Source organism: Phacochoerus africanus, chromosome X (assembly GCF_016906955.1).
Source record: "Phacochoerus africanus isolate WHEZ1 chromosome X, ROS_Pafr_v1, whole genome shotgun sequence".
Classification (NCBI taxonomy): domain Eukaryota; kingdom Metazoa; phylum Chordata; class Mammalia; order Artiodactyla; family Suidae; genus Phacochoerus; species Phacochoerus africanus.
This window is the reverse complement of record NC_062560.1, coordinates 38573327-38717505: the sequence shown is the minus strand read 5'-3', so window position 1 is coordinate 38717505 and position 144179 is coordinate 38573327. Positions and strand designations below refer to the sequence as shown.

At 42.8% G+C, this 144179-nt stretch overlaps 3 protein-coding genes across 4 annotated transcripts; 2 read left to right on the top strand and 1 right to left on the bottom strand.

Moving 5' to 3' along the window:
• Positions 1-42274: 42274 nt before the first annotated feature.
• MED14 (mediator complex subunit 14) lies at positions 42275-113890 on the top strand. The gene is made up of 31 exons (XM_047764363.1): positions 42275-42890; positions 47978-48004; positions 50530-50635; positions 57350-57523; positions 58507-58636; positions 59094-59222; positions 59550-59657; positions 60182-60314; positions 61359-61509; positions 62013-62124; positions 66295-66420; positions 68290-68368; positions 72428-72587; positions 75919-76113; positions 76489-76623; positions 79136-79212; positions 85861-86021; positions 86114-86260; positions 87516-87607; positions 88573-88725; positions 88944-89213; positions 96052-96192; positions 98703-98814; positions 101511-101642; positions 103445-103627; positions 105311-105546; positions 106275-106454; positions 106553-106660; positions 108079-108204; positions 108622-108814; positions 111563-113890. The coding sequence occupies exons 1-31, from the start codon at positions 42676-42678 to the stop codon at positions 111634-111636; spliced, it is 4365 nt and encodes a 1454-aa protein (XP_047620319.1). The 5' UTR covers positions 42275-42675; the 3' UTR covers positions 111637-113890.
• A 2201-nt stretch (positions 113891-116091) lies between these two features.
• Positions 116092-135973, top strand: CXHXorf38 (chromosome X CXorf38 homolog). 2 transcript variants are annotated; one of them, XM_047765035.1, is made up of 7 exons: positions 116092-116385; positions 116550-116684; positions 122803-122922; positions 125250-125399; positions 125982-126161; positions 133522-133684; positions 134381-135973. In XM_047765035.1, the coding sequence occupies exons 1-6, from the start codon at positions 116170-116172 to the stop codon at positions 133681-133683; spliced, it is 963 nt and encodes a 320-aa protein (XP_047620991.1). In that variant the 5' UTR covers positions 116092-116169; the 3' UTR covers position 133684; positions 134381-135973. The 2 variants fall into 2 exon arrangements, with proteins under 2 accessions (XP_047620991.1, XP_047620992.1); XM_047765036.1 differs by lacking the exons at positions 116092-116385; positions 116550-116684 and adding an exon at positions 121583-121729.
• Positions 135974-140442: 4469 nt separating this feature from the next.
• On the bottom strand, positions 140443-140964 carry MPC1L (mitochondrial pyruvate carrier 1 like). The gene has a single exon (XM_047765880.1). The coding sequence runs from the start codon at positions 140947-140949 to the stop codon at positions 140473-140475; it is 477 nt and encodes a 158-aa protein (XP_047621836.1). The 5' UTR covers positions 140950-140964; the 3' UTR covers positions 140443-140472.
• Positions 140965-144179: the final 3215 nt, after the last annotated feature.

The window sequence follows — 144179 nt, the reverse complement described above, 5'->3', positions numbered from 1 at the left end:
ATAAATCAATTTTTAATGCTTCCCTTAAAAAAGTCTTTCAGAAAATAAAAATATTTAATCTTTAGTAGTGATTCTCACAGGAGCCGGTGTATCTACCTCAGAGTTGTGCATGCTTCAGGAAATTATATGGCCCAATACCAGGATCACTGGTCTGATGAGCCCTTTGAAAACAGAACAAAGCGTAGTCCTTCAAACTATATTTATCAAATACGTACTTCTGGCAATCATGTGCCAGAGAATGAAAATCTCTCCCTACATTTCACTCTGGATATAAAAGGATTTTATTTTATTTTGTTTTTTCAAAAGGATGTTAAAACTAAGCATAAAACACAAAGCATAAAAGAACAATGTATTTCTGTGTCCCTACAGGATGGCGTCATACCAATGGCTGGCTTGGCGTCTCTCTGTGTTTCTTCAGGCACCGTTTCTTCCCATCATCCCCAAGGGCTGCCCGCACTCTCCACACCACGTTCTTGTGCTTCTGTGACACAACTTTTTCCTCTTAATGCTGTAAGAATACGTTCATGCAGCAAAGATTTCTTGGGCACCTATTATGTGCTAGGCACACACAAGCAAACAGAAGTCCCTGCCCCGGTATAACTTACATTCTAGTGGGGTGAGATAGACCCCAAGCAATAAGTATAATGCATAAATAAATGATATAGTATGTTAGACACGTTTGGCTTGCTTAAGGTGACGGGTTAGCTATCTTAGCTAAGTTGCTGGTAAGTTATAATTCTCCCCTCTCTTTTTTGCATCATCAATCGCTCCGCCCCGCCCCGCCCCGCCCCGCCCCTCTCCTGGACTGTTCCAACAGCGTGCCTGCAAAGAAGCTATTATTTGTCTCATCTTAAAAGGAAGCCTTCTCTTGATTCATTGTGTTCTCATCGTAGCAGTCAGAGTGGTCCTGGCAAAGCATAAGTCTGCTGATACCCGCCTCTGAAATTTCCAGTACCTTTTCAGCTCACTCAGAGTCACCTTCTAAGACCTCACAATGGGCGGGGCATGCGCTGCCCTCAGTCACCTCTCTGACTGACCTCTCTCTCTCTTTCTCGCAGTGTCTTTCAATAAAGGTTTGTATTTATTGGTTTTGTAATTAGATTTCCAACTTTTTATTTTGAAATAATTGTAGATTCACAGGAAGTTGCAGTGAAGCGATTCCCAGATACTTTTTACTCATTTCCCCCCAATAGTTACATTTTCCCTAACTGTGGAACCATATCCAAACCAGTCAAGTGAGTGAAGTCAGAAAGAGAAAGACAAATAGCATATAGATAGCACTTATATCTAGAATCGAATATACGGCACAAATGAACCTTTCCACAGAAAAGAAACTCATGGACTTGGAGAACACACTTGTGGTTGCCAAGAGGGAGGAGGAGGGAGGGGGTGGAGGGGGAGCTTGGGGTTAATAGATGCAAACTGTTGCCTTTGGAATGGACGAGCACTGCGATCCTGCTGTGTGGCACTGGGAACTACGTCTAGTCACTTATGATGGAGCATGATAATGGGAGAAAAAAGAATATATACATGTATGGTGTAACTGGGCCACCATGCTGTACAGTGGTAAATTGACAGAACATTGTAAACCAGCTATAATGAAAAAAAATAAAAATCATTTTATATATATATATATGTATATATATATAAACAGTGAAGTGGCATTGGTACAATGTGTGTGTGTGTAGTTCTATGTCACTTTCTCACACATGGAGATTTGTATAACCACCATTGCAATCAGGATACAGGGCATTTCCAGAGTTCCGGCTGTGGCGCAGTGGAAACGAATCTGACTAGTATCCATGAGGATGCAGGTTCAATCCCTGGCCTCGCTCAGTGGATTAAGGATCTGGTGTTGCCAAGAGCTGTGGTGTAGGTTGAAAACCCGGCTCAGATCTGGCATCGCTGTGGCTGTGGCGGAGGCCGGCAGCTGCAGCTCTGATTCGACCCCTAGCCTGGGAACCTCCATTTGCCTCAAGTGCGACCCTATTAAAAAAAAAAAAAAGATATAGGACATTTCCATCAGTGGAAAGAACTCCCTTTATAGTCACACCCACCTCCTCCCCTCACCCCCACCAACTCCAACTTTGAAAACCACTAACTTGTTCTCCATCTCTGTAATTTTGTCACAAGAGAATGTTATATGAATAGAGTCATGAAGTGTGTGAGCTTTTGAGAATGGCCTGGGTTTCATCCAAGGCCTTCCATGTATCAACAGTCACTTCTTTTCATTGCTGAGTAGTACTCCACAGCACGGATGTACCAAAGTTGCTTCATTTCACCTGCGAAAGACCTCTGGGCTCTTTGCAATTTTAGGCTAAGACAAGTAAAACTGCTATGAACAATCATGTAGAGGTTTTGGTGTGAACATAAGTTTTTGTTTCTCTGGGATAAATAACTAGAAGCATGTTTGCTGGGCCATACTGGAAGTGTATGTTTAGTCTTTAAAGGAACCGCAAAACTGTTTTCCACGTAGCTGTACCATTTTACACGGCACCAGCAACGTATGAGATCCAGTTTCCCCATATCCTTGCCTACTCGGGGTGTTGCCATTATTTTTTCTAGTTTTATTGAGATATAATTGACCTATAAAACATTGTATACATTTAAGGTGTATACCACAAAGTGATCACCATGATGAATTTAGCTAATATCCATCATGTATTCATTTGTTCAGGCCACAGAAGTCAGTTCTGTATATACTCTATACCATATACTACATGATCTCTCTTTTTGTGGCATCTGAAAAACCAAACTCGGAGTTCCTGTTGTGGCACGGTGGAAGCCAATCCGACTAGGAACCATGAGGTTGTGGGTTTGATCCCTGGCCTCGATCAATGGGATAAGGATCCGACGTTGCTGCGAGCTGTGGTGTAGGTCACAGACATGGCTCAGATCCGGCGTTGCTGTGGCTGTGGTGTAGGCCGGCGGCTACAGCTCCGATTAGAGCCCTAGCCTGGCAACCTCTATATGCCGCAGGTGCGGCCCTAAACAAACAAACAAATAAATAAGTAAATAAATAAATAAATAAAAACCCAAACTCATAAAGAGATCAGATGTGCACATGTTAGAGGCAGGGAGTAGAGGTGGAAGAACTGGGTGAAGATGGTAAAAAGGTACTGACTTCCAGTGATAAGAGAAATAAGCTCTGGGGGTGTAAGGTACAACCTGATGGCCATAGCTCCAGGACTGTGGTGGATATTTGAAAGTTGCCAAGAGAGTTTTTTTTTTTTTTTTTTTGTCTTTGTGCCTTGTCTAGGGCCACACCCGTGGCATATGGAGGTTCCCAGGCTAGGGGTAGAATCGGAGCTACAGCCACAGCCATGTGGGATCCGAGCCGCATCTGCGACCTACACCACAGCTCACGGCAACGCTGGATCCTTAACCCACAGAGCGAGGCCAGGGGTCGAACCCACAACCTCATGGTTTCTAGTTGGATTCGTTAACCACTGAGCCACGACGGGAACTCCCCAAGAGAGTAGATCTTAAAAGTTCTCATCACAAGGGAAAAACTTGTAACTCAAAGAGGTCACCCCATCTCTAATTTCTCTTCCCTTTCTTTACTCCGTTCTAGCCACACTGGCCTTCTTATAACTCATCCAACACATCGGACAAGCTCCTGTCTCAACGTCTTGGCATTTATTCTTCTCTCTGCCTGAAATGATCTTTCCCCAGATACCCTCTATTCCTTCAGAAATTGTTTTTTTTTTTTTTCTTTTTTGGCTGCACCCATGCATGCAGAAGTTCATGGGCCAGGGATCAAACCTACACCACAGCAGCGACCCCAGCCACTGCAGTGACAACACTGGATCCTTAACCTGCTGTAGCACAAGGGAACTCCCAGATATTATTTATTTATTTATTTATTTTGCGCCTTTTGTCTTTTTAGGGCCGCACCCATGGCACATGGAGGTTCCCAGGCTAGGGGTCGAATCGGAGGAGCTGTAGCTGCCGGCCTACGCCAGAGCCACAGCAACGCAGGATCCAAGCCACGTCTGTGACCTACACCACAGCTCACGGCAACACCGGATCCTTAACCCACTGAGCAAGGCCAGGGATTGAACCTGCAACCTCATGGTTCTTAGTCGGATTCGTTTCCACTGCACCAAGATGGGAACTCCCCCAGATATCATTTAATTTCACCTTCTTATTTATCTCCACACCACCACCATCATCTCTGCCCAAGACATCTTCTGCCCCTTCCTGGCTTCATTTTCTTTAACACTTAGCTATTTAACACTTACTTTTTAAAAATCTGTATCTATATCTCTGTTTTATACCTATAACTTTACTTGTTTATCCTGTTTTTATCTGTTTTTTCTCACCAGAATATAATCTTCTGACGGTATGCATTTTTTTTTGTCTTTTTGTCTTTTGTTGTTGTTGTTTTTGTTGCTATTTCTTGGGCCGCTCCCGTGGCATATGGAGGTTCCCAGGCTAGGGGTTGAATCCGAGCTGTAGCCACCGGCCTACGCCAGAGCCACAGCAACGCGGGATCCGAGCTGCGTCTGCGACCTACACCACAGCTCACCGCAACGCCGGATCGTTAATCCACTGAGCAAGGGCAGGGACCAAACCCGCAACCTCATGGTTCCTAGTCGGATTCGTTAACCACTGCGCCACGACGGGAACTCCCAATATGCATTTTTATCTCTTTTGTTCTCTATTTAGTCTCAGTGTTTAGAACCATCCCTGGTATATTCTAGGGGCTCAATACGTTTTATTGTTATTATTATTATTATTATTATTATTTTGCTTTTTCAGGACCCCAGGTACAGCATATGGAAGTTCCCAGGCTAGGGGTCTAATTGGAGCTACAGCTGCCGGCCTACACCACAGCCACAGCAACGCCGGATCCAAGCCACGTCTGCAACCTACACCACAGCTCACGGCATTGCCAGATCCCTAACCCACTGAGCGAGACCAGGGATCAAACCCACATCCTCATGGATCCTAGTCGGGTTCGTTAACTGCTGAGCCACAAAGGGAACCCCCGCTCAATAAGTATTTTAAATGAGTCATGTGGCCTACCCTACTTAAATGTGCTTCAACAGGGAACTATTGGCTGCCTATTAATGTACTCTAATGCTGGTCACAGGACAAATATCTTCTACAAGCTATTCCTTCCACATCCTTCCATCGCAATATTCTGACTCTATCAATAGTAGTAACTCTTGATAATGAAAGATGATGTTGTCCGTATTTATAGGAGTTGTGAACATGGGCTCCTCCTTCTTTTTCAGACTGTAGATCTTAGAGAGCCAGGGTTTTGTTTTCCTCTTGGGTATGTGTTTTTCCTTCTCTCAACCATTCCTTCATGATCTCTTTCCTTTCTTATGTCATTCATCTTCTTCCCTCCCTCATGCCCTGAAAAACCAGGGAGACTGGTTCTTATCCAGGAAAACCTTTCATCTCTTACCCTAATCTCTTCTTCAGTGTTAGCTCAACTTTGAACAGGTTTAAGTGAAATAAATTGTTTCTTAGCTAGAGATGTTATTAGACATACAGTTTTGTTCATCACGCTCTGCTTACTCTCAATCTCTCTCCATTGACAATAACATGTATAAATTGTGTTGGTAGGATGAAGGAGGAAGCGGGGAGGCTTCTAGAACCAGCATCTGTGCTCCTTAAATATCAGAATTGCTTGGTGGTGTTTAATGAGGCACTTGTCCATTCATTGTAAGTTGGATTTTCAAATTATTTCGACATCATCACTCTGCAATGTATTTTTAATTTTCCTGTGTAAAACCTTTAATTATTCTTCCTATAATTTTAAAGCATAACCAGTAATTGTGGCATCTGATTGGAGCACACTAGGCAGTTGGAAAAATATTCGAAATTAGATTGATTTTAAAAGTAATGTTTGCTTTCAAATGTGTGTACCTTAAAATATTTTGCAACTCTGTGTTTCCTTCCATGGCGCCTCAATAAAATATAGTCACTAGAGAAGTTTACCCCCTACTTTTTACTACGTAGTCTCAATATTTAAGATAAATGCTTCTTTTTCATCTTTACTTTTTTGATTTTTTAAAAATTCTTAACAATAGTTTTTAAAAGTTTATTCTTGGCTAGGGAATTGGAGTTACATTTCCAAACTTGGGAATCATAAATTACTAAGTGAACTAGGGGTTTTTTTAAGGTTTAAAATGCATGATTTTAAACATTTGGGGAATTTAAGGCAAAAGTATAAAGTTATTTGTGGAGAAATTCAAAATGTTGCACAATGACTGAAATAAAATTCTTGGGATAAGAATAGTATGTGTGGAGGTGGGTTTGAAATATCCCATTGAAACATTTTCCTTTTTAAAAATGGAAATTCCCTGTTTTAGTCACTGAGAATTCTAATCACACAGCATGCCAGATTTTAAAATATTTATTTTTAAATTTGAATCTGGATATTTATATCTATATGTGCATAAATCATCTTATGAAATAATCAAAGGCGCAGTTATTTTGTTATCTGGTTAAAGGGTATCTACCTAGGGCCTCTAGATTATGTTCACTGGTTTCAAATTTGTTGGACTTTAACTTTATTGAGTAATCACTTGTATGTAGGTCATGAATATTTGCTTATCTTACTGGTCTTCCGACGGCAGTTGGGAGTAAAATTCAACCACAAGATCTCCTGCCACCAACAGAGAATCTACTATAACATGGTGGGTCTCATTATCCCACCATGATAAAAACCTCAAACATCTTTATTTCAAGGATTCCAATTACATCTGTGGCAACACGCGAGCACCCGCTCAATAATTGCCTCCCTTCTCCACTCAGAACTACCAGTGTAAAATATAATTCCAAACCCCCTCATGCCACTTACTTTTCATTAAATTATTTTTAAAAGAAAGTAGCAACTTGAGGTAGTAGAGGGGAAGAGTGTCACTTTTTTGTTTATTCCCTGTCCATTCCCAATTATTTCTGCCATCTGGTGCACAGAAGATGTAGTCCAACAAAAGGGATTATATAACATGCATGCGCGCACGTGTGCACACACACACTCACACACATCTGTCACAGTCCTAGTCCTAGGAGTTAGCTTATTTCGCTTTTATTCTTTGGTTTCCCATTCTTATGTTCGAGTTATATAGCTGTTAGCTTTCTTTTTATATCTATGTATTTATTTCAGCCGCACCTGTGGCATATGAAAGTCCACGGGCTAGAGGTCGAATCGGAGTGGAGCTGAGACCTATGCCATAGCTACAGCAATGCTGGATCTGAGTCGCATCCATGACCAGCTTTCTTTTTACATAGGAGTTATTTGTGCAACAAAATGAGATGCTAAATACCCCCCCTCAAAAAAACCCCAAAATATGAGCAAGTAGGGACACGCTAGTGACATCTACAATACTTGCAGTATCGGCTTATGTGCAGAAGGAAGCAACAGGGCCTCTCACTATCTGAGAACAGCAATACAACCAACAGGTACTCACTGAAAACTCATAGGGCCAACAAAAGGACAGGAGCTAAACCATGTAGGTTATAACATTCCAATGGCAAGTGAGTACCATGGGTCTACAGTGAGGTCTAAGAGGACTGAGATAGCCTGACTGAAACATATGAGCTCTTGCGACTAACCAGCAAAAGCATCCTTTGAGGATAAAGATCCGCACTGAAGAAATCTGCTGCTGAATCTCAATTGAATAGGATCCTGACAAGAGAGACAAAGGAAATAACCAGTCCAGAAAAAGTAGAGGAGGCAATGGAGGCTGGAGGTCTCAGAAATTCAGCCACCATAGTTTTGGACACTTTACAAAAACATCAGGAGAGCGCTCTAGCCATAAAGCTGTAAATCCATATCTCCTTTCTTAAAAGTTCAGGAAAATTAAATTTACTTGAAAATGAACAACATAATGAAATAAAAGACAGAAACCACCCGATCATCTTGATAGATTCAGGAAAACAAACAAACAAAAAAAAAAGCATTTGACATTCAAAATACAAACTCTCAACAAACTTAGAATAGAAAGGAAATTCTCAACCTGATAAAGATATGTATAAAAAACGCTGCAGTTACTATCATATATAATGATAAAAGACTGGATATTTCCTCTTAAGATTTGAAATACAGGAGTTCCTGTTGTGGTGCAGTGGAAATGAATCCGACTAGTAACCATGGGTTGTGGGTTCAATCCCTGGCCTCACTCAGTGGGTTAAGGATCCAGCATTGCCATGAGCTGTGGTGTAGGTCACAGACGGGGCTCAGATCTGGTGTTGCTGTGGTTGTGGTGTAGGCCAGAACCTCCATATGCCACGGGTGCAGCCCTAAAAAAGCAAAAAAAAAAAAAAAAAGATTTGGAATACAGCAAGGAGCAAGGATGCCTACTCTTGCCACTTTACTGTTGCCACCTCAACATTGTCCTGGAGTTTTCTGGCCAGTGCAATCAGGAAAGAAAAATAAAAGGCATCTGGATTGTAAAGAAATAAGTAAAACTGTCTTTATTTGCAGATGACATGATCCTATATGTAGAAAATCCTAAGGAATTCACATTCAAAAAACTACTAGAACTAATAAATAAGTTCAGCAAAAGCACAGCTTACAAAATCAGTATACAGGAGTTCCTGTCGTGGCTCAGTGGTTAACGAATCTGACCAGGAACCATGAGGTTGTGGGTTCAATCCCTGGCCTTGCTCAGTGGGTTAAGGATCTGGCGTTGCTGTGAGCTGTGGTGTGGGTCGCAGACGCGGCTCGGATCCTGTGTTGCTGTGGCTGTGGCATAGGCTGATTCAACCCCTAGCCTGGAAACCTCCATATGCCGTGGGAACGGCCCAAGAAATGGCAAAAAGACCAAAAAAAAAAAAAATCAGTATACAAAAAGCAATTGTACTACTATTTACAAGCAATAAACAATCCAAAGTGAAATTAAGAAAACAGTTCCATTCACTTTAAACTAACACAATACTGCACATCAACTGTATTAAAAAAAAAAAACAGGAAAAAGAAAAAAATTTCATTCACAATAGCATTAAAAGTAAAAATATCTAGGGAGAAATGTAACAAAATAAGTACAAGACAAGTACATTGAAAATTTTACAACACTGATTAGGGAAATTAAAGAATATCTAAATAAATGGAGGGACATCCACTGGATTGGAGGACCCAGTATTGTTAAGATGGAAATTCTCCCCAAACTGATCTATAGATTAACACAATCTTTACCAAAGATCCAGCAGATTTTTTTTTTTTTTTGAAGAAATTGACAAACTGCTTGCTGAGAGACGATTCTCCATGGGACATTTCACAGTTCCGCAGTTAAGCCTTCTGAGCAAAGAACATATTTGAACAGCAAAGGCCTTGGAAGCTAGAGATTTAGAGACAGGTCTCCTTAAGGGACATCTGCTTACATTTCAAGGTGATATATCTAGAGGCCTTTCCACCTCTCCCGTCCCCAAAAAAGATTTGTTTACAATCTTGATTAAAGATGAGTCATTCTCTCTCTCTCCCTCTCCCTCCCTCCCTAAAGAGGAGGATGGGTAGATGTGGCAGCAAATTTTTTCTTTTTTTTTTGTCTTTTTAGGGCCACACCTGCAGCTTATGGAGGTTCCCAGGCTAGGGGTTGAATAATTGGAGCTGTAGCTGCCAGCAACAGCCACAGCCACAGCCACAGCAACGCCAGATCCTTAACCCACTGAGCAAGGCCAGGGATCAAACCCCACATCCTCATGGGTACTAGTTGGGTTTGTTAACTGCTGAGCCACTGTGGGAACTCCAGAGCAAATCTTATGTATAAGTTTAGAGCCTCATAGTTCAGGAGTCCTGCCTGTAGTGAAATCCACTGCATGTGCAGATAAACATCTGACCTTCATTTGTGTTGTCCTCTGGAAAACTGCCACATGGGGAAATAATTTAAGACAATGCTGCTTTGACTATAAGTGATAAACCATCTGTGTCCCTGACACAGGGGTCTGATGTCTCCTGACGGTGTATGTATGTGAAACTGTGACAAACTCACTTTGTTTGCAAGTAGGGTGAAATCTCAGATCCTTCACACTTTATGACTTAATACTGATCCTAAAATTGAATAGAATGGACCTAGAATACCCAAAACAACTTTGTAAATGAAAAACAAAGTTGTAAGACTTTCACTTCCCAATTTCAAAACTTAATTGTAAACTGTAATTATCAATATTGTATAGTGTTGGCATAAAGCCAGACATAGAGATCAGTGGGAAAGAATTGAGGATCTAGAAATAAACTTTTATATCTCTGGGCAGTTGATTTTTGACAAAGGTGCTAGGGGAAAAGGGTAATCATTTCAACAAATGGTGCTGGGAAAATGGGATATCCACATGCACGCCATACTAAAAAAGTAATTCAAAATGCATCAGAGACCTAAATGTAAAAGCTAACACTATAAAACCTGTAATAGAAAACAGGAGAGAGGTTTCCATTGTGGCTTCAGGACACAACATTATCTCTGTGAAGATGCAGGTTCTATCCCTGGCCTGGTTCAGTGGGTTAAGAATCCAGCATTGCCATAAGCCATGGCATAGGTTGCCGCTGCAGCTCCAATTTGACCCCTAGCCTGGGACCTTCCATATGCTGCAGGTGCGGCTGTAAAAAGAAGAAAAAAGAAAACAGGAAAAATCTTAAGGACCTTGGTTAGGAAAAGATTTCTCAGATATGACCCCCAAAGAATATGATTCACACAAGCATGAATTAATAAATGCAACCCCATCAAAGTTCAAAACTTTTGAACTTCTCAGTTCAAAACACCAGTAAACACCACTAAAAAGATGAAAAGCCATAGACTAAGAGATAATATTTGCAAATCACATAAGCAGATAAAGGATTTGTATATCCAGAGTATACAAAGTACTCTTACAACTTATTAATAAGGAAACAAACCAATTTTATAAATGGACAAAAGATGGACTTGTGTCCTACACCTAAATAGGACTGCCCGCTAAGAGTGATTCAGCAGGCTCCACAGTCTCACAACATGATACCCCAAATACCCAGCATACAATCCAAGAGGACTCTTCATACCAAAACCCAGGACAGTTGCAACAGATGTCAACAATGAGACGACTCAGGTGTTGGAATTATCTGACTAGGATTTTAAAGCGTCGATCATAAAAATGCTTCCGTGAACAATTACACACTCTCTCGAATTAAATGGAAAAAAGAAGTCTTCGGCAGAGAAATAGAAGATATTAAAGAAACAAAGAAATTACTGGAAAGTACAATGACTGGAATAACTCCCTGAATATGTTCAATAGAAGATTGGAGAGGAGAGAGGAAAGAAATCAGAGGACTCGATATATCATTGGAAATTACGCAATTTGAACCACATAGAGCTTGTACACTTAGGTCTTTGACAAATTTTGCATTAAGTTTTGTTTAGGGTGTTAACAGTCAGTCCAAATTCATTCTTTTGTATGTGGATATCCAGTTTTCCCCACATTATTTGTTGAAATGGCCATAGATTTTTGACTAATGTGCAAAAGCAGTTCAATGAAGGAAAGATAGTCTTTTTAAAAAATTGTGCTGGAGCAGAGTTCCTGTCGTGGCTCAGTGGAAATGAATCTGACTAGCATCCATGAAGACGCAGATTCAATCCTTGGCCTCACTCAGTGGGTTAAGGATCCAGCGTTGCCATGAGCTGTGGTGTAGGTGGCAGACTCGGCTCAGATCTGGCGTGGCTGTGGCTGGGGCGCAGGCCAGCAGCTGTAGCTCTGATTAGACCCCTAGCCTAGGAACCTCCATATGCTGCAGGTGCGGCCCTTAAAAAAAAGCAAAAAAAAAAAAAAAAAAAAAGAATTCTCCAGATGGAGGAAAAGAAATCCAATTATAAAATGGGCAGAAGACATGAACAGATATTTCGCTAAGGAAGAGATACGGATGGCAAATAAGTACATAGATGTTCCGCATACATTACTCATTAGGGAAATACGAATTTAAACCACAACGAGGAGTTCCCGTCGTGGCGCAGTGGTTAACGAATCCGACTAGGAACCATGAGGTTGCGGGTTCGGTCCCTGCCCTTGCTCAGTGGGTTGACGATCCGGCGTTGCCGTGAGCTGTGGTGTAGGTTGCAGACGCGGCTGGGATCCCGCGTTGCTGTGGCTCTGGCGTAGGCCGGTGGCTACAGCTCCAATTCAACCCCTAGCCTGGGAACCTCCATATGCCGCGGGAGCGGCCCAAGAAATGGCAACAACAACAACAACAACAAAAAAGACAAAAAACAAATAAATAAATAAAATAAACCACAACGAGATATCACTACACAATTATTAAAACAACTAAAATAAAGTGTAACAATGATACCAAGTGCTGGTGAAGATACAGAAAAATTGGATCTCTCTCTCTCTCTCTCTCTTTGGCCACACCTGCAGCATGTTGGAAGTTCCAGCACCAAGGGTCAAACCCCCACCATAGCAGCAACCTAGCCACTGCAGTGACAATGGGGGAATCCTTAACCCCGCTGTACCACAAGGGAACTACAAACTGGATCTCTCATACAGTGGCAGCGGGCATGTAAATTGGTATGGCCACTGTGGAAGAGTTTGGCAGCATATTAGTTTCCTAGTGTGTAATTACCACACACTTGTTAGCTTAAACTGAACCTTATTCTCTCACAGTTTTGAAGGCTAGAACTCCAACATCAAGGTGTCAGTAGGACCAAGCTCTCTCTGAAGATTGTAGTGAAGGGAGTTCCCATCATGGCTCAGTGGTTAACGAATCCGACTAGGAACCATGAGATTGCGGGTTCTATCCCTGGCCTCGCTCAGTGGGTTGAGGATCCGGTGTTGCCGTGAGCTGTGGTGTAGGTGGCAGACTTGGCTCGGATCCCGTGTGGCTGTGGCTGTGGCATAGGCTGGCGGCTGCAGCTCCGATTAGACCCCTAGCCTGGGAACCTCCATATGCCGCACAAGCGGTCCAATAAATGGAAAAAGAAAAAATGTAGTGAAGAATTCTTCCTCTTCCTAGTTTATGGAGTCTCCTGGGCAATTCTTGATGTTCCTTGGCTTATCGCTGCATCACTCTAGTCTCTGCCACCATCATCACATAGCCTCCTTCACCTGTGTGCACCTCTCTATCTAAATCTCCCGATCCTTTCTCCTATTGGTCAAATCCAAGCATTGGATTTAGGACCCAGCTAACCCAATATGACCTCAACTTTTTTTCTTTTTTGGCCGCTCCGCAGCATATGGGGTTCCCGGCCAGGGATCAGATCCAAGCTACAGTTGTGACCTCCACCACAGCTGTGGCAATGCCAGATCCTTTAACCCACTGGGCAGGGCCTTGGACAGAACCTGCGTCCTGGGGCTGCAGAGACACCGGCCGATGCCGTTGTGCTACAGTGGGACTCCCAGTATGACCATCTCTTAACTTGATTACATCCTGACTGATGTGTGGACCTTAAATTACTCTACCTCCAATTTCCCCTTCCATTTTTTCAGGTCACTGCAAATATCTTATCTTCACCTTGTTTTTATTTTATTTATTTGTTTCAATTTTATTTTATTTTTATGAGAGTATAGTTCATTTACAGTGTTGCGTCAATTTCTGCTGTACAGCATAGTGACCCAGTCATACATATATTTATTTTTAGCCATGGTGTGCAGTGGCTTGATGTGGGATCTCAGTTCCTGGACCAGGGATTGAACCCAGGCCACAGCAGTGAAAGTGCCAAATCCTAACCACTAGACCACCAGGGATTCTCCCCCATCTTGTTTTTGATACACCCAACTCTATCATTATTGTCGTCTTTTTAAAATAGTCAATGCCTATTTAGATTTATCTGCATATTTACCCATTGCTTTCCCACATTTTGAACAATTTATTTGTTCCCCATCACTGTCCTTCAGGATTCAAAATATTTCTTTTCAAAGTGAATCCTTCAGAGGTTCTTAGGGTGACAGTCTGTGAGTGATAAGCTCCTTCCGTCTTTGTCTGAAAAATGTCTCTATTTTGTCCTTCTTTGAATACAAAATTTAATCACATGGGGTGGCGGCTTTGAAAATATGCCACTCAGATCTCTTGCGGTGGGAGTGTAATTGACAGATGGCCTTGGCGGCTGCACGCTGAATCCGCCACCGCATCAATACCGAGGCCACTGAGGCTACACTTCACACAGGCTGCTCTCAGTCAGTGACTAAGCGGGGCAGGGATACTAAGGCAGACCCATTCTAGCAGGACTGTCTGATAGGCTACTTTGGCTTGATGACACTTTTATGTATGTATGTATGTATGTATTTGTAGATATCATTTTCTTTTTTTATCATTTATTCAGATTTTTTTTCCCTGCCATTTGCAGCTACATGGATGGAGTTAGGGATTATCATACTAAGTGAAGTAAGTCAGACGAAGACAAATATATGATATCATTTATATGTGGAATTAAAAAAAATGACAGAAATTGATGACTCTGTATCAGCCTGGCTGAACCTTTCTTAGAACTGCACTGCAGTCTCAAAATCTGCCCATGCAACCCTCCCTTTTTGCCAAGGGTCAGACCCACATTGTGGTCTGACGACTCCTCCTACCGTCGGGGGCTCCCTCCGCTTTTACACGCATTTCCCCCCAGTCAGTCGCTTGCATATCCACTTCCATTCTGGCTCCTCCTTCTCAGAGGACCTAGAATAACCCACACGATTTGTACATTAAACCAATACACATTGTATATACACACACACAACCCCCCCCTCCAAAACCAAAACCAAAACCAAACCAAATTGTCTGCACAAGTACTATGGATGTCACGTCAGCACGATGACAGTATTCAGCACTGCCGTGTGGCATGTGTGAAGGCTGTTAAGACAGTAGGTCCTGAGGGTTCTCATCCCAAGGCAAAAAATTATTTTTCGTTTTTTGGTCTCTGTGTGAGATGATGAATGTTCACTAAACTTAGGGTAATCATTTCACAGTAAATGTAAGTCAAACCATCATGCGATGCCCTGTAAAAGCACACAGCGCTGCGCATCGATTATGTCTCAGTAACATTGGAAAGGAGTAAAGCCAGAGGTGAGCTGGAGGATAAACAACAAATAAATACAAAGTATCCTCTGCTGAAATCTCAGTCTCACCCCAACCACATTCGCACAGCACCCTCGCCCATACCGTTTCCCCCACCCCAACCACATTCACACAGATGTATTTTTCTTTATGTACCCTTTGAGCTTTTTATGGGAATAGAATAAAATACAAATACAGAGTCTCATTTTCTTCTCTCTTACTCAAAAGGTAGCATAGCATAAACACTGCTCTGGGTCTTCCACATTTTATTGTCCAGGTTTCTTCAACTTCTTTAAATATTTTCAAACTTTGTATCCCTGTGTCACAAAGTTCTGGAGCATTTCCTTAAATCTGTTACATAGTTCATGTATTCTCTTTTCACCCATGGGTGTAAGATGCTTTGTAATTCATCCATGAAACTGTTTCTCCTTGCCTGCAGCTTTTAAATCTTCATACTTCTCTGGTTATCTTTCATAATCTATCTGTTCTTTTTTCATAGAGTCTTGTTCTTAGTGTTTTGAGCCATCTTTTAGGTTTTTGATTATCCAAAGTGTACCGACTTAATATTCTCTTTCAAATATTAGTCTTTTCTCTCTCCTTTGGTGGAGAGGGGCTCTAATCCTTCCACTTACGTTTACCAATTTCTGCTTGGGGTAGTTGTTTACTTGCGAGGTTTTCTAATTTTTTATTATGGGTTCAACAGCAGTGGGGTGTTTATTTTTCTCTGTGTGTATCCAATGCAGCCCGGGGCTCTTTGCATTTACTTTCACAAGGTGCATCAGTTAGGGTCCAGCGAGGAAAGAGAAACCACACCAGTGGTTTGCACAGAATTAATCCAAAGAATCACGAATGAGTTAAAGGCGATTGCTAAATGAATAAGAGAGAACCCTGAAGAACACAGGAATAGCATTGCAGGGAGCAGCTACTCTTTCTAGGGTTGAAGGGAAGGATACAAGATGGAAAAAACTTTAAAAAGCACTGCCCCTCCCCCCTTCCCTTGGTGGGGACTCAGACCTTGTCAGAGAGGGTGGGTTGCCTCCCACTGGATGGTGGGAAAATCCTCTGAGGTGCAACAGGACAGAGCTGGTCTACAAGGGGTAGGCCGAGGCTGCTCGCCAGGGCGCTGGTGAACTGGGGCTAGTCAGTCAGGGCTAGAGAGCAGGGGGCTGCCTGTTGGGGTGCCAGGGAAACTCCCTAGGGGCGTATGCCCCTAGGTCTCCTGTACACTGTTGGCAAGAATGCCATCTGCTGGAATTCTCATGAAAATTGCTGAATGGTGGGTACCACTTGGGCTCCTGCACACCACTGAGGCTTGCACCGTAGATTCAGGGAAAACACAAGAACAAAAAGAACAAAACACCAGACCAGAAAGAGGAGCTCTTGCCTCTGCTGTGCTTTGCACTGTTCCTCCAGCACCCTCACTTGACCAAGTTTAACATTACACCATCTGGCAAAGGAGAAATGTTTACAAGGTCCGGTATCGGAAAGCAGGGCAAAGAAAGGTAGGGCTTAGAGCTGAGAGACAGGGAACTGATGATTGGCACATCGGGTTCCTGAGGAAGGATTGCTGGACCAGGACCAATTTTTTACATTGATTTTATACTTTGGGATTACCAAACCTTGTAGGTAGTAGACGTTTGAACTTCAAGCCCAGAAGAGGCATATCCCTGGGATTTTGACTTTTCAGGGAGACTCCTCCTTCCCAAAGCATCCCATATAGCATCACCTGCGCCTAAAGGAGGCCCTGCTCCCATGTGGCAGGTAATAGAGCTACAGCATGTCCATGCAAAAATACTTATATGTCTTAGCACTGAAAGAATGATGTTACAGTTTAATACAGATATCGGAGACCTAACTAGAACCCCTCACGGCTAGCAGTGCCAAATTTTTGTTACATGGAACAAAAATCCGTAGACAGAATAATAAAGTACCTCAAAGAAATAAAAGCAAACAAATAAAACCAAGTACAACCATGAAAGAATGGCAGCAAGCTCAAAAGAGTAGATCTTAAATGTTTTCGCCACAAAAAAAAAGTTAACTGTGTGACATGATGGATGTGATAATTAATTTGATTGGGTAATCATTTTACCATGTATACCTATATTAAATCATCATGTTATATACCTTTAAAAAATCATGTTGCAGAACCTCAATGTACATAGTTTTCGTTTGTCAATAATAGTTCAATAAACCTGGAAAAATTCCTAAAAAAAAAAAAAAAAAAAGGAAGAAAGAAAGAAAGCAAACTCCCCAAATGGAAGAAACAGTTAACATGGCAAACCAAAGAAGATTTTAAAATTAAGTATAGGAGTTCCCGCTGTGGCTCAGCAGTTTAAGAAGTTGACATAGTCTTTGTAAGGATGCAGGTTCAGTCCCTGGCCTCGTTCCGTGGGTTAAGGATCCAGCATTGCTGCCAGCTGCTCGGATCCAGCACTGGCTTCGGCTCAGTTCCAGCATTGCTATGGCTGTGGCATAGATTGGCAGCTGCAGCTTCAACTGGACCCCTAGCCCAGGAACTTCCATATGCTGCAGTATGATACCTCCAGAGATATTCTAGAGGACAGTACATGACGGAAAAGATATAACTAGAGCTTTTAGAATTCCTTTACCTAGATATATTAGAATGAAAATTTAGATCTTATAACTTAAAGAAAATCTTGAAAGCAGTCAGAGGAAAAATAAACTGGTTACCCATACAGAAATAAGAATAGAATTGGCAACGATGGATGCTATAAGGCAATATCTTGGAAGTTCTGAGGGACAATTATTTTGATCCTAGAATTTAATTTTTTTACTTTTTTTTTTTTTTTTGGCTGCACTTGAGGCATGCAGAAATTCCCAGTCCAGGGATCCAACCAGCACCACAGCAGTGACCTGAGCTGCTGCAGTGACAGTGCTGGATCCTTAACCTGCTGCACCACAACGGAAATCCTAATACTAGAATTTTTCATACACAGCCTCCCTAGCATTCAATTTTGAAAGCAGAATGAAACATCTTTGTTTAGCACCTCTAAATTGTTTTTCCCAGACACTGCAAGATTTCTCAGTGTCTGGATATGTGAATTATTTTTGAAAGAATCATTTGAATTGGAAAATATGAATTGGCAAATATTTGACTATAGCAAAATAAAAACGAGTCAAGAAGGAAGAAAAAAGAAAGCTAAGTAAATACTGTTGCATACTGCAAAAAAAGGAGTTACTAATCCAGCTCAATCCCAGGTAATGTCAATATGTAAGGATAGAAGTAGAAGGTAGAATAGGAAACTGAATGCATATCAAGGTTCTTGTTTATTGGGGTAGGGTGTGGAGTTAGAGAAAAAGATGTAGATATTATTGATACTACATGTTTACGAAAAATAAATTTAAATAATGTGACAGGGACAACAACAACATGAAGCAAACAGTAAATTATTTGCAGCATGATATTTATGTTACAGCCTGTAAAGTAGGTCCATCTGTAAAATGGTACCCCTATTCTTAGCATCCTTAATCTCAATTTGAAAGAGATATTGATGGAAGTTCCTGTTGTGGCTCAGCAGAAACGAATCCCACTAGGAACCATGAGGTTGCAGGTTCGATCCCTGGCCTCGCTCAGTGGATTATGGATCTGGCGTTGCCGTGAGCTGTGGTGTAGGTAGCAGACACGGCTCGGATCCGGTGTTGCTGTCGCTCTAGGGTAGGCCAGTGGCTACAGCTCCGATTGGACCCCTAGCCTGGGAACCTCCATATGCCCCGGGTGCGGCCCTAAAAAGACAAAAAAAAAAAAAAGAAAGAAAGAGGTAAAACAAAATAAAATATGACAAATGAACTTATCTGTGAAACAGAAACGGACTCATAGACATAGACAACAGACTTGTGGTTGCCAAGGGGATGGGGGAGGAAGTGGGATGGATGGGGAGTTTGGGTTGGTAGATGCAAACTGTTATGTATAGAATGGATAAACAATGAGCTCCTCCTGTAGAGCACAGGGAACTGTATTCAATATCCTGTGATAAACCATAATGGAAAAGACTATGAAAAACAATGTAAATATATGTATATAACTGAATCCCTTTGCCGTACAGCAGAAATTAGCACAACACGGTAAATCAACTATACGTCAATAAATTTTTTAAAAAACATACAAATGAAAAAGGGCTATTGGAAAAATAAATAATAGCTACTACCACTTATTGAGCAGCTATTTTGCGCCAAACACTGTTTTAAGTACTATGTATGTATTATTTCATTTAAACCTAATAAAGACAGAGACAGGAGTTCCCGTCATGGCGCAGTGGTTAACGAATCCGACTAGGAACCATGAGGTTGTGGGTTCGGTCCCTGCCCTTGCTCAGTGGGTTAACGATCCGGCGTTGCCGTGAGCTGTGGTGTAGGTTGCAGACGTGGCTCGGATCCCACGTTGCTGTGGCTCTGGCGTAGGCCGGTGGCTACAGCTCCGATTCGACCCCTAGCCTGGGAACCTCCATATGCCGCAGGAGCGGCCCAAGAAATAGCAACAACAACAACAACAATAACAACAATAACAACAACAACAAAAAGACAAAAAAAAATAAAAAAAAAACAAAGACCGAGACAGGGTCATTATTCTGGTGAGAAAATTGTGGTATAGGGTAGATAAATAACTTGTTCCAAGTAGTCAGGATTTGAACCCAGACAGGCTCATTTCTAATCTTCCTATGGACTGTTCTTCCTATGGCATGTGGAAGTTCCCCGGCCAAGGATCCAGCCTGCATCATAGCCATGACCCAAGCCCCTGCAGTGACAACTGCTGGACCCTTAACCTGCTGCATGTGCCACAAAAGAGCTCCATCTTCTTTTCTTCTTCTTCTTCTTTGTTTGTTTGTTTGTTTGTTTGTTTGTTGTCTTTTTAGGGCCGAACCCACTGCGTATGGAGTTTCCCAGGCGAGGGGTCAAATCGGAGCTGTAGCTGCCGGCCGACACCACAGCCACAGCCACGCCAGATCCGAGAATGTCTGCGACCTACACCACAGCTCACAGCCACGCTGGATCCTTAACCCACTGAGCAAGGCCAGGGATCGAACCTGCGTCCTCATGGATACCAGTCAGATTCGTTTCCGCCGAGCCACTGGGGAACTCTGAGCTTCATGTTCTTGTGTACTGTTTTGCTGCCATATTTGCAGAGGCCTCAGCTTTACTCATTTAATAACTTCTTGAGCACATCTGAATTCCAAGACAGGGGGTGAGTACAGGAGGGAAGGCTAGTTAAGGGCGAAGAAGACATCATCCCTGCCCTAGTTGACCCTCTCGCAGCCAATGCCCATAGAGAGAAAGTGGTATAGCTTAGTGTGAGGAAAATGGATTTGAGCCTCAGGCAGCGCTGGTGCTGAATCTACACTCCAACACTTACAAGCTGTGCTCTCGAGCCAGTTACTTAATCTGAACTTTGGGAGTTCCCGTCGTGGCACAGTGGTTGACGAATCCGACTAGGAACCATGAGGTTGTGAGTTCGATCCCTAGCCTTGCTCTGTGGGTTAAGGATCCGGTGTTGCCGTGAGCTGTGGTGTAGGTTGTAGACACGGCTCGGATCCCGTGTTGCTGTGGCCCTGGCGTAGGCCGGCGGCTACAGCTCCAATTAGACCCCTAGCCTGGGAATCTCCATATGCTGCGGGAGCGGCCCTAGAAAAGGCAAAAAAAAAAAAAAAAAAAAAATCTGAACTTTGGTTTCACAAGCATCAGATGGGAATGACAATAATACCTACTTCATGGGGTGGTTATGAAGGTGCAGATAGCTGATGTGAAGCACTCAAGCTCTTATTTTAGACAATGCTAGTGTATTTTGGGAGCTCACAGAGAATTTCCAGTTGGGGAGATTAGGGAACAATACTGCCTGGGAGAGAAAATATTTGTGCTAGATGGTGAAGAAGAAATGCAATGTTTAATAGGTACAAATGGGAAGAGATCCATTCAGGCAAACAGTGTGAGCAAATGCACGCATGCAGGAAGTTAAATCGGGTCAGATCATACAGTACACTAAAGGAAATATTAGGAAATAAAGCTTGAACAGTGGCTTTGATTGGTATTTTGACAAAATAAATGAAACGCAATTATGAACGCCCGGCAGACAGAACGGCTTTGCTTTCTTCCTTCATCTTGCTACCCTGTGTCCCACTGAGTAGAAGCGACTAGCATAGAAGTTACATGAGTTTCACATGTGGTGCCAGGCTAGTCCAATGTCTGTTGCAATCCATCTGCTCTAGCTCTTGCCTGGTCTCCATTCTGGAGGCTAAAGATGCCTTGGTTTTCCGGGCTCCCTCGTAGCCAGTATTAGCCTTGCTTTATAGTTTCTGATTGAGGTACTATAAGCAGAAATCTGTCAGAGGCCTTTGGGAACAGTTCTGCCTTATATAATGAAAAGGACAAATATCCTGGGAATTCCTGTCGTGGCTCAGTGGTTCACGAACCCGATTGGTATCCATGAGGATGCTGGTTCAACCCCTGTCCTCGCTCAGTAGGTTAAGGATCTGGCATTGCCATGAGCTGTGGTGCAGGTGGCAGGCGTGGCTCAGATCTGGTGTTGCTGTGGCTGTGGCGTAGGCTGGCGGCTACAGCTCTGATTCAACCCCCAGCCTGGGAACCTTCGAGTGTGGCCCTCAAAAGACCAAAAAAAAGGGAGTTCCCGTCGTGGCGCAGTGGTTAACGAATCCAACTAGGAACCATGAGGTTGCGGGTTCGATCCCTGCCCTTGCTCAGTGGGTTAACGATCTGGCATTGCCGTGAGCTGTGGTGTAGGTTGCAGACCCCGCATTGCTGTGGCTCTGGCGTAGGCCGTCAGCTGTAGCTCCAATTAGACCCCTAGCCTGGGAACCTCCATATGCCGAGGGAGCGGCCCAACAAATGGCAAAAGACAAAAAAAAAAAAAAAAAAAGGACAAATATCCTGGAACCATTTCTTTTTCTCTACCTCATGCCCTGTCTGGGGTTGCACCAACCATTTTGGGACCATGAAGTTATAAAGCAGAGGATCGGCTACAGTTGAGACATTGAACCAATTCCTCAGCAACCACAAATCTCCAATCACTTTATTATGTGAGAAAAATGAACTCCTATCCACTGTTAACTGCATCATCTGTTCTTGCCACCAAAATCATCTCTAACTGATTCAGTAGAAGATATTTGGACTTTGAGAATTTTTTTTTTTACGTACAACTAGTTTTTGCTCAGCCTGAGTTTCACTTAGTCTGTTTTTCTCAAACCAGTGCCCACAGTCCTAATGATTTTTGAAACGTAACCTAGTGTTTGGCTGAGGTCAGTCTAGAACTGGGAAAGTCTATAAATGGGCTATGACAACTACATACCAGCAGCAGACAGGCTTAGGGTTCAGTGCCACTATTCATGAATACAGATTTCTGCATGATCTCTTGAATTACTTTTTTTGGTTCTATCTGGGAAAATGTTCTGTTGTCAAAAAGGAATGCTTTGACCTTAAGTAATGACCCACAACATCAGAATCATTGAATGCAATATCCATAAACAGCATGGAAATTCAGCCTGATAGAACAGTTGTTTGCTTCCAAATATAAGGCCGCCTAGTCTTTTTCCTGCAGTGAAAAATTGTTATACAATGATTCCAGGGGATGGTAAATGCTTGCCCTAATATCACATCTCAAGGTATAGATTCAGCCACGTGTATTTTTGCGTCTTGGTGGCTCACAAAGTCAAATCATTTGTATTCATTATGGTTTGGTTTCCAATACAAGAAATATATTTCCAGTTGTTTGGGCTGGAAAAGATGTAAAACTCTGAAAAATTAAGACAACTCATATAAATGAAATTACTGAAAACTGACAACCTCATGATATCTGGGAATCTTATTTTGGACCCTTGGTTTAGTAAATGTGCTGCTTATACTGCTACATATCTCTCGCTAGTACCTAATTCAACCATCTTTTGCTAGCATTCAGAGGCAGTAATTTTGGCAGCCTTCATAAATAGTAAATAAACACCAAAGTTATAATTCACATGTTCTTGAGGGGCATTGTTTTCTGTCTAAATTTTGCTTTTAGCTTAGAAGTGGGAGTTTCCTTCCCTTTCAGCTCATTCTATGTTGTTCAAAAATCCCTAGACATAATGGGCTAAATTTTTTTTTGATGTAAAAATGAATTCTATACAAGTCTTTCCACTGGTTTATGCAAGAGGTTATCTACCATGGGTCTCAAGCATCCTCGCGTGGCCTTGCTAAATGTGCCACACTAAGGTCTAACCATCCCCGGATACTGCAGAGAGTCGTGTTATGCAATTAAGTTGGTCAAGGTGACCGAAAGATGAGTACTCTGGGGAAAGGGGACTGGTTTGTTTGATGCTTGCTACAAAAGGTACTGAGCCCTTGATCCTGGATTGCAGCGCAATCCCCTGTGTGTGTAGCCTAGCTCATTGCCTCATAAGGCTTGAGAGCACAGGAACGGGTACCACCATAGTGATGCTCCTGTTGTTTTCTATGCTGTAATAAAATGCTTTATTCTGATTGATCAACTCTTATTGTCTACGTTTTCAGCATCGGTGGAGGCAGGAGGTTTAATCTGGGCGAGCCCAATCAGCCCACCAAGGACAAATGTATAGTGTAAAAAGATCAGGTTCACTGACCCACTGCAATGAGGGAGAACACCTAGGAATCATGGGGCAGCTCATCAAATGAAGGAAAATCTAGAGACATTGTGGAATTGGGGGGAAGGGTAGAGTTTAGGCAAAGTTTGAATAAAGCAGAGTTTGGGGAGGCTCAAAGCAAGGCTGCGTGTAAAGGGCTCAGCATCAGCTCTGAGCTGCAAAGTGAACCCTTGGATTAGGATATATGTGAAATATTGAATCCAGAGCCCCTATGTGAAGCTCTTCACGTAGGGTGCAAGTTGTGGCTGCTTCTCTAGGTCAAGGTGACTTAGATCCTCCAGGCAAGCGCAGGATGTTTTATTCTCGAAGATATTATTTCAAACAGCAAAGTTTCTGACAGTCTAGGATTTTAGAGAAGAACGTTTCTCAGAGAGTATGGTAGCAGTGGTCACCCAGAGATAGTTATTATGACATTTTGTAGCTGGAGCATGTCCTTGAGAGAAATACTCTTCCTTATTAGCTGTGCAATTGACTTTGTGTATTATTCAAGCCTACTGAACGGCTGGGCAGATTTCTACTTTCTCATTCTGAGTTAAATTTTACTTTTGGGGAGTTCCTGTCGTGGCTCAGCAGTTAACGAACCCGACTAGCATCCAAGAGGATGCGGGTTCGATCCCTGGCCTTGCTCAGTGGGTTAAGGATCCGGCGTGAGCTGTGGTATAGGATGCAGATGCAGCTTGGATCCCAAATTGCTGTGGCTGTGGCGCAGGCCGGTGGCTGCAGCTCTGATTGGACCCCTAGCCTGGGAACCTCCATATGCTTCAGGTGTGACCCTACAAATATAAAAATAAATAAATAAATAAATAAATAAATAAATTTTTACTTTTGCCATCCTTTCTTTTGTCCAAAGGCTATGAAATTCAATCCATAGGACATTATTTTGTGAAGTCCAGATCTGCACCACTGAGTTCCAAAGACTGGAAGGCTGTTTGGACAGTTGGATTACTCAGGCCTTCTCACTTCTTTCAGAGTAAGATGAACTGGCAAGTCAATTTCCATGACAGTAACTGAATACTAACATTCTAGACTCTGAAGATCACCCATTTGAACACTATAACACAGACAAATACTAAGAGAAGGTTTTATCACCAGAGTTGGAAGACTACTTGTAAGTTAGAAGGTGTCCAAATTGAATTAAGACAACAGATCTTATCCTCAGACTGAGGAGTCCACAGAGCCAGATATGAAGGTATTAGCTAAGTTATTTAATTTTTTTTGCTCTTTGTCTTTTTAGGGCCGCTCCCGCAGCATATGGAGTTCCCAGGCTAGGGTTCTAATCGGAGCTGTAGCCACCGGCCTTCGCCAGAGCCACAGCAACGCGGGATCTGAGCCACATCTGCGACCTACACCATAGCTCATGGCAACGCCGGGTCCTTAACCCACTGAGCAAGGCCAGGGACTGAACCCACAATCTCATGGTTCCTAGTCGGATTCGTTAACCACTGCGCCACGATGGGAACTCCCTATGTAATTTTTAAAGGAAATTTCTTTGTCACCTCTAAGGTCGCTTACCATTGAGGTCCATTTCCTAGGAAACCAACTGGTTGATCACAAGATATCTGTACCAAAGGAACTTGGATAGAAAGCAAGTACAAACTCAACAGCTGGTTTAGTTATATATTTTAGCCAAATCATGAGCAAACTGTAGCCAGATGTAAGAGCTACACTAAGGAGTGATTAAAGCTTCAGAGAGCAATGTTAAGAATAGATCCCGCAGGAGTTCCCGTTGTGGCGCAGTGGTTAACGAATCCGACTGGGAACCATGAGGTTGCGGGTTTGATCCCTGGCCTTGCTCAGTGGGTTGAGAATCCAGTGTTGCTGTGAGCTGTGGTGTAGGTCACAGACGCAGCTCAGATCCCAAGTTGTTGTGGCTCTAGCATAGGCCGGTGGCTGCAGCTCCGATTCAACCCCTAGCCTGGGGACATCCATATGCCACGAGAAGCAGCCCTAAAAAAGGTAAAAACAAACAAGCAAACAAAAAAGAATAGATCCTGCAGTTCCTGTTGTGGCTCAGAGGATTAAGAACCTGACATAGTGTCCAGGAGGATGCAGATTTGATCCCTGCCCTCGCTCAGAGGGTTAAGGATCTGGCGTTGCCGCAAGCTGTGGTGTAAGTTACAGATGTGGCAGCGTTGCTGTGGCTGTGGTGTAGGCCAGCAGCTGTAGCTCCAGTTCAGCCCCTAGCCTGGGAACTTCCATATGCTGCAGATGCGGCCTTTGAAACAAAACTAAACTAAACTAAAGAGATCCTATAGACGCTATAGTTAAGGAAGTCAACCATCTACACCTTAAACCGGCAAAGGAAAAAAATCTATCTTGTGCTATGGATCTTGGGCGAAAGCCATCTACTTCATGCTGTCATTGGCTTCTGAAAGATTTAGAAGACTTTCGTTTGAGATCTCTAACTGATACAGTCTTCTAGTGATTTAAGGCTGGCTTGTCTCTCTTTAATTGGGTCCAAGGATCAATATCCTGGAGTATTACTGTTGTGGGAGTTAACAGTATCTGGAAATGTTCTCATCAAAGTTGGAGGGAAGTCTTTCTTGGATGTCTTTTTTCAGAAGACAAAAATCTCTGGGTTTTAAATGGCTCTACTCACTCTACTTTCTTTTAGAGGAAGGTTTCTCCACCTTAGCACTACTGACATTTTGGGCTCATAATTCTTTGTCGTTGGCCTGGGGCCTGTTCTGTGCGACTCCAGGATGTTTAGCAGCGTCCCTGGCTTCTACTCACTTGAAGTAGGAGCACCCTGCACCCAGGCGTGACAACCACCATTGTCTCCAGATATTACCAGATGTCCCCTAGGCTGGGGCGGTGGGGGGAATAGCCCCCGGTTGAGAACCACTCTTTTAGAGGATGTAGTGAAAATTCTTCTCACACCTGTTGAGTATAAGACTGAAGGTGAGGAGTTCCCTGGTGGCTCAGTGGGTTAAGAATCCAGCATTGTCACTGCTGTGTCATGGGCTCAGTCCCTGGCCTGGAAATTTCTGTATGCCATGGGTGCCACCAAAAAACAAACAAATAAAACACACAAGACACATCAAAAAAAAAAAAAAAACCACACACACACAAAAAAACAAAACAACAACAAAAAACTGAAGGTGATGTGGGCAATGGAAATTTTGAATAAGATGTAATGGCTCACTAAGAGGTTTGGTAACTAGTCTAGAGAAGTGCGTGCCACCATCACTAGACAGAAAAACCAAGATTTTCCAAGTAGAAAACAACAAAGTCAAGCACCTTCTTCTTTGCTATTGTTAAAATTGTGGTTGGTGTTCTCCAGTGGCCTAGCAGTTAAAGGATCTGGCATCACTGCTGTGGCTCAGGTCACTGCTGTGGCAAAGATTTGATCCCTGGCCGGGGAACTTCTGCATGCTGTGGGGGCAGCCAAAAAAAAAAAATTTTTTTTTGTGGCTTTTTGATAAGCTTTTATGACTCTCAAAATGAGATACATAATGGCCAAGCATACTGATAGCCCAAGGTCAGGAGCAACTAAATAAAAATCTCTTTGGGGAGTTCCCCTCGTGGCTCAGCAGAAACAAATCTGACTAGCATCCATGAGGATGCAGGTTCAATCCCTGGCCTGGCTCAGTGGGTTAAGGATCTGGCATTGCCTCGAGCTGTGGTATCGGTCGAAGACACAGCTCGGATCCTGTGCTGCTGTGGCTGTGGTGTAGGCCGGCAGGTGCAGTTCCAATTCGACCCCTAGCCTGGGAACCTCCATATGCCGCAAAAGACAAAAAGAAAAAATCTATCTGGAGGCTTTTAACAGACGCGCGAGGCTTTGGCTCTAGTATCTATTCCGTCTTTATACAGTTTTCACAGGATTATTCACAAGCAGGTAGGACATGCACCAAAAAACCATCCTCTGCTCTATTCTTTAAACCTGTCCTGGTTTAAAAATCAGTCAGTTTATCTTTGCCTTGGTATGATGACGGAACACCTCTGGCGAAGGTGCCATGTTAATCAGCAGTAGCTGAATGGAAGACAATACCACCTTCCCTTGGGGTTTAACACAATTAACTTATAATGATATTGTCAAAATTACCCTGGGACTAAGAACATACTCTGAACAATGGGGACAATGACAAACTTCCAGTAGTTTTTGATTTAGATCTTAGCGCTTACCAGGATTGTCCTTTTGACAAGTGTATTGAAATATAGAAAGAATTGACACAATGTCGTAAATCAACCGTACTTCAATTTAAAGAAAAAGAAATACAGAAGGAAAATCACTTTTAGACAATTGCACAAGTCTGGGTGCTAGAACATGAGGACATTTGCTTTCACCTGAAAAGTACCCACTAAAATGTCTTTCCTGGAGTTCCCGTCTTGGCTCAGCGGAAACGAATCTGACTAATATCCATGAGGACACAGGTTCGATCGCTGGCCCTGCTCAGTGGGTTAAGGATCCGGCGTTGCCGTGGGTGAGCTGTGGTGTAGGTTGCAGATGCGGCTCAGATCTGGCGTTGCTGTGGCTGTGGCATAGGCCGCTGGCTACAGCTCTGATTGACCCCTAGCCTGGGAACCTCCATATGTTGCAGGTGCAGCCCTAAAAAGACACATACTCACACACAAAAGAGTGTTTCCTCTGTTTGACTTATATATGAATAATGTAAGAAGACAGAACTTTTTTGATGCGCTCGCTTCCTTCACTTCTCTCTCCCCCACCCCTTCCAGGCAATCTTAACTTTGGGAAACAAGAGTTTTCACAATGGTTTTGAGTTACTTAAATGTGGAGAATGCTGAAACAAACCTATTTCTATTATCCTTTTTTATGAGGTGAAGGAAATAAGTCTTTACGAGGCCATTCCAGGAAATCCAAAGATAGTCTGGGCACTAGACAACTGAACGGTTTTATTATTTCATGCTTAGGGTCTGATAAGGGAAAAAAAAATCAAGAACTGTCAGAAGACATTAACATAAGCCATAATTTTTGAACCCAAGATACAGTTATATATATTTTAAAACCACAGTAATAATTAACAGGGATTTTTAGGGCTTAACTTAAAAAATAAGAAACTCTTGGGAGTTCCCGTCGTGGCGCAGTGGTTAACGAATCCGACTAAGAACCATGAGGTTGTGGGTTCGGTCCCTGCCCTTGCTCAGTGGGTTAACGATCCAGCGTTGCCTTGAGCTCTGGTGTAGGTCACAGACGCGGCTCGGATCCCACGTTGCTGTGGCTCTGGGGGTAGGCTGGTGGCTACAGCTCCGATTGGACCCCTAGCCTGGGAACCTCCATATGCCGCGGGAGCGGCCCAAGAAATGGCAAAAAGACAAAAAAAAAAAAAAAAAAAGAAGAAGAAGAAGAAACTTTTGTTGAAATATTTCAAGAGTTTGCAGGAAGTACAAAGTACCAAGAGTAAAAAGAATATTTTCTGTCTTAAAATATGTCTGATGATTTTTCAATAAGTCACAACAGAGACCTCTGTTATCTAGGCAGAATTAATTGGTTGTTTTACAGAAAGAAAACTCAAATCTAATTTTATTCTTTTTGTATATAATCCATGTAATAATTTGCAGCAAGATATTCATATGCCTTTTTAAATAAACAAATCTATCAACATGGACTATACCCTTAATTTGTTTTTTACCATTTATAGACCTTTTAAAAATTACTCATGGTATGCTTTCGCATCAGGATAAATTAAATTTTGTATAACATAAAATTCATCATTTTAAAGTGTACAATTCAGTGGCATTTAGTACATTCACAATGTGTACAACCATCTCCTCTATCTAGTTATAAAACAGTTTGATCACCCCAAAAAGAAACTCAGTACTTTTTTTTTTTTTTTTTTTAGGGCTGCACCCTCAGCATATGGAAGTTCCCAGGCTAGGGATCGAGTTGGAGCTGTAGCTGCAGGCCTCCACCACAGCCACAGCAACGCCAGATTGGAGCCGTGTCTGTGACCTACACCACAGCTCACGGCCACACTAGGTCCTTAAGCCACTGAGCGAGGCCAGGGATCGAACCCGCAACCTCATGGATACTAGTCGGGTTGGTTACCGCTGAGCCACAACAAGAACTCCCTCGGTACCTATTATGCAGTCACTCCTCACTCTCCCCTCCCCCAGCCCCTGGCAACCGCTGTCTACTTTCTGTCTCTATGGATTTACCTATTATAAGTATTTCCCATCACTGGAATCATACAATATGCGATCTTTTGTGTCTGGGTTCTTTCACTGAGCATATTTTTGAGGTTCATCCATGCTGTAACATACATCAGTATTTTCTTCCTTGTTACGGCTGAATAACATTCCATTATATGGACTCACCACACTTTTGTTTATTGAGCCATCAGTTGATGGACATTTGGATTGTTTCTGTCTCTCAGCCGTTGGGGACAGTGCTGCTATGAACATTTGTGTACAAGTGTTCGTTTGTATACCTGTTTGCAATTCTTTTGAGTATATATGTAGGAGTAGAATTGCTGAGTCATATCCTAATTATACGTTTAACTTTTGACAACCGACCGAACTGTTTTCCATAGCAACTGCACCATTTCACATTCCTACCATCCATGCATAAAGATGCCAATCTCTCCACATCCTCACCAGCACTTGTAATTTTCTGGTTTTTTAAATAACAACCATCTTGCTAGGTGTGAAACGGTATCATTGTGAATCGTACGCTTTATTTATTTTTTGACTGCACCCGAGGCATGTGGAAGTACCCAGGCCAGGGATCAAACCCAAACCACAGCAGTGACTTGAACTGCTGCAATGACAATGCCAGATCCTTAACCCACTGTGACACAAGGGAACTCCACGAATGGGATACTTTAAAATAGTTTGGCTTGCATTTCCCTAATGATTATTGACGTTGAGCATCTTTTCTTGTGCTTATTGGCCATCTGTTTATCTTCTTTAGAAAAATGTCTATTCAAGTTTTTTTGCACATTTTAAAATTGTGTTGTCTTACGTTGAGTTGTAAGAGTTCTGTATATATTCTGGATACTAGATGCTTTTAAGATTTATGAGTCACAAATATTTTTGCCCATATGTAAGTTGTATTTTCAATTTCTTTGATACATAGAAGTTTCTTATTTCGATGAATTTCAATTTTCTTTTTCATTTATTGCTCATGCTTTTCATGTTATATCTAAGAATCCATTGCCAAATCTAAGATCGTGATGTTTTACCCCTATGTTTTCTTCCAAGAGTTTGATGGTTTAAACTTTGACACCTAAGTCTTTTTTCTTTTCTTTGGTTGCACCCATGGCATATGAAAGTTTCTGAGCCAGGGATAGGACCCATGCTGCTAGAGACAACGCTGGATCCTTAACCCACTGTGCCACAATGGGAACTCCTACGCTTAGGTCCTTGATTCATTTTCTGAGTCAATTTCGGTATATTGTGTAAGGAAAGGGTCTAATTTCATTCTTTTCTTTGAGGTATAGTTGATGTACAATACGATATATTAAGTTTCAGTTTATAGCATAATGATTCATAATTTTAAAAGGTTATATTCCATTTATAAACATTATAAAATATTAGCTATATTCCCTGTGTAGTAGCTTATTGATTTCATACATAGTAGTTCATACTTCTTAACAATTTTATTCTTTTGCACGTGGATATTCAGCTGTGCCTGTATTTACTGAAGAGACAGTTCTTTCCCCCATTGAATGGTCTTGGCGCTCTTACCAAAAATCAGTTTGGGAGTTCCCATTGTGGGGCAGCAGAAACGAATCCAACTAGTATTCATGAGGATGTGGGTTCGATCCCTGGCCTTGCTCAGTGGGTCAGGGAACCCAGCGTAGCCATGAGCTCACAGATGCAGCTCAGATCCCGCATTGCTGTGGCTGTGGCATATGCCAGCAGCTATAGCTCCAATTCAACCCCTAGCCTGGGAAATTCCATATGCCGCAAGTGTGACTCCAAAAAGCCAAAAAAGGAAAAAAAATCAATTGGCCCTAAATATACAAGTTTATTTCTGAACTTGATCTCATTGATCTATATTATTGTTTGCTTGCTTAGTGACTTTCCTAAATTATTTTTGTAAAGTCTGTATTCTTTATCATCATATGGGGCCACCGAAGTCTGTTGTGTTAGCTTTGTGATCGGATAGCGTTTTGACAGAGTTTCCTTAAACACTTGGAGAGTATGGAGTTCCCGTCGTGGCGCAGTGGTTAACGAATCCGACCAGGAACCATGAGGTTGCGGGTTCGGTCCCTGCCCTTGCTCAGTGGGTTAACGATCCGGCGTTGCCGTGAGCTGTGGTGTAGGTTGCAGACGCGGCTGGGATCCCGCGTTGCTGTGGCTCTGGCGTAGGCCGGTGGCTACAGCTCCGATTCGACCCCTAGCCTGGGAACCTCCATATGCCTCGGGAGCAGCCCAAGAAATAGCAACAACAACAACAATAACAACAACAACAAAAAGACAAAAAAAAAAAAAAAAAACACTTGGAGAGTAGAATGAGGAGAAGGAGGAGGAAAAGAGAAGAAGAAGGAAAAACAAAACAAAAAAAGCCCCTCTCCCAGTCTTTGCTGACTGGCTCAGTGTCAGAGCACTCCTTTGATCCTTAGTCGAGTTCTTCCCAGCTCTACTTAGCCTTCACATCCTGCTTGCACAGGGCCTGAAGGCAAGCCAGAGGTGAGAGTTTAAGGTCTTTTAAGGGTTTTCTTGAGGATCCGGCCTTAGACATGCTTGTGGCCTTCTTGATTCCTGGGTATATGTGGAAATTTTTAAAAGCCTTTATTCCCCCATGTATCTCCTTTCCCGATCTCTTCCTTCCCAGGCTTTATAGTCTATCTATTCATTGTCCTGACTGTCATCCCCTGTCCCAGGCCACTACGGCCAATACTGGGGCCCTTAAATGTTTTTGGCAAAAGGTGTTTGGAAAGCTGCTCCAGGCTGGGGAATGCTCCCAGTTGAGCAAAACAAAGGTAGGTCTTGTGCAGGTCCTTTAGGGAGCTGCCAGAGAAGTCTAAACCCACAACCACAATTCTTTAAGAATAAGGTGCATATTGCTCCCTTAGGAGCTAGCAACCTATGCTGGGCTGCTGCCAATCCAGGGCATAGGGGATTGTAAGCGAGCAATTACAGTGCCACTGTGTCCTCTTTCCCCAGTGCAGCGGCTTTGTCTTCGCCAAGGCTTCCTCTGGTTGTAATAATGTTTGACCAAATTCTAGAGTTGTACAAAAGTTGGTAATGAGAACTTTTCCAGCTCATTAGTTACTTCTGTGGAAGACACAGCCCTGAAGTTCCCTACTCCTTAATTTTCAGTGACGTCATTGCATAATATACTTTGATATGAATGTGTCTGGATGTAAATATCTGCTGATATAAATAGACAATAAAATGAAAGACTTTAATTTTAAGATAAAGTTAGTGTTAGCACATTAAATAAAATACGTATTACACTGAAATTACTGTTTTAACGAACTAATAATTTCCCGAAGCAACAGACAAATCCACTATCAGAAAAATATTTTCTTGTACATATATTCACATTTTATGGAATTATTATACTGTGTATAGCCTTAATCATTTTTAGTATCTCCTTTAATCTACATAGCCAACTTTTTGTTTTCTCTAGACAGAGAAAAAGGCTAGACAGGAACCCAAGGACTACGTAGCTAATTTTCCCTGAATGTATTTTTTGTATTATATTTATACATTTTATTTGTATTATATTTATAAATTTTAAGGTGGCAAAATAAGAGCATAACATCAGCCAAAGCACTGGAACATTCTGTTAACAACCGTTTTATAATATATAAGGGTAAATTGAAACTATGTTTAGTGACCAAAGTTTTATAAATTATTGTACTTAGAAATTGTCCAAGTATCCAAAAATTATTTACCAGTGATTTCAACCTAATATTTAAAACCTTAACACATGTTAACTAAAGATCTGGAAATTAAAATTTTGGCTGAAACATTAAGCCCTATGATCTGTGGAATCATAAGAAATGTACAAGATCAAACTCTTTGAAAAGACATTTATCATTACATTTTCATTTAATGAAACACCATTTACATTTTGTACTCTTCAACGTTTTGTGGAAACAAAGAAAATTTATTTGATCCGTAAGACCAATACAGGAAATTTGCGAAGTCTAAATCATGAGAAGTTTGGCCTTAGTTTTATATAAACTAGAACAGTGGCTTGAATTAGTTTTGATAGATTAAAACCAGGAGAAGACATTTTTCCTGTAACAAAAGCTATTATTTAAATTTACTTGTCATATATTTTTAAAGTAAAAGAAACACCGCTTATTACATTTTCTCTTCCTTATAGACATTTATGATTATTTGTACTAGATGTTCCTAGACTATGAACATAATTACAGAATGATTTTTTTTTGTTTGTTTTTTGTTTTTTGTCTTTCTCCCTTCTCTAGGGCATATGGAGGTTCCCAGGCTAGGGGTCGAATCGGAGCTGTAGCCGCTGGCCTACACCACGGCCACAGCAACACCGGATTGGAGCCACATCTTCAACCTATACCACAGCTCGAGGCAATGCCGGATCCTTAACCCACTGAGCAAGGCCAGGGATCGAACCTGCAACCTCATGGTTCCTAGTTGGATTAGTTAGCCACTGAGCCACGATGGGAACTCCCAGAATGATTTTTCTGATCAATTATCTTTAAAAGTTCCCAAGCGATGAAAAGAGAAAAAAAATGTAAAAGTCGAGAAGGAGCCAGTTTTAGAATGAAATTAGCACTGTCAAAGCTAAACACCCATTTTGACATATAATCATATACACACACCCACAATAGAGTCATTAAAGATGTTTTAAGCAGTAACTTGGACCCTTGATAATTTTATCATCATACTATTAAAAAGCCATAACTTAGTAACACTCATGTGGAAGAAAATAACATGGCCTCTCTTTTTTAGACAAGCCAATCGCCTTGTGTGTTTTTTTTCTTATTGTTCTAAAGCCCCTCTCAATGTTATTCATGTCAAAGTTGCCCAAAGTGGCCACTACCATTCCAAATTGTTCTCAGTGACATGATGCCAGAAGTTAGCCCAAGTTTATTAGCAGACAAACTCATAAGAAATTGGCTGGCGCTTGGTCAAATGTAAAATTATCACTTACAAATGACTTAGGTCCTTTACCCTAATGGTACATCACCTTGACTGCTGAAGCTTCCTGGAAGGCAGAATATTTACAAAGAACTCTCCCAAAGTCAGTTTCTCATAAGTTCTCAGACAAACAACATACAAGCTGGTGGACAGGCAGACGGCAGAAAATGATGTTTAAAGCCAAGTTTCACCAGAGGACCCCCAAATCCAGTCAGATCTCTCAGATCCCAGGAGACAAGTAACACATCTGACACCAAAGGGCCAAAGAAATCATCCTAGTCCAGATTCAGTGCAAACGCCATGTAATTAGGGACAGAGATGCCTCAAGTGGACCAGATGCAAGGGATACGGATGTGCACATTATTACCGAGTCAGAGTCCTGGTCCACGGCAGCGAAGGTCTTGATACAACTCCAAACTGTCCTCGCCTAATCAGCCTAGGATCACCAGGGACACATCTATAGTCTGACAAAATCCATTTTAATTAGTCCATCGTGGTGAGGAACACCTGGGATGGCTTTGGCTGATGGACTGGAGAGCTGTTAAAGACTTGGCTGGTGTGTCTTTTTGGCGAGGGGGTGAGGGTGAATGGCAGCAGCTAGGCTGTCTTACATGCTTCAAGCTGCAACACAGACTATTTAGTTGGGACAGAATTATGCCCTCAGCGAGGCTTGCTACTTTGGATTTCTGTTCCAGGGACTACATTATGGCCAACCCAAGAAGACTTCCCTGAGGCTGATAAAAAAAAAAAAAAAAATCCCATGGGGAGTTCCCATTGTGGCTCAGCGGGTTAAGAACCTGACTAGTATCCATGAGGATGCGGGTTCAATCCCTGGTCTCACTCGGTGGGTTAGGGATCCAACGTTGCCGTTGCCGTGAGCTGTGGTGTAGGTCACAGATGTGGCTCAGATCTAGTGTTGCTGTGGCTGTGGTGTGGGCCAGTAGCTGCAGCTCTGATTCGATCCCCAACCTGGGAACTTCCATATGCCGCAGGTTCAGCCCTAAAAAAAAAAAAGAGAGAGAGAAACAAAATCCCATGGAATACCATGGAAGAAGCTATTCAAAGCCCGATTGCTGTAGGTGCTCTAAACTGGCTGTAACATGGGCAGAATGGCAGCCCCCATGATAAGCCTCTCACTGCAGAGAATGGCTGAAAAGATACTTCCATTCGCCCACCTCCCAACTGCCCCAAGTGAAAGAAAGACTCCCCTATCTTTGTTTTAGGATTTGGAGGTCCTCTGTGGTAGGCTGTGATGACGCAGAGCCCAAAAATGCCCAGGATAATGATGGGCACCCCAAATCCAGGCAAAGACTGCAATCAAAGATGAATCTAAGGAAGGGAAGGGCACAACGGTCTTTTCTTAATGAAAATAATATAGTCAAGGGAGAAGAAAGCCTGGTCCCACAGTGACGAGCTTGCGGCCACACCTTCAGGGCCCATGGGAGCTCCCTCTCCGAGACCATTGAGAGTGGCCTTCGGCTACCTAGGGGGAAAGAGTACATTAGGCAGGGTAGGTCAGCAAAACACCCCCCAAACTCTGTGATGTAACAAAATAAAATATGTTTCTTGTTCACAAAAAGATACTGAATTTTTACAGACAAGTATCTCCACACCCTCTGTGTCCACTGTAGCATTATTCACAAGAGCCAACACATGGAAACAACCTAAGTGTCTGTCAACAGATAAAGAAAATGTGGAACACACACACACACACGTGCACAAGTGCACGCATGCACAAATAAAAGCCATAAAAAAGGAAACTCTGTCATTTGTGACAATGCGGATAAAGCTTTGAGGGCCGCATGCGAAGACAAATAAGTCAGTCATAGACACGTACAGCGAACCCTTGAACAGCTTGAGTTTGAACTGCATGGGTCTGCTTATACATGGATTTTTTTTCCCCACTAAATAGGTACTACATGATCCATGGTTGGTTGACTCCTCAGATGCAGGACTGCATAGACAGAGGGCTGACTGTAAAGTTATCCATGGATTTCCAACTGCAGAGATGGTCAGGGCCCTCACCGTCACCTTTGGAAAGGGTTGATTATACTGTGTGATCTCAAAGAGAGAATCTAGAAAAGTCAAACTCATAGAAACAGAGAGTAGCTTGGTGGTTGCCAGGGCCTGGGGATGGGGAACATGGGGAGATGTTAGTCAAATGGTACAAGCTGCCAGTTATAAGATGGGTAAGTTCTGGGGAATCTAATATGCAGCATGGTGATCATAGTTAACATGTCTTGTATACTTGACGGTTGCTAAGAAAGTAGACCTTAAATGTTCTCATCACAAAGTTTTTAGAAGGTAACCATGTGAGGTAAAAAAATATTTATTGAATTTTAGTGTAGCTAGAATTTTTTTTTTTTTTTTGTCTTTTTGCCATCTCTACGGCCGCTCCCTCGGCATATGGAGGTTCCCAGGCTAGGGGTCCAATCAGGGCTGTAGCCACCGGCCTCCACCACAGCCACAGCAATGCAGGATCCGAGCCGCGTCTGCAACCTACACCACAGCTCACGGCAACGCCGGATCGTTAACCCACTGAGCAAGGCCATGGATCAAACCTGCAACCTCATGGTTCCTAGTCAGATTCGTTAACCACTGTGCCATGACGGGAACTCCTAGCTAGAAATTTTTAAGATGATAAATTTGTGTGTGTGTGTGTGTGTGTGTGTGTGTGTGTGTGAGAGAGAGAGAGAGAGAGAGAGAGAGTGTATGTTCTGAGAGCTCTTTGGAACCATTCTTTTTTTCTTTTTTCTTTTTTTATTACTCAGTAAATTTTATTACATTTCTACTTGTACAATGATCATCACAACCCAATTTTATAGCATTTCCATCCCAAACCCCCAGCCCATCCCCCCATCTGCCAACCTGTCTCCTTTGGAATCCATAAGTTTTTCAAAGTCTGAGTCAGTATCTGTTCTGCAAAGACGTTCATTGTGTCCTTTTTTTGAGATTCCACATGTCAGTGAAAGCATTTGATGTTGGTATCTCACAGTCTAACTTCACTTAGCATGATAATTTCTAGGTCCATCCATGTTGCTGCAAATGCCATGATTTCTTCCTTTTTATGGCTGAGTAATATTCCATTGTGTACATGTACCACATTCCTTGGAAACATTCTTATTTCAAGGCCTGAGACCAAAATTGTTAAAATATTTGACACCTTCATCTCTTATACAAGCAGTTATAGCTGAAGTTTCTTTTTTCTTTTTACAGCCACACCTGTGGCATATAGAAACACCTAGGCTAGGGGTCGAATTGGAGCTGCAGTTGCCAGCCTATGCCACAGCCACAGCAACACTGGATCTGAGCTACATCTGTGACCTACGCCACAGCTTGCAGCAATGCTGGATCCTTAACCCACTGAGTGAGGCTGGGGATTGAACCTGCATCCTCAAGGAGACTATGCTGGGTCCTTAACCCACTGAGCCACAATAGGAACTCCAATTGAAATTTCTTGTAGTTTTCTTTTTAATACTAGTTTTAAGCACTCTAGAAGTGACAAAAAATGTTTTTAAAATCTGAAAAATTGAGTAGATATACATTAGAGACTTTTCATTAGGAAAGAAAAAAGGTCTGAGCCTTTAGTTAACTACCCATTCTTGATTTTTTGAAAAAAATTTGTTGTGTATATTCTCACAATACAGACAAGAAAGAGTATAATGAAAGCAGTGTATCCATCATCACCTTTAACAACAGTTGACATTCTGCCAATCTTATTTCATCTACCTCCCCAACTTTGTTTTCTAATTTAAATGAACTCCTAGGACTTCCCATTGTGGCACAGTGGGAATGAACTCAACTAGTATCCCTGAGGACTTGGGTTTGATCCCCGACCTCACTTAGTGGGTTAAGGATCCAGCGTTGCCCTGAGCTGTGGTGTAGGTTGCAGACACAGCTCCAATATGGTGTTGCTGTGGCTGTGGTGTAGGCCCACAGCTGCAGCTCCGATTCTACCCCTAGCCTGGGAACTTCCATATGCCGCAGGTGCGGCCCTAAGAAGCAAAAAAATTAAAAAAAAAAAATAAAAGAACTCCCAGACACTTCATTTCACATGGATATATATGTAAGTCAATTTTCATCTGAAATAAGTGAGCGTAATATAGATAAAATTACAGTGTATAGTTGAAGGAATATGCCTGTTCTATTCACTCATTAAAGCCAGATAGGTAGGCCCTGTGCTAGCTGCTGGGACTATCAGAGAGAGTCACATGGGGACAGGAGAAGATGTTCAGAGGTTATTATGTGAAAAGACAAATACGAGCATTATTGCTCCTAGATGATGATAAAATATTTTTAGATCACTTACCATTTTAAGCCCTTTGCAACCATTATTAAGAATAAACATTGGGAGTTCCCCTCATGGCTCAATGGTTAGTGAACCCGACTAGCATCCATGAGGATATGGGTTCGATCCCTGGCCTTGCTCAGTGGGTTAAGGATCCAGCATTGCTGTGAGCTGTGGTGTAGGTGGCAGATGGGACTCAGGTCCTGGGTTGCTGTGGCTGTGGTGCAAGCCGGCAACTGTAGCTCTGATTTGACCTCTAGCCTGGGGACTTTCATATGCAGCAAGTGCGGCCCTAAAAAGATTTAAAAACAAAACAAAAACAAAAGCAAAAACAAAACCCAACCAACCAAACAAAAAACCCCAGAGAAACAAAGTAACTTCTTGGAGAGCATTCATATAGTAAGTAGTTGAGCTAGGGTTTTAATCTAAGTGGTATGATTACAGAGACTGTGCTCTAAGGAAAAAAAGTTTACCTTGGAGTTCCTAGAGCTCCAATTAGACCCCTAGCCTGGGAACCTCCATATGCCACGGGTCCGGCCCTAAAGACAAAAAGAAAAAAAAATAGAGGCCACATTAAGAAGATTCAGTTTTCTTCTATTTGCAAAGCTACCCAACAGTTCTCATTTTTTCTAGGTTTATCAGGCTATGCTCACAGTATTGTGAGTTCCTTCCCTCCACCTCCCAATAAATGGAGCATCTGGTAAATGAATGCAGTTACTGCTTTTGCTCTCCGTTTTGGAGGAATTGATTGTAATATTGTATAGGGAAAAAAAGAAAGAAAAATTACTTTTCAATTCCTTTCCAGGTCTTTTGTGTCTGAGGGGCAGCTGTATATTTCAAAATGAAACTATAGCTGACCTTTGAACAACATGGGTTCGAACTGCATGGATCCACATGTATGTGGATTTTTTCCAATAAATATTGCTACACATCCAAGATTGGTTGAATTCACCATGAAGAGTCACAGATAAGGAGGAACCCCAGTTAAGGAGGACCGACTATAACTTATACATGGAGTTTTGGCTGCAGGGAGGGTCTGTGCTCCTAACCCCTGAGTTGTTGAAGGATCAGCTGCAAAGGTATCAAAATTTCAGTTTCCTATCAAAAGGGCTTAAAAGGAAATATTCTTATTTTCTCCATATTTTGCAATCAATTTGTTCCGGTTCTTAAAAAAAAACAGATCGACTTCATAAAAAATCTTAAGGGTTTAGGATGATTTAAGACCCGAGGAAATATCATGCTGCTAGTCCTAAAACTATTTGAGGTGTGATAGAATCTGGTGATGACCACATAGGAATAACTGAAAAGTGTGAACAAATTAGGTACTATACTACAATGCCAAGCTTTGTACTGTAGGCTTTAAAATGACAAATTACACTATTTTCAAAAGTGGTTTGGATATGAGCCATTCCTTTAATAACTTAGGCAAACAGGCTAACATTCTCTCTCCTTTCTTACTCATTTCTTCTATTAGCAGTTCCTATATTTGCCTATTGGCTATACTATCAGGTTGGGAGGTGGGCTATCACCTCTTTCAGGAGCTTTCACTTAAATTACCTCCCTGATCTCCAACAGGTCAAGTACATGGAGTCTCATAGATCTATTCCTGTATTTCCATCCTATTTCCGTTAGAATATTCTTTTTAATAGCCAGTACTCTTCTCAATTTTTAAAGATATCTATTCAAGCTCACAGAAATTGCATTAAAAGCTAATCTGATGGATATGGGTGAAAAATTTCCTAAAACAACCCCATCCACCCATTAATTTTTTACTTGTGGGTTGGTTGCAGCTTCTCTAGGTAGAATCTTAATGCCAAACAGAATGAATACCAAGAGGCATGGTGTATAACTGTGTTTAATATATGCAACAAGGCCGACTTAAAATCCTATCAACATGACACAGAATCAGAATCTGAGTGTTAGAAAAGACCTCTAAGGACAATCTTATACAACCACCTATCATTTGTGTGTATGTGGCCACCAGGGCTTTTTAACCAAAGGCAATATTCAAAAGAGAAAAAAGAACTTTCAATAAAACAAATCAAAACAACTGCAAAAGAAATGCAGATTCTAGCTAACTTAGGAAAAAAACGTGTTTGTTCCCTGAGATAGCAGCATAAGGATGGATCCTACAGAGGGTATCTGCCTTCCAGCAACTGCAGCTGTGGGGGCTGTAAGTAAGCCTTATGCCTTTTGATGAGTACGATGATGGTATTGTGTGTGTAAATGTGCTTTAGGATCACAAAAGAGGGAGCAAATGATTAGTTAGTGATTAAGTGATTAACTGCTCCAAAGGTTACACCCTCAGAAGACAGGTAAATGGTCTTCAAGAATGACTAAGAATTACACAAGTGGACAAGAATGAGAGTATTTTAACTTTAGGGAACAGCAAGTGCGTCTCTTACACCTAAGAGTTACAGATAAGAATCTGCAAAAAGATGCTTGAAAACGGTCACAGCAATTGACCCTTTTAAGCGGTTGTCGCTTCCTAGGTTAAAATCACCTAGGGAGCTTTTGAAAAATCCTGAAGCCCAGACCAATTAAAGCTGAATCTATGTGGTTGGCAGAAATATCTTTTAAGGTCACCCAAACCAGCACCTTCTTCCCGCCCCCGCCATGATTCCAATGTGCGGGCAGGGTTGAGAATAACCGCTTTAGAGCAGGAAGCAAAATTAAGCGTGGATTTTGAGGCGGCGGCGGAGGGAGGGTGGGAGGGAGTGGCGGCAGGGCATAGAAGATGAACTGAAAACCCTTGGAAGGCAGGGCGGCTCCTTGAAGAGAAAGGACAAGAACCAAGTGAGAATCAGCGGTAGAGGATTTAAGGGCTGTTTGTGGTAGAATTGCCAGGATTTGGGGGGCCGGTAACTAGCTAAACATATATCCAACTTGATTAAAGTGAAGTTATCCCGCCAGCGGCCCCGTTGCTAGCCCCAATCATATTTTTTCGCCTCTTTTCCCACAGCTTAAAAAAAACCCAACAATGACGGACACGTCTTCTATCCCACGAAAGGCGCATGGGCAGACTGTGGGAGGCGCAAAGATCTGAGAAGTCACCAGCGCGCAGCCGCAACCATTTCTTCGAAATTCCAGAACCACAAGTCCGGAACATTTGGGGTCGCGTAGCCTCCCCGGCCGGGTTGCACCCACCAGGGAAGCGCTGATCGACACCTCAGCGCAAACGGGAGCCTTTTAAATCCCGGAGAGCGGCGAGAGCAAGGGCGGGGCAACCGCTGACGTTCGCGGTGACGTCGCCGGTTCCGCCCTCACAGTCACTTCCGGCAGCGGGCGGCCCCCGTTTCCGCTTTTCCTGCCCGCGCGCCGGCCCCGCCCCACTCCCACGCACCCCCAGCGTCCCGGTGCCCGACAGCCGGGAGAAAAGGCGCAGGTTGCTGTCGGAAGTCCCCCTTTGGTTCCCCTTCCGTTCTGCCTAACGACTTCCGCTTTGGGCCGTCAACATGGATGCTGCGGCTGCTTGGCGGAGCAGCCTCTGATCGGTCGCGGGGGTGCAGCCTCTCTGCTGCGGCCACCTGGCTTCCCCGCCCTCCCCGCTTCCCCCCGCCCCTCGCTCCCGTCCCTGGAGCCGGCGGGCTCGTCGCTACATGGGGGCGGGCCTCTGCGGCCGGAGCACGGCTTCCTGTTCAGAGGCGGCCCCGCTGTAGGCGGCGGCGAATCCGCCCGCGACCACTTAGGCGCGGTGACCGAGTGCCCGTGAGGGAGGCTCGCGGGCCGCATTTTGTGCCCTGCGCCAAGCCCGGCCCTGCGCCGCCATGGCCCCAGTGCAGCTGGAGAACCACCAGCTGGTCCCGCCCGGAGGCGGCGGCGGGGGCAGCGGCGGCCCCGCGTCAGCCCCGGCGCCTCCTCCTCCCGGAGCCGCCGTGGCGGCGGCCGCTGCGGCCGCGGCTAGCCCTGGCTACCGGCTGAGCACCCTCATCGAATTTCTGCTGCACCGGGCCTACTCGGAGCTCATGGTGCTGACGGACCTGTAAGTGCCGCGAAATCCATGCCTGCTCCCCAGCCCCCCCTTCCCGCCCAATGGCCTGAGAGAGGTTCGAACCTCCTTCCCTCCAAGAGGTTGCTGCTTTCTCTTCTTCGCTAGGCTGCTCAGTCTAGAATTTCTGAACTCATGGGCTTCAAAGGAGGTGGAGGAGAGGCTTTCCATTTGGAAGTCTTTCTGGAGACGAAGCAACGGAGACTTGTTAATTATGCACGTTGTTAGATTTTCCTTGAAAAGCCCTTCTTTGGGAGCTTTGCTCATTTGCCAGCTGAGCCCTGTTGATTTCTTGGCTGGAAGCTTTTTAACCCAGGCCCCAAGTTTAGGGTTTAGGAGTACATAGTATTCGAGCTTGAAAAAGAAAAGAAAAGGAAAAAATCGCAAAGATGGGAAACTGTTTTACAACCTCCTCTTACGGTACATTTTAAATGTAGGTTGTAATTGCTTCTGACAAAGTTTGAACTCAGGAGATGTGTATAAAATAATACAAAATTTGGGGTTCCAAGTTTTTTTCTGGAACATTTAAAACTGTTTGAAGTCTTCACGCATGAAGTGTAAGTAGAGATTTTTTAAGACTGGCCTGCTGTTATTGTCTCTTGGGGTATGAAGGGAGTTTGTAAATCACCAAGTTACCAGTGAAATGCCTTGGGACATGATTAGGTTGTTAATCCCTTCAGAATAGGATCAGAATACACTGTAACGATTTTCGGTGTGCAAAGAAAAGAAACTATAACAGCTAGGGATAGATACACTTTAATTACTGTTTTACAGTTTTAAACTCAGGTTCGGAAAAACATTACTGGTTTTCATCTAGATTCGTTTTTAGCTTTTCTCTATTAGTAGGCTCTGGATCAGTGTTTTCTATTGAAATACATTAATATGTCAGTATTAGGCTGTAAAGTGTCACAGTAATTTGGTGCTAGAGACTTAAAATATTCTCAATGACTAAAAGAATCATAGTAGGTTCCACTTATTCCTGTAAAAAAGCATCTATGAGAATTTTGATATCCGTGCTTTATTGAATGGGAAAGAAAGAAGCCTACTCCTGTCTAATGAGAAACTTAAGCAGCTGTCACGATTAGAGATTATTGTGGTGATGCATTTCTCTGCAGTGTTTATTGTTGGATTTCATAAAAATTTAAGAGTATCCATGAGAAAATGTCATGTATGTGAAGGTATGTGGTAAAATGTGGAAAACTGCCGCTAATAGTGGTTGTGTAATTTGTATGATTTGTTTTTCCATAGAGTATCTGTAGAAATCCTTTGAATTGTGCTGTTCTTACTGTTTTAGCACTTAGTTATAAAGAGAGAAACATTTCCTTTATTGCTGTTTAATAAGTTTATCGTTGTAGTCTTGCACCCTTTATGTGAAGGGTATTCTCATGCTTGTATCTCAGGCACAGGTCTCTCCACTGGACTCAGAGTCTTGTATCCAGATGACTACATTTAAGAACCTAATGGGCATTTCAGTGGGCTGAGTCCAGAACCAAACTCCTCTTTCCCTTCAATTCCTGCTGAAGTTTCCTATCCATTCTTCTTGTTGATGCTTGGGCCAGTAATTTAAGAGTAATTCTTGGCTCCTCTTTCTTTTGTCCCACACTCAGGATATCAGCAAGTCTTGTCATCTCTGACCTCAGAATCCGACCACTTTTCAACATTTCGGTCAAGTGCTCCATCTTTTGCTCGTGTTACTGCAGTAGTCTGCTATCTGGCACCTCTGCTGCTACCCTTGCCCCTATGGTTTTTCCTCTATAAAATAGCCAGGATGATCCTTTTCAAACTTCTTTGCTCACAACTCTCCAATAGTTCCCCATCTCACTTAGAGTAAAAACTTTTTTTTACAGTCACTTATATAGAGAGAGGGACCATAAGTTTATGGTCCAAGTCAGGACACTTGGAGCGTGAAAGGTGGTGCTTTTAATAACAGTGTCTGAGCAACAGACATAAACCGGGACTGTCTTAGGCAAACCAAGACTGTGGTCTACCTTTAAGGTCCTACATGACGTGTCTTCTCCCCTTAGCTCTTTAACTTCATTTCTAATATTCCTTTCTTGCTTATTTCATTTCAGCCACTCTCCTCTTATCAGTGTTTCTTGATAGGATCAGGCACGCACCACCTTTGCTCTTCCCCCAGAAATCCATGTGGTTTGCGTCCACGTGTCCTTTAGGTCCTTGTCCCCATGTAACTTAGCAGAAAGACTTTTCTGTATTCCCCGATGGGAAGTGTTCTGCCCCTTCAACCCATCCTTCTTACTCACTGCATTGTTTTTCTCTACAGCATTTATTGTTATTTCATTGTCTCCTCCCCACTGGAAGCTCTGTGAGGATAGGAATTTTTGAGTTGTTTGCTACTTTCCCCAGGGCTTAGAAAAATAACTGGCACATAGTCACAACAACTGGTTTGGTTTTGGCCCCAGATTCCTTTTTTTTTGTTCACCGCCTCACCCCATGTACATGCTCTCATCTTAGAGTTTATATTCAGCTATGACTTAAGAGACTTGGGTTCTACTCTTTTTAAAAAACTTATTTTAATGAAAATCAGAAAATGTGGAGTTCCCATTGTGGGGCAGCAGAAACGAATCCAGCTAGTATTCATGAAGTTGCAGGTTTGATCCCTGGCCTTGTTCAGTGTGTTAAGGATCTGGCGTTGCTGCAAGCTGCAGCATAGGTCTCAGATGCAGCTTGGATTTGGCATTGCCATTGGCCAGCAGCTGCAGCTTTGATTCGACCCTTATCCTGGGAACTTCCATGTGCCACAGGTGTGGTCCTAAAAAGCAAAAAAAAAAAAAAAAAAAAAAAGAGAAAATCAGAAAATGCTAGCATCTCAGTCGTATAAACTTGTCTTATTACATTTTGATGTAAATAAGGATTCTATGACTTCTTCCAGAGGTTTACACTTTAGGGCTTTTGCCCCAAGTGGTGGATTTGTCATCCACAAAGGAGCTTTAACTAGGAATTTGGGGGGAAAGGGATGCAGGCAGCAAAGCCTGTCCTTTTTCCCTGAAGTGACATCCCTTCTGGCAAGAGATCATCCTTTTAGGGTCTCTGGGACAGGAGGGAAGAGCTGAAACAGCTGTTCTTGTTCTTTCTACCACTAAAGGCTCAACTCTTCCATTTCTCTCTCACACATACACCCAAATATCTGTGGTTCTCCTTCTCTCCCTCCTTTGAGGAGAAGGGTTGCGACTTCTCAAAGAGTGTTTTCCAGATCTTTCACATATATAGGAATTTGCCAGTAGCTGCTTTTACCTGCAGTGTTATAATAAGGCCTTAATTTCTTCATTATCCTCTGATCTGCTGGCCCTTTCAGCCCCTACCTAGTTTCTTGTATCATTTGGATCATAACTTGAGCGTCCATCTCACTGCCTACCCTAAGCATTGTAGGAAACTATAAGCCAGAGCTCTTTTGAATAGTACTCCCGCCTCCTGTGCCTTGAATCTGGAGGTGGTTTTAGTTTTTCTGCGCCTGTGGCATGTGGACAGGAGAAGAGGGTCGAAGCAGCTCAGTGTGCGTTCTTCAAGAACGGATTAGATGTAGGGGAGGCTTTAGAGTTCAGGTTGTTGAGTCTTGGACCATGGGATGGAGGTTTACAGAATGTGGCACTTCAGGAAGCACATCAGGATCTTTCTAAGCATCAGTTGGATGCGAGAGTGTTAAATGATGTAATTTATCAGGGAAAAGGGTGACATTGGTTGCTGGCTATCAGTACTGGAGAACTGGCAAAAAAAGAGATCAAAACTTTACCAGAGCTGTTTAAAAGTAATTATTTACATCTAACCAGGCGACATCATAATTACTGTACAGCCCTTGGCTGACACTGGCCCTTTCGTGTACTTAGCTTCCAGTTTTGGCCACCATAACAAATGTGGCAAGATTAGTGCTTGGAAGCAAGGTTCCGTTGAATATGGGGAGGCTGGCAATTAAGCTGAACCTGGCATCCATGACCATTTTGGTCTTTTTAAAAAATTTATAAATAAATTTAGTGTATGAATATAAATAAAATAACCTGAAATAAAAGAGTACAAAATGAATTAGGCAACGTGTAAAATAATCAGTTTGAGGTTAACCCAGAAACATAACCCAGTGATTTAAAATTAAAAGACAAATTAATATAGTTTACTATGTTAACAGAATAAAGAAGTAAAACTATGTCAACGATAGATGTAAAGCTGTTCATGAAATTCAAAACTCATAATTTTTTTGCTATTCAATGAATTTATTACATTTATAGTTGTACAGTGAGCATCACAACCCAGTTTTATAGCATTTCCATCCCAAACCCCCAGTGCATCCCCCCACCCCCAACCTGTCTCCTTTGGAATCCATAAGTTTTTCGAAGACTCTGAGTCAGTATCTGTTCTGCAAAGAAGTTCATTGTGTCCTTTTTTTAGATTTCACATGTAAGTGATAGCATATGATGCTGGTGTCTCACTGTCTGACTTCACTTAGCGTGATCATTTCTAGGTCCAAGCATGTTACTGCAAATGCCTTTATTTCTTTGCTTTTAATGGCTGAGTCATCTTCCATTGTGTGTATGTACCACATCTTCTTGATCCACTGCTCTGTGGGTGGACATTTACATTGTTTCCATGTCTAGGCTATTGTATATAGTGCTGCAGTGAACACTGGAGTGCATGTATCTTTTCGAGTCATGGTTTTCTCTGGATAGATGCCCAGGAGTGGGATTGCTGGATCAAATGGTAATTCTATTTTTAGTTTTCTGAGGATTCTCCATACTCTTTTCCACATATTGGCCTTAAAAGAATATTTTCTCTGATTCTCTATGATATATTGTGCTAATGTAAGACTTGGGCTTTTTAAATGTTTGAAGTTCATGCAGTATCTTTTGAAGCACTTTGAATGGAAAGGAATGTTCCTTTGTTAATTTTTCTTTTATAAACTATATTGCTGGAACTCATAAAAATGAAAAAGAATAGGGAGCCACATAAGCTTGTATTGGATATTTATCCAGTTTTTCTGAAATACCAAGGTATTTTATAGAGTGAAAGTAAAGACCATTATTGTATTTTGATGAAGGTGTGCATACATTTGGTCAATTTCTTTTTTTTCTTCCCAGACTGCCAAGGAAATCTGACGTGGAAAGGTGAGTATGAACAAAACCTTAAATCTATGTCTGCGTTGACATATCTATGAGTGTGAGAGTGTGGGGAGAAATATGTGTATGTGTGGGTGATAGGGCTGTGGGCCAGAAATGTAGGCCCAGAGAGCCCAGGATGACTTTTCACACCGTTTGTTTAAGGCGCCCTGGGAAGTGTAATTTCCTCATCCTTGACAATTCTTGGTATGAGTCCAGCTCTGGACCTTCTGTTCCAGAAACCTTTATTGACTTACTCACCAGGTCAAGTACCTGAGGGGGCTAGGAAGATGTAGAAGATACAGAACTGAGTGGAGAATGCTGAGGAAGAGACCGACTTTAGAAAGCTGGCTGCTGATTTACCATCTGCCACAATGCACAATGATGCTATTAGATATCTTTGGAGAATGGACACTTACCTACTGCTCTTGCTGGTTTATATTTAAGAGACTTTTGATTTATTTGGAGTTCGGGGCTTAAGACATAACGGCATGCTCGTATGTTTCCATAGGCCAAAGGAACAAGATAAATTAAGGTTTCAGAGAAACCAGGTGATGGAGATTTTAAACTGGCTGCAGTATAAGCTCCTTGATTGCTTATGCTCCTTGGTTGATCTTTTTTTTTTTTTTTGTCTTTTTGCCATTTCTTGGGCTGCTCCCGCGGCATATGGAGGTTCCCAGGCTAGGGGGGCTAATCGGAGCTGTAGCCACCGGCCTACGCCAGAGCCACAGCAGCGCGGGATCTGAGCCGCGTCTGCAACCTACACCACAGCTCACGGCAACGCCGGATCGTTAACCCACTGAGCAAGGGCAGGGATCGAACCCACAACCTCATGGTTCCTAGTCGGATTCGTTAACCACTGCGCCATGACGGGAACTCCTGATCTTTTTTTAAATACCAAGTCACTCGGGTGGATTTTAGCATTTATTAGTGACTGTGCTCCACCTCCACCCCCACCCCCAGTGACCTTTCTGTTAGAATTAGACATAGATTGAAGAGAGAGATGCAAGAGATCATTGAAGCATGTGTTAATGGTTTGGCTGGTCTGTTTTAAAGGAAGGAAATGAAAATCAGGATTTCTTCTGTCCACTCTTGGGTAGGAAGGGAAACTGGGCCTATCACTTGAGACAGGGTGGTGTCATGAAAAAAGCCGTGTGGAAGTAGCTTACAAAGGGGGACGTCTCCTTTCTAGTAAAGGAGCTCACTTGGCAAACAGAATGAGTAATACACGAACACGTTTGCTCTGGGAAGGAAGAGGAGACCTCACATCCTCTGTAAAGCTGTTGCTGAGGAGTTGCTGTTGCCAGGATCCTAGTGCTGGGGTGATCTTTAACACTTCTGCTGCGTCCCAGTCTCGCCTTGATGCTCTCTGCTTGTTTTATCTCTAAGGATGCTTCGCAGACACTGGCAAAGAGTCATCATTGCATCTGTGTCCTCGGTTCTTCTCTTTATGCTGCCAATAATCATATTGCTGGCGGAACCGTCAGGACGCCTTTCAGCTGGTTTGTGGACTATGTGTGCTCTCACTGGGAGCTAGACTCTTTCGTCTTCAGTCAGGATTGCGCTTCAGCAGCAACTTTCCTTTTGGTCTGTTGCATCACGGTGTTGCTGGTGGTGAGATGCAGAGATGTGGGTTGGCTGCATAAGAATTGAACAGCTGTATTAAGATTAACACGTCAAAGTCTACTTGCAGGGAGGTTAGCGTCTTGTGGGGCCTGTTATCAGTCCTGGCCTGTTGAACATTTTTCTATGCGTTTCAAGGTGAGCCCTGAAAGGGTCTGATTATCAGTTTTGTAGCTGACATGAAGTTGAGCCGTCCAGCTAACACACTGATTGGCAATGTAAAGCTTTGAAGGCTTTATGAGGAGATGATGAAAATACTGATGAGTATTGAGAGAAAAAGCATTGTAGTGGATATAACATAAACGTCGATATGGACAAACCTTTTAGCTTTTACTTTTTAGTACCTCCGTTAACTTTGCTTGGATAATGTAATATTTAAGTTGGTCACTGAAATAAGTTTGGTAAAGAGCCACATGGTTAAGCTCTTTAATTCTTCAGTTTTTAAAATCATGCTCTTGTAAAATGGGAAATGGCCCCCTGCTTTTGTAGAAATAATACAGTTAGCTATTTCACTTCCTTTCTTTTACCAAAAAGGTTACTAATTCGTAGTTCATAATTTCAATTTCAAAGCATAATTTGGTCCTCTTTGTGATTCTTTATAGTAATTTTATATTTGTGAATTTAGTGTATTTTAGTAAACAACTCTCATTGCAATATAAAATTAATTTTAAAGTATGATTCATTGCTTAAACGGTCTACCGGATTTACTACTCTGAGGTAGAAAATACAGCATATGTAAGTGGTATACAAAATGTGACGATAATTCATATTTAGATAAATATTTTAGGTGGTTCATTTCATTGTAATGGTTATAAACAAAGATGGATTCATATTTTAGCTCCGATGAAATAAATTGTGAAATACTCCTTCATATATGTTGGTTCATTGAGTTGTTTCGTTTTATTTTAAAGGAAAATAGAAATAGTGCAGTTTGCTGGCCGGACACGCCAACTCTTTGTTCGATTATTAGCTTTAGTAAAATGGGCTAATAATGCTGGCAAAGTGGAAAAATGTGCGGTGAGTTAAACTTTTGATTTTACTTTACATAAAATAACTTTTTGGAATGTTACCTTGTAAAAGGCATAGTTTCTAATTTTAGCTTTAACTTATATCTGCTGATATGTTTGGAGAAACATTGCTTATGTGAATAATCATATTTCCGTATGATAATGTGCCATATATATCTGTATTTGTTTATGGACACCTGATCAGAAAAAAAAAAAATGGGCCTTATCTGGAGACATCTTTACACTAGAAGACATTAAAAATGGGACTGCACCTAAAGGGGGACGATGGTTAGTTTACATTTATATGGTTCCTTAGGGTTTGCAAAATGTTCCCTTACATTTTGCCTGTTAATTTTTTCCCCTTCGAAGCAGTGTTCATTATAGCACAGAACTGAAATGCCTATTGATTTCTTGGCAGCCCTTTGTGAATGGCAGTCATTATTCTCTTCTTGTTTTACAGGTGAGGAAATAAGGTTCCCAGACGTTAAATGGCTTCTTCAAAGCCACAGAGCTGATGATGTTTATCTGTCCCTTTGTTTATTCATTTATTGACTCTCCAAACCTTTATTGTGCCCAGGGTATAGGATATGGTGAATGGAGACTTAAATGAGGCATAGTCGCTACCTTCAAAAAGTCTTTTGACTGCTGAGGCGTTCTTTTGAATTCAAAGGAGTAACTTGTAGTGAAGTATATACCAAAAATGCTAAAATGTGCCCCTCCTCCCCAATTTGTTTTTTAAGCTATGTTCAAAAAGTGTTAAGGAGGAAAAACATCAGTAGGGATCTTGTGTTAGCCAATTGCGATTATAACTTGGGGAGGATGATAGGGTGTCAACAGGTGAGACACAAAATTATGCCCTCCTAGGAGTTCCTGTTGTGGCTCAGTGGTAACGACCCCGAGGAGTATCCACGAGGATGCGGGTTGGATCCCTGGCCTTGCTTAGTGGGTTAAGAATCTGGCGTTGCCTTGAGCTGTGGTGTAGGTCACAGACACAGATCAGATCCCTGGGGTTGTGGTGTAGGCCAGCAGCTGCAGCTCTGATTCAACCCCCAGCCTGGGAACATCCATGGGCCGCAGGTGCGGCCCTTAAAAAAAAAAGGCAAAATTACACCCTCCTGTTTTACTTCTAATGGGGTCAGTCACTTCTAATGAGGAGAATGAAGTTCATATTGGAAAGGGTAGAGTAATTATAATAAAAGGAATAAAGTTCTAAAGTAATGAGAGCATTTATCCACTTTAATTGAGGTCAGTTCTCCAGGCTCAGCTCTACGAAGCCAAGTAGCCTTCTAGCCACTGCCAATTATATTTGCAAAGTGGGGGAAAGGGGATAGATTCTCTGAGTAAGCTTGCCACTGATGCTCAGGTTTTTTCTTTCTTATTCTTTTATGTAATGACATTTAAAAATTTTATCAGACTTGGAGTTCCTGTTGTGGCTCAGCAGGTTAGGAACCTGACATAGTGTCTGTGAGGATTCGGGTTCAATCCCTGGCTTCACTCAGTGCGTTAAGGATCCGGCGTTGCTGCAAGCTGTGGTGTAGGTCGAAGATGTGGCTTAGATCCAGCATTGCCGTGGCTGTGGTGTAGGCCAGTAGCTGCGGCTCCAATTCAACACCTAGCCTTTGAACTTCCATGTGCCGCAAGTGTAGCCATAAAAAAAAAAACTTTATCAGTCTTTATAGGTGAAAGCACAAAAACAACATACATTGGTTAAATTATATTCAAGTCATTTTTTAATTCTAAATTTATCAGGCTTCCTGGGTAATTTAAGATTAGCAGCTACCCCATATAGAGGTATTATAATATATTTTTTTGCATCTTGACAAGCTAAGTTGAAATATTTTTATAGTAATATTATTTGCAAATCTTTTGGGATTTACATATTCCATAAAATTTCACTTCAGAAAGAAATCTGCAGCACAGTTGTGTTTCTGCATGTGGTTTTCTAACATCTCAATTTTAGCCCAGTGCATTTTCTATCCTCAGTTTCCTTGGCTCTCTTATCATTAGACATAAAGCTTATTTGAAAATTGCTGAAGTCAAAGGAAAAAAGTTATGAAGAAGTTGAGAATTTAAAATTCTAGAATAATATGTTTTCTGAAAGTTAAAAGAAGACACATTGCTAGCCATAGATTTTTGTCTCTAGGAGTAAGCTGATACTGTCCTTCTATATAATATTGATCAAAGGAGGAGAATATTCTATACCGTATGTTGAGTTTTCTCTATGGGGAAAAAGTCCTTTTATTCATCTGCTGTTTGTTGATATGCTTGGTAAATTAAAGTTTGTAGACAGAAAGTCTTTTATATACCGTAAAGCATTATCCAAAAAATAGTTTTCGCTATTAATAAACAGGTTTTTTCCAAGCTTAGTTACCAGGAAGTTTATAATTCATTTTATTGTTTTGGAAATTTGGGCACCAAGTCTAATGAATCTATTTTGGCTGGAACGAAGAAGCATGGTGTATAGTATTTCTGAAAAGCCTAAGGTTTCTTTTCAATAATTAGTTAATTTGGGGTAGTCTTTTCCTAAAGATACTCAACCTTTTAGTGAAGCGTTAGGTATTACTGAAGTATATAAAATCCCAAGTTTTCAGCTTTTCAAATCTAGTGTTAAATCCCTAATTACACCATGGGTGTTTAAATTACCTGTTTAATACTACTGAGCTGTATGTTGATAAAATACTATCAGGCAAAATCCAAAACTCTAGGTTTTGATATTGAGCCATAATGCATTCATCATTCATTAATCCATAGTATAGTATTTTCCTATTAGTTTTTTTGTTTTGTTTTTTGTTTTGTTTTGTTTTGCTTTTTAGGGCCGCACCCGAGGCTAGGGGTACAGCTGCCAGCCTATGCCACAGCCACAGCCACGTGGGATCTGAGCTGCATCTGGACTTACACCGCAGCTCGCGACTCACGGCAACGCCAGATCCTTAACCCACTGAGCGATGCCAGGGATCAAACCCGTAACGTGTGGTTCCTAGTCGGATTCGTTTCTGCTATGCCACGATGGGAACTCCTCCTATTAGTTCTTTGAATTGGCTGTTCCAATAAGTCACATTCTGAATAAAGTCTCTTATTGAACTTATATAAAGTTTCAGTATTTTTGTTGTGTGACTATAGATACAGATGTGTTTTTGTCAGGGATAAAGTCCATTGGCTGGAAAATTAGAGGATTATTCACGTTTTGACTAGGTTCTCAACCTACTGATTATTTAGTCTCATTAGAGGTTCTTACAGATAATGATCTTTGGCCATGCCACATGTATTATGTGTTTAGCTATGTGTATAAACGTACAGTTTATACAGTCTGGATACTGTTTTAGCTAAGAAAAGAAAAGATCTCTTTCCTCCTAGAGCTTTTTTAAAAGCAACTTTGAGATATAATTCACATAGCATACCATCTACCCATTTAAAGTATACAATTCAGTGGTTTTTAATGTAGTCACAGATATATGCAGCCATCACCACAATTTTAGAACGTTTTCATCACCTCAGAAGGAAACCTTTACCCTTTAACTGTCACCCCAGTTACCCCTCCCAACCCTAAGCAACCACAGCTGTCTATAGATATGCCTGTTCTGAACATTTCATAAAAAATGGAATCATAGTATATGATCTTTTGTGATTGGCTTCTTTCATTTAGCATAATACTTTCAAGGGGCATCCATGTTGTACCATGTATCAATACTTCATTTTTATAGCCCAATTGTATGGATCTACTACATTTTGTTTATCCATTCATCCATTAATTGCCTTGTGGGTTGTTTCCAGTCTTGGGCTATTATGAATAATGTTGCTGTAAATATTTATATACAGGTTTCTGTGTGGGCATGTGTTTTCCTTTCTCTTGGGTATATACCTAGGAGTTGAATGGCTGGGTCATTGGTAACTCTGCATTTAATCATTTGAGGAACTGCCAGACTGTTTCCAAAATGGCTACACCGTTTTACATTCCCACCAGCAATGTTAAGAGGGTTCCAGTTGCTCCATGTCAGCACTCGTTATTGTCAGGCTTTTTTTTTTTTTTTTTTTGTCTTTTTGCCCTTTCTTGGGCCACTCCCGTGGCATATGGAGGTTCCCAGGCTAGGGGTCCAATCGGAGCTGCAGCTGCCGGCCTACACCACAGCCACAGCAATGCAGGATCCGATCCGCGTCTGTGACCTACACCACAGCTCGAGGCAATGCCGGATCCTTAACCCACTGAGCAAGGGCAGGGATCAAACCCGCAACCTCATGGTTCTTAGTCAGATTCGTTAACCACTGAGCCATGATGGGAACTCCTGTCAGACATTTTGATTCTAGCCACCCTGGTAGGTGTGAAGTGGCACTTCCTTGTGATTTTTTTTTTTTTTTTTTGTCTTTTTGCCATTTCTTGGGCCGCTCCCGAGGCATATGGAGGTTCCCAGGCTAGGGGTCTAATCGGAGCTGTAGCTGCCAGCCTACGCCAGAGCCACAGCAACGCGGGATCCGAGCCGCGTCTGCAACCTACACCACAGCTCACGGCAACGCTGGATCGTTAACCCACTAAGCAAGGGCAGGGATCAAACCCGCAACCTCATGGTTCCTAGTCGGATTCGTTAACCACTGCGCCACGACGGGAACTCCCCCTTGTGATTTTTTATTTGCATTTCTCTAATGACTAATGATATTGAACATCTTTTCATATACTTTTCGCCATTTGTATCTTTTCCTTGAGAAGTGTCTATTTGGTGCTCTGCTACATTTTAAAGATTATTATTAATCACAGTAACAGCTGGTATGTGAGTACTTGAAAGAAAGAAGAACATGATGATCATTGGGGATCTATATGGATTCGCTAATAAGTAACTCTAAACCTTTATCTTTATTAATTTGATTTCTAAGTCAGGAAAGGTAGCTGGAGCTAGTGTATTTTGAGTCAAGCAACCTACTTTAGAGTTGATTAATTAGTTTGAGTAATTACCCACACGTAAGGTGGAATGATGTAGGCTGGATAAGCTGTGGCATCCCACTAGGGTTGATGCATATCTTCCTGGAGAGAAATCTTTAGTATTTCTTGGCCTTGGCTTTGGTCTAATAAGTGTCCTGAGTTTAAGGAGACTAGGGATGGCCTAAATCTGAGTAAAAACCAATACAGAAATTGAGAGAAGCAGGGTTCAAAATGATTTCAAGTATGTTAAAATCAGATTACAGTCATGCTTTAGGTTCAGGATGGGAAAGCAGAATCTCTTGCTTGATAGAGATTCATGCACAGAATCAAGATCTTTTGCTCAAGTAATCAGGCTTACTGTATGTTAGCACTGTCATGGCTGCTGATAAGAAGTTCGTGTTGGTGACATTGATAGAATTCCATTTTATTTATTTATTTATTTTTGTCTTTTTGCCTTTTCTAGGGCCGATCCCATGGCATATGGAGGTTCCCAGGCTAGGGGTCGAGTCGGAGCTGTAGCCGCCAGCCTACACCACAGCCACAGCCTGTGGGATCCGAGCTGCATCTGCAGTCTAGACCATAGCTCACGGCGATGCTGGATCCTTAACCCATTGAGCAAGGCCAGGGATCGAACCTGCAACCTCATGGTTCCTAGTTGGATTCGTTAACCACCGAGCCACGACAGGAACTCCAGAATTCCATTTTAATAGTCATAGAAGGTAGCGCTTCTACTGGGCTATGCTGGTCTAACTGAAGAGCGAGAAAAAAAATTTTTTTGGTTCTAGCTTCTCTGATTATTGACCATCTTTAAGCAAGTATCTTAATCTCAGCCTCAATAGTGTCATCTCTAAGATGATAGTAATGATCTGGTTGTGTGTATTTCCTGCAGTTGTGAAAAATCAGATCATAAAATGAATGTGGGAATACTGAGAAAATGTAGGGCATTGGGGGTGTGTGATGTGGTTTTAACTCTGGATACCATATTTTAAGTTGATCACTGATAAACTGGAGCATTTCCAGGCAGTGGAATAGGGCTGGTGAGTCAGGAATTGGGAGGTGTGAAGACTAATTGAAGTGACTTGGAATGTTCAGCTTTAAGGTAGGATGGGCTTCCCCTGTTTGAAGGACGTGAGAGACTCTATTGTTCCACAATAGAAGTAGAAGAGAAATGTCTCAAGAAGTAGTTTTCAGCTTCATGATGAACTCTGCTAGTTCAGGTGCACTTATGAAATGCATTGAGTAGATGGAAAGGATTGCTGTATTGGGCCTGAAGATCTCATAATGGGCAATGTTTACTGTTTTATGTGTTCTAGGCACTCTTCTAAAGGTCTCATATGCATAAACTCTTAATCCTCAGAACAACTTTATGAGAGTGTGGAATTCATCTCCATTTTATGGTGAAAAAACTGAGGCACGAGAGATTAAGTAACTTGCCCAAGGTTATAGGGCTAGTAAGTTGCAGAATTAAAATTGAAACCAAGGCACTCTGGGTCCAGGAGTCCATGCTTTTTTACTAGTCAGCTCTTGAAGTCTTATAAGACAAAAAGCATTTTATTCTATTTATTTTTCCTAAGGTGTTATATGTATGTGTAATGTTAAGCATGGAGGAATGAATTGGGAAACCTTTTACTTAAATTGATAGAAAATTACTGGTTTTAAAAATATTTTTTCTTACTGGGAAATTTTTTGCTGAAATATTTTGACATAGAAAATCTTTTTTCTCTCAGAGTTTTCTTTGGAATCAATAAATGATATTTGAAGTGAAAAGTGGCTAGTTTTCAAGGAAGCTTAATACATTTACCCTTTGCTTTAAAGATGATCTCGAGCTTCTTAGATCAGCAAGCCATCCTGTTTGTGGACACTGCTGATCGTCTGGCCTCGTTAGCTAGAGATGCTCTGGTCCACGCGCGCCTGCCTAGTTTTGCCATCCCATATGCTATTGATGTCCTAACTACTGGGTCTTACCCCCGGCTGCCAACCTGCATCAGGGTAAGTGCATTCTTCCTCCACCCTCCCAAAAGTTGAAGGCTGTGGCATTGGATGCTGCAGTATTCATAAGTAGCCCCCCACCCCCCCCCAAAAAAGTTCTATATTTTAAATATAAATATTTCATGTAGTTTGCTTTTTTCTCTATAAATAAAATGGGGGGGGGTTAAAATAAATTGGAACCAGGGTGTGAGTAGCTATCAAAATGAACTATTTATTTATGTGAGGGTGAAGAGATTTGCAAATATAAGTAAACATCTAGTTCAGATATGAAAATACGGCACACTAGTTACTTTTTGGAATTTTAAAAAAAATTTTTTTAACTGGTTTTTTTTTGGCTTTTTTTTTTTGCCTTTTCTAGGCCGCACCTGCAGCATATGGAGGCTCCCAGGCTAGGGGTTGAATCAGAGCTGTAGCCGCCAGCCTACACCACAGCCATAGCAATGTAGGATCTGAGCCGTGTCTGCGACCTACACCACAGCTCATGCCAATGTCAGATCCTTAACCCACTGAACAAGGCCAGGGATTGCACCTGCAACCTCATGGTTCCTAGTCGGATTCATTAACTACTGAGCCACGATGGGAACTCCCTGGAAGCTTTTTTTTTTGAACGCAGACCTCTCTATTTTAATATTTTTAAGTAACATAAATCGTAATGGAAGCATTTTTTTTTTAATTGGTTGTGGTAGTTGTTTACTGACGTGGTGCTATTGTATTTTATACTTCTAAGAAGTGGTGGCAGTCTAGTGACATTAAGTTGGTTTCATAAATAGAGAATGAAGAAGATTGTGTTGCATTACCGTCTTAGCTGGGCAACTGGTGGAATCATTGGCACTGTGGTAATGGTCAGTGTTACTGGGTGTAGACTGCAGAAGTGAGGGTTGAGATCCTCGTGAGTAAAGTAAGAAAATACCATGTTAGGACAGGCACCGGTAAAAATTATGTCTCTTTGTACATCATTTTTAAATCACTTAAATTTTTTGTAGGATAAAATTATTCCTCCAGATCCAATTACCAAAGTTGAGAAACAGGCTACACTTCACCAGCTGAACCAGATTCTTAGACATCGGCTTGTAACCACAGATCTTCCTCCTCAGTTAGCCAATCTTACAGTTGGTACGTACCTGAAAGGTATTTTTTAAGAGTTGTTAGAATACTTTTCAAACAGCTTTGGAGGTTTAATATTTTCAAATGCCCTTGTGAAGTCTCGACCTACAATTTTGGTGGTGTTTGAATCCATTACTTGTACCATATCATTTCCCTTTAGTACCCAGAAACATAATATTTGAAGCTGGGGAGTGGGTGAGATCGCCTGGGGCTGAAGGAAAGACTAGGTCCTAGAGTTGAGCCTCAAGAAAATATTGTTCCTTGATGTTAGAAGAGTTGCCTCTGGTTTCTTGATGACCTGGAAGCTGGCTACTGTTTATGCCGGAACCGCTGTATTGTTTGAACACGTATGAAAGAATCTTCAATCTATTTAAAATTTCTTGGGAGCAAGACTGAAAGTTTTAGGTTAGCAGGCAGCTGCTCGTTTTCTAGCAAAGTGGACTTCTTCTTCTTCTTCTTCTAAAAGCAAATGGCCGGGTGAAGTTTCGAGTTGAAGGAGAATTTGAAGCCACCTTGACCGTGATGGGAGATGACCCTGATGTGCCATGGCGTCTTCTCAAGCTGGAAATTCTAGTTGAGGATAAGGAAACAGGAGGTAAATCATAAATACCGATTTAAATCATAAGTATTCATTTAAATGTTTGATGATTTTATACTATTGAAACATTCTTACAGAATGATAAATGTGTTTAGCAATGTATTCATCCTGTGATTTGAAGCAGATTTTATGATAATCATAACTACCTACTGACCACAAAGGTTTCAGTGTCTTTAGTATAATACTCTCTAGTTTTCATAGATAATGTCAGTTCTTTTTTTTTTTTTAACTCATCGTTAGTGAATATACTCTTCCTTAGTTGGTCTGTGACACAATCTGTACCCTTTTCTGATTAACCACCTTCTTTTCTCCTGCCAATGGAAGATGGGCGAGCCTTGGTTCATAGTATGCAGATCAACTTTATCCACCAACTGGTACAATCTAGGCTCTTTGCTGATGAGAAACCTCTTCAGGACATGTACAACTGCCTGCGTATCCTTCTGGAATTTGAGCCCTGAATTTGTTTTTTGTTTTTTGTTTTTTTAAATTGTGTCTCCCTACCCCCAGCACACACACATTTCCATTTGCCCCTAGTCCTGAACTATAGCAGCTTAAACTCTTCCCCTCACCCTTTTGGGTAGAAATGGGGCAGGGGAACTGGCCAGTGTAAAGAATAGCGATATGGCTATAAAAAACTGAGTTTTTAATTTTACTCTTGACTTTGCAGATAAAAATTTTAAGGGATGAGGTAGAAATAGTACTATTTGGTCTACTCATTTTCTCTAAACTATGATAAATTAAGGGCCAGCCCGGACCTTATATTGTTTATATTGGTTCGAAATTAAATATAAAACCTTTTCCAAAACGATGTCACAAATTGCAGCACTTTTTATATGTCATTGGAAAAATAATAATAACCAAAATTTTGGGGAACAGAGCTTTTGTTAAATGAAGTTTGCTTATACTTCATTGGCCGTTGTAGTAATATATTTGATTTGCTTAACGAGATCCATCAGATTCTTTCTGCTTATCACTTCAGTTAGAAGTGCTACATTCCCAAACTCTAATGTTAATTCGAGAACGGTGGGGAGACCTTGTACAGGTGGAAAGGTATCATGCAGGAAAGTGCCTCTCCCTCTCAGTTTGGAAGTAAGTAAAGTCGATTCTGATGGGGTCATGCTATGCCGATAAATCTACTTTTTGTTTCTCCTTTTCTCTCATACGTCTGATTTGCCATGAACCAGCGGCAGGGCATCTCTAGCATGATTTTGTATGGTAAAGTCCCATGGCATCATATAAACCACATAAGACATCCATAGTTGACACTTTTCTTAGAACATGGCATGTTTTAAATATGTAGCTATTTATCTGTTTGTACTAAAAACTACTGTTCTTAAAAGATTAGGAGTTCCCATTGCGGCACGGTGGAAATGAATCTGACTAGGAACCATGAGGTTGCGGGATCAGTCCCTGGCCTCGCTCCCTGGGTGAAGGATCCTCTGGTGTTGCCGTGAGCTGTGGTGTAGGTCGCAGATGTGGCTCAGATCTGCTGTGGCTGTGGCTGTGGCATAGGCCAGCATCTGTAGGTCTGATTAGACCCCTAGCCTGGGAACTTCCTTATGCCGCGAGTGCAGCCCTAAAAAGCTAAAAAGACCAAAAAAAAAAAAAAAAGGAAAGAAGACTAGATTACTCTGAGTTCATACCAGATTGCTTGAAAAACCATTAGGTTAGATTATTGGGTGTAATGTTTTACTGCAGTGTTACATTTTGAATTGTGCCTTTTAAAAAATTTGGGGCAAGATTTTTTGGGAAAATCTGCATCAGGCTGTTTTATAATCCTCTATTTCCCATTTGAACTTTGCTTGATTCCCATTTTCTGTAAAGGAATCAGAAGTGAATAGACACCAGTTAAAGATAGGTCGTTTTGTTTGGGAATTTTGTGTGTGTGTGTGTGTGTGTGTGTGTGTGCATGTGTTCTATTTTTAAATTCTGTCTTTGGTTTTTTTAATGTAGTAAATCATACCGTGTTGGGTTACAGAATAGCTATCTTCTCAATATTAATATTCCTTCAGCCAACAGTGAGGGCCTGCCATGTTCTAGGCTGGATAAGGTGCACAATAGCCTGTCTCTTTTATTCCAGAAGTTAAAAGACTGTGTTGGAAAAAATTCTTCATATTTCTTTTTTCTCTGTAGTCAACAGGTTCTTGGGAGAAAAACAGGGACAGCATCTGTTCACAAAGTTACAATTAAAATTGACGAGAATGATGTCTCCAAGCCTTTACAGATTTTTCATGATCCTCCTTTGCCAGCTTCTGATTCCAAATTAGTAGAAAGAGCCATGAAGGTAAAAGATGTCAATATATTTTAATAATGGTTTGATTACATGAATATAATTTACCATTTTAACTTTTAGCACAAATTCTTTAAAATATCTAATTGTTCCTAAAACCTTTTATGAAACTTACTTTAAATGAATATTATGCTTGTAAATTTGTTGTTTTTTTAACATCTGATATTATAATGTATAATCTTTAAGATGTTCTTTCAAATTTTGTAATTGAGATCAGATCACAGTTTTTGTTTTATTACGATCAGCCATTCAATCACAGTGATAAACAATACATGCAGTGTCTTCATCTATACTTGCCAGAAACCTGTGATCTTTAAGCTGTCAGTACCATGAAAGTTTTTTGTTTGTTTTTTTTTTAACTTTGAATTTGCTTTCTTTTACTGGTTAATAATCAGTGTGATTCTGAAAGGAAATATCTTGGAGCACAATAATCTTTGCTCAGGCTTTTGAAATAAAAATGTTTAAATTGCACATACAATTCTGTTCTGTTTATGCAGATTGATCATTTATCAATAGAAAAACTCCTGATTGACAGTGTCCATGCACGGGCTCATCAGAAACTCCAGGAACTGAAGGCCATTCTTAGAGGCTTCAATGCCAATGAAAACTGTAGGTTCTTTTAAATTGGCATTTCTGTCTTTCTTTTGTTTAAATTAGTATCCACTTTTATTTTGTGAAGAGTCTTTCTTAATGATTTTTTTCCCTGATATACTGATTTTGTTGTAGAGGATGGGCATTCTGCATTTTAATTTATCATCTACCATTCTGATTTTCCTCTTTCTTCTTTCTCATGTAGCTTGACCTTATTTTTAAAATACATGTATGTCAACTCTCCTTAAAACTTTTTTTCCTATTGAAATGGAAGCTATTTTAAAATTTTAATATGAATCTTTTAGTTCTTCTTCTGAAAGATTAAGGCAGCTTTGCAAATATTTAGTGTATTTATTTATAAAATAGACCTCTGAATGAAGCAAAATTTATCCCTTGTCTTTTTAAAATTTTTTTGAACTGTTAATACATTAACAAGGTTCATAATAAGAAATGCAAATATACACACTTAGTGAAAAATCTTCTGCTTACCTAGTATATTCAGAGCTTTAGGGGGCAGTCAGTCATTTAGAAAGTAAGTGCTTTCATTCTAGGAATATAGTTTCACAGGATCCTAATGAGCATATTTACTATCCCTACCCCAGTTGTTTTCGGCCAGGATTACCTTGTGCCTACAGTTTTTTTGCAACCTTAATTTTTCTTTTTTTTTTTTGTCTTTTGTCTTTGTCTTTGTTGTTGTTGTTGTTGTTGCTATTTCTTGGGCCGCTCCCACGGCATATGGAGGTTCCCGGGCTAGGGGTTGAATCGGAGCTGTAGCCACCGGCCTACGCCAGAGCCACAGCAACGTGGGATCCGAGCCGCGTCTGCAACCTACGCCACAGCTCACGGCAACGCCGGATCGTTAACCCACTGAGCAAGGGCAGGGACCGAACCCGCAACCTCATGGTTCCTAGTCGGATTCGTTAACCACTGCGCCACGACGGGAACTCCTAATTTTTCTAATTTTAGTTATTTCTAATTTTTCAAAATAGCAAAATTCGGAGTTCCTCTTGTGGTGCAGTGGAAACAAATCCGACTAGTAACCACGAGGTTGCGGGTTCGATCCCTGGCCTCGCTCAGTGGATTAAGGATCCCACGTTGCCCTGAGCTGTGGTGTAGGTCGCAGACACAGCTCGGACCAGGCATTGCTGTGCCTGTGGTGTAGGCCGGCAGCTGTAGCTCTGATTCGACCCTAGCCTAGGAACTTCCATATGCCGCCTATGCGGCCCTAAGAAAAAGCAAAAAAAAAAAGTTCTAAAATTTCATTGGGATTCTGGAAAATTAGGGTTTGTGTTTTTTGATAGGTTCTGGTTTACTTTAGTATCATCTGTGAACAAGGCTTAGTAAGATAAAAAACAAAAAAACCCTTCAGTATAATTGCCCGGGGGATATTTAAATTACTTTGAAAAACGGACTCCAAGCATGTGTTTAACGAGTTTCTTATGCTGTTCGAGAAAGTTGCAAAGATTTTTCTTTAGCAGCATTTTGTAGAGATGTCACCGCTTGAATAGCCAGAAGATCGGGGTTTGCCTGCTCTTGTGCTCTTGAACAAGTCACTTAAATTCTCTGGGCCCTAACATTCCAGGATGTTGGTCCTGGCTCTTCCTCGTTCTCTGACTCCAGTGGGAGTATACTACAGTAGTGGTTTGCAAGCCCTGGTAGAGTCCTCAGTGTTAGAGAAAAGTGCTTCAGAGACTGTTTTGAAGGAGAGGGAGGTACTTGCATGTGGAGTGGGGCCCCTCCGACCTGCTTTCATTGGAATACTTCTGTAAATGAGGCCTGCCATAGGGAAGGGTTTGCTGACCCACCCTTTTAGGACATATGCTTTACTGGTTTTTGAGATTCGTGTTCATGCATTTATACTCTTTATGTAGTCTTACTCGATCCCTTTTGTGATGGGAAAGCATGCTTTAGTCAGACCCTCTTCTGGGGCCAAGGGCTGTAGTCTGTTCTGGGAATCCCTTAGTGCAAGCGCCTTTGATTAATCTCCTGGCTTTTCTTCCAGCTCCCACTGGAATAAGCCGAGGAAACAAGTAGCTTGGAGAATGGAGCATTTCAGGGGAGGGCTAGAGGAGTGCACAGACAGTAGATTTTGGACAGCCCAGGAGACAGAATGTGGTTCTTGAAGGAGGGAAATGGGAGTGGGAATGTCTCGGGAGAGTAGGCAGGACTCTTGGAGCGAATTTCAAAAAAGGCAGTGCAGGGCACTGAAGGTAACTCAGTCCTTCACAGGGCCGTCTGCCTTGGGTTGTGCTCTGTCAGCACCAGATGCGGGGCCTTGAAGCCCGTTCAGAAGCTGAGAGCCACACACAGCCATTCCTCATTGGGCTTAGTTGCTTCTCTTTAGTCTTCTCACTTTATATTGCTGTCTATTGGTCCATTCCTCATCTTGTCCTCAATAAATAGATAGATGGGGAGAAATAAAAGATGTGTATACATTCCTGCTGCAGGAAAAAGTAGCCTGCAGCCCAGTCATTTTGCACAGCCTTTACTTCTCCCTTCATAAGTTTCTCCATTCTGGATATACTCCACTAAAACCTGTTCGTTCGTTCATTCTTTTTTGTTTTGTTTTTTTTGCTTTTTAGGACCGCACCTGTGGCATATGGCGATTCCCAGGCTAAGGGTTGAATTGGAGCTACAGCTGCCAGCTTACATCACAGCCTCGGCAACGCCAGATCTGAGCCGTGTCTACGACCAACACCACAGCTCATGGCAACACCGGATCCTTAACCCACTGAGTGAGGCCAGGGATGGAACCCACAACCTCATGGTTACTAGTTGGATTCGTTTCGGCTACACCACAGCCGGAACTCCCCAAACTTGTTGCCTTTCAATGCTTAGGGCCTTATGTTTATTCTCTGTAAAGAAAAATACAGACATTGGCAGTCACAAAATATGTGTCAAAATTTCTTCTATCTTTTGGACTGTGTTCTCTGTATTCTTCTCTGATGCCTGTCTTCAAAATATTCAGTTTTGTTAGTTTGAAATCGTAGTTATCTCAGATGTCAGAATTAGTTTTACTCCATTGCTACATTTTAAAAATGGTTTTGCTTTAAAGAATATATTCCTATCCCATTAGGAATTAAAACAGTACAGATATGTTTTAAAAATCAGCAACTCTGCTTCATGTCTGTAAGCATTTTTTGTTACATTAACATAGTAATTTCAGCAAAACATGTTTTGAACTAATTTGTCACACTTGTCTGAATGATAGAATATTGAAGATATTCCCGTTTGTGCCTTTGTGCTGTTTTTTGTTTGTTGTGAATGCTGCTGGGCCCGCATGTTAGACATTTGTATGCAAATATGTATTAGATATACTTGAAAGCAATTTGTTTTCATCTAATTAAATATGTTTCCTGCAATCTTTTTGCTTTATTAATCTGTTTGTATAGACAGTACCAGTGGCAGCATCACCCATTTTAATTATTAGCAATTCATAATAAGAGGGTTTGGTTCGTTTCTTTGGTTCATAAAGGAATACAGATAGTGTACATCACTGAGCACTTTACTTGTTAAAGTACCTTTACAAGCTTGTCACTTCTTCCTAAGGACCCATGGCATGGCCAGGAAGATGTCATTGTTCTTGTTTAACAAAGGACAGAGAGGTCACACCTGGTCAAAGGCTAAGCCTACATTTCCACGCCTCATTGCCTGCTTTTCTCCTGTGCCATAGCTTTAGAGGACTGTGGTGACCAGAAGGGCATATTCCTTTTGCAGCTCCTCAGTGTGATCAGCACATGGTGTGCTTTCAGTGCTGCTGCTTTACTACATTTCATTATGCCAATTTGTGGGATTAAGGGGAACAATTGATTTTCTTCCCCTTATATCAAAAAGAAAATCCTTAAAATTAACTCACTGGTTATTACTGAGTGGAAGTTCAAGAACTCAGCTCACTGATGAGGTTAAATTTTCACTAGCTATTTTAAGCTCTTCAAAGGAATCTTGGAGGGTCTTTTTTGCTGTCCTATTTGAGATGGGTGTGTTTGTTTCAGGTTACCTTGTAGATTACATTCTTCCTTTTAAGCTGCTAATTTACCTAATAGTACTATTCCAGTTTAGCTAAATTATGTTTTTCCTCTAACATCAGGATAGTTGGTTCGTTTCTATTCACTGAGAAATATATATATATATACATATATATTTTGAAAATACTCAGATAGAAATATAACTTAATTCTTTACTGTTCAGCTTCTATAGAGACTGCACTTCCAGCTCTTGTTGTTCCTATCTTGGAGCCCTGTGGTAATTCGGAGTGTCTGCACATTTTTGTAGATTTGCATTCTGGAATGTTCCAGTTGATGCTTTATGGACTTGGTAAGTTACTAAAAGATACAGTCACTCTGTAAAGAAAAATATTTTTAACCAAAGCAGAATAAAAATTTTTTGCCATTAGGTATTGGGAGGGGTGGTATAAACAGTGTAGAACATAGGTGTGAAAGGAATAACTAGCTGATGTTTAGTCCCTGGGGCCCATCTTAACACTACTTTGGATTTTCTTGTAACAGAAGTTAAACTTCCCAGTACAAAGTGCATTTCATGTTTTTTCTCTTATGTAATAATGTTGATGACTGATCTTTTTTTATATTAACTGTGTTACCACTCATAGTTGGGTAACATGGAGAAGACTGCAAGGGATTGTTCATGGCTAAAGAACAAATTTATGACAGTATAAATATCTCAGATAATTGGGGTACAAAATCCTAGAGTAAAGGATTTTTTTCTGGCTTAAACGCAGTAGAAATTGAAGTTGACTTTCTAACATGTTCTGTTACCAAGTTGGAGTTCGGAAATGATGAAACACTAGGAACTTAAGTGTCTTTTGTGTTGCTAGTAGAACAGTGTTTTTGACTATATATTAGCACATTTGCCATTTGAAATTACTATTAAGCTAGATATATTGATGAAAATAAAAGGCTTTCTGGTTATATTGTATGGCTATAAAGGTAGCGTTTCCTATGAACTGCTCATAGAAAACTGGCCTCATTACTTTAAATCACATCACATTTATGATGGCTAAATGATAAGCAGCACATTAGGTGGTTGTTGTTGGTTTTTCAGAACTTTTTATTTAACCGTTTTCTTGACGTTTAACATAGTACATATACATAAGGTAAACAAAAGAACTAAACATGTAAAAATGAGAGAAGTGAAAAAGTTAACCTGTTGGCAAGCATTATTTTTAGTGGATGTATGCCTGTCTCAGCTCAAGCTGCCATAACAGTGAACTACAGAGTGGGTGGCTTAAACAACAGAAATTTATTTTCTCACAGTTCTGGAGGTTGGCAGTCTGAGATCAGTTTGCCAGCATGGCCGAGTTATGGTGAGGGCTCGCCTCTTGGCTTACAGTTGTCAGCCTTCTTGCTGTGTCCTCACATGGCAGGAAGAGAGTACTGAGCTCTCTAGTGTCTCTCCTTTATAAAGGCAGTAATCTTAAATGAGGGCCCCACCCTCATGACCTCATTGAAACCTAATTATCTCTCAAAGGCTCCACCTCTAAACACCCTCACAGGAGGAGTTAGGATTTCAACAAATGAATTAGCAGGATTGGGGGGGGGCGGTAGGATACAATTCATGCCATAGCAGTGCTCTTTTTATTTTTTTCTATACTTTTTTCTTTAATTGAAATCATTTCATATTTTGCTTTTTTGCTCAACATTCTATTAGTATTTTCTAGTATCATTAAAAATTCCAGGTGATGTGTAGCAAGCTAATCTTTAGCTGACAGCTCTTGCTTATTTAGCAAGCTAATCTTCAACCAGCAGCTCTTGCTTATGCCAGAGACCATTTGTGTTTAATTAATAAACATTTTCATGGAGTTTTATAGTTTTCATAGTTTTTAAGGTTCTAAGTGTAGTAATACTATGGGTTTTAAATACATACATGTTTAAAATATGAACTAGACTAAGAATTTGGGGAACTAAAATATAGGCAAATAACTAATTCATGTATTTGTTGCTTATTCTTCCTGCAATGTGCATTTGCTATTAAGTATCCTAACTATAACTCTCTCTAAATGTTAAAGAGGGAAAACAAATTAGGTTAACTTATGCCTAATGATGCTTTTAGCTTAGTTCTTCTCTGACTCAAAAATAACATTACTTTCTGCCTAAAACAACATTTAAATTTTGGGCTACCTAGCTATCTTGTGTAAGCAATTAATTAATGAAGTACTTTATGCTATAGACCAGGCCACACTGGATGACATGGAGAAGTCTGTGAATGATGATATGAAACGGATCATCCCTTGGATTCAACAACTTAAGTAAGCTTATTTATTTAGCTCGAGACTAAAAATGGAAACTTATTTTGACAAGATATATTTTCTTCTCCGTCATTACTCTTGATCAGCCACTATCCTAATGTTAACGACCTGAAACATGAGCACCTTTGGGTACTTAGAATCTAAATTGTCTTGGAATAGGTCCAAGATGGCAGTGCTTCATATCAAATTTCCCCTCTAGAGCAAATATAGGTGTGACATTCAACTTTGATTCCTTGCCACATTTTCTCCTGTACAAGCGCTCTTTAGATCACTTACACAATGAATTTTATTGTATCCAGTGTTCTTTGCAGTAGAGTCATATTTGTTCTTATCCAGGATAATCTTCATGGTATGAATCTACCTGCTGACACTTTGTCATCAGAGTAGTCGTTTTTGGCTTCTCTAATACCATCACTCAGTTTGTCTCAAAATCCTTTGAATGCTTCAAGCTGTTAAACCAAATAAAATTGAAAATGGAGCTAGAGACAATTCTCTGAGGTTTCATCACCATCCTGGTACACAAAGGTACCATTATGGCAGCTCTTAACAGATGCTCTTTTTTAATCGATAAAACAAAATTCCAAGGGATAAAATAAATGTCAGAGATTAAAAGCAAACTGGCAGATGACAGGGCAGGGGAGTGGGGATGAGGAGCTAGACTGTTGAGGGGATCTATTGGTTTCTTGAACTTCTAGTCTACTCCTTTTGCCAGTCTGATTTTGTAAATATTTGAGGAATTCGACATGAATAACTTTCATTAACACAGCGTGATTGTTATTTATTTTTTATTATTATTTTTAAAAATTTTTATGGCCCCACCAGTGGCATGTGGAAGTTCCCAGGCCAGGGATTGAATCTGAGCCACAGCTGTGACAATGCCAGGTCCTTTAACCCACTGCGAGGGACCAGGGATTGAACCCATGGCAGCTTCTTTAAAAACTTAAACGTAGGAGTTCCTGTCATGGCTCGGGGTTAACGAACCCAATTAATACCCATGAGGACGTGGGTTCGATCCCTGGCCTCGCTCGGTGGGTTAAGGATCCAGCATTGTCGTGAGCTGTGGTGTAGGTCTCAGACGCGGCTCAGATCTGGCGTTGCTGTGGCTGTGGTGTAGGCTGGCAGCTACAGCTCCGATTCAACCCCTAGCCCTGGAGGCTCCATGTACAGAGGGCATGGCCCCCAAAAGACTGAAAAAAACAAAACAAAACTGAAACATGAATTTACTGTATGATCCAATAATTCTACTCCTAGTGGAATAAAAATGTAAGTCCACACATATACTTGCATATGGATACCCATAGCGGCATTATTCATAAGAGCCAAGAAGTGGAAACAGTCCAAGTGTCTATCAGCTGACAATGGATAAACAAAATGTGGCCCATCCATACAGTGCAGTGTTAGTCGGGCGATGAAAAGGAAAGAAGGACTGATACGTGCTACAACATGGATGAATCCTGAAACAGGATGCTAAGTGAAGTGAATGAAGGCGGTCATGACAGATCACACATTTTATGATTCCATTTATATAAAATGTCCAGAAAAGGACAATCTACACAACAGAAAGTAGATTCACAGTTGCCTGGGACTGGGGATTAACTGTAAACGAGCATCTCTTTGAGGCAGTGGAAATGTTCTAAGTGTTCTAAAACTAGATTGTGGTTAGGATTGCAAAACTTAGTAAATTTACAAGTCAATGAACTGTATACTTAGAACAGTTGAATTTTACGTTTTTTAATTTTATGCTGTATAAATTATATTTCAATAGTCATTTCAAAAAAAATTAATGTCCCATGATAAATTAGTGATAAACCGGTCATTCACGAAAGATCATATGAGAAGCACTATATTATAAGTGACAACCAGGGGACCTTTCCTATAAATAGTGTGAGTTTAAGTACAGACACACATTGGTAAGTTCAAGGCTTTTGCGACTTTCTGATTTTTTTAGAATTTGTTTGTTTGTTTGTTTGTTTTTGTCTTTTTGCTATTTCTTGGGCCGATCCCACGGCATATGGAGGTTCCCAGGCTAGGGGTTGAATCGGAGCTGTAGCCACTGGCCTACGCCAGAGCCACAGCAACGCAGGATCCAAGCTGCGTCTGCGACCTACACCACAGCTCACGGCAACACCGGATTGTTAACCCACTGAGCAAGGGCAGGGACCGAACCCGCAACCTCATGGTTCCTAGTCGGATTCGTTAACCACTGCGCCACGACGGAACTCCTGATTTTTTTAGAATTTTTAATGTGGCAAGTGAGCTTTTTTCTTGTTTGTCATGACTTGTCTAGCTTGGATTGATGATGATGTTAATCACAGGAGATAATGTATATCTCAACTGTTTCTCCGGTTTTTAAAAAAATAACATACAGGAGTTCCCGTCGTGGCGCAGTGGTTAACGAATCCAACTAGGAACCGTGAGGTTGCGAGTTCAGTCCCTGGCCTTGCTCAGTGAGTTAAGGATCTGGCATTGCCGTGAGCTGTGGTGTAGGTCGCAGACGCCGCTCGGATCCCGATTTGCTGTAGGCCAGTGGCCACAGCTCCGATTAGACCCCTAGCCTGGGAACCTCCATATGCCGCAGGAGCAGCCCTAGAAAAGGCAAAAATAAATAAATAAATAAATAAAAATAAATGAAAAAATCAAAATGAAAATAAAAAAGTAAAAATAAAAAATAACATACATAGCGGAGATACCAGTCTCACAAAGGTGTGAGACTGGAAGTAGAGATTTAAAAGCAGATTTAGGAGTTCCTGTCGTGGCGCAGTGGAAACGAATCTGACTAGTATCCATGAGGACGCAGGTTGGATCCCTGGCCTCTCTCAGCAGGTTAAAGATCCGTCGTTGCCATGAGCTGTGGTGTAGGTCACAGACCTGGCTCAGATCTGGTGTTGCTGTGGCTGTGGTGTAGGCTGGTGGCTACAGTTCTGATTTGACCCCTAGCCTGGGAATCTCCATGTGCTGCAGGTGTGGCCCTAAAAAGACCAAAAAAAAAAAAAAAAAAAGGATGTTCGTTTTTCACTGTCATCCAAAATGAAGCAGGTATTGATGTATTTTCAAAATTTATTTTCATTCCATAATCAATAGCCAGTTCTAGCAGTTGATCCTGTGAAGTTGTAGTTAAATTTGTTTTCGGTGTAAAAAAACAGTTTCCAGATACATTTTTTTTGGGTAACAGTTGACAAAATGGCCTTAACATGTTATATGTTAAACCTAGTTTTACTGTGCATGACTAGGACACGCTTTGTACCACATGCAGCTCAGCACACAAATGCAACAGGACCCAAGCTGGTCCACACCCTGTTCAGCCTGGTGAGCCTACTGATGATGAACTTGGATTTTGTGGCATTGTTATGTTGCTGTGAAAAGCTTCTAAATTTGTCCTCGTTTTCCAAGTTGTCTCATTGCGGATCAGTGAGTTTGTGTTCACCAATCATTTTATCCCCTTATCACATATTATATGGTATCCCAGCCTCAAAGATAGAAAAGCAAATGCAGGGAATGAGAGGAGTACTGTAGTAGAAGCATCAAAGTGAAATCTGGTGCCTTAAGTGAGAGAGGGGAGCACTTTCTGGCACCTGCTAGGTGTACTCATCACTTTATATGTGCAGTATAAAAACTGGGACTCTGTATCTTCAGTGATACCAGGGAAATGAAATACTGTTATGGGTGTTTTTTTTGTGTGTGTGTTTTATAGACACTTCAGGCATTTTATAAGGGGTATTGTGACTAGCTTGTGCTATCTTATAAACAATAGGAAATCTTTCATCTCTTATAATAAACTGACATAGTGTGTCAGCCTTAATGCTGGTTAGTTCTCCTTTATAACGAATCAAAATCATTCATCCCGCAGTTTAAACTTCTTAAGCTAGAACTAGAAGCAACAGTCCAGTACCAAACAAGAGAAACGTTCATCATGATGTTCATGTGTCCTTTTACTAGTTCAGCTAAATTTCAAATTAATTGGTTTCTTAGTGGGATTTAATAATCTATTTATAAACTGATGGCACATAGTCAATCTGAAAAGTCTGATTTTGTGATGTGGATTCTCTCTTTTAAATTAAGGTTTTGGCTTGGACAACAGCGTTGTAAGCAATCTATAAAACACTTGCCTACAATAAGCAGTGAAACATTGCAGCTGTCCAATTACTCAACCCATCCTATTGGAAACCTCTCTAAGAATAAGCTGTTCATTAAACTTACCCGTCTCCCACAATACTACATTGTAAGTATGCAGAGAGTTGATTTGAGTGATCTAGTTCAATAATTCTCTTAGTATCTTGAATGATTTATTGTTTAGCTTAATTTGCAAATATGTTTTATTGGATATTTGAATTTGGTGTAGTGATTCTCAACCTAGAAGATGGAGGAAGAGATGGTCAGGATGGGGAGAGAGGAAAGTCATATCTGTAAGAAATTATGTTATGTTGAGGCAGGGTTGGGAAATACCAGATATGCTCCCATCCCTCACCCTAGGATCTCTCCCCCTGTGAGACCTAGTTTCTGCTTGGAATGAGGCATCTTCCCTATGTAAGGAAAAAGTTTGAAAGCAACTACTGTGAAGGTTTGGAAATGTTTTGGTGTCAGGTAAACTTGTTTGGTTTTAATCAAATGTTAACTTGTATAGTGCTGCCTTTTAGATGTGGCTGCCTGAAGTAGCTTTATTTTCTCATCCTTAATTGAGAAAAAAAAATGCATGTGTATATATCCATTTTATTGATTGCATGTACTTTTCAGTATACAGCAAAATCCTTATTCCTTTTTCACTCTTTCTAGATGTTTTCCAGTTAAGTTTCTTTGAGATCTTTGAATTGGTTAAAAATTGCCAGAATTTGAAGTATGGACTCATATATTTCATAACTATATTTCCTGCTCGTAGAAATTTTTGTGTACACCAAGTGAATACTTTTGGCTAAGATTCTAAGGTGTTTAAAAAACCTAATTCAGGATTGTTGGTTGAAGGTAATGGGAGTGAATTTTTTTTAAGGTTTTGAGCTGTACTTTTAAAAGATACTTTTTTTGTTGTTGTTGTTGTTGTCGCTATTTCTTGGGCCGCTCCCGCGGCATCTCCCGCGGCATATGGAGGTTCCCAGGCTAGGGGTCGAATCGGAGCTGTAGCCACCAGCCTACGCCAGAGCCACAGCAACGCGGGATCCGAGCCGCGTCTGCAACCTACACCACAGCTCACGGCAACGCCGGATCGTTAACCCACTGAGCAAGGGCAGGGACCGAACCCGCAACCTCATGGTTCCTAGTCGGATTCGTTAACCACTGCGCCACGACGGGAACTCCAAAAGATACTGTTTTAAAAGGTACCCTGTGCAGCCTGGTACGTATTAAGTTAGAGTTACTTTTGTAGATTAGTAAGTCTGTCATTGATGTAAATTTCACTTTTTTTGTGAATTTTAAAGCACAAGATAGAAGGTGGTGGTTTCAGTTCTCCGTGAGCTCCCTGGTCTGCATGTGAAATGATATGCATAATAATCAAACCTATGAACACACAAAGCCCTTTTCATATTCAGCCACACATAAAATAAATTGGTTATAATTTATAATTTTCTGACCTTATTTAATATCCAACAAAAAGCCAGGCTTTAAGTTTCAAGTGACTGGTGGTTTATTATAAAGCAATAATTTGTTTCACATGGTTTAGACCAAAACTGAATGTACATGACTCTTCATCCTGCATCTTTCTCACTTAAGGACGATACATTCCCAGTAGTGGAAAAAACTACCGTGGACATTAGGAACAGAGGAAAACCCTATTGCCTTTAAATGTCTTTCGGCTCTTTTACTTTTGCCAGCTTTATTGAGATATAATTAACCTGCAGTGAAAATTCAGACTTTTTAGTGTCTGAGATTTAATAAGTGCATACAGCTTTGTAACCCCCATCTCAACAGGACAGAGCAGGTCCCTCATCCCCCAGAGTTCCCTCATGCTGCCCCTCTGTAATCAAACCCTCCCCCCACTCTCACCCAGTGACCACTGTCTCTAGTTTTGCCTTTGAGTCTAGTTGCTTTCACTCAGCATAATGCCTTTGATTTTCATCTGTATTGTTGTATGTATAATATTTCATTCTTTTTGTTTCTGAGTAGTGTTTCATGGTATGGATGTATCAGTTTGTTTATCCAGCCTCTCACTGAAAGCCGTCTGGGTCGTTTCCAGTTTGGGGCAATTGTGAATAAAGCTGCTCTAAGCATTTGCATATAGATTTTTTTCGTGAACTTCAGTTTTCATTTCTTTTGGATAAGTAACTAAGTGAGATTGTTGGGTCACACACTAAATGTATGTTTAGCTTTGTAAGAAAATGCTCATCCGTTTTTCAAAGTGACTGGACCCATTTGCATTCCTGCCAGCAATGCATGAGAGTTCTAGTTGCTCTACACGCTTGCCAGCAGTTAGTATTGTGACTTTTTTTTTAAAATGCTAGCCATTTTGATAGTTGCATAGTGGTGTCTTATCATAGTCTTAATTTATGCTGCTCTGATGGCTGATGATGTGCTTATTTGCCATCCATATATCTTCTTTGGTGAAGTTCCATCTTTCTTTTAATTCTTGCGTTTCCTCAAGCACCACCCTGTTGATGCTTAGGTGTTGGCCAGACAATTTCCTGAAGAGAGTGTGTAGGGAAGAGGGGAAATAGGGAGAAGGGGGACAGGAAAAGAGACAAAGTGTGTGTTGATCAAGGGCTTTGTTCAGTGACATTTTCTTCTCTCACTAAAGTATTTAGGGGGCTTTTCCTAAGTTTTCAGTCGACCTCGAAAACAGTGTGCGGGAACAGTGAGTAAGAACATGGGCTCTGGAGCCAGACCTCTAGGATCAAAGCAAGAGTCCATCACTTCTCAGCTCTGAGATCTTGGGCAATTAACCTAACTTTTTTGTGCCTAATTTCTTCATCAGAAAAATGAAGATAAGAATCCTTACTTCATAGAGTTATTAGGAGGAAGAAATGCATTAACATGTGTCAAATACTTAGGACAGTACATGGCACCCAGTGAGCTCTGTATCAGTGTTAACTGTTGTTGACGGTGTTATCCTTATCCTCACAGTGACCATTAATTTCACTTGAAAAATCAGGATTTGTTTTCGTATGCCTCCAAGTGAGAGGCGTTGTCCTTTTTCTCTGCCCTAAGAGTGGAGTTCTTAGGATGTTTCAGTGGTTAAGGGAGACAGCAGGGCAGTTTGAAATAGATACCATTGTGGAAAATCTAGCAGATCTGCTAGATTTAAGCAGAAAATATTTTCAATTTATAAGCTAAGGTATGAATATCAAGAACACCTAATGCTGATGGTCTAAATGTCCCATTTGCTATAGTTTATGGTTGCTTTTACTTTTATCATTGTTCTTTAGTCAGATCTCTTTTTTTTAGAAAACAAATTATGTATTTAACGGCAGTGCTTTTCTTTGAGATCATCACTGATTTGTCCCTTGTCTGAAGAAAAAACTCATCTACATTAGATTTATGGTTCTGAGCCCTACTTGATATAAGGAGGAAGATGTCCAACACTTACGAAGTATATTTTTGAGTCTCATTTCTGATTTGGGCCTTTTTAGGTTGTGGAGATGTTGGAGGTTCCCAATAAACCCACTCAGCTGTCATACAAGTACTACTTCATGTCTGTGAATGCTGCAGATCGTGAAGACAGCCCTGTCATGGCCCTCCTGCTGCAGCAGTTCAAAGAAAACATCCAGGAATTAGTTTATCGTACAAAAAATGGGAAACAGCCTAAGACCAGTACCAAGCGCAAGGTATGATCTCATTCAGAAATGAGCACAGCGTTCGTGTCTGTTAACTGCTGTGTTCTTTAACCATTTTTAATATGGGAAAGAGAAAAAATTGGGTATGGTTTTTAAGAGACTGGGCAGCAGTAAGCAAATGTCTACATTTTCTTAAAGATGCTTCTCTTTTAATTGATAATTTGCACCATTTTCCGCAAGACAGCTCATTAAATACATAATATTTACTCCTAATCTGTTGTTTAGGTCAGTATTTGCTCAGTAAACATTTTTTGAATGAATTAACATTTGGTTAACCTTGACTTTTATTATAGTAGTTCAACTGCATTAACTAATTGCATCACATGTACTTTTTTTACCCGCTTGTGTTTTTTACTTAAATTCTAGTTGTCTGATGATCTATGTCCAGTAGAACCCAAGAAAACCAAACGATCAGGAGAAATGTGTGCCTTCAATAAAGTTCTAGCTCACTTCGTCGCTATGTGTGATACAAATATGCCATTTGTAGGACTTCGGTTGGAGGTAACTTGGGGGAACAGTTTTGGGTACTCAGAGTAATTTTTTAAATACCTTGCTAAAGCTACCTGGATTGCATTAGGAGAACTTCATGGTTGTGATCTTGTTTATTTGGGGAGGGGTGTGGTTGAAATCACTGCATCTCATGGTATACGTGTAAAATATGACTTAAAGTATTTCATCTTTGTGATTCCAAATTGTGGGCTTTCTTTGTGGAAATAGAAATTAAATTCTTCCCCCTTTTTTTTTCAAAGGACAACTTTTGAGACCTGATATCTTCCTTGTATGCCTCTTAGAAGAATCATTATATAAGCCTTTTAGAGATGGTTAGTTGATAACGGAGTGGCTCATTTTTCAGTGGGTGAATTTGTACATATTGCTTATAAACTAATAAAATTGGATTCCTTTCTGAGAAGCAGAGCAGAAAGCATATTAAACTAAATTTTTACTTTTTTCTCTTGGAAGACGCAATAGACTTAGGCAGAATTGGTGTCTTTCAAGAATATGCAATTATAATATCCAGCATGCTCCCCAAACGTGAAAGTAAAGGGAGGTGACAGAACCCATATTTTTATGTTTCCGAAAAGGGCTTTGGCCAAGGATTGACAGCCCTTAAAAGTAATACACCAAAAGCTTAATTATTTCCCTCTAGTTTAAAGTTTGACTTTGTGTAAGACTCCTTTCCTCCCTCCGTAAATTATTGGGAATGAAGAAGAGACCTAGAAATGTGGAAGTGGATTATTTCAGCTGGGCTGAGGATGATAGTCTTGGGAAGACTTGTTGAAAACACTTTGATGCTTTAGAGCAGGGATCAACAATCTTTCTGTAAAGGGCCAGGTAGTACATTTTTTTAGGCCTTGTGGGTCATATAGTCTCTTATTACAGCTATTCACATCTGCCGTAACAGTGTAAACCAGCCATAGGTGATACTAAACAGAGGAGCGTGGCTCTGTTCCAACAGAGCTTTATTTACAAAACAGGCAGTGGCTAGGGCTTGGACCATAAGCGCTTGTATGCTTTATAGGGCTTAAGGGATCTGAAAGCAGAGGATAAGGTGTGAAATCGTGAGCAGCACTGGTAGCCCAGGGACAGGCACCTGAAGTAGGTCCTCGTTTCCTCCATGTCGCAGCTCCTAGAACTGTGCACTTGATGGATGTCCTCCTGTCTGGGAACGGGCCACAGCTCCTAAACTACAGCATCTGTGCTTCCTGTCGACTTGACTCTGTTCTTGGGCTTTTTCTTCATGCTGTGTGATTGATTATACGAATGTCATTCAGTTACTCCCTTGCAGCGGGAAGGGCGGCTCCAGGGCCCAGTGGCCTATCTGCTCTCTTCCCTGCTACCCACAGGCTAGCAACCACAAAGACTTGTGTGCCCACATAGACACATGGCCTCTCTGTCCCCTTTCTCTGTGCTCCTGTACCTGTTGCACACATAGGCCATGCAACATTCTGTAGTTCTCTGTTGAACTCAACCAAGCTCTAAAAAGTTTAAATCACTTTTCCTTCTGTCGATGAAAAAGACATGTTAGAGGCAAAAGCCGGCACTTTTTTCTGCTTAATTCATACTGAGATGTGAATAATTAAATCTGATCTTACCAGGAATGCTTATATTTGTAATCCAGAGAGCAGAGGCAGTGTTTTGTGAGCCCGCCCAAGCGTTGTTTTCTTTTGAATCTGAAACTGCTGCCTATTTGGTCAGCAGCTATTTTTCTAAACCTCTGCTCTTCCCAGGACCAAAGAACAGGGCTCTGTCAAATGCCTTAGGGCTGCCTTAAATCCTTTCTGGAACAAGGTGGATATAAAGAATTAGGCTGGCAGAGAAGATCTGGGAATATCTGCTGACTACAAGCATTTCTTTGCTAGATCAGGTGACTTCCTGGTATTCTCAAGTAACCTGTCGTTCCACTGATAGGGTCTCAGACACTACCCCTGCATGCCTTTTTTTAAAAGCTCATTTTCTAAACCCAGCAGTTGGGAAAGATAACTCACTGGGTAAATGCATAAATTGGAAATCTTTTCTTCTTGGGTTTCACAGAGGAAATAGTTTAATGGTTAAAAATAAAAATATTAAAAAAATACATTTCATGTAAATATTGTTCATGATTAAAAATGAAATGTGGCTATGGCTCAAACTTTGTTTCGAACAGACGTAATTGAATCACACAAGAAAATTGGTCTTATTTTACAGTTGCCTTGTGTGGGACCACCAGAATTGATTCTGGATTACTTGCGGCTTTGCCGCAAAAATTAAATCAACCTCCCAAATTCTGAAGATTTGCCACCTGTGGGGGTGTTTTTTAACTGGAAGCTCTGGCTCATCTTTGCATTTTGCTGGACTTAATATAGTTTTCTGGGAAATCTGATGATGGAGGACAGTGCTTATGCCTGATATGTTGCACTTTGTGACAGAGGGACCCTAGAATAGAAGCCACGAAAATAGTGGTAGTAGTACTTAGGAAAGGTAGTTTCCTTTGTAAAATTGGTGGTCTGATATAACTGTGCTTTTCTCTTGCCAGTTGTCCAATCTGGAGATTCCCCATCAAGGAGTGCAAATGGAAGGTGATGGCTTCAGCCACGCAATCCGCTTATTGAAGTAAGTCCCTGTCATGTGTCTCACTTGGTGCCACACACTGCCGCCGCACTGCCAGTGCTCCTCCTCTCCTTTGTTGAGTCAGCGTAAAGCAGAGTTCAGAACCTGCAGATGCCATGGATTTCTGCATGGAATTACTACAGTCCAGGGGAGGAGTCTTTCGCCTGCCGAGTGGAGATCCAGCACCGCTTGGTCTTTTAGGATGTCTTTCCTCTGGGTTCCCTTATTCATTCAGCAGATGTTTACTAAGTGTGAGTAGGCTTGAATTCTGGTAGGGCCCTTCAGGACGCTGTGGGTTCACATAGCAGGGGATCTGGGCTAGTTTAAAGGTCAGGAAAGGTATCCCTGAGGAAGTACCAATTGCATCTTAGACTGAAGGAGAGGTGAGAATTAGCCAGAGGAAAGGGAGCTAGGGTGGGAGTGGGTGCCCCTCAGCAGAAGGGATAACTGCTGAAATGAGGGCTCAGAGGGAAGTGAAAGGTCAGTATCCTAGAATTGAAAGAAGTCAGGCATGGCAGGAGGTGGGAGAGATGAGCCTGGAGATGTAAAGGGGGGGGGGGGGTCAGATCCTAGAGGGCTTTCGTAAGTATCCTTAAGGAATTTAGACATTATCCAAATGGTAGTAAGAAGCCATCAGATGATTTTAAGCAGAAACTAACATCCTTAAATAGGTGGGGTTTTTTATTTGGTTGGTTAGTTTTTTATTTGGCTGGTTAGTTTTTTAATGGCACCCATGGCATATGGAAGTTCCCGTACCAGGGATTGAATCTGAGCTGCAGTTTTAAGCCTACACCACAGCAGTGGCAACGTCAGATCCTTTAACCCACTGCACCAGGCCAGGGATCAGACCAGGGATCAGACCTGCACCTCCGCAGTGACCGGAGCCCCTGCAGTCAGATTCTTAACCCACCGCACCACAGTGGGAACACCTAGATAGGTGTTCTTTGAAAGCTCATCCTGATAGCAGTATGGAGAATAAATGGGAGGGGAACAAGACTGAAGTAGCGAAACCAGTTGTTGAAATGGTTCACACCAGAGTTATAGGTAGCTTGGACCAGAGAAAGTCCATAAGGACTTAGGGATGCAATCTTCAAGCGTTGGCGATGAGACTGATATTGACGGTGAGGAAGAAGAGAGGGTGGCAAAGATGACTCTTAGTTTTATCTGGGGCAAATGATGGGTGATTGTGATGTTTAAAGGGGCTTTGCTAAGTTTGAGTTGCCTAGACATCCCTTTGGGCAGGCAGAGGTGTGTCTCAAGCACAGGTGACAGATCTGGGCAGGAGAAGTAGATGAGTCATTACCAAGGTGAAAGTAATTGAGCTGGGAATGTCAGCTTAGATTACCAGGAAAGAATACACGGAGGGGGTTGGGCAGAGGGCTTGGTTCTAAATGGGTAGAGGACAAGGGACCAAAGGATGCCCAGAGGGAAAACTATGCAGCATGTGTGCTTCATAAGGTGTCCAGGGTGGACTTGCAGAGCCAGAATGCCTTTTCAGAGTTCAACCTTTTTGGTGCACAAAAGCAGTTTTCTTTCTTTCTTTCTTTCTTTTTTTTTTTTTTTTTTTGGCACTTATATTGTTTCTTAAGTGTTGCTTAATAATATAAATCATAGAAGCACTTTTTATTTATTGAATTCCTCTGTCTTCCGAGACATGGCAGTTTGGAACTTGAGCTGGCAGGGCTTTAATTTTTGTTACTTGGGGCTCAGTTTGCCCTGTGGAAGGTGGGGAGGGCCAGTAGATAGTGTGTACTCCACCCATGTGTCATGGTGCTCACTTTAGATAAAGAATTGAAAAACTAGAATAGCTGCCCTGCCTGGCCAATTAATGTCATCTCTACAAAAGTGTTTTCCAGGAGAGAGCGGCTCTTACAATGGAAATCAAAAGGAAAGTGTAATGCTTTTAATTTATTCGCCTTCGTCTTGTGTGTGTGTGTGTGTGTGTGTGTGTCTTTTTAGGGCCGCACCTACGGCATGTGGAGGTTCCAAGGCTAGGGGTCTAATAAGAGCTGTAGCCTCTGGCCTGCGCCATAGCCACAGCAATGCCAGATCCAAGCCGCATCTGCAACGTACACCACAGTTCACAGCAATGCCAGATCCTTAACCCACTGAGCGAGGCCAGGGATTGAACCCACAGGCTCATGGTTCCTAGTCAGATTCGTTTCCACTGCACCACGACGGGAACTCCTGCCTTTGTTTTTTTAGGGTCGCACCCACGCCATATGGTGGAAGTTCCCCAGGCTAGGGGTTGAATTAGAGCTATAGCTACGAGCCTACACCACAGCCACAGCAATAGCAACTCGAGATCTGAGCCGTGTCTGCAACCTACACCACAGGTCACGGCAATGCTGGATCCTTAACCCACTGAGTGAGGCCAGAAATCAAACCTGCATCGTCATGGATACTAGTCAGATTAGTTTCCACTGAGCCATGATGGGAACTCCCTGCCTTTGTTTTTGAATTACTTCTGCCTAAAATACAAGTTTTTTTCCTTTTCACTCTTCTTGACAACTGCAGATAGATGATGATAACATTTGTGTTCTGTTCTCTCAGTTATGTTTTTCATATTTTGCAAGAATCTTAAAATATCTTTCAGCATGTTTACAAAAGAAATTTTATGTTATTTATTTATTTATTTATTTTTTAAATTTTTTTGTCTTTTTGCCTTTTCTAGGGCCGCTCCCGAGGCACATGGAGGTTCCCAGGCTAGGGGTCGAATCGGAGCTGTAGTCACCGGCCTACGCCAGAGCCACAGCAGGATCCGAGCCATGTCTGCAACCTACACCACAGCTCACGGTAACGCCGGATCCTTACCCCACTGAGCAAGGCCAGGGATGGAACCTGCAACCTCATGGTTCCTAGTCGGATTCGTTAACCACTATGCCACGACGGGAACTCCTACAAAAGAAATTTTAATCCTCGTTCTTCTTGAACTCAAGGAATCATAGTAGTCTTTACCTAGGAAAATATTAAGCTTCATTTTTAAATTTTATATTTAATTTATATTTTTTCAGCTTCATTTTATAATACTTTTAAAGAAAGTCTTTACTATATCCTGGAAGATATGTTTGTCTGGTACATGCTGTCCATTACTGGGGGTGTTTTCTTCATAGAAATGAAGAAGGAAAAAATGATAAATGTCTAAATATGATTTTATTAGATTAAAGCCTGGCATGCCTCTAATTAGTATGTAACTGCTCTAATACATTTAATCTTCATAAACTCTTAAGCTTTTAGTCCTAGATATATTCATACTAAATGGGAGTATGAGTTGATATCTTAAAGCTTTAAAATTGAGCAGCACATTTTTCTCCTCTTTGCTAAAAGTATGTTCTGTTTTTGTTCAGCTTAACTCCTTGAAAATCTGTTGAGCAGGCCTTCTTGCTGTATCTCTGAAAATTTCATGATAAACACCTTAGAGTGCTCTGGTTCATGGACCTGTTGCCTCATGCAGGTTCAAAAGAGTCTTGATCCCATAGCACAAATGACACCGTCTCAAGAGCAGCACACTCACAGTGCAAGCTTTCTGCCTTTCCGGAACTAACACTGCTGCAATGGGCGGTGGTGCTGGTCCTTCTAGCCATACCCACAAGGTTTTTCATCTCCATGGTGTCTTTGCCTCCAGTAGCTTATGCAAAATGCACAGGCACAGCTCTTTTTCCTACAGGTTGTATGGCTCGGCTTATGTCAGTTATGTGACTCAGTCCTTCTGCATATGCATGTGCAACCTCTATCAAACCTGCTCCACTTTCCTAGTAGGCACCCCTGTGCTACTTTTGCTAGAGCTTTCAGTGTTCCTCCTCCCCATTTTTGCCCCACAGGGACATAACGTGGTTACTGGTGTTCGTAAAATCCCTCAGAATGAAACTGACACACAGCACGTGATGACCGAGAAGGAGCAGTGCTGACACACATCTGCCCTAGAAGACCAAAGCCTACTTCCTAAATTTGTTCAGTACTCAGAATTACAGGAGAAAACTCAGTCAGGAGTAGCTGTTTAGATCAAAAAACTTTTTTGAATTGGTAGAAATTTTCAGATACAGTAAATCCACTGTCCAGGAAACATCTTTCTTGGTTCTTAATTTTCAGCAAATATAATAGTGTTTCGTGGTATTTTGAGTCTGTAATGATTTTGTCAGGTTTCCTCTTGGGGGAACCTGGTTCCTCCCCACACACACGTGCTCATGCCAATTATATCTGTATCACAGATGAAGAAAGCGACATAGAATGCACCTTCAGGGTTGTGTTGACCCTGAGAACATAAATTAAGAAGAGTCCTACTCTTACCTTAGTTCTTACTTGAAAACATGCTGGCTTCTGTAATCATTTTCTAACCAGATGGAGTTCATGAAACACCTATTTTATGTGAAGGAAAGATAATGTACTGCATTTATATTTTCTTTTTTTTTTCTTTTTTTCTTTTTTGTCTTTTTGCCTTTTCTAGGGCCCCTCCCTCGGCATATGGAGGTTCCCAGGCTAGGGGTCTAATCAGAGCTGTAGCCACCAGTCTACGCCACAGCCACAGCCACAGCCATGCAGGGTCCAAGCCACGTCTGCGACCTACACCACACACAGCACATGTCAATGCCAGATCCTTAACCCACTGATCGAGGAGTCACACACGCAACCTCATGGTTCCTAATCAGATTTGTTAACCACTGAGCCATGACAGGAACTCCTGCATTTATATTTTCAACATCAAGATTTAAAAATCTATCTGAGGGAGTTCCCTGGTGGCTCAGCGGACTACGAATCTGGTGTTGTCACTGCTGTGGCATGGGTTCCTGGCCTGGGAACTTCCCTATTCCGTGGGCATGGCCAAAAAAAATCGATCCGAATTGGCTGCTTTATAACTTGCTTGGGTTAGGGTTATGTTTTGAAGGGTAGAGGCAGACAAAAGTCCTTAGTATACTTGAAGTTGAACGTATTTGTGCAGTGTGCAATTTCTGTAATAACTACCCCAAATAACGTTAGACAAAATCTTTATGGCAATGAGTGGTAACAAGTATGTAGTGTGAAAGATTAACTTTAAAAAAATTAAAAACCTGTATATTTAAGATGAGCTGTGGTAGAATTTTTAATTGAGAAAATTTCAGTACTACATTAATTTTTTTTAAGGGCCACAGCCCTGGTAGGGGTCAAATTGGAGCCGCTACTGGCCATAGCAACACCAAATCCAAGCCACATCTGCAGCTTATACCACAGCTCACAGCAATGCCTGAGCGAGGCCATGGAACAGCTGCATCCTCATGGATACTGGTTGGGTTCTTGACCTGCTGAGCCACAACGGGAACTCAGTTACTACATTCGTTCTATTTTTATGCAACTTTTATAGCTTTCTTTCCCCCTACAGATTTTTTTAAACCATTTTCAAGCTCTGTCTCTTCTTTGCTCTCTTATATTGTTTATTCTAGGTCAGTGGTTCTCAACCTTAGGGCACTTTTCCCCACCAGGCAACATTTAGCAATATTTGGAGATATTTTTGGTTATCATTAACTGAGAAGAGGGGATGGGAGATGCTACTGGTATCTGGTAGGTAGAGACCAGAGCTGCACAGGGCAGGCAGCACCCCACAACAAAGAATTATCTAGCCCCAAATATCAGTATTGCCCATACTGAGAAACCCCATTCAAGGTGTTATATTCTAAATAAGAGGGCTGAACCAAAGTTTTTTGCCTTAGATTTTGATAATCATTATACTGAATCTGTTAATGAACTCACCTTTCCTATGAGTTAAGGGATAATGTGTAATTAAATGGTATATTATCTCACTATTTCACCTGTTACTGAAAAAAAAAACAGCTAAAATATATTACCTCATAGTGTTTTATGACAAGAGTTCATAAAGTGCAAGAGAAAAACGGGTGGGTATTTTATGAACCAAAGCTTGCGTATATGGTGTATATAAGGGACAATGTGTGTGTTAAATGGGTCGATACATGCAAAGCTCCATCACGGTGAGTCACCCTCCAGAGGAGGATGGGAAGGGAGGGGGGCGGGGTAATGAACCTGAAGTTTTGTCAGGGCATTTGATGATCAAGACTTGGTTTTACTGCAAGGAGAAGCTAATGTGTATTTTGTATATACATACAAAGCTTGTTTTATATATACATAAAGCTTGTTCTGTCATGTTCTAACATCAGTGACCCATAAGGTAATTCTGTCCATTTTATGGTTGGGAAACTGAAATTCGGAGAGGTTCAGGGTGGCTCAATCAGAATTAGAATGTAGGGCCCTGACTCCAAAGCCCTTGTTCTTTCCACTGTATCACTCTGCCTTCAAAGAGTGGTTTTACAAGTATTTTGTTCCCCTTAGCTTTTTCTTGAGGATGTTCAAGGTATATTTCCTAGAAAACCAGTATCTTTGATTTTCCTTCTGAAGAATTGTGGTCTTTTCTAGTAATGAGACTAAAAATGAAAGTAAATCTCACTGTTCAAATGAGAGTCCTAATCTAGGTTGATAAGAAGGAAAGTGGGTTAAATGCTTTTAATTGCTGTTCATTGATATGAATTGCTTCCTTCTCTTGCAGAAGATGCCTAGTAGTAGTTTGAACCAAAGGTCTAATATGATACCCTGCCTGTCATTGAGTAGCTTGTGCTTTTGTCTTGCTGTGTTGTGAAGTACACATCATATGCTGTCTTTCATCACCAGAATTCCTCCCTGTAAGGGTGTAAATGAGGAAACCCAAAAGGCTCTGGACCGCTCTCTTCTCGATTGCACTTTCCGATTACAAGGTCGAAATAACCGCACGTGGGTGGCAGAGTTAGTGTTTGCAAATTGTCCACTTAATGGCACTTCTACCAGGGAGCAAGGTGAGATGCTTCACACACTTTGTCTTGGCATATTTCTGGATTTTTTTTTTTTTAGCATTGATTACTATTAATCTTCTCTTTTAATCCTGTAGGACCATCCCGGCATGTTTATCTAACATATGAAAACCTGTTGTCTGAACCCGTTGGTGGTAGAAAAGTGGTTGAAATGTTCCTTAATGACTGGAATAGCATTGCACGATTATATGAGTGTGTGTTGGAATTTGCACGTTCTCTACCAGGTACAAGTGATATTCTTCCTTCTGGGGGAAAAAAAAAGCATTCCCCCCCGCCCCTCCCACCCCACCCCCGCTGCCACCGTTTTTAACTGAGGAAGTAAAACATGCACATTGTAAAAGAAAAATTTTCATAAGTATATCTAATGAAAAATAAGTTTCGGAGTTCTCTTGTGACGCAGCAGGTTAAGGATCTGGCATTGTCTCTGCCTTGGCTTGGGTCACTGCTCTGGCAGGGGTTCAGTCCCTGGTCCAGGAATTTCCACATGCCTAGACATGGCCAAAAAAAAGAAAAGAAAAGAAAAAGGAGTTCCCATTGTGGTTCAGCAGGTTAAGGACCCAACATTGTGTCTGTGAGGATGTGGGTTTCATCCTGGCCTCGCTCAGTGGGTTTTGGATCCAGCGTTGCTGTGGCTGTGGTGTAGGCCGGCAGCTACAGCTCTGATTCGACCCCTAGCCTGAGAACCTCCATATGCTGCAGGTGCAGCCCTAAAAAGACAAAAAAGGAAAAAAAGAAAAGTAAGTTTCCCTTTTACCTCAGACTTCAGTTTCCTTCCCTGAGAGATATCCATTGTTATGACTCTTACGTATTTAGAAATTTTTACACACCAGTGTACCAGACTATAATAATAGTACTTGAGAATTCACTATGTGCCATACAGTTTAATAAACAGTTTGCTTATATTAACTCATTCATTCCTCACAGTCACCCTATGAGGTAGGTAATTTATCATTCCTTATTTCACAAATGAAAAAAAGTCACAGAGACTTCAGAGATTTCCGGAGTTCACATAGCTAGCAAAGGAGGGAGCTGGAATTGGAACCCCTGACCACTGTGCTTCAGTACGCCTCCACCCCTACCCTGGGCCCGTTGTCAAAATGGAAGGGTTTGGTTTGGTTTGGTTTGGTTTTTTTGGTTTTGTTTGTTTTGGCTCCACCTGCAGCATGTTGAAATCTCTGGGCCAGGGATCAAACCTGTGCTACAATTGCAACCTGCACCACAGCTGTGGCAATGCCAGATCCTTTACTCTCTGTGTCACATGGGAACTCCTCAACATGGAAATTGAAGCCTACTATCTATTTATGCTGTTGCTATCGTTTTTTCCTCTCTTTGTTTCTTTCTTTCACTAAGTTATAAAGAGAGAGACCTTCCTGTCTAGGCATATAATATTGCCAAGATGCCCTCTTTTTCAAATGTTTTTAAAATTTGTATGTATAATCTTAAACTCCTTTTCGGGTTTGTTTGTTTGTTTCTGTTTAGACATACCCACTCATCTAAACATTTTCTCAGAAGTTCGTGTTTATAATTACCGAAAACTTATCTTGTGTTACGGAACCACCAAGGGAAGCTCAGTAAGTCTGTGAATTAATTGAAACTGAAATTCCTCTCATAAATATTTTTAAAAATTCAAGAATTCAAAAATTATGAAAACATTTTTGAAGTAATTGAGGGTTCAAGTAAAAATTAGGGATAAAATGGCAATTGTTAAATGCTTTGTTGATATAAATGTAGTATTCTGGAATGCTAAACTCTTTAAAATTGTAACTAGAAATTATACCCTCTCTGGGTATATTCTTGAAGAATTGGACAGGATAATGTACTTTTGGTGGTTGTATTTTTTTTTCTTCACTGATTTAAAATCTGCTTAGCAGCATGATTACTATATCACATAAAATTACATGTGAATGGTCCTGAACAATATGGAATAGCTGTGCTTTTAGTCACGTGATTATTGACATCGTTTGATGCTGTCTTAATCTTGAAGGTATTCCCCGTCATCTGTAGTTTTCCTTATTTTTTTTTCCTTATCCCATATGCAAAGTCCTAGAAATTTAATATATAAAATCAGCCAGGTGGCTTCTTCTGGACTCTTCCACAGGAGTAATATCAGAAATTACTTACTTGAGTGTTTTAAAACCTGTTAATGGAAGGTGGTGTTTGTGCTGAGGCTGGCTTCCTTTCCCTTTAAGATGGCATTCACCTCGAGGGTGACTCTTCTTCCGTTCAAGAGAAAATTGAAAAATAAGAAACTGATGCTTTTCAGATGAAGTTTAATCAAAATTTTTTTCTTGAGCACCTTCTCTTTCTGTTTTATTTAGTAGAAGTGGGCTGTTTAACACACACATGTTCAGCGAATGTACTGGTCCTTAGTGACAGCACACATCTGGAGTTTATAGAGTCCAGTCTCATGAGCTGCTCTCAGAACAGCCCTCATTTACACCTTTGGCATTTTGCCTTACTGTGTAAACATTATTTTTTCTTCTACTTGATTGTGTACCTTTGTCAGCTTCTGAAACATGTCATCTCTTTTATTCAGATTAGTATCCAGTGGAATTCCATACATCAGAAATTTCACATTTCTTTGGGAACTGTTGGCCCAAACTCAGGATGCAGTAACTGTCACAATACCATTCTCCATCAGCTTCAAGAAATGTTCAACAAAACACCAAATGTGGTTCAGTTGTTACAGGTAAGTTTATTTTCTGTTCAACAACAAGACTCAGTGTTAGTGTCTCCTGTAAAACCCCTTAAAAAGTCATGTGGTCTTAACTTGTCTTGAATGATGGAAGTTTTTATGGATTGTGCCAGAGGGGCATTATCTCATTTGTGACGATTATACCTGGAAAATTCTGAGGTTTCAGCCTTCGTACAGAAACCGGCTGCTCTTACTGCCTCTGTTCCTTGTAGGTCCTGTTTGATACTCAGGCTCCATTGAATGCCATCAACAAACTGCCCACTGTGCCGATGCTGGGCTTGACCCAGAGAACTAACACTGCCTACCAGTGCTTCTCCATCCTGCCACAGTCGTCCACCCACATCAGACTGGCCTTCAGGAACATGTATTGCATTGACATATACTGCCGGAGTCGAGGTGTTGTGGCAATTCGGGATGGTGCCTACAGTCTTTTTGATAACAGCAAGTTAGTTGAAGGTTTTTATCCTGCACCAGGACTCAAGGTAACAGACTTGGGTGTTACAGCATTACTAAACCTAAAGAGGATCTCTCAAACAATTCCTTCGGGGGAAAATAATGGGGAAAAGCAGCAAATTCCTGTTTAAATTCAATGAGTAGCTGTGTTAATTCATCATCTCTGCAACTTCATTCTGATGGAGCTCGAGATTCTGGTAAAGTGCTGTGCCTGTGGTGAATGAAATGCTAAACTGTCCTCTCTTTTATTTCCTTACCATGTAATGAGTAGGGTGGAAGATACTGAAGAGAGTCCTATTTGCTATTTGGAGCTTCACGGAACTTTGAAAGTAGGCTTTATCATTGAATGTTGAGAAGCTTCGATCATCAGTTCAACTATGACACTTTTTTAAAATGGAGGGTCCTGGGCCACAACCCTTGGGAGGTTTGGGTATGATAGCTCAACTGTATGTTCTTATAGTTTAGAGTCAAATAGTTCCAAATGGCTGGTTTTGAAAATTAGTCTCACTCTTGTCATTTTCCTGCTCTGTTTTCAACTCTCACATAGCTCATCCTCTCGGTCTTTACATCCTTAGCTCTAAATAGCATCCTTTCATTGCTATTTGTTGACCTCTCAGCTTGGTTGAGGGCATTATCTGATTCTCACAATGGAAGATGCGGATTGAGTTCTTTTTTAATTCTTTCTTATATGCCCTTTCCCCTTTTGAGGCTGCTTCCAGAACCCGTGGGCCGCCTTCCTTTCTTTTAACCTTGTGATACGGTTAGGTAACAATTTCAATTAGATAGTTTTTCAGTGTTCACATTATGATGAATATATCTCCCAAGCTTACTATGATTACTTTTCCTTTCTTGCTCAACATTTTATTTTCCTGGGAATTATTAATTAACTTTTTTTTTCTTAGCTCCTCTGTACCTAGCACTAACTCAAGCCTTAAAGTCTCTCTCATATACGTAACTTTCCCTTCGGTATGTTCACACATCATATACTTGATCAGTTTCCATCTGGAAGAAATCTCTTCCACAGTCCTCTGAGCTCCAGTCTGGAATGGTAATGTAGGAGACCTTTTGTCCAATTTTGATTTGGGACTCTGCGGACAGATGGTGAAGTGGGAGATTCCTTCACTTCTCTCTTGTGTTGCATGCTCATGTGTGGCTTGGCCCCCACATTTTGCTCCTGGTTTACTTCGTTGTTTTGGTGGAAGACTTTCCCCGTCGCTTCCTGGGAGAAGATACATGGGAGTTAATTTGAGACCTTGTAGGTCTGAAAGCATCTTTAGTTTACAGCTAGGTGTAGAATTCTAGTTTGCAATCGTTTTCTGCAAGAATTTTGAAGGCGTTGCTCCATCGTCCCCCGTCTTCCACTGTGACTATTGCAACATTTAATCCTATTCCAGTTCTTGAACCTTATGTGACTAAGTGGACTCTCGGCCTGGAAACTTAGATCCTTTTGTTCCAGGGAACTTCCTCATGCTGTTTCTTGAGTCTTTTCCTTTGTATTCTCTGTTAGCTCTTTTTATCTCTGCTACTTTGAGGTCAGGCATCCTGGAATTATCTTCTAATTTCCTTATCTTTTCTGTTTTTTATCTCTTTGTTTCTGGGAGAGTTCCTCATTTCATTTTTTTCCTTCCAATCCTTCTAGTTTTCATTTCCGTCAAGATGTTTTTTGGCCGTCTTTTCAAAAATTTCCAAGACCTCTTTTTGTTTTTTTTTTTTTGTTTTTTTTTTTGTCTTTTTGTCTTTTGTTGTTGTTGTTGTTGCTATTTCTTGGGCCGCTCCCACGGCATATGGAGGTTCCCAGGCTAGGGGTCCAATCGGAGCTGTAGCCACCGGCCTACGCCAGAGCCACAGCAACGCGGGATCCGAGCCGCGTCTGCAACCTACACCACAGCTCACGGCAACGCCGGATCGCCAACCCACTGAGCAAGGGCAGGGACCGAACCCGCAACCTCATGGTTCCTAGTCGGATTCGTTAACCCCTGCGCCACGACGGGAACTCCCCTCTTTTTGTTTTTAAGTGTTCATTTTGACATTCTGTATGGCTGCATTGTCTTTTCCTTTCTCATTTCTTCCTACATAGTTGCCACTTCATCTACCTTTTTTTCATTTTCATCTCTTTCATATTAGTATTTTTCTTTAAATATTAAGTGATTCTTCACTTTGCTTTTATTTAAAGCAAAGTTGAGGAATTCCCGTCATGGCTCAGTGGAAGCAAATCAGACTAGTATCTATGAGGACACAGGTTTGATCCCTGGCCTCGCTCAGTGGGTTAAGGATCCGGAGTTGTTGTGAGCTGTGGTGTAGCTCGGATCCCTTTGTGTTGCTACAGCTGTGTCGTAGGCCGGCAGCTACAGCTCTCATTTGACCCCTAGCCTTAGAACCTCCATATGCTGAGGGTATGACCCTAAAAAGACAAAAAAAAAAAAAAACGGCAAAGTTGACTGTGGTCTTCACTTCAGGGCGATCTTCCTGGGCCATTTCATTGGGTAACTCCCTGTCAGTAGCTTTAGGTCTTTTTGGTGGACTAGTGTGAGTATCAGGAGAATAGTGTGAAGGCTCTGCATAGCTGTTATGCATCTGGCTCCCAATTTTTGGCAAGTCAAATAAGAAGAGGAAATTAGTATTCTCAGCATTCACTTTTAATTTTATTTTTCTTTTTAAATGGTTTTTATTTTTTCCATTATAGTTGGTTTACAGTGTTCTGTCACTTTTCTGCTATACAGCAAAGTGACCCAGTCACACATACATATATGCATTCTTTATCCTCCATCATGTTCCATCATAAGTGACAAGATATAGTTCCCTTTGCTATACAGTAGGATCTCATTGCTTATCCACTCCAAATGCAATAGTTTGCATCTGTTAACCTGAGACTCCCAGTCCATCCCACTCCCCTCACTCCCCCTCCCTCTTGGCAAACACAAGTGTGTTCTCCAAGTCCATGAGTTTCTTTTCTGTGGAAAGGTTCATTTGTGCCATATATTAGATTCTAGATATAAGTGATATCATATGGTATTTGTCTTTCTCTTTCTGACTTATTTCGCTTAGTATGAGAATCTCCAGTTACATCCATGTTGCTGCAAATGGCATGATTTTGTTCTTTTTTATGGCTGAGTAGTATTCTGTTGTGTATACATACCACATCTTCTTTAATCCATTCATCTGTCAGTGGGCATTTAGGTTGTTTCCATGTCTTGCCTCTTGTGAATAGTGTTGCAGTGAACATACAGGTGCATGTATCTTTTTCAAGGAAAGTTTTGTCTGGGTATATGTCCAAGAGTTAGATTGCTGGGTCATATGGCGGTTCTATATTTAGTTTTCTGAGGTACCTCCATACTGTTTTCCATAGTGGTTGTACCAATTTACATTCCCACCAACAGTGCAGGAGGGTTCCCTTTTCTCCACACCCTCTCCAGCATTTGTTATTTGTGGACTTGTGAATGATGGCCATTCTGACCCGTGTGAGGTGGTATCTCGTGGTAGTTTTGATTCGCATTTATCTAATAATCAGTGATGTTGAGCATTTTTCATGTGCCTGTTGGTCATCTGTATATGTTCTTTGGAGAAATGTCTGTTCAGGTCTTTTGCCCATTTTTCCATTGGGTTGTTGGTATTTTTGCTGTTGAGTTGTGTAAGTCGTTGGTATATTTTAGAGATTAAGCCCTTGTCAATTGCATCATTTGAAACTATTTTCTCCCATTCCCTAGGTTGTCTTTTTGGGTTTTTTTTGTTGTTTGCTTGTTTGTTTGTTTATGGTTTCCTTTGCTGTGCAAAACTTGTCAGTTTGATTAGGCCCCATTGATTTATTTTTGCTTTTATTTCTGTTGCCTTGGGAGACTGACCTAAGAAAACATTTGTACGGTTGTTGTCAGAGAATGTTTTGCCTATGTTCTCTTCTAGCAGTTTGATGGTGTCTTGTCTTTCATTTAAGCCTTTAAGCCATTTTGAATTTAGTTTTGTGCATGGTGAGGGTGTGTTCCAGTTTCATTGGTTTACAGGCAGCTGTCCAGTTTTCTCAGCAACACTTGCTAAGGAGACTTTTTCCCATTTTATATTCTTGCCTCCTTTGTCAAAGATTAACTGACCATAGGTGTCTGGGTTTATTTCTGGGTTCCATTGCTCTGTATGTCTGTTTTGGTACCAGTACCACACTGTCTTGATTACGGTAGCTTTGTAATATTGCCAGAAGTCTGGAAGAGCTATGCCTCCTGCTTGGTTTTTTGTTCCTCAGGATTGCTTTTGGAAAGTCTGGGTCTTTTTATGGGTCCATATAAATTTTTGTATTTTTTCTTCTAGTTCTGTGGAAAATGTCATGGGTAATTTGATAGGGATTGCATTGAATCTGTAGATTGCTTTGGGTAGTATGGCCGTCTCTAAGATATTAATTCTTCTAACCCAGGAGCATGGAATATCTTTCCATTTCTTTGAGTCCTCTTTAATTTCCTTGATTGATGTTTTATAAGTCTTTCACCTCCTTGGTCAGCTTTATTCCTAGGTGTCGAATTTTTAGGGGTACATTTTAAAAGGTATTGTATTTTTGAATTTCTTCAATATTTCACTGTTGGTATACAGAAATGCAACTGATTTCTGAATGTTAATCTTGGTGCCCTGCTACTTTGCTGAATTCATTGATCAGTTCGAGTGGTTTCTGTGTGGAGTCCTTAGGGTTTTCTATATATAGTATCATGTCATCTGCAAACAGTGGCAGCTTTACCTCTTCTTTTCCTATTTGGATGCCTTTTATTTCTTTTGTTTGTCTGATTACTGTGGCTAAGACTTCCGATACTATGTTGAATAAAAGTGGTGAGAGTGGGCATCCTTGTCTTGTTCCAGATTTTAGTGGGAAGGCTTTCAGCTTTTCTCCATTGAGTATTGTATTTGCTGTGGGTTTGTCATAAATGGCTTTTATTATGTTAAGGTATGTTTCCTCTCTACCCACTTTGCTAAGAGTTTTTATCATGAAGGGATATTGGACTTTGTCAAATGCTTTTTCTGCATCTATTGTGATGATTATGTGGTTTTTGACTTTTCTTTTGTGAATGTGGTGTATGACGTTGATTGATCTGCATATGTTGAACCATCCTTGTGAACCTGGGATGAATCCCACTTGGTGGTGGTGTATGCATTATGTAAACTTTAATCTCCATTTTTTTTTTTTTTTTGCCATTTCTTGGGCCGCTCCTGCGGCACATGGAGGTTCCCAGGCTAGGGGTCTAATCAGAGCTGCAGCTGCCAGCCTATGCCAGAGCCACAGCAATGCAGGATCCGAGCGGCGTCTGCAACCTACACCACAACTCACGGCAAGGCTGGATCCTTAACCCACTGAGCAAGGGCAGGGATTGAACTCGCAACCTCATGGCTCCTAGTCGGATTCGTTAACCACTGCGCCACGACGGGAACTCCCTCTATTTTTAATATAGTGTCCCTTCTCTCGGTTGATCCTAGAGCCCCTCAAGTGACCTCCCCGGTGGTGGAGGTCAGCCTAACTTGGTGGGAGTGACAGAGGCTCTGGGAGGGTTCCACTATCTCTTAAAGAGACTTTCACCCAGTCCTTTGCTTTTCATCTCACTTTCATCTCCCCATTTCCAAAGGTATCTGATGCTGCCAGTTCCTGTGTTATCTTGAGGCTCTGGACAGAAATAGCTTTGCTTCTTGGCTTTCTTTCCCCCACTGCTTGCTGAGGATGCAACTTCCTCATGTCGAATAGTTCAGTTACCACTCAGCCATCTGCTCTACAGCCTCCTAGAATTTATTGCTGTTTTTCTCTTCTTCTCCCATCCTTTTTGTCCTTGTGACTTAGTGCTTAAAAATTTTTTCAGGAGTTTCAGTAGGGTGTTGGGAGAAGATGAAATGTGTTGTGAATCTATCGTCTTTAATCAGAAATCAGTCTATGTATCTTTAAAAGCTTTTTAGTAATTCTGATAAGCTTATTGTCTATATATATATATTTTTTAATTGTCTATATTTTTGATGATTGGTAATGTAGAGCGTATTAAAGGGAATCTGTGCTAGGAGTTCCTGTTGTGGCTCAGCGGGTTCAGAACCCAACATAATGTCCATGAGAATGTGGGTTTGGTCCCTGGTCTCACTCAGTGGGTTAAGGATGTGGTGTTGTTGCAAGTTGTGGCGTAGATCGCAGATGTGGCTTGGATCTGGCTTTGCCACAGCTGTGGTGTAGGCCTCAGTTGCAGCTCTGATTCAATCCCTGGCCTGGGAATTTCCATATCCTGCAGGTGCAGCCATAAAAAAAAAGAGATAGAATCTGTGCTTGAGACACAGATTCTGATGGCCTCACTTAATTTTTGATGGCTTTCTCTGTAAAATAAGACTGTGCCATTCTTGATGGCTCAAGATTAAGTCGCATTAAAAAGAGAAAAGGTGGCTTCATTTTTTAATTCAGTTTTCCTCTTTCATATTTTCTGGCATAAAAAGTGAGAACTCTCATTAACTAGAAAATTTTCCAAGTCATTGAGGTCACTTACATGGCTACCATACAACTTTTTATTCTTTTCCCCATTTCTGATTCAGAAATTAATAAAATATCTTGACCTGGTGTTAAGAGGTGCCAGGAGGTACTTCTTTCTTCAACTTTTTGCTCGCATGATACATTTTAACTTAGATGTTATTTTTATTATTATAAAAATAATTTTTATAACCATTAAAAATTTTTTTCACCATTTTCCTCAGTTTTCTCCCTTCCCTCAAAATGATCACTGTCTCTTCTAGGTTGCCCTAACAGTAGTGGCCATGTGTCAAACTTACATTTCAGAGATGGGCATGATACGTTTCTGTTAGTACATTCTAAATGATTAAGAATGTCTTACTAAAGTTAGGTAAAATAATCTAAATTTTGTCTCTTTGTATCCATAGACATTCCTGAATATGTTTGTTGACAGCAATCAGGATGCTCGAAGAAGGTCCGTAAATGAGGACGATAATCCCCCTTCTCCCATTGGAGGAGATATGATGGATTCTTTAATCTCACAGCTCCAGCCACCACCCCAGCAACAGGTGATGTCTAGCTGAAATTCCAAACAGTATCACATTTGTGTAACTTCACAGGTTCTACAGTGGTCTGGGCTTCTTGTTTAAAGGCAAGGAGGTCCTTGGTAGGCCCAAGATGCCCAAGAAATCCATATGAAAAAATTATGACAAAGGGAGACAGGAGGCGGCTTCTAGTAATGGGAAGTGAATAGTACCAGAAATGGCATTAGCCTCAGACTCATGCACTTAAAATAATGTCAGGTGATCACCCATGTGGTGACAAAAGAGGATGTTAGAATGGCTAGGAAGCTCAGAAGAGGTGAACAGTGTCATCTGGCATCACAGAATTACACACAAAACCACGGTGAGATAATGCCCCATACCCACAAAAATGGCTTTAAGAAGAAAAACCATTCATAATCCTTGCCAGCATTTGGCATTAGGACCCCCTGAAACTCTCATTTACTACTAGAAGGTGTGCAAAATAGTACAACTGCCTTGCAGTGGTGGTTCACAGTATTCCAGAATGCTAAAGCTGAACTTTATATATGCCTGTGATTTAACATTTCCATCTTAGGTGTATACGCAACAGAAATGCAGCCAAAAAAAACCCCCAAAGAATATTCTTTTTTTTTTCTTCTTTTTCTTTCTTTTTTTGTCTTTTTAGGCCCACACCCACGACATACGGAAGTTCCCAAGCTAGGGGTCCAATCCGAGCTGTAGCTATCAGCCTACACCACAGACACAGCAATGCAGGATCCTTAACCCACTGAGCAAGGCCAGGGATCGAACCCATGTCCTCATGGATACTAGTCAGGTTCGTTACTACTGAGCCACAACAGGAACTCCCCCAAAGGATATTTGTAGCAACATTACTTATCCAAAAAATTGTAAACAACGCACATATCCAGCAACACTAGAATGAGTGAATAAATTGGAGTATATTCATACAGTGAAATACCTGACAAAAATGAAAAAAAGCTGTTGCTACATGCAGCAGAATGATGAATTTCACTGACATAATGTTGAACACAAGAAGCCAGACACTAATGAGCACATTCAGTATTTATATGAGATGCGAAAACAGGCCAAACCAAGCTTGAGTGAGGGAAGTCAGAGTATTGCTTACCTTAGGGGAGGCGATAAAGACTTGGAAGATGGGTGAGGGAGGCCTCTGGGGTTCTGGTCCTTTGCTGTCTTGATCTGCGTGGCAGTCACACTTATAAAAACTACCAGACTCTAGGAGTTCCCGTCATGGCTCAGCGGAAACAAATCCAGCTAGGATCCATGAGGATACAGGTTCGATCCCTGGACTCTCTCAGTGGGTGAAGGATCCAGCGTTGCTGTGAGCTGTGGTGTAGGTCTCAGACGTGGCTCCGATCCTGCATTGATTGCTGTGGTATAGGCCGGCAGCTGTAGCTCCGATTCAATCCCTGGCCTGGGAACCTCTATATGCCGTGGGTTCGGCCCTAAAAAGCAAAACAAAACAAAACAAACCTTACCAGACCCGATATTTAAGATTTGTGTGTCGGGAGTTCCCGTCGTGGCTCAGTGGTTAACGAATCCGACTAGGAACCATGAGGTTGCGGGTTCGGTCCCTGCCCTTGCTCAGTGGGTTAAGGATCCAGCGTTGCCGTGAGCTGTGGTGTAGGTTGCAGACGTGGCTCAGATCCCACATGGCTGTGGCTGTGGTGTAGGCCAGCGGCTACAGCTCTGATTCCACCCCTAGCCTGGGAACCTCCACATGCCTCAGGAGTGGCCCAAGAAATGGCAAAAAGACAAAAAAAAAAAAAAAAAGATTTGTGTGCCTTACTATATGTGATTGATACTTCAATTTTAAAAAATAGACTAGGAAGAATCACATTGTTCCTAGGTTTTTCATTACTGGAGATGAAGGTGAAAGTGACCACAGGTCAGGTTGAACTATCATATTTCACTGACTCTAATAAAACTCCACCCAGTGTCAGATATACTATTTTTATGTACTGCCTGAAACAACACTGCCAATTGAACTGTGACATGCCACGAATTGAAAGACACACCTTGATTTCAGAGATGTTAAAATGTGGGGGGAAATTATCTTCAGTCAATGAAATAGTAGATAAATAATATAGATAAATCAGTGATATGATAGATAAAATGAGCAAAAAACATCTTGCAGGATATAAGGAATGGTGCTGCAAGGTCAGGGATGAGGATGTTGCTATTTTCAAAACATTTTGAAAGTCAGGGAGTTTTTTAAAACTTGCATCATTGGAGTTCCCTAGTATCCCAGCGATTAAGGATCTGGTTTGTCACTGCTGTGGCATGGCTTCGATCCCTGGCCCAGGAACTTCCACGGGACAAGGGCACAGCCAAAAAAAAAAAAAAAAATTGCATTAATGTTGTGTATTGTGGGCATTTTCATACCTCACATTTACTACTTGGTAACCCATGACATGTGTCAAATGTTAACACCATAGCTCCTTTTCGGGGAAAGCCACGCTCTCATTCCCTGCGCCGATGGCCATTTTACCAACATGGAATTTGCTTTTCAGCCTTTTCCAAAGCAGCCAGGATCGTCAGGCGCTTATCCTCTTACTTCACCCCCCACGTCTTATCACAGCACAGTTAACCAGTCTCCCTCTATGATGCACACCCAGTCTCCAGGTAAGACAGTACTCATTCTCCCGTCGTGTTCCACTTTCCGGTCCAAAAGAGACACCCCACACAGTGAAGAGCATTGCGTGCGTAGCCCTAGACGTCAGGGAGGACGGCTCTTGCGAGTCGGTGGCTTGATGTTTGCCATCCACTCATTGGGGCAGGGTTGTGAAGTCTGTGTGTGTGTGATTCAAGAGTGCTTTAAAAGGTATGAATTAGCAGAAGTGTTGTCACCCGGAGCCAGACTCATTGCACAGCCCCAAGAATCACAACACGGGTCTGTGTCACAGCGTGATCTCCGTCAGAGGTCGGCACACTAAGGCCTGTGGGCCCCGCCCTGCCCACCACCCGGTTTTGTAAGTAGTTTCCTTGGAACACAGCCGCACCCATTTATGTGCAGCGTGTGGCTGCCTGCCCGCCGGGACGACCCCTGGTCGTAGAAGTCGCCGGAGCCCCGGTGTTAGGTGAATGGGGCCAGCTCTCAGGGTCCGGCGGGGCACAGCCTGCTTGTCCAAACACAGTGGCTGTGTTGGTGGTGCCATGAAGTACGCTGTGACGTTTGCTTGAGAATGCCGAGTTTTGACTTGTAGCCGGATGATGAACTCGTGGGTATGCCTTCAGCGCTTGCTCTGTGCCTACTGCCGCGTGGTGCTGGGGATTCAGCAGGGAGCCCGAGAGCAGCCCTGCTTCTCGAGCTTACCATCTAGCGGAGGATGGGGATCAGACTTGTAGGGTAGACCATCCCTTCTCTGCTCATCACAGATGGTGGGACCCCAGGTGACGACTGGGATGTCATTGTCCTGTCCCTGATGGTCCCTGAAGCCCACGAGGGTGGGGAGCTGGGCCCCTGTGGAGCACTGACAGTAGGCGGATGTGGGAGCGGCTGGGGAGTGAGGGGGAGAACAGGGGAGGTGGGGTCCGAGCACCTGAGGGGAGGGGGCTTCTAGGATGTGTTGAGACTAGTTTCCTATAGAAGGAAGGAGAGATGATTCGTTTGAAATGATTATAATAGTAGCCAGGTATATAGTGCTGTCTGTGTGCCAAGCCCTGTTCTAAGCACTTTAGCCATTTAATCCCCACAGCAAATCCGTGGCATAGGTCCTATTGTCCCCATTTTACAGATGAAAACTGAGGCATGGAAAAGTTAAGTCACTTGTCCAGATCACACAGCTAAATATGTAAATATAATATTTAAAGGTTAATCAAGTTGATTAACATTTATTGAATGTAAATGTTAATATTGAATTCAAATTGAATTAATACTGCATTAGGTATTATAGAACATTAAAAATATGCATTTCCCTTACATAGTAGTAGAGAATTGGACAGCTGCTGCTAATGAGGCTGACCATGGAGATGTAGCAAGTATTTTAATGTTGCATTCATGGTGGTGTTAGCCAGTAGTCCCCACCCTTCCCAGTCCTAAATTAAAAGCAGACCTGTGGCTGAATACTATCTTTAAGCTCCTGTCTCTCAGTTTTTTATCTGTCTAGGCCTCCCCCCTCTCTTCTAGCATTTCCATGTAGCTGTGTAAACATCTGAAACTCAGCATGGCTGAAACTGAATTCCTAGCAGCCCCCAGCCCTGCCCAGTGCTACCTCTCCCATAGACACCCCATCTCAGCAAGGGGCAGCTTCTTCCTTCTTGCTGTTTGGGCCAGAGCTGTAGAAGTCATGTTGGACTCCTCTTTCACACCCATAGTCAAGTCAGTTACCAAATATTGTCGGCTCTATCCTCAGAGTTTATCCAGAATCCAACCACTTTTCACCGTCTGGCCCTCACTGTTACCTGAAGTCACTAACCATCTCTCATCTGGATAATTACACTTGCCTTTAACGGGTTTCCCTGCCCCCTGTACTGTAGTCTGTTTTTCAACATCAGCTAGAGTGATGCTTCTAGAACAGAAGTTAGGTCATAACTCCACTCCTCCGAACTCTGTAAGGGCTTCCCATCTCATCTAGGGTAACCCCTACGTCCTTAGCGTGGCCTACAAGTCCCTGTGTGATCGGGGCCCTCCTCCCACCTCTCTGACCTCATCTTCCATTCCCCTCTCCCCCCCTTGCTCACGCTGGTCCAGCCACACTGGCCTCCCGCAGTTATCTATAGCTGCGCCGGGAGGCGGGAGGCGAGGCCTTTGCTCCACCTCTTTTGTTTGCCTTGGTTTCTTCACGCCTTATCTTTCACTTCCTGTCTCCGCCCACATATCCCCTGCTTAGAGAGGTCTCTGCTTGCTCTCCACAAAGAGCAGCTCCACCTCCACTACACAGTGTAGCCCCCTTCCCTTGCCCTGTTTTTCTCCGTAGCACTTAGCGCAGTGACATGTATTTGTCTTTTTCATGCTACTAGAATATAAGTAAGCTCCATGAGGGCAGGAGTTTTTGTCTCTTGTTAACGGCTGCATCCCCAGTGCCTACAGCAATGCTTGGCATGAAATTGATGTTCATGCCTGCTTGTCGAGTGAGTGAATGAGTGAATTAAAAAATACCCCGGATATTTAAAAAAATTAGTCAATGTAAGAGCTAGAATTTGGGCCCCATGGAATCAATCTCTTTTTTTCAATAAGGAAATTGTTCCAGTTTTTGTGCTACTTATGGGAGCTTTACTACTTGTTTCTTTAGTCTGTAGAGAGAGTCTTAACCTGGAGTCTTTGAACAGGACATAGTATGTGTCCTGCAAGGTTATCTATAATTATTTTCCTTTATTAGGAAATCTGCATGCCGCCAGCTCCCCCAGTGGGGCTTTGAGAGCCCCATCACCAGCATCATTTGTTCCAACTCCTCCCCCATCTTCGCATGGAATCTCGATAGGACCAGGGGCCAGTTTTGCTAGTCCACATGGTGAGTCCAGACGTGGAAATTGCTCGAGCTTAAGAGTTTGATGTGAAAGTAGTTTTTGTTAAATAAATTTTCTTGTTGCAAAATCAGCACCTGTGTATTGGGGAAATAGCAAAAGAAAACACGTTTTTCCAAATGATTACCACAAAAACACCTACCAGTTATTCTGTCTCCTTTGGACTCTCTCTCCCCGATTCCCTCGGCCTGTCCCGCACCCGCTGCCTACCCGCCCACCCACCCGTTGCTGTCTAGCTTGCTCTCTACCCATCTTCTTGTCTCCACGCTTGGACACCCCCGCCCCCTGCCACTTGGCACGCTACCATATGTATTGTTTTGAGACTTGAGTTTTTTAGCTTTTTAACAATTCTATTTTGAATTGGTTCAAATGGATGAAGAGTAAACAAGGTAGCCAGTGAAGTGTTTCCTCTCTAGTCCACCAGTCACCTAATTCCTCTTCCCAGAGGCACTTAGCCCTATTCATCTCTCATGCGTCTTGCAGAGACGTTTTATGTGGGATGTCCTTCCCCCCCTTTCACACACTTGGCAGCATACTGCACGCCATGTTCAGTGGCTTACATTTGTACTGAACCATGCATACTGCACACCATGCCAAATTCGAACATGAAAACCTTCCTCGGGTTTTATAGCGTCTGTGATTTTACTCTTTACTATTAAATTTGCAGGAACATTTTTGTCACTAAAAACGACATCACGATGCTAAGTGGCTTCATAGTATGCCCTTGTCCGGGCATACCATGATTTCACTGCTCTCCTAGTATGACATGTTTAGAATGTTTCTGTTTTTTCACATTCGCTGAAAATGGTGTCATCTCTGCTCACATGAGTATTTTCTTAGGTAAGTTCCTAGAAGTGGAATTGCTGTCTCAGAGGGTTTGAGAAATTCTAAAACTTTTGAAACATAGTGCAAATTGCTCACCCGAAAGGCTGTACCAGTTTCCTCTGGTATCTTACAAGAATATCTGTTGGCCCACATCATTGCCAACACATGGGGTATTGTGATTTTTAAAAATCTTGGTCATTTTGATAGGTAAAAAATAGCATCTTACCGCTTGTGTATTTTTTTGACTACTAATGAAGTGGAACTTTATGTTTGTCTTTTGAGTTTCTTATTTTATGCCTGCCCGTTTATATCCTTTGCCTATATTCTTGTGTTTTTTTCTTAGCGCTTTGTAAGATTTCTAAGGACCTTTTATTCTCTGATATATGATAGAAGTGTTTTCTCAGTTTGTCATTTGGTTACAAAGAGGTGTAAATATGTTAAAGGTATCTGCAGGAGGAAATCGAAATAGATTATTCAGGAAGTCACCACTTTCAAAACTTGATTCTGGGTTCATTTCTTAGTCACTATACCCTTTACTAAATAAAGAAAATGGAGCATTTCCCTCTCCTCAGCCTTCTCTGAGTAGCATAAAACCATAATTTGTCGGGGTTAGTTTAAAAATACAAGATTTCTGCCCTTAAAGGAGCTTTGAGGTTTTGTGCTGAATATTTCAAAACATTTAGTGTTTATTATGTGTAAAGGAGACAGTTAGGTGTTAGACATCTTGAAGCTTATGTAAAGGTAAATTTTATTTTTTATCTTCATAATTTTTGTGTCATGTTCAAAAGTACATAAACTATACAAAATAGCAATTCAAATGTGCCATGTTCAGAAGTACCGTGCTTCAGTGACGAAAAGAAAAAATGAAATTATCACCACATAGGGTGGAAGCATTGAATGTTGTCAAATACTTTTCAGTTATTAAAATACAGGTTTTGAAAACCATTTGTTTACTTGTTTACAGGAACCCTGGACCCTAGTTCTCCATACACTATGGTGTCACCCAGCGGTCGAGCAGGGAACTGGCCAGGGTCTCCTCAAGTGTCTGGCCCCTCACCAGCAACACGCATGCCTGGAATGTCACCAGCCAATCCGTCACTACATTCTCCAGTTCCAGATGCGTCTCATTCCCCTCGAGCTGGAACAAGTGAGTGTCATCAACATCTTTATGTTAGCTTTTAGGATAGCCAACAAATGACCTTTTTTTTTTTTTTTTTTTGGTCTTTTTAGGGCCGCACCCATGGCATATGGAGGTTCCCAGGCCAGGGGTCTAATCGAAGCCGTTGCTGCCAGCCTATGCCACAGTCACCCCAGATCCGAGCCGCGGCTCACAGCAACACCGGATCCTCGACCCACTGAGCGAGGCCAGGGATCGAACCTGCAACCTCATGGTTCCTAGTCAGGTTCGTTTCCGCTGCGCCATGACGGGAACTCCAAAATTTTTATTATTATTATTTTTGGTCTTTGTGTGTGTGCGTTTTTAGGGCTGCACGCACAGCATATGGAGGTTCCCAGGCTAGGGGTCTAGTCAGAGCTACAGCTGCCTGTCTACACCACAGCTGCCTGTCTATACCACAGCCACAGCAACGCTAGATTGGAGTCACGTCTGTGACCTACACCACAGCTCACGGCAACACCAGAGGATCCTTAACCCACTGAGCGAGGCCAGGGATCGAACCCACAACCCCATGGTTCCTAGTTGGATTCATTTCTGCTGCACCACGACGGGAACTCCCCAAATGACCTCTTTTAATCATTCTGTCCTCGTTCTCACATGTGAAAGTCTTGATAATTAAGTAACAAGGATACTTAATAACTTAAAACTTTTATCATTTAGTAAACTGGTTGTAACAATAGTTAATTTGCACAATTGGCAAAATGTAAGAAAGGGGAATGTCCCCTCCAGAAGTTTTCTGAGGTGGGTCCTGTACCTCTGTTATAACCACTAACTTAGCTGCAATACCAGACCTTAAAAGGTACCTGAAGATAAGGGACAGGCGTCTGCAAATTCACCCAGAAGAGAAGAATTGTACAAACATGTTAGTTAGCTCTAGGGACTTTTAGTGCCTTAACACAACAGGCCTGTTAGCTCGCTATTCTGCACGTTGGCAATGTAGGCTGAGCCCAGCTAGGTGATTCTTCCAGGCTCTGCCAGGCTCACTCATGCATCTGTGGTCAGCTCCTGGGTTGGCTGGGGCCTGACTTCTCTCTGATCATGGGCTTGTTTGCCTGGCAGCTGGACAGAGTGAGTAAAAAAGCCTAGGCCTGCAACTGGCACCCCGTCCCTTCCACTGCATTCTGTAGGCCATAACAGTCACAAGGCCATCACAGATTCCAAGTAAAGAAATAGACCCCACCCCTTGAAGGAATTGCCGCAAAGTCACACTGCAAGGGACCTGGCTACAGGGAGGAGAATAACTGTAAGGAAGCTCATATGTGGCGGTTACACTGCAAGGAGTAACAGAAACCGGCTAGGCTAGCAAAGATGTGTATGTAATGAAAGCAAAATGGGATCAGACTTTTTTTTTTCTTTTGCTTTTTAGGGCTGCACCTGCGGCATATGGAAGTTCCCAGGCTAGGGGTTCGAACCAGAGCTACAGCTGCCAGCCTGCGCCACAGCCACAGTAATGCCAGGTCTGAGCCTCGTCTGCGACCTGCACCACAGCTCACGGCAATGCCGGATCCTCAACCCACTGAGCGAGGCCAGGGGTCCACCCCTTGTCCTCATGGATACTAGTTGGATTCGTTACCACTGAGCCTCAATGGGAACTCCCAGATAGTACGTATTTGTAAAAAACAACTAAAAGTGACATGTTTTCCTTCCCAAAAGGTTCGCAAACGATGCCAACAAACATGCCCCCACCTCGTAAACTACCTCAGCGCTCCTGGGCGGCCTCCATACCCACCATCCTCACTCACAGTGCCTTGAACATTTTACTGCTGCCCTCTCCAACGCCAGGCCTCGTGCCTGGCCTGGCAGGTAGTTACCTTTGTTCTCCACTTGAAAGATTCCTTGGATCGGTTATCATGAGACGACACCTTCAAAGAATTATTCAACAGGAAACGGTACGTGGGTACCTGATGGATTCCTAAGCGGGGGTTGTCAAAGCAAGTGTTAAGATGCCCCGCAGAACAGGATGTGAACTAGAGTGATACTCCCTCGCCTCCTTTAACCAGCTTGGTAGAATTATGCTCCCCCCCCCCCTGCCCATCCCTGGCCCTAGCATTAAAAATGGATCCACTATATTTCCATTCTTAAATTAACAAATTCCCGTATTTTTTAATTTGCCATGCTGTGGCTGACATGGACCTGGAGATAAGTCCCCACAATACCACAGGACAAGTGCACTCAGGATCTGGCCTGGCAGAGAATAGCAGATGGGTAACTCCTTGCCCTTGGGAATGCTTTTGCAAGAAGGCCAGCTTTGAAGCTGTGATCATAAAATTATTGCATCCCTTTGGGGTCATTTTAATGTTCTTTCGACCCCCATATTGCTGTAATATCCATCAGTCCTGTGGTTCTAACTACCAAATTTAGGCTCAAGTTGGTTGTTTTGCAAGAATATTTCACGGTGGTGTTATGTTCTTCCATCAAGAGATGCATGTCTGATGGCCTCTGTCTTTGCCCTGTGGTTAGCAGTTGCTGGTGCCCAGTGCCTAGATACCTTTGTTTTGGAACAGGTGTCAACTTAGTTGTTTTCCTTTCGAAACAATTCTCGAGGTAACCTTTTCATTTTCTCTCTGACTTACACCTTGTCTCACATGCTAATTTGCTCCACCTTTTTGTTTTACAGCTACAGCTGATAAATTCCAATGAACCCGGAGTGATCATGTTTAAGACCGACGCGCTGAAATGCAGAGTAGCCCTTAGTCCCAAAACCAACCAAACGCTTCAGCTCAAAGTGACACCCGAAAATGCAGGACAGTGGAAACCTGATGAACTGCAGGTTTTGGAGAAATTCTTTGAAACAAGAGTATGTGTTTATTAATGTGTAATTGTAATACAGTCAGTGAAACGGAAGGGTCAGGGCAGAATGAAGAGTAACATGACTTGCTTTATTTATCCTTGTAGGTTGCAGGACCGCCGTTTAAAGCCAATACATTAATAGCTTTCACCAAGCTGTTAGGAGCTCCTACACACATCCTCAGGGACTGTGTGCATATTATGAAGCTAGAGCTGGTAAGTTCCAGACACACACAGACTCTTCTAGCCAGGTTTGAGGAGGCTGGAGTTGGAGGGAGCAGTGTATATTTGTTCTCACCCATTTGTGTACTTCTGTTTTTCTCTTGCCTTCTGCTTGATTTCTAACTTAAATTTTGTTTATCTTTGGATAGGTAGTACAGTCTCCTTGTATCTTTTGAATCTAGAACGAGGTGATACAGTGGGAAATTTCCCATCCATCCCTGTCCAGCTGTCTAGTCCCCCTCCCCATGGGCAAGCCAGGTTACCCGTGGCTTCCCTCTTATAAAGACAAGTACATTTACTACTCTCTTCCCGCTCCCAGATCAGGAAATAATCCTCCCATGGTTTCTTCTGATGCTGTTAGGATTCAGCTTGTAAATTATTTATTTATATATCCGATCCATTTAAAATATATCCTAGTGTGAAATGGTGAGGAATAATAGGTCTGGCTTTTTCACATGCCCCTGGTTACCCTAATACCATTTATCGAAAAATCTATCCTGTCTGGAGAGATTTTTTAAAGCTGCTTCTTTCCTATGAAGGCTGGAATCCAGGTAGCAGCTGGTTTTATTTTTCCAGTCTTCGAGTAGCACTTTTGTTTTCATGTTTCTCGCATTGCTTTGAGTAATTTCAAATACCGCACTCCTTTTTTCAGTTGGTGTTTTACCATCAATGTGGGGATGGCAGTGTTCCTTTGCTAATGGTCTCAGCATTTGGCTTCTGCTCTGATAGACTATAGGAAACATTATTTATGTTAAAAATATATTTGAGTTTTTAAAGGAGTAGTATTTATGTGACTGAAACAGCACCAGTGGATATAATTTAAAATGTTTAAATTCGTAATGCGGTTTTGCTAGTTTGTTTTAGGGAAGCAGTTGGAATTGAGACTGGGCAGCCTAGATCGGCACCAGTTAAGAAGTGCCTTGAATACCAGTGTTGGTCCTTGGGTGAGGGGAGGTGGGACAGCATGGCTCATTGCATGTCACTGAGCACGGGTGAGCTAGATTAGAACCATACTCTAGGACATCTGTCTGGCAGTGGTGTAAGGATGGAGTGGGAGAGGCAGCCACTGGAAGGGACCATTAGGGGGCCATGAGAGAAGTAACAGAGCCCTGAGCTCTGTGGCATCAGTGAAGACAGGACAGATGTCAGAGACACCGAGGGAGCAGAATCCACAGACCTGGGGAGTGAACGAAGTGGGAGGGAAGGAAGGGGAGCACATCATGTAAATGTAGAGCCGACTCCTCAGTTAGTAACTTTACATGTGCATAGCCTTTGAACAAAATGCAGGTTATCAACTTCACAATCTGTTGATAATAGAGTATAAAAGAAAATTCCATCTAACCCTTCAGACTCCTCCACTAGAATATAATTTTAAATGTTCGTATGACTTTTTTTTTTTCCCCCCCACACAGTTTCCTGACCAGGCCACACAGCTAAAATGGAACGTTCAGTTTTGCCTGACGATCCCTCCCAGCGCACCGCCAATTGCACCTCCTGGGACACCCGCCGTGGTGCTGAAATCCAAAATGCTATTTTTCGTAAGTACTGCCTGGCAGACGCGCGGGCGGGCGGGTGGGCCTGTGTGTATGTATGTATGCACGCGCATGCGCAGAGCTTCCAAGGGAAGAGCCGTTTGAGGATAATAGAGCATCTTTTGGACAACTGCGGACATTATCTGTGGCTGCCAAATAGCACCTCAGATTCCTTAGCTGTCAGCTTAAACTCCGTGTAATCCTTTAGTAAGAAATATATCGAACTAGATGATTGCATGGCACAGTTGCGTCTTCATCATAATATTGGGTGGTTCGTCACTTTTCTTGGTATATTTAATTTTGTTTTGCTCGTTGTATCTTAATCTGACAGTTGAGTCAGTCATAGTCCCTTTGATACATGTACATTAATGCCCTGTTTTCTTACTATGTTTTATTCTCTTTGTGTGTGTTGTGTGTCTACAGCTTCAGCTGACTCAGAAAACATCCGTCCCTCCCCAAGAACCTGTTAGTATTATAGTTCCAATCATTTATGACATGGCTTCAGGTACCACCCAGCAGGCAGACATTCCCAGACAGCAGAACTCTTCTGTTGCTGCTCCCATGATGGTCAGCAACATTCTGAAGAGGTTTGCAGAGATGAACCCACCACGACAAGGTACATGAGCAGTAGATGGTGTTTTATTGCATATATGTTATAAACGTTCTTTTGAGAGATTCCCCCTTCTCCCCTCTGCTCCCACCTTACCCACCTCGCCCCCCCCCCCCCAGTCCTAGCGATAGAGCTCTGCTTGCCGTGGCCCTCCTGATGTCTGCCTGTCGCTTTCTTCCTTTCTCACTGGCTCTTCAGTTTTTGTCCATGTCTCTGCTGCCTGGACTTTGTTTTTGTTAGTGACTTACTATTGGGACTGACCCAGTTGCTGAGGCCAGGAGCTTGTATTTATAGCACACATTGCCACAAAGCCCTAGGTTAGGATGATAGAATTTTCCATGGCCGTGAATTCCTGCCCTACCATCGATACCTGCCACTCTGTACATCACCAAGTTGAAATGCATGTTGGTTTCTCATATTTCATGGTTCACTCATGCATAGAATAATATCATTTCAAGTTCTGTATCTTCTAAATGTTTTGTGAAGAATAAAAGCTGATACAAATGGCATCGCTGCTTTTTGGGCTTCTTATATAAGTGTCAGGTGGGTGCAAGTGAACCTTTTCACCAAGTGCACAATGAAGCTCTCAAGCCGAACATTTTCGAGGAGATCAGAGTGATTCTGGCAGATAAACAACATCCCTTCAGTACTGGAGTAGCCTATGCTTAACACATAACTCCTGGCAGTGCTCAATTTTTGGTTATAAAACGTAAAGCTCAGCAAAGAGAACTTATCTTCTAGTCCACTTGTTTCTAATATTAAAGACATTAAATTTTGCTTATTTCTAATATTAAGGAAGTCCTCTGTAAGAGCTTTCTGTGTACAGTAGAACGATAACAGAAGTGTGTTTTTAAATGAGGGAAAGTTGTTCTCTGAAACATTTTTTAGGTACCACAGTGTCAGCATTTTACTAGACATAGGAATCATGGGAGAAATTATATTTGTAGCCATCTATTGCCCCATACTGTGTACATGGGCCACTTCTCACCGAAGTCTAGTCTATACGGAATGCACTGGGCAGTAGAGAAGGGTGTGCTGCTTTTGTTGTAACGCTTCTTCCACTTCTTACAGTGTTCTGCTTTCATCCCTTGACTTATCTCTTCTTTCAGCTCAAGCTAGGTCCTTCAGAATCCAAGTTTAAACTCTCAGCCTTTTCAAAGCCGCAGTTCAGTGTAACTGTGATGATAAACACCGTTCCTTCGCAAGCAGATGGCGGTCACTGTTGTGTCTTGAGGACTGTGAAACGGAAAGAATGCTTTGATCCTCTTGGGATCAAGCAAGTTTTTCTACCTATCGATAACGAAAATGTGCTTTTTAAAAAGAAAAAGCTGTAACTTCTCCTTTTGTTTAAGAAATCGCTGGGATATTTTGGAAGTATTTTTTCTTTTCTTTTCTTTGTACCTTAGACTGGTTAAACTTCTGGATTTTACTTTCCGAACCTTAATTTTCCAGTGGTTGGAGAGAAGGGTGCAGTAACTCACGCAGGGTCACTGCGCACCCTGCCCTCTGCCGGAGGCCATTATTCCGTTAAGATCTTCACTTCCCTCCCTGTCAGCCACCGTAGTGTTAGGCCATGCTCTAGGGAAGGGATCCAGTTTGTGGAAATAGTTGTAATTTATACAAGAAGTAACAGGCAGGGTATTTTTTTTTTCTTTGAGCAAAGGGGAAATGGAGAGGAGGAATCGTTAATCTCCCCGCCCCCGCCAACCAAGTCTTGTTTGTGGATTGTTGGTGGGCCTCCCTCTCCTCCTCCCAAACTCATCACTTCCTCCCCTGGTGAAGTGCTATGAAGAAAAACCACTTTATTTTTGGTTTGGTTTTGTTTTTGCTTTTTAGGGCCATACCCGCGGCATATGGAGGTTCCCAGGCTAGGGGTCGAATCGGAGCTGCGGCTGCCCGCCTACACCGCAGCCACAGCAATGCCAGATCCAGGCTTCATCTGTGACCTACACCACAGCTCACAGCAGCGCCGGATCCTTAACCCACTGAGCAAGGGCAGGGATCAAACCCTCATCCTCATGGATACTAGTCAGCTTCGTAACCCACTGAACCACAAGGGGAATGCCTATTTTTGTATTAACTGATTTTATTGTTGAATTCCAGAAGTTATGAAATTTGGGGGAGACTCCAGTAGATGTCATAGACCTGCACTGTCCAGTATAACTGCCACTAGCCACATGTGGCTATTTAAAGTTAATTAAAATCCAACTAAAATTTAAAATCCAGTTCCTCAGTCACTCTGGCTGCGTTACCACAGCACACAGATAGGATATTTCTCTCATCACAGAAAGTTCTATTCGACAGTGCCGTCATAGACATTTTTATCTGGCTTTTAATGCAGCATCAGAAGGCCACTATTGATGTTGTGACTAATGCATAAATATAAAACTAGATCCTTTCTTTAGATTCAAAAAAAAGGTCGTCGGTAGCCTTGAAGTCCAACTTCAAAGGCTTATTCAATGCTCCAGTGTTTCTAAAGAGAAACTCTAGGCGTATTGTCTTAAATTCAAACCTAACTGGGAGTTGCCCAAAATGTCTTCATGAGGAGAAAACAGAACCCAAAACAAGTATCATCTGATATACTTCACCAAAGCTTAATCCCCTGTAATCTGTGCAGTTAAAATTTAGTCTTTTATTTTGTTCTTTAAAGTTCTTGCTAATTTTGGATTTAATTACTACCCCTACCCCCACCGGTGTGTTAACATCATCTTTCCTGTATTGCGAATAGCTAATGACCATTTTTCTCTGTTGCAGGTGAATGCACAATATTTGCAGCTGTTCGTGATTTAATGGCTAATCTTACACTGCCCCCTGGTGGGCGTCCATAGACACTATTGTTTTTAAACCAGGAAGGCTGACAAAAGAGACAAAACAACAAAAAAAAAATCTGAACTCAGCCTTCAGTTTAAAAAAGAAAAAGGACTTTTTTTGACTTTAAGAGCTAAATATCCTAAACTGGCAAAATTTTTCAGGGTGCACTTCTTTCATCAAAAAGACCATCAATCTTTTGTATAGTGAACTTGTATAGTGTGTTTAAATGGGACACATTTCAAACTAGGTAATACATCAGTGTCCGTTTGCCAGTAATAGATTTAATATTCTGTTTTATACTATAAAGTTATGGTGATGCCAAATTTGTTTATTTAATTGTTTTCTTATGTTTGAGGTGTAATAGTCCTTTTTTTGGTTTTTGTTTTATTTTTTTAAGGCAGGTCTGTCATTTTTGAATACTGTAAAACTGTGATAAACTTTATATTGAAGCTGTATTTTAATATGACCGCTTTGAATCCTTACCTGGAAAATGTTCTGGGAGTTGTTATAAACACATCCCAAAGAAAGCAATATTTAATAAAACTAGGTTAAAAAAAAAAAAAAGGTGACACTCACTTGTGTGTATATCAGCTCTGTAGACTTCTCAGGGCCTCCCTTCATCTTTAACCTGGTGGGGCCAGTAATTATTTTCCAATGATGTATGTCTGAAATTTGACCAAAACATCTGCTTCTTTGTTTCAATGTTAATTTATTTTCTTCAGACATTCCTAACTTGACTGGTGATTAACATTCAGCACCTTGGTTGTCTTTCATGGTCGAATTTGGGTAAAAAAGCAAAGAGCCCAGTCTTTGAGAAGAGACAGTGAGTGGTTCATATTGGTCAAGGATCCCAAGAACTGTGATCATTCTCTGTTGAGAATGATTTTCTTTTAGGCAAATTCACTTTACAGGATACTTCTGCATACAGCATTAATTAGGAAACCAAGACCGTGAATGTTCTACCCTTGCATGAAATTTCTGTGTTGTTTCTTTATCTTGATTAACTTCTCCCTTTTGCCTTCCCCATCAAAATTGGGGTGTTTCTGAACAATCCCAATTTAATTCATTGTCAGCAAAATGATTAAAGGTTTTACTTGGAAGAAACCTGGTACAGTCCACTCACTTTGAAGAATCCAGGATCCAGGACCTGTCCAGGGTCAAATGGAGTTTCTGTTACTGACACATCTCAGCAGAGTTTCTTTTTTGGAGCCCCGTGCTGTCTCTCCCAGTCAGTCGGGAACTTTTTTAAGCTTCAAAGAACATGATCTGAAGCAAAGGTCTTCTGATGACTTGTTATTTGGGAAAGTTTTGTAAATGCTTTATACCATGCCGAGCTGTCGGATCACTGTAATGTTGGTTCTCCGTGAAATGTTAGATGCTTTGTCTAATTCTACTTTAAAATAATTAATTGAGCTTCTGTGACTACCAGCTACCAAATTCTAGTTTCAAGCATCTCATTTGCAGCTATATCATATCTGTTCTCAACTTTGCTTGATTCTCCATTCATTTCTGGTCCAAATGGAGGCCTTCTTTGCCTTTCTTCTCTGTCTTATTTCTGCCTTCATCTCCTGCTTCTCACCCAACTCTGCCACTGTTCAGAAGCAGGTGACTGAACTTTGATCCTTCCCTTAACTTTTATCCTTCTGTTTTCAGTTCTCCTTACAATGGTAATCACATCAGTTTGGCAGTCTGAGATGTCTTTATCAAGGGTCAGCCCTTTTCTATTTGGAGCTGAATCCTTTCTTTCATGTAGAAATCTACATGTATATATAAAAAATGTATTTTTATCTTCAGGATAATATTGTCTCAAATAATTTTATTAATCAAATTAGCTTTTCGGGTATTTTCTCTTTTAAGTGTGGTTTTGAAATGTTAATTGCATTTTTAAACATGATGTATTCAGTAGCTGCTTTTTTCCTTATTATAACTCATCTCTGAATGCATTGTGCCAATCAAAAGTAAGATAGGATTCAGTGAACAGAATTTGCTTTTGATGCTTATTAAGAGTAAACCCATGAATTTGAATTTTGATATCACACTTGATACTTGGAATTGGTACATATTTTATTACCGCTTGAAAACATTTAGCATTTGAATCTTAAGTTTCATCACAAACTGTCTTTTGTCTCTTTTGTTAACAAAGTTCAATCAAAGGGACTGGATGCTCATAGGAATTTTTCCTAATAGGTGGTTTGGGTCTTAATGTTAGTGTGTTTCGATGTGATTTTAGTAATTTGAGTAATAAATAAAATTTATACAAGTTTCAGAGAACTACCAACTCTCTAATTAATTCTCATGAAGATGTTTTGGCTAGTAGTCTGGTTTAGTATTAACTTAACCTTGAAGAAATTGGTCCTGATTTGCCTCATTCTTTTCTCCATCTGCTGAAATGCCATGTATACTTTTAGAATGTATTAGAAGTATTTTCAGAATTAGAAAGGAAGAAAGTGAAAACTTTAACAGAACATATCCATATTAATCACAGGAGCTGAACCTTATGTTTGAAACTTAACTCTGAGCTAAGTGCGAGCATAAACTAAAATATACATGGTTTTGAATTTAAATACCACTAATTACTATGTTGCAGTGAACACAGTAACCTGTTCAGCCACAGGATACGAAATGGTTTGTCAGCCATTTTTTGGATCACGGTTAATTTGATAACTTCAAGAAATATAATTTTGCTGCTCTAAATTTGGATTCAGGAGTTCCCATTGTGACTCAGCGGTTAGCAAACCCGACCAGCATCCATGAGGACTCGGGTTCGATCTCTGACCTCTCTCAGTGGGTTAAGGATCCGGCGTTGCCCTGAGCTGTGATAAAGGTCGCACATGCGGCTCAGATCTGGTGTTGCTGTGGCTGTGGCGTAGGCCGGCGGCTACAGCTCTGATTGGACCCCTGGCCTGGGAACATCCATATGCCATGGATGTGGCCCTAAAAAGACAAAAAGACCAAACATAAATAACTGTGGGTCCAATTTCAGCATAAAAACTTGCTCCTTTCTCTCTCACAGTTTCTTCCTCAGAAGAAATACCTATTACATTTTACTTTAATCCAATTTACTCTCATCCAAGTGTTCTTGATATAAAATCAATACGCAGAAAATTATAAGGACTTATATTCAGGGACCTTAAAGGACAGAAAGGAAAAATGTTAATGTATATTTCATTCTTCCTTGTGGAATTTCCTTTTTCATTTGGTTTAATGAGAATAGACAGAGTGTCTAAGGGAGTGATTTGAAATTTACTTGGGATGGATTTAGTGTTGAGGTTTTTAAGGAAAAATCAGCAGAGGCCAGCTAGCATTGTGCTGCGCATTTCCAGGTGGCCAGTGAATTGTTAAAATACCTTGCCCAGGAATATGACTGATGAAAGGTCACATTTAGGTCAATATAAAATAATAGCTAACATTTCCCGGGAACTTACTATTGCCAGGCACTAAGTATTTCAGCATGTACTGTCAAAACAACCCGGTGGGGTGGGCTTCCTTTTACCAATGAATAAACTGAGGCCCAGAGAAATGAATTAATTTGTTGAGATCAGATTAAGACTGCTTAAGATCAAACAGCCAAGACAAGCAGCATTTTGAGGCCAGAGCTAGCACTCCTAAAAACTAACACTTCGCTGTGAAACACAAAGTCAGGGGAAGGCTTCAATGCTTAGACTCTTCCCTCGGAGCCTTTTGACTACACACAATTTTAACATGTTTTCCAAGCTCAAGAAGCTCACTAAAAGCAACTAAAACTGAGATGACCCCTTGTCATTTGGAGTTGACAAGCCATTGCCTTATGACCCTCCTGGCACTTATTTAAAATTTAACTGATTACCTTATGCTCTATAAGGAGCTCTATAATTATCCTACAACCAGGGGTACTAAATCATCACCACCTAAGCTCCATGCTTCAGGACCATAGTGGAAAAAGTCCTTGTCTCACTGGGGGCGATTGTGTCGTCCTGTTTGCCTCGGCTAGGTGGCCCAATGGCAGGTGTTTTTGAGCTTTGTGTCACCTTGGCACGGTGCAGGCGCATAACAAGTGCACGGCCCAGGCACCCAGCGGTCGAGTTTCGCTAATGTCCAGAAAAGCAAGCTACAGCCAATCGGCGGGCTTAGGCACCTGTTAAGTAAACTCCCTAGAATTGTGTGAGGCGAGGAACATGCTTAATTCAAGGCCTGTGCCTTAAGCACGGTCTACATTTCTACAATTAAAAAAAAAAAAAAAAAAAAAAGGACTTCGGGAGAGTCAAATCTGTCAGCTGGTGAGGACTCAGTTTGGGGGAACAGAGAAGGGCGGTAAGAGTTTCAGGTACAGCCTATCTGGGCAAGTAGGTACACGTCTGCTGTTATCTAGGGCTGGGGCGGGGCCAATATGCCCTGGAAACTAGAACGCCCCGCCTGGGGGGGGGCGGGGGCGGGGGCGGGGTTCCAGGCACTCCGGGCCTGGGCCACGCCCCACGACGGCGCCGTTGCCCCAGGCGCTCCCAGGCTTCTGCGCCTGCGCATGGCCGTGCGCCTCACCCCTTGCCCCGTGGCCCACGGGTCCCGATGCCGATATGGTGCTGTCCGAGCTGGCCGCGCGCCTGAACTGCAGCGAGTACAAGAACTGGGTGAAGGCAGGCCACTGCCTGCTGCTGCTGCGCGGCTGCCTGCAGGGCTTCGTCAGCCGCGAGGTGCTCGCCTTCCACCGCGGCCTGCTCGCCGCCGCCCCCGGCCTGAGCCCCCGCGCCACCTGCCGCAGCGGCTCGCGGTGCAGCCCGCGTGCCCGTCAGGTGAGCATCTGGTCCCGGGCCTTGACCATGGTCCCGCTTCCCGTTCCCTTCCCCGGGCGCAGTGTCCCTTGCCTTCCTCGGGGCGGGGCCGACCGCAGTGCATGAGGCTCATATGCCCAGATGCCCCTCCCTCCCGGGTCCCTCCTCATCTCCGACCCCTATAGTTTCAGCCTCAGTGTCAGGTGTGCGCAGAGTGGAAACGGGAAATTTTGAAACATCACACCAACAGAAATGGAGATGTCCACTGGGGAAACTGCCGGCCGGGCCGCTGGCCGGTCGACGCCTGGGAGGTGGCCAAGGTAAGCATCTGCGGTTGGGAGGGAAGGAGGAGTTGGCCCACCAGGTAGAGGTTACCTGGAGCCCAGGGCGTCTGTCGGGTCTATGTGGAAGCTGGGGTCCCATGTACAGATGCAGACACAGAGATTTGGGTTTTTGATCAAGGGTCTAGTGTCTGGGCGGTTCCGGGCTGTTATATTGGACCCAACGCATCTTAGTGAAGTAGAAAATTTCAGCAAGAGACGCTGGGGCAAGATGTAGAGCGAGCATCGTGGGCACAGGCACAGAGGTAGAAGCAGGCAAGGCGTTTTTGAGGGTAACCCCCCTGAAGAGCTCATTTTGTTTGTAGGTTGCCGTGAGGATGGCAAAATGAGTCAGGGGAAGTTAAAGCTAAAATAGAAAGGACCTTAAGTGCCTAGCTAGCTAAGGAATAAAACCTGGGGGAGGCGGGGGTATGGTAGGCAGCCAGATAAAAAGGGGCTTTTGGGTCTGTTGTCAGATCTTGGTGAAGTGACTTACTAGCCAGGCCGATGGAAGAATTTTTTTGACTCTTTGATAATTGCCAGAAGCCCAGTAGGGGGTGAGGAGGGGCGGTCAAAATAGCCTCCTAACACAAATTTACTTTTGGAGTCAGTCTACTTGCTGGTTCCAGCAGGTGCAGGCTTGGTGCCTGGGAAGCAGGAATCAGAGTCCCCACTCATCTGCTATGGTGCAGCATTGGGCCATCCTCTGTTCCCAACTTTAAAAAAGAGGAAGTTACAGGGAGTTCCCGTCATGGCGCAGTGGTTAATGAATCCCACTAGAAACCATGAGGTTGCGGGTTCGGTCCCTGCCCTTGCTCAGTGGGTTAAGGATCCAGTGTTGCCGTGAGCTGTGATGTAGATTGCAGACACAGCTAGGATCCGGCGTTGCTGTGGCTCTGGCGTGGGCCGGCAGCTACAGCTCCGATTCAACCCCTAGCCTGGGAACCTCCATATGCCTCAGGTGCGGCCCTAGAAATGGCCAAAAAAAGAAAAAAATGGCTCTGTGGCACAATGGATAGCACATTGGACTTCTAGCAACAAAAAATGAGAAAGTTACAGTGGAACAGCCATAAAAAGAACAAACTAATGCCATATGCAGCAACATGGATGCAACTAGAGATTCTCATACTAGGTGAAGTAAGTCAGAAAGAGAAAGACAAATACCATATGATACCAGCGATGTGTAGAATCTAAAATATGGCACAAAACAGAAGCAGACTCACAGATGTGGAGAACAAACCTGGGGTTGCCAAGGCGGGGGTTGGGAGGAGGGAGAGAGTAGGATGGACGGGGAGTTTGGGGTTGGTAGATGCAAACTCTTCCATTTAGGATGGATGGGCAATGAGGTCCTACTGGACAGCCACAGGGAACTATATCCAGTCTCTTGGGATAGAACATGATGGAAGGATAGTATGAGAGAAAGAATGTGTGTATATATACACACACATACACATATACATGCAGGTATGACTGGGTCACTGCTGTGCAGCAGAAATTGATATAACACTGTACATCGGCTACACTCTAATAAAAATAAATTTTTTTTAAAGATGCGGAAGCTGGGTTATAACAGCGGCTCCCAGACTTTCGGCTGTTGTGGACCAGTAAACCCACCACACCTACAGCCCTCTTGACCATTTTTTTTTTTCCTTGCTGCATAGAATTGCCAACTTCTGCTTTTACCTAGAAAAGAAATGACTTAACCCTCTACCTTTATTGCAACCATCCCTCACTTGTTTGGTTCCTGTCGCTGCCTTCATACCCTCAGAATCCTCTTGGAGCCCATGCTCCCTGTTCATGGCACTCTTTGTCCTCTTCATTGCTGTCCCCTGCAGACCCAGTCCAAGCGCATTGTCTCCAGTCCTGGGCTCTCAGCTCGAGCATCCTCTAATCCTTCCCCGTGTCAGCACAGGGAGCTACAGGGTCCAACACCCTGCTTGCCCTTGGCACACATATTCAAAGTCCCCCGCCCACCCCTCGCCCCTATACAACTTCCGCCTCTCTGAGGCTTCCTCTGCTTTGCCTGTTGCCAGCAGCCCTCCCGGCTTCCCTTGTCTCCTCAGGCAGCCCAGAGTCCACAGCCCATCAGTCTTTTCAGTCCCTTGTGCTCCTCTCGGCCTTTTTTTCTCCTTTCTCTGTCCTTGGCAGGCCCAGCTCCGTCTCTGATGACACCATCCTCTGCTTCTGCTCTGGGAAAGAATCTCACAAGGGAGCGGACGGGTTTCACTTTCAGTTCTTGATCACAAGCCTCAGCAGCCTGGCCACGTCTCTCCCTCCGGAGGCTCCTGTTCCTGGAGACCGCTGCCGCCGCCTGGCCCTCACCAAGCTCCCCCTGCTGGTCCCCCGCCCCATTCCAGCTGCAAGCCTTGCTCTGGCTTCCTGGAGTTGAGGGCTGCCCGCAGATACATGCTTCCTTAGCTCTTTACCAGACCCACCAGCCTACCTCCTTGCGCGGCATCTTCTTCCTTCTGCGGCAAAGGAGGAAGGGCGGCTCTCCTCTTAGCCACTCTGTCCCTCCACTTGAGCGTTGGCCTTATCCCCTCCCACCTGCCCAACAAGGGCTTTGAGCCTTCACTTATCCACTCTTCTGCCCTCCCAGCTTATTCCCATCAGTATAAATAGCTTTAGTATTGCCTAAAGGTTTGTTTGATATTTTTTAAAAGAGATTAAGACCGAAAGTTAGATATGACCTAGCAGCACCACTCCTAGGTACACATCCAATGAAGTGGAAACATGGTCCACGCAAAAACCTGTACATGAGGCATTCCCATCGTGGCACAGTGGAAACGAATCTGACTAGTATCCATGAGGTTGCGGGTTTGATCCCTGGCCTCGCTCAGTGGCTTAAGGATCTGGTTTTGTTGTGAGCTGTGGTGCAGATCCCAGACGCAGCTTGGATCCCACGTTGCTGTGGCTGTGGTGTAACACAGCAGCTGCAGCAGCAAAAAAAAAAAAAAAACTTGTACATGAACGTTCATAGCAGCACTAGTCCTAATAGCCAAAAGATGGAAACAGCATAAATGTCCATCCACTGATGAACGGCTAAGCAGAATGAGGTCTAGCCACACGACGGAATTATTTAGCCATAAAAAAGAATAAAGCACTGATGATGCCCGTTACAACATTTGGATGAACCTTGAACACATTATGCCAAGTGAAAGAAGCTGGTCATATATTGCATGATTCCACATATAGGAAATGTCCAGAATAAGCAAATCTCTGGAGGCAGGAAGTAGAGCAGCGGCTGCCAGGGCCTGGAGGAGAGAGGGGGCTGATTAGTAAGAGTAGAGGGTTTCTTTTGGGAATGATGAAAACGTCCTAAAACGGACCATGATGATGGTTGCACAACTCTCTGAATGTACTAAAAACCACTAAACTGTATGCTTAATTTTTTTTATTGAGGTGTAATTGACAACAACATGATACTAGTTTCAGGTGTGCAGCATAATGATTTGATATTTATACACACTGTGAAATGATCACAATAGTTAGCATCTGTTACCATGTGTAGTTACAGTTGATTTTTCTTTTTTCTTTTTTGGTCTTTTTAGGGCCGCACCTGGGGGCATATGGAGGTTCTCAGGCTAGGGGTCGAATCGGAGCTGTAGCCGCCAGCCTACACCACAGCCACAGCCACAGCAATGCAGGATCCGAGCCGCGTCTGCGACCTACACCACAGCTCACGGCCATGCCGGATCCTTAACCCACGGAGCGAGGCCAGGGATCGAACCTGCATCCTCGTGGATACTAGTCAGATTTGTTTCCGCTGAGCCAAAATGGAAGTTCCTGTTTTTTCGTCCAATGAGAACGTTCAAGATCTCCTCTCCGAGCCACTTTCAAGTACTGCAGTACAGTAGCGTTAACATGCTGTAACCTTACAGTCCTGGGACTTCTTTATTTGAATAACTGGCAGTTTGCACCTTCCGACCCCCTTCACCCATTTCACCCACTCCGCCATCCACTGGTCTGTTCTCTGCCTCGGGTGAGCTCGGGTTCTTGTGTAAGATTCCACATATGAGATCATACGGTATTTGTCTTTCTCTGTCTGACTTCTTTCACTTAGCATAATGCCCTCAGGGTCCAGCCATGTCATCACAAAGAACTGTATGCTTTAAATGGGCGAATTATATGGTATGTGAATTACGCCTTTTTGTTTTGTTTTTGTTTTTGTTTTTGTTTTGCTTTTTAGGGCCTCACCGCAACACATGGAAGTTCCCAGGCTAGGGATCGAATCGGAGCTGTAGCTGCTGACCTACGCCACAGCCACAGCCACAGCCACGCGGGATCCGAGCTGTGTCTGTGACCTACACCACAGTTCATGGCAACTCAGGATACTTAACCCACTGAGCAAGGCCAGGGATCGAACCTGCATCCTCACGGATGTTAGTCAGATTCGTTAACCACTGAGCCACGACAGGAACTCCCCTCCTGGGCACTTTTATCTTCGCATCTCACACCTGACTCTTCATCACTAACCCCCCAGCCTGCACACCCCCTCCCCCCACCCCCCCGCCGCCACCAAGTACCTAGAGTCATTCCTGCTTCATCTCCTCCCACGACCCTCTGACCTTGTACCTGTGAATCGTTTGGGGCCTTCTCTTCTCCATGTCTATATCACAGCTCTCTCCCCTCTCCTGCCAGCCTCCCACCTGGCCGCCCCTGCTGCCCGGCTCAGCCCTGGTCCGTCCTCCGCAGGGCGGTGTGTGCGGTCTTCAGGCGGGAATCAGATGGCTGTCTTCCCTTGCCTGAAACCCTTGGGTGGCTTCGTGATGTCCTCAGAATAGACGCCAAAGTCCTTTTCCAAGCCAGCGAGGCCCAGCATGTCGTGGCCCCTGATCATTTCTCCGACCTCCTGCTGTTTCTCCTCCTAGTCCGTGAAGAGACAGTAGGGCAGCGGGAGAGGCAGCGAGGTTGCCTCTCAGCCCATATGTGCCTGTGAACACGAGGAGCCCAGCGGGTGTGATACACTTGTGAGCAACAGCTTTCAGTGGCACAGAGGCAGCAAGGCCTCCTTGGCGACTTCTAGTTCTGAAGAAAGGAAGGAGGTACTAAAATCAAACCTTGACGTAGTTATATTGGTGAGAAAAGGCCAGACTCGTGGGAAAGAAAAACTATGCTTGGTTTTGAGAAGGCCTCTCTCACTTCGAATGTTCCTCTCAGCCACATTTGCAGCAAGCAACATTTTGTTTCTCACCCCCCCCCTTTTTTTTGTCTTTTTAGGGGGCGCACCTGTACCCTATGGAGGTTCCCAGACTAGGGGTCTGATCGGAGCTGTAGCCACCGGCCTACACCACAGATACAGCATTGCAGGATCCTAGCCGCATGTGCAACCTACACCACAGCTCAGGGCAATGCTGGATCCTTAACCCACTGATCGAGGCCAGGGATCGAACCCACAACCTCATGGATACTACTTGAATTCGTTACTGCTGAGCCATGATGGGAACTCCCATCTTTCTCTCTCTCTTTTTTTTTTTTTAATCTCCCACTCCAGCAAATAAGTTTGTCTGCGATACATTCGTTCTTTCTCAACATTTGCAGCCTCCCTTGTTGACTTCTGTCGGCAGGTTGGCACTTGAGTGTCAGTAAAGACAGAGGCAGCGTTGGTCCTGACTACTGTCCCTTTATTTAGAGTTCTTTTAGGGATTCGACCCCTGGCCTCGCTCAGTGGGTTAAGGATCCGGCATTGCCAGGAGCTGTGGTATAGGTTGCACACAGAGCTTGGGTCCCTCGTTGCTGTGGCTGTGGTGTAGGCCAGAGACTACAGCTCCCATTCGACCCCTAGCCTGGGAACCTCCATATGCCATGGGTGTGGCCCCCCAAAATAGATAAATAATAAGATGCTTTCTACCCCTGCCTTCTGCTTCTTTGCCATTAAGAAAGGACAATTAGGTCCAGTGTTCAAGTATCTCTAGTAGCAGATGGGCAGATAGAGCAACTCTTGCATTATCGCCCCGGGCTGAGGCTTGGCAGCCACACTGTTTCCCAACTTGAAACCTCAGTAAGAGAGTTGCAGTCACCCTTTGGGGAACAGGCACACACCCTGTCCCACTAGATAGATACAGATCTCCTAGGGTCAGAGGAGACTCAGGTGCCCCTTGTCCCTCCCCTGCTGCAGGCCTTCATGCCCCGAGGACTGGCAGACAAAACGGGACCCGAGGAATGTGACGCGGTTGCTCTTTTAAGCCTCATCAACTCCTGTGATCACTTTGTGGTTGATCGAAAGAAAGTCACAGAGGTAAGAGCTGTCTGACTGAAAAGCAGACCCTGAGAGTCGGTCGGGTCCCTGCTGTGAGGAGCAGCCAAGAAACACATCCTGTGCTGCTAAATGCCGAAGCAGCCAGGCAGGTGGAGCTGCCGGGCTCTGCGCAGAGTGGAGGAAGTGGTGTGCAAAGGCAGTTAGACTTTGGTCCACAGTTGGTATCTCTAAGCAGGCTAGCAGGGGCCCCCATCCCATGTGCCTTCCGTGATGTCCAAGAACCGCTGTCCAGATGCAGTCGGGAGACGGACCCTTCCAGTCTCCCTGACTGAAGCTTCCTGACAACTCGCTGCTGCCCCCATTGGCTGCTAAAAAGATGACCCTCACATTTCTCTCCCTTGTTCTGCCATAAAAGGAAGCAAAATAATTTTCCAGGAGTTCCCGTCGCGGCTCAGTAGTAATGAACCCAACTAGGATGCATGAGGATGCGGGTTCAATCTCTGGCCTCGCCCAGTGGGTTAAGGATCTGGCATTGCCGTGAGCTGTGGTGTAGGTCGCAGACGAGGCTCAGATCCCACATTGGTGTGGCTGTGCTGTAGGCCGGCAGCTGTAGCTCCGACTCAACCCGTAGCCTGGGAACCTCCATATGCTGCAGGTGCGGCCCTAAAAAGCAAAAAAAAAAAAAAAAAAAAAATCCATATTAAAGGAACAAATACTGACAGCTCCCTTGGGCTCATCAGGTTAAAGATCTGGTGTTGTCACTGCTGTAACTCTGGTTACTGCTGGGGCACAGGTTTGATCCCAGGCCTAAGAACTTCCACATGAGGTGGGTGCAGGAAAAAAAAAAAGCAATTACAGAGCAATGCATCATTTGTTCTGTTGTATGCCATCATTTGAATCCTGCGCTTCTAAATCTCATTGGCTAAACACTTGCAAGCTCAAGTTAAATAGAACTGAAGAAAATCTAAAAACTAATGAATAAACAATGTCAGAACAGATTGCTATGCCTGTCAGACTTCCTCTGGGAGATTCAGACTTCCTCCATTTCACCAGAGAACATCTCTGATAAATTTATTACTCTGAGGATCATTGAAAACAGTTTATAGCATACCTGGGTTAATTATAATATGTAGAAAAAAATGCATGTATATTTTGCTAGCATGCCAGCAACTAAAAGGACTGAGAATCCTTTATCATTAGCAGGGACAAAAACTATCACAGTACAAAAACGACCCCTTCTGATAGCTTTTAACCAAGAATGTGGAAGACTTGATGTGAATTATATTTTAATATTAAAAGATTTTCATGGGAGTTCCCATTATGGCTGAGTGGTAATGAACCAGAGTAATATCCATGAGGATGCAGGTTTGATCCCTGGCCTTGCTCAGTGGGTTAAGGATCTAGTGTTGCCGTGAGCTGTGATGTAGGTCGCAGACGTGGCTCGAATCTGGCATTGCTATGACTATGGCATAGGCTGGCAGCTGCAGGTCCGATTGGACCCCTAGCTTGGGAACCTCCATATGCTTCAGGTATGGCCCTAAAAAGCAAAAAAAAAAAAAAAAAAAAGGAAAATCTATGAATTGTCTGCTTCAGCCTTTGGGTATTCCCAGAGCCAGTAGGCAATAGTCTTGCTCTTTGGCAAAGTTGTTTTAAGCTACAGCATTTGGGGAATTGTGTAAGAGCTATCCAGCCAGGCTCAGGATTTCAAGGACTAAGGACAGTTGTAGGCTTGTCTGTATTTCTGTTAGTTCGGTTTTTTTTTTGGCCGCACCCATGGCTTGTGGAAGTTCCCAGGCCAGGGACTGAACCTGCACCATGGGAGTGACCCATGCCACTGTAGTGACAACACTGGATCCTTAACTGGCTGCACCACAAAAGAGCACCTGGCTTGTCTGTCTGTCTGTCTGTCTGTCTGTCTTTTTTTTTTAAGGGCTGAACCCACAGCATATGGAGGTTCCCAGGCTAGGGGTCGAATCAGAGCTGCAGCTGCAGTCTACACCACAGCCACAGCAACACCAGATCCGAGCCGCATCTATGACCTACACCACAGCTCGCTCACAGCAACGCCAGATCCTTAACCCACTGAGCAGGGCTAGGGATCGAACCCACATCCTCATGGTTACTACTCAGGTTCTTAACACCCTGAGCCACAATGGGAACTCCTGTTTGTGCTTCTTTCTCTGATTAATTCATTCTTCAAGTGGCGGGAGGTTGACCATGCCCCTTGAGCCTTGGTAGCACCGGCAGGCCACACACTTGTGGGTTTTAGAGCAAACAAGGCCTTTCTGCAGTTTCTCTCTGAGCTACAAAATCTCAGTTTACCCCACTGTTGGACTTGTGACGGCTTTTGTCTTGTCTTTCTGTAGGTGATTAAGTGTCGTAATGAAATCATGCACTCTTCAGACATGAAAGTATCTTCTGTGTGGCTCCGGGACTTTCAGATGAAGATCCACAATTTTCTGAATGAATTCAAGAATATCCCAGAGATCATGGCGGTGTACTCTCGAATAGAGCAGGTGAAAAAATCACGTTGAACAGTTCTGGCATAAAGAACAAAGCGGAGGTGGGAGGGAGGAAGGCAACCTCAATCACTCGTTCGCAACTCGAAGTTCCCTAGATTTAAATGAAATTGGAGAATGTAAGCAGGGGACCAATGTTGATATGAAATCAGAATTGCGATTGCGCTGAGCAGCTTTTCTGTGGCCACAGGCTGTTATTAGAATGGATCCAGTCAACGATGTTTAAGTACACATTTTTTTTGTCTTTTTGCCTTTTTGCCTTTTCTAGGGCCGCTCCTGCGGCATATGGAGGTTCCCGGGCTAGGGGTCTAATCAGACCTGTAGCCACCGGCCTACACCACAGCCACAGCAATGCGGGATCCGAGCCGCATCTGCGACCTACACCCCAGCTCACGGCAACACCGGATCGTTAACCCACTGAGCAAGGGCAGGGACCGAACCCGCAACCTCATGGTTCCTAGTCGGATCCGTTAACCACTGCGCCACGACGGGAACTCCCTAATTACAAATTCTTTGAGTAACCCAATGGGGTATCTTTTCCATTCCGTCATTTCGTATATTTGTTTGGTCATCCAATAGCTGTTGACATCCGACTGGGCTGTTCACATCCCTGAGGAAGATCAGCGAGATGGGTGTGAAGATGAAACAAGAATTTACTTGACGGAGAGCCAAGTCAATGAGATAGAAATGGAATTACTAAAGGAAAAACTTCAAGAGCTGTATCTTCAAGCAGAGGAACAAGAGGTGTTGCCTGAAGAGGTAAAAAAAGAAATAAAAGTATTATTATATCCTCTGGGTGAGTAAACAAAACAAAGAAAGGCACAAAGGATGATGAATAGCTCCTTTTAACTTATCACCGGTTATGTTTCTGATGTAAAAGTCAAAGAATTGCCAGAAATGAATATTCTGTTGACACAAATTGCTGTTACCCAAGAACAAATACTTTCATTCATTCAGCAAACATCTGGGTGCCTAATATGTGCCAGAGTGGAACGCTGAAGTAAGGGCCACCACAGACCCCTGAGCTGAAGGCTCTGGGGAGCTCTGCAGGTCGGAGGGGTTTGCCCCCAAAAAAAGGCTTTGCTGAGAAGGCGCTATTGAACTAGAACTAAGGTTCAAATCAGGGAGTTCCCGTCATGGCACAGCGGAAACGAATCCAGCTAGTGACCTTGAAGTTGCGGGTTCGATCCCTGGCCTCACTCAGTGGGTTGAAGATCCGGCATTGCCGTGAGCTGTGGTGAAGGTCACAGACGCAGCTTGGATCTGGCGTTGCTGTGGCTGTGGCGGAGGCTGGTGGCTACAGCTCCAGTTGGACCCCTAGCCTCCGTATGCCATGGGTGCGGCCCTAAAAAGCAAAAATTATATATATATTCAAACCAGAGTCTAGCAAATTGGCAGGAGCGGAAGGACATTCTTGGCAGAAGGAGCAGCGCTTGCCAAGGCATGAAAGACTCACTTGGGCGGGACAGTGACGAGGCGGGCACAGGAGGTGCGGTCAGATGTGAGGGCAGTCAGGTAGGTCAAAGCCATATTTTGAAAGGTTTTCTCTGCCGCTCTAAGGGGTTTGCACCTTCTTCCCAAAAGGCAGTTGGGAGCCAACAGAGGTTTTTAAGGAAGAAAGAGTAAATGAGATGGATCAGATACGGTTTTAGAAAGTGAAGTCTGCCGGCAGCTGGAGGTCAGAGATGAGCCAGGAGGTTCCCGCGGTGCCCGAGGGTGAGAGAAAGGGGCCAGAAGCTGGGCTGTGGATGAGGAGCTGGGTTCTGGAGGCTCTGCTGGGGCAGAGCTGGCGTGGCATGGGGCTGGCAGGAGGTGGTGAGGGCAAGGTCTGAAAGGATCAATAAGGCTTCTAGCTCAGGACACTGCAGGCTAACCATGGCCTCAAGGGCAGGACATGTGAATCCTCATTGTTATGTGCAAGGTATTAAAAAAAACTTCCAGTAGTAGAATTATATTTTTGTAAGGTTCAAAAATATCCCAGCATTTACTGGATTAGAATCCCAGATCCAGGAGTTCCCATCGTGGCTCAGTGGTCACGAACCCGACTAGTATCCATGAAGATGTGGGTTCAATCCCTGGCCTCGCTCAGTGGGTCAAGGATCTGGCATTTCCATGAGCTGTGGTGTAGGTCGCAGACATGGCTCAGATCCCGTGTTGCTGTGGCTCTGGCGTAGGCCGGTGGCTACAGCTCTGATTAGACCCCTAGCCTGGGAATCTCCATATGCCACGGGAGCGGCCCTAGAAAAGGCAAAAAAAAAAAAAAGCACACCCTCCTCTCTTCTTTCTTGAGGGAGCTGCAGCTCTTTTCCTGTTTATGTAACAAAGTGCAAAATGCATCAGAAGCAATACACTGATGCCAGGAATCTCTGCGAGTTGGGAGCTGGATGGGAACCTGGCAGTCCCCTGCTTTACGGCGACCCTAAGGAGCAGGTGCTAATGGGCCAGAGGTCACCCAGCGGGGGCATGAGGGCTGGCCCGGGGGTCTCCCTGCTCTGGCCCTGTGCCTACCTTCCCACGGGCTGCATAGCAGATCTTGGATCGCTGAGGAATGAGCAACTGTAAATTTCAACCCCTCATTACTTCTGTTCTACAGAGAGGAAATTGGGGTTAATTGGCTTGTCCTGTGGGTCCCAAAGTCTGTAGATAGAGGTGATAAATTCTCATTTTTCATGCTTTCTGTTCAGCAGCCCATGACATTTATCTTGATATTTCAATGGATCAAAATGTAAGTCCGGATTGATTGGCATGTTATCTCTGAGATGCTGAAGGTTAGCTTTCCACGATGTGTGGCACCGACCTCTGTTGAACGTTCAGCACCATGTATGGTTATTCATGTTCTTCGGGGTTAGTCTCCAAAGTCAGAGAATTTCAGTGAATCTAAAACACTATCAATCACATGACACACCATTAATTCAGTTACTCCTAAGGAAAAAAAAAAAAGCTGCCGATTTATTGTGAGACACTGTCAGTGGCAAAGTGCATTCTCATTTGAGATGTTAAAATATGAAAAAAAATGTACAATTAGGAATCAGAAATTGCAATAATTACATTATGTCCACAGGACTTTTCCTGTGAATGTTTATCAAGACCTGTTTCTGGTGTTCATTAAAACAGTAGGGCTTGGAGTTCCCGTCGTGGCTCAGCAGTTAACGAACCTGACTAGTATCCATGAGGACAAGGGTTCGATCCCTGGCTTCGCTCAGTGGGTTAAAGGATCTGGCATTGCCGTGAGCCGTGGTGTAGGTCACAGATGTGGCTCCGATACCACGTTGCTGTGGCTGTGGTGTAGGCCAGCAGCTACAGCTCTAATTGGACCCCTAGCCTCGGAACTTCCATTTGCTCCAGGGGAGGCCCGAAAAAGACAAAAATAAAAATTTTTTTATTTAAAAATAAAAAATAAACCCACAAAAAACAGTGGGGCTAGGGCAGCTACTGCGTAGGTCATAGGTCACAGTTGCAGCTTGGATTCAATCCCTGGCCCAGGGACTTCTAGGGTTGGAAAGCCAGGTTGAGAAAAAATGGTTAATGGTGATTTAGTGTGATGTTGCCACAGAGGCATCAAGGAGCACGGGAGTGAGTGCTGGCCGGCAGACAGCAGAGAGCTCATCATCTCCATTCCTTTCTGTCCAGTTGATGAGGCTTAATGATATAGAACATAATAAAAGGGGGCTCCCATTAAAATACACTGTGCGTGTGTAGGTGTGGTTGTCAAATGCAGTCCACCTCAGAGCCAGACAGGAGCAGCGGCTGCTCAGACCAGTCTAGAGGGGAGTAGAGCATGTCCACCGTGGGCCAGTCTGCAGCATCAGCTGCCACCCTAGAGCCCCTCACGTACCGGCTCGGCCCTCGATGATCTGTTAGGATGGGGGATGGGGTCTCAAAATTCAGCGCAAGAACACTGAGCACAGCACATGGCTACAAAACATGTAAAGAACTTGTGCTTTCTTTAAAATCAGTACAGATTTATTAAACCCTGGTGGGGGAGCCACTGTCACAGAGATCCAGGGGCAAGCTCGCAGACAAGGGGCAGCGACAGAATGTAGTCGAGACAGGCGGGGAGTGGATGGAGGTGACATCCTATTTGTTATATTCCACAGATATTTAAATGAGTGCCGGGCACAGTTCTAGAAGCTTGGCATCCCTGTCGGGGGGAGGCAGACGGTCAATAGTCAATATAATAAGTAATGATGGGGCACGTTAGAAGGAAGAGAAGTGCTGTGTGGGGCGGAGTGTGGGGATCAGCAGTGGCCAAGAGGGGACGGGTGTCGTTGCAACGGGGTGGCCAGGGAAGCCCCACTGGGGAGGTGAGACTGAGCGATTCCTTGGAGGCGGCGCAGACACCGTGTGTGTGCGCATGCGCGGGAGGAGCATTGCGCTGGCGCGAAGGGCAAGCTGAACTGGGTGGCCGCCGTGGGGTGAGGAGCTGAGAGGAGCGAAGCCTTGTGCGTCCAGACCTAGGCTCTTCCACCCAAGGCGGCAGCCGGGGCCGAGTTGTGAGCAACAGAGCCGTGGAAGGAGCACGCTGGCTGCCCTGTGGAGGGGACAGAGGCGGAGGCAGGGGGACATTAGGAGGCTGCCGCAGCTACCAGGTGAGGGAGGCGGTGGCTGGCACCAGGGTGAAGGGTCGAGGTGGTGAGAGATGGGAAGGCATCGAAGACGGGTCCCAGAGTTTTGGCTTAAGTGCCTGGAAGAATGGAGGCGCTAGGCAGCTTTTGCCTAGAACAGCGCCTGCCTGGCACATGGTAGAATCAAAAAACCTTTGTGGAATGAATGTCAGAAGGAAGAAAGGAAGGTACTAGACACAGTGCCAGGTGCTGTTAGTAGATTATTTCTAATCCTCACAAGAATCCCAGGCGGCATTGGTATCATCATCCTATATTTGCATACATGGAAGTGAGCTCAGAGAGGTTGTGTCTTGCCCAAAGTCACACAGCTGGTTAAGTGGCAAAGCCACAGCATCCAAGTCTGACTACATTCCATGACTTTTCTAGTGCTCCATTTTCCCATCTTTACTTCCGCTTTCCTCTTAACATATAAACATGCACGAGCCTTCCCCATTCTTTTTTTTTTTTTGTCTTTTTGTCTTTTTAGGGCCACCTGTGGCATATGGAGGTTCCCAGGCTAGAGGTCCAATCGGAGCTGTAGCCGTCGGCCTACACCACAGCCACAGCAACGAGGGATCCGAACCACGTCTGTGACCTACACCACAGCTCACGGCAACATCAGGTCCTCAACCCACTGAGCAAGGCCAGGGATTGAACCCGCAACTTCGTGGTTCCTGGTCGGATTCATTTCCTCTGCGCCACGATGGGAACTCCTCCCCATTCTTAATTAAAAAACAAAACAAAACAAAAAAAACTCCTCCCCATGCGCTAAAATAATCACCCCTCTTCAGCACATTTCAAGAGCAGAGTGAGTCAGGAGGTGACAGCACAAAGCGTCATCACTCCCGAGTCATCGAATGAGGCTCCCCTCTCCAGGAGGAGGAGCGTGCGTGAGGCGCACAGACCCAGCCAGCAAGGTCACAGGCATCTGATGGCAACCGAGGGATGGGAAGGACCCTAGGGTGCATCTTAGAGCACCCAGCACAGGCAGGAAGTTCTAAGTTCTTGTGTCTATTCCAGAGATAGTCTGTGCATTTACCTGTGAGCACATGTGCAAATATATACACATATTTTAAAAATTTTCACCCTTACTGAGATATAATTGGCACATACACATTTTTAAAAACACAAATGGCAGCATAATAGACATTGTCCTTTAACTGATTTTTTTCTATAGCAGATCATAAAGCATGGCCTCATTATTGTTTTTTAATGGCCGAATAGTTTTTCAGTTATGGATGGTTCATATTTTAATATATTATTTCAAACCTTCTGCTAAGAGAAATATTGCTGCATTAACTAACCTGGTACACGTGTCATTTTGCGCCAAGTGACAGGCTATTTGGAGGATCTGTTTTTAGAAATGGAGTGCGGTTTTAATTGATAGCATTTTCTGTTTTAACATTCATAGATTTTGCCAAAACTGTCATCTGTGGAGGTTATACCAATTTAAACTCCCACCGGTAACATATCATGACATTTACACTAATAAAAGTACCCGCCCTCTCAGAATAGTATCACATCAGAGTTCCCGTCATGGCGCAGTGGTTAGTGAATCTGACTAGGAACCGTGAGGTTGTACGTTTGATCCCTGGCCTCACTCAGTGGGTTAAGGATCCAGCATTGCCGTGAGCTGTGGTGTAGCTCACAGACATGGCTGGGATCCTGTGTTGCTGTGGCTGTGGCGTAGGCCGGTGCCTACAGCTCCGATTCGACCCCTAGCCTGGGAACCTCCATATGCCACAAGTGCAGCCCTAAAAAGACAAAAGACAAACAAAAGCAAAAACAAAACATATATATACGCATATATGCATATGTGTATATATATATTAATCATAATAAATATAGGTACAAAATTCAAAATGAAAGGGCTTTGTTTTATTTTATACACGCATATGTATGTGTTTGCATATATGTATGTGCACATATATGTGTATACATACACACACATAAATATGTAGGTATAGATATAGAGCCGTTTCATACAAATGCAGGAAATTTTACAGCAAAAAATTTTTAAAAATTGAAATATAATTGATATGCAACACTGTATTAGTTTAAGGTATACAGCATATTAGTTTGACTTATTATGTCATGGAATGATTAGCACAATAAGTTTAGTTAACACCTATCATCTCCTATAGATACCAAAAAAAAAAAAAGGGAAAAAACATTTTTTGCCTTGTGATGAGAGCACTTAAGATTTACTCACAGAACAGCTTTCAGATCTGCCCCACTGCAGCGTTAACCATTGTCATAACTATTGTCAGTGTTATATTTTCCAGCCTTAGTACTCATTTATCTTGTAACTGGACATTTGTACCTTTTGTCTGCCTTCATCCTGTTCCCTGACTCCCACCTCTGGTAGCTGAAAATCAGCAGTCTTTTTCAATGAGTTTACTTTTTTGTTTTCGTTTTAGAGTCCACCCATAAGTGAGATGGTACAGTATTTGTCTCTCTCGGTCTGACTTATTGAGCTTAGCATAATGCTCTCTAGGTCCATCCATGGTGTCTGGAATGGTGGGATTTCTGTGGTTTTATGGCCGAGTAATATTCCATTGTATATGTGTACCACCCACACCACAGCAGCGATCGAAGCCGCTGCCGTGCCAATGCCGGATCCTTAACCCAGCACACCGCCAGAGAACTCCTGAACCTCACCTTCTTTATCCACTCATCTGTCTGTGGACACTTAGGGTGTTTCCTCCTCTTAGCTTAGTGAATAATGATGCTATTAACATCCCTTCAGCGTGGTGTGTTTGTTTCCTTCAGATATATTCTCAGGATTTCTAGTTCCTTTTTTGATTTTTTTGTGGATCTTCCATACTATTTTCCACAGTGGCTGCTGCGCCCGTTTACATTCCCGCCAACACTGCACAGGCTTCTCTTTTCTCCACACCCTCCCCAGCATTTCTTACCTCTTTCTGATGATGACTATTCTGACAGGTGTGAGGTGATGTCTCATTGTGGGTTTTTTTTTTTTAATAATTTTTATTTTTTCCGTTATAGCTGGTTTACAGTGTTCTGTCCATTTTCTACCGTACAGCAAAGTGACCCAGTCACACATACATGCATACAGTCTTTTTCTCACCTTATCCTCCATCAGGCTCCATCACAAATGACTAGATAGAGGTCCCAGTGCTTGACAGCAGGCTCTCATTGCTCACTGTGCATTCCTCTGATGATTAATGATGCTGAGCATCTTTTCATGTGCCTGTTGGCCATCCATTTGTCTTCTTTAGGAAAATGTCCATTCAGGTCCTCTGGTCATTTTTTCATTGAGTCTTTTGGTTCTTGTTTTTGGTTTTTTATACAAGTTCCTTATATATTTTGGATATTGACCCCTAAAAGCAAAACATTTGAGTCAAGCAAACACTCCCTTGTGTGACCCCAGAAGCAGCTATTGGTGGTCACCTGAGCAGGAGCCAGGCTTGGAGCGAGTACATTGTTTCATCTGAATTAAAAGTCTGCTCTATGATTCTCTAAACTGGACATTGAATGGTTTCTTCTTGCAGATCTTAAATCAACTGGAAGTGGTGAAAGAATTTCTGAGAAACAACAAGGATCTTAGAAATGGCCTCGCAGAAGATATGCACAAGCTGGACAGCCTGCATCAGCAGCATGAAAAACTGGATTCGAAGGAACCTGGGGCACAGACACCCGAGGGGAAGACCTGAGGTGAGTTTGAGCACAGGATGTTGAATAAGGGCAGACCGGCCTCCTGTCTTTGATGTCCGCTGGCTTATGTAAGGCCATAGTGAACACACAGCCTAGTGTCACCTGAAGTTCCCCTGTGTCCTGTTTAATTGATAGGAAGGACACGAAGCTTTGTGCTCTTTCTAATGGATGGTTCTCACATCTGTGAACTAATTCAAAATAAACTCCCTGTCAGCTCCGTTTAGTCACGTATCCCTGAAGTCATTGGTCTAGTCTTAAATAAACCAACTTTATGACATAGTCAGAAAGTGTTTCGGCCCAAAGTGATGCCACTGAGCCTCGCTCTTAGCCGTGGCATTAATAACAGCAGCTTGTTAATTTCCTTAGGAAAAACTTGTTAAAATAGATAGCTGTCAGAGTGCCTGTCGTGGCCCAGCTTTTAGCAAACCCAACTAGCATCCATGGGTTAAGGATCCGGCATTGCCGTGAGCTGTGGTGTAGGTTGCAGATGCGGCTCGGATCCTGCATTGCTGTGGCTGTGGTGTAGGCCGGCGGCTATAGCTCCGAATGGACCCCTAGCCTGGGCACCTCCGTATGCCGAGAGTGCAGCCCTAAAAAGACAAAAAGACCATAAATAAAAAAAGAAATAGCTGTCTTAAGTATTTTACTTTCTCTCCCACCAATAAAGGAAATTAACAATTTTTTTTTTTATTTTAGTTTGACTGTTAACACAAATCAGGCATGTTCTGTGAAAGTCAGCCCAGCTTCCACCTCAGCCACCTTTTCCATGGAAGAGGAAAAACGCACCAGAGTATGCCACCCAAAGAGGAGGGAATCTGTGTTGTCTTTTTTCTGGACTTTCTTTCCTTTGATTCTTTGAGACTGTTTTTAAAATATGCATAAGCTTGGTGTTACGTGATCTGGACCGACCAAAAGATATTAGCTACTCTTATGCCAAACTTGCTCTCATTCAGGGGTTTTTGTTGTTTGGTTGGGGGAGGGGGTTGTTTTGCTTTGCTATTTAAAAGGCGAGTTTCTTTTCTGATCCCCAGACTCTGCGTAAACAGCAAAGGCTGTGTTCAGCTGGCCTGTGTGAAGGGTCACACAGAGTTCTCTGCCCACTGGCACACAAGTCCTGTCCCCACACCCCTGCCTGGAAGTCTCACTCATGAGGATGCCCAAGGCGCAGCTGTGATGTCAACGTTGCGATAGAAGTCCTTCCCTTTTCTTTCTTTCTTTCTTTTTTTTTTTTTTTTTTTGCTGGAAGGCAAGGAAAGAATTGGCCTGAAAGTCCATTTTCTAGCCATTTCCAATTACTACCGAACTTTTACTACCTATTTCTGGTAGCCTGAGGCAGTAGGACAAGGAGCAGGACACAGGCCACCATCACAGGGATGTTCTAGAAAGTTCCACAGTTGCAAGCTTGTTTATGTACCCTTAGGAAAAGTCAACTCCTGTGGCAATCAGTTGTTTCTGTCCCATTGTGTCCTGTGCTCAATGAATATTTGTTGACTGAAGAGTCAGTTGATCGCTTAGAGGTATAAATGTTAGTTACACTGTTAACTAAACCTGGTCCTTTGTTATAAGATGGAAGAATGACATTTTAACATTTTTAAGGAAGTTCAAAGACATCATTTTCTTTCAAAAAACTTACAAATTCAGGAGTTCCCGTTGTGGCTCAGTGATTAACAAATCCGACTAGGAACCATGAGGTTGCAGATTCGATCCCTGGCCTCGCTCAGTGAGTTAAGGATCCTGCGTTGTCGTGAGCTCTGGTGTAGATCGCAGACTCAGCTTGTATCTGGCGTGGCTGTGGCTTAGGCCAGTGGCTACAGCTCTGATTCGACCCCTAGCCTGGGAACCTCCATATGCCGCGGGTGCAGCCCTAGAAAAGGCAAAAAGACAAAAAAAAAAAAATTTACAAATGCATTCATACTTCCTCCTACCCAAAAGGTCATCCACTTTTGATTTTGTTCTGCTTGTTTCCTGAACCGGAAACCCCCTGTCCCATTGTTTGAAGTGGTCTGTGGGATCATGTTTAAGCTCGCCTTCCCCTATGTCTGCTCATTTCCAAAGCCAGCGGTCCTGAACTAGGCCATGTCACTCCTGGACCCTCAGGGACGGAATCGTCACATTCACCACTGCCTGGAGAAGATGCTTTGGATCCGAGCCCAAGTAAAGCCATGCTGCCTTGCTTATGCCCCTGCCCATCAAGGATGTGATCTGTGATCTGTAGAGAATGGGCAGGTGGAGGGGGGCCATATATTTGGTATGTTTTTACATTAAAACTTACTTGATGTAAATCTGTAACACCTAGATGAATGCAAATGGCCTGTAACGTCCTCCTTTCATCTTTCCCACACTCTTTGGTCTTTAATCTTACATTTTCTTTCTCCTTTCATTTCATGGAGTTCCGTTAGAAGATTTCAGCAGTAGAGTACCAGTTTTCTTTCATTTTGCTCCCCCCAAACTGAGAATCCTCACGAACTATTTCCTAGCTTCTAGATAAAAGATAACAAAACTTGGGATCAAATTAAATCTTGGTTTAAGATCTGATTTCTCACCTTAGGAACTTTGGGTTTGGAACGCTTTCCTTTCATACCTCTTGTATATAGTTAGCTTTTCCTTATCTACCCCCAAAACATTTATCAAGCGTCAACCACGTGCCAGGTACCTAAGGAGATGCGAATGTGAGGATTTGTAAGGTATGGATGATGGTGTATGAGCTGTCATCTTACTGGATTGATGGTCTGCTCTGATGAATCAAAGATACTATGCAGAAAACATTCTCCTGGCAACATTTAATTACATTGAAATTGAAACAAAGAAAGGAAGCCAGGCCCAGAGAGGGCTTTAAGCAAACAGCGAGTCCAGGGACATCAACCTGTGGGCCTCTCTTCTGCAGGTCTGTGCACATGAGCACAGGGCACGCGCAAAAGGGTGGTCACGGCAGCATTGGCAGGTAGCTGTCAAGAGAGAACTGGTTCAATGATCCCAGCACGTCCATGCTACTGAATATTATGCAACTGTGCAAAAGGAGGGGATGCCGCGATGCTGTAATAGGGAGTTAGGTCTAAGACACAGTACTTAGAAAAGCAGAAAGTGTAACAATGCATAGCATAACAACTCACTGGTTTTTTTCAAACAACAGAGGTCTGGAAATGTGTGCTTTCCCCAAGCTTTTTTGCCATGTTACCTCTGTGAGAGCAACTGGGGTGGAATTTGGCTTTTCTATTCTCTGCACACTCCCATGTGAGATTTTTACAACAAACCTGCATTCCTGTATCTTGAAAAGTTTTCACTAACATTTTGAATTTCAAAATAATGGGCATCATGTAAATTTAAACCACAAGACTTGTGTGTCACATTTCCTGGAATACATTGTAGCCTCTGTTGTGGGGGGGGGGGGGGGAGGCTTCAGCTCCACCTTCAGGGGCACTGCTGTGTGGTCCTGGGCAGGAGAGGCCCAGGAAGCAGTTTCCTTCCCTCACACGGGGCTGGTGCATCTCCAAGTGCCTTGTTTTCATGCAGCAGCGTGATTTGCCCCTGGCCTCTCCCTGGGACACAATGTGAGGTTTATCATTTTGAAAGAATTAGAGAGGGAAAATGGCTGTAGCTTTGTAGTTGCAAGGATAAGGCAGTGCTTTGGGTTTTAGCCTGGGCTTCAGGAAAGTCAGAGGACCTAAAGCGAAAGACGTTACTTATTAAACTCAGTATAAAATCCCGATTCTGAGAAGTAACAGAAGTATGTCAAAGAATGAAAACTTCTGGAGAAGTAGCTCTGCCAATTCGGAAAATGTTATTGGCTTCATAAAGTAGTGGTGGAGATCCGTAGACAGTTTAAGTCAAATTACCAAGACCAGAAAGGATTATTTTTGAGAGTTTGGGGAGATTATGAAATGATTATTACCCTAATGATTTGAAAGGTACGTTTTTTATTAAAGTATTAATCACTTATATGGCTTGAAACACTAATATCCTAGGCAACGAAGGGCTAGAGCTCTTAGCTGGGTGGGAATACTACCAATTATATCCGGTAAGTGGAGCGCTGCATTAGAATGGAGGTGTTGCAATCTTTTGGATATTTCCTCTAATCATTTTGCCTTCTAAATTATAAATGTAGAGTGGCAGGAAATTATCAGCAGGGATTACCTCCTTTCCCCTTACCAGGTTAATTAGAGACCTACCTGCTCTGAAATGTCTTCAACAGACAGTGGCCTTTTACCGAAATAGAATGCTCAAATTACAAAATACATTTTGTAAGACAAATCTAAATATATATTTATATTAATTTCCACTTGTGTAAGAGTGAGGGGGGAATCCTTTACAATTTTAATAAAAATCTTGATACAAGGTTATGATTTATTTCAGCACTTTCAGAACTGCTTTTTATTATTGCATTATAGTCTGAACTATCTAAAATATTAGGAGCTACCACTATCTTCCAGAGACTTCTTTCCTGCTTCTTAAACCCATCCTCTGTGATATATGCATATTTGTAATGACCACAAAACTGTAAACTGAGCATTTTGTGACGTCTCTTTGGGAAGGTGAGTAATGACCTTACATGATTTATTACTCCCTACTGAGTTTCAGAAAGGCATGAGAATTTTTATTTCAGAACCACCAGTGGTAGCCAGCCTCCAAGATGGCTCCTACATCCTTTTTTTTTTTTCTTTCTTTTCTTTTTCTTGTGCACACACACCAGTTACTTTATGTACAGTAACAGAATGGGGATGGGGAAAGTGCAAGAACAGAGAAAACTATACTGCAGTAGTCAGGATGTGGTGGAACCAAACTGAAGTTTTCTTTCTTTTTTTTTTTTTTTTGTCTTTTTGCTATTTCTTTGGGCCGCTCCCTCGGCATATGGAGGTTCCCAGGCTAGGGGTCGAATCGGAGCTGTAGCCACCGGCCTACACCACAGCCACAGCAACGCGGGATCCGAGCCGCGTCTGCGACCTACACCACAGCTCACGGCAACGCCGGATCGTTAACCCACTGAGCAAGGGCAGGGACGGAACCCGCAACCTCATGGTTCCTAGTCGGATTCGTTAACCACTGCGCCATGACGGGAACTCCCAAACTGAAGTTTTCTAATTGATCCCTGCCTCCTGGCATTCCCCCCATTGCGTTGTCCTCCCACAGCATGCCAAGGTTGGTCCATTTGACCAAGAGAACATAGCTGAAGTGATGGTATGTCACTTCCTAGATTAAGCTATAAAAGACTATGGCTTCCATCTTGGGCTTTCTCTTGGAACACCTTCTCTGGGGGAAACCATGTTGTGAGCAGCCTTATGGCCCACGTGACAAGGAACTGAAGCCTCATTTAAACAACTCTGTGAGGTTGGAAGTGGATCCTCCAGCCCCAGGCAAGTCTTCGGACACTGCAGCCCCAGCAGACAGCTGACGGACCCTGAGCCAGTAGCACCTAACTAAGCCCCATCTCGGATTCCTGACCCACCAAAATTGTGAGATATTTGTTGTTTTAAGCTAAGTTTGGGGGTGATTTGTTACAGGGCAATAAATAACTAATACACTATCATTTTCCAGAGTTTGTTTTCCCCTCCCATATGAAGAATGGGAATTACAGAAACTGCCTACAAAAAGGACTACTGCCTAGATGCCACAGAAGATAAAGGGGCACTCTTCCAGAGTTCCACTAATGTTGTGCCTGTCTAATCCAAAACCTACTGTTGTCAGAAACTTTCAGAGTTGTTTTCAATTTCTTTGCATTTGAAATCTTTAACAAAAGCAGGGTTTAAACACTCTTATTAAACACATACTTTGGGGTTCCCCAGTAGACCACCCTGGAAATTTCCACATTCTTCAGAGGCAGGGGGTACTTGGGGTCATATCCTAGAGAGCAGCCCCTGCTGCAGAGGTAATGGCCTCACACTCACAGCCTCCCCCTTCCCTTTTCCCACCTCATGCTCCCAGGTTTAAGCAAACTCCTTTAGCACCCACAGAATTCCTAAGGGGGGGAATACTCTGGGCTAATATGGTTGACCCCTGACCCTCACCCCCACCCCTAGCTAGTGTGCAACACAGGATGACAGGCTCACCAGTTTTACAAACTGCCATTTCCCCCATTTTTAGGCATGAGGAAAAAAGGAAAGGGTTATGATCATGTCATTTTTTTCTCTTTACCTAGAATCCAGGGTTGACAGCCACCGACCTCAGAGTTATATATCCTGTTTCCATTGAAGGTTCTATCATTGTTCTTGGTCACAAAGAGATTCTAAGTTCTCTTGCTAAGTACCCCTTAAAAGTCTAAGCTGGATTGCACTTAATTCATTTAAACCCACTTGGAAGTATTTTCCTCAGCAGAAATAGCCCCCGGACTTTTTGATGTAAAGAGATTGTGGTTGTACCAAGTTTTTAAAGTCGGCGTTCAACGAAGCACCCTTATTTGGCCTGGACATCCAAAACATGTAACAACAACAACAAAACTTTCCCAAGAGAGCTCTAAGAAAGCAAGCCAAAACAATAAATGAGATAATTTGAAGTGTCTTTCTTTCCATCTTCCTCACCTACATAAACTAACCTTCCTCACATTGCAGGTGCCACAAAGAGGAAGCACTAGCCAATCTACCCTCACTTTCGAAAAAACATTTCCCCATCACGAAATAAATAAACAACGCTTGACAGCTTTAGTTCTATTTGCCTTTTTTTTTTTTTTTTTGATTAACAAACTGCAGGTTTAAATCAGATTCACGGTCTTTCAGAGTCAAAACCAAACTTTTTGTTGGTCTTTTCTGTAGTAAGAATAGTTCAGTGCTTGCAAACAACAAGGATTCAGTCGGGCCCTCTCAATCCTGTTCTGGGGTCAGCGGATCAGAGCTGGTTGCCTCCGGGCAGTAGCAGTCAGCCGCAAGGTCATCTGCCACAGGGGTGGTAGTGGCGATAGAGCCGACAGAGCCAGTAGAGGCAGCAGTGGTGGCGGTGGCAGTCGCCACCATGGCGCCACTGCCGTAGTAATGCATCAGGTAGCGGCTCCCCTGAATACTCTGTGCCACCACGTTGGTGCCATGACACGCCATCAGAAGCAAGTTACGAGGCTGTACACGGTGGGCAAAGCGCATGAAGGCCATTGAGTAGAAGATGAGTGCCGTTGTCATGCGGCCACTGATGATGTCCGGCGGTGCCCTCATGTCCTTGAACGCGGCCAGCGGGAGGCCCCAGTTGGCCACAGGGCCCCAGAAGTGCGTGCTGGCCAGGTAATCCCGGAACTCCTTGGTCTTCAAGGTCTCCAGCGCCCTCCGCCACAGTGCCACCACCGCCGCCATGATCTCCGAGCCAGGGCAGCGCCAACGGATGAACAGCCAACCGACAACAGGCTGAATGTAGAGCCTGGAACCACAGCCAACCCTGAAGCTGCACCTGTTCGGGGCCTCGCGCCTTCAAGAGGCAGCGGCAAATCTGTAAACGTCCCCAGACAGCACGTGCTGCTGCCTAGCGTGCCTTCTGGCACTAGGGTTCGGGGGCGCAGGAGGCGTGGCCTCGCCGTCGTCCCTTCGCGTGGCTGCCGTAAAGTGCACCGGAGAACACGTGCTGCTGCCGGGCGTGCCTTCGGGAATGGGGGGCGTGGCCTCGCTGCCGTACCTTCGCGTATCTGCCGTAAAGTGTGAGGCGTGTGCGTGCGGTTGCTTCTAAGCAAAGGTGGCGGCAGAGCCTCGTCGTCTTTCGCTCCCCTTTGGGCTGCAACCAGCTGAAAGCTCTCAGGGCTCCAGGTGCCACCCGGCGTGGTGAGGATTGGGCTGCCTGATTTTTCTCAGCTACCTGAGAGAAATTCTGCTTGCTCTCTCCAGTCTGGACAGAATTGACGAGATGTTGATAGAAAATTCTTCAACCAGGTACAGAATTTTCTTTGCACTTTTAGTCTGAGTGTTACTTGCAGACATAGTGACATTTCACCTCTAAATATTTCAGTATCTGACTTTTCACAAGGACATTCTTCTACTAAACCACAATACAGTAATCTACGCAGATACTTAACATTTAGTACAGTACCATTCTCTAATATGCATTATCTAATTATCTAATATGCATATCTAATATTTACGTGTTAGAGTTTTATGGCTGGTTTTTTTTTTCTTTCTTGTTGGAGGGGGGAGATCCAATCGAGATTCACACCTAATTATCATCTCTTTTACGTTAATCTCTCTTAATCTAGAAGAGTTGCCCAGCTTTTGTCTTTTGTGACATTGACATTTTTGAAGAGTACAAGTCATGTTTTTTTTTCAGAATGCCCTTTGTTTTCTCTTAATTAGCTTTAGAGTAAATGTTTTTTGTCAAGAATACTACACAGGTGTGGTTTCCTTAGTGCCTCATAATGGGAGGCACATGATATCACTTTGTTCCATCATTGGTAATAGTGAATTTGATCATTTAGGGAGTTTGCCAGGTTTTTCCACTGTAAAGGTACCTTTTCCCCTCTGTAATTGGCAAATTATCCAGGGAGAGTGTATGGATATTCTATTTTCCAAATCTTTTACCTAATAGTTAATCATCACTGATGAAAATTCTTTTTTTCTTTTTTTTGTTGATGAAAACTCTTAATGACAAAACTGATGACTACTTTCGCAGTGTTTTCTTTTTCCAATGAAAATAAGACTTGTTGAAAAGTACTTAGGTATACATTGAGGAGTTCCCATCATGGCACAGTGGTTAACGAACCCGACTAGTATCCATGAGGACGCGGGTTCGACCCCTGGCCTCTCTCATTGGGTTAAGGATCTGGCGTTGCCCTGAGCTGTAGTGTAGGTTGCAGACACGGCTCGAATCTGGCATTGCTGTGGCTGTGGCATAGGCCAGTGGCTACAGCTCTGATTTGAACCCTAGCCTGAGAACCTCCATATGCCGCAGGTGCGGCCCTAAAAAGACAAATAAATAAATAAATAGGTATACATTGAAATACTAGTACTTTAAGTAGTTATTTATAAACAAGCCCATTATACCTTTAAAGATTGTGTATCCATTACCCATGTTCCTTTACATCCCAAATTTTACAAATATAACTTTAAAACATATGGTATAGCCATTATTCAAAAGGAAAGCTGCAAAATCTTTTTTTTTTCTTTTAGGGCCGCACCTGCAGCATATGGAGGTTCCCAGGCTAGGGGTCTAATTGGAGCTGCAGCTGCCTGCCTATGCCACAGCCATAGCAACGCCAGATCCAAGCCGCGTCTGCGACTTACACCCCAGCTCACGGCAACGCCGGATCCTTAACCCACTGATCGAGGCCAGAGATCAAACCTGCAACCTCATGGTTCCTAGTTGGATTGATTTCTGCTGTGCCATGACAGGAACTCCGAAAGCTGAAAAATCTTTAGATAACCCTTTTAAAGCACTGGGCTTCCAAATATGGATGACTGGTATACTGGTGTAAATCAGTTCAGTATAAATTTGAATGAATAAATCAGCAAGCTTGAATTGAAGGACATTTTAGGCCCACACTGCCAGATGCTCCCGTGTTCTAAAAGAAATGTGAGTTGCCCCTCCTTGTCCCTCTCATGGAGGTTGTTACTTGGTTTTGATTACCTGTTGCTGTGTAACAAAGCACCCTAAAACATGAGTGGCTTAGGACAACAACCATCCTTTATTTTACTCACACATATGCAATTTGGGTGGGACGCAATGGAGAGAGCTCATCTGCTCCACGCATGGCCCGCTGGAGCAAGTCAGCCTGGGTGGGGCTGGAAGAGCCACTTTCAAGATGGTTCACCAGTATGGCTGGCAAGTTGATACTGGTTCTTGACTGGGAGCTCAGATGGTCCTGTTGGCCGGGAGGCCTTAGCACCTCTCCACATGCCGTTTGTGCTTCCTCACAGCACAGTGCCTAAGAACAAGCATAACAAGAGAATCGAATAAGCTATGTAGTAGGCAGAATTCTCAAATGACCCCCAGTGACCCCTGCCCTTCCGTAATCTCCCCTTAAGTGTGGGCAGAATTTATGAATGGGATTAGATGTCACTCCTACGAGTATATGACAAAGGAGAATTTGCAGACATAATTAAGGTCCCAAATCAGTTAACATAGAGTGGGCCTGACCTGCTCACATGAGGTGTTTTGTTTTGGGCTTAAGATAACAGACATTGGAGTTCCCCTTATGGCTCAGTGGAAACGAATCTGACTAGGATCCATGAGCACGCAGATTCGATCCCTGGTCCCGCTCAGTGGGTTAAGGATCCAGCACTGCTGTGAGTTGTGGCGTAGGTTGCAGATGTGGCTTGGATCTGCTGCAGCTCCGAGTTGACCCCTAGCCTGGGAACCTCCATATGCAGCCCTAAAAAGCAAACACAACCAAACAGAACAGAACCCGCAAGAAGAATATGTGGGATGGAAAATGCTTTTGGGGCCGCCTTTGCAAAATACAGTATACCCTATGCTTTAAGTTGAAATCATATAATTATAACACATTGGATCTCACGGATTATCCGTAAAAGGGGGATGGTAGTGGTACCTGCCTTGGAGCAGCATTGTGAGGCGTCAGTGTGTTAGTCCATGTTCAGTGCTC

Excerpts from the sequence above, each read along its gene's own strand:
- CXHXorf38 (XM_047765035.1), top strand. The coding sequence starts at position 116,170 with ATGGTGCTGTCCGAGCTGGCCGCGCGCCTGAACTGCAGCGAGTACAAG. Across the intron at positions 116,685-122,802 it reads ACGCCTGGGAGGTGGCCAAG|GCCTTCATGCCCCGAGGACT; the intron begins GTAAGCATCTGC and ends CCCCTGCTGCAG. Across the intron at positions 122,923-125,249 it reads ATCGAAAGAAAGTCACAGAG|GTGATTAAGTGTCGTAATGA; the intron begins GTAAGAGCTGTC and ends GTCTTTCTGTAG.
- MED14 (XM_047764363.1), top strand. The coding sequence starts at position 42,676 with ATGGCCCCAGTGCAGCTGGAGAACCACCAGCTGGTCCCGCCCGGAGGC. Across the intron at positions 50,636-57,349 it reads GCAAAGTGGAAAAATGTGCG|ATGATCTCGAGCTTCTTAGA; the intron begins GTGAGTTAAACT and ends TTTGCTTTAAAG. Across the intron at positions 57,524-58,506 it reads GGCTGCCAACCTGCATCAGG|GATAAAATTATTCCTCCAGA; the intron begins GTAAGTGCATTC and ends AATTTTTTGTAG.
- MPC1L (XM_047765880.1), bottom strand. The coding sequence starts at position 140,949 with ATGGCGGCGGTGGTGGCACTGTGGCGGAGGGCGCTGGAGACCTTGAAG.